This window comes from Pleurodeles waltl, chromosome 4_2 (assembly GCF_031143425.1).
Source record: "Pleurodeles waltl isolate 20211129_DDA chromosome 4_2, aPleWal1.hap1.20221129, whole genome shotgun sequence".
Lineage (NCBI taxonomy): Eukaryota > Metazoa > Chordata > Amphibia > Caudata > Salamandridae > Pleurodeles > Pleurodeles waltl.
The window spans coordinates 619,865,442-620,009,620 of NC_090443.1; positions in this window are offsets into that span (position 1 = coordinate 619,865,442).

A 144,179-nucleotide genomic window follows, 5' to 3' on the forward strand; every position below is an offset into this window, starting at 1 on the left:
TGGGAGGACATCCGCCGCCGGACCAAGAAGACCGCCGAGTCTCTGCTGGGGATGGCCTCCCAACGTAGGCGGGGTGCCTGCCGTGAACTGACCCCCTGATGTTCCGGATCCTGGCGGTGGCCTACCCTGATTTGGATGGGCGCGTGAGGGCAGCACAGCAGACACAAGGGGGTGAGTACAAGCATAATCTACTCTGTTGTCGCGCAGTGGAGGTGTCTGGGTAGGGGAGGAGGGCTGTGGGTCCCCCTAGGCCAGGGTGATATCTGTAGGCTGGGCACCCCCGTAAGCCCCTGTGTCCCCAGCCACCACCCTCAGTAGTGTGCCAGTACAGCCATCCCTGGGCAGTGTCATCCATGGGTGCAGTTGTCAACTCTAGGCGTGTAGGGCATGTTCCACGGAATGCGTAGCGGACCCCAAGTGCGCAACTTAGTGCAGGGGGCATCTGTGTCTGTCATGTCCGCTAACTGTACCGGTGATCCATGTACTCAAAATCTCTTTATTTCTCTCTCCCCCCCCCCTTTTTGTTTGTCTTTCTGTGCTTGTGTGCATCAGCATCATCAGGCGGAGGAGAAGTGGCATCGGGGCAGGAGGGAGCTGCATCTCACATGGCCCAGGAGGGCCATGCCACAGAGTCTGACTGGACCAGTGAGACGGAGGGCGAGGGGAGCTCCACAACGGGGACGACTGGACCCTGCAGCGACACGGACACGTCCTCGGAAGGGAGCTCCCTTGCGGGGGTGGCACCATCCGTGCCCCCCACCATTACAGGTACAGCCGCCACCCAGCGCACCATCTCCGCCCTCCCAGCAGCCCCTCAGCGTTCGCCCCGTGCCCGCTCTGCCAGGAAGCCGGGCATCTCCTTCGCCCCAGGCACCTCAGGCCCTGCCCCTGTTACCCCCGCTGCCCTCAGTGAGGAGGTCACTGACCTCCTCCGAACGCTCATTGTTGGGCAGACTACCCTTTTGAATGCCATCCAGGGGGTGGAGAGGGAGGTTCATCGCAGCAATGCGTACCTGGAGGGCATTCATTCGGGTCAGGCTGCCCATCAGCGATCGTTCCAGGCTCTGGCCTCAGCACTGACGGCAGCCATTGTCCCTGTCTCCTGCCTCCCTCTACTAACTCCCTCCTCCCAGTCTCCTGTTCCTCTGCCTGTCCCACCCACACCATCAGACCAGCCTGCACACACCTCAACACCCAAGAGCAGCTCATCCAAACATAAGCACCACAGATCACGCAGACATTCACACAAGCAACATTCCGATGCAGACATGCCAACAGTCACTACCACCTCTGTGACCCCCACCTCCTCGTCTCCCTCCTCCCTCCCTGTGACGTCTACACTCACACCTTCATTCACCTCACCATCAGCCAGTGTTTCCATCACCAGCACACCCTCCAGTACAGTCCGCACACGTGCAGTCACCACCCCCACTGCCATTTACACGTCCCCTGTGTCCTCTCCCACTGTGTCTGTCACCCCCTCTTCCACACCACACAAACGCAGCCACCCACCCACCCAACAGCCATCCACCTCACGACAGCCTCCCGCTCCTGCACCTGCACCCAAAGACAGCAAACTTGTCTCGCCTACAACCACATCCTCTCCCTCCACTCCCATACCCACTGTACCTACCACTATCCATTGTCCCAAGAAAATCTATCTCTCTACTGCTACCTTCTTTCCTGACCCTGAGCCCCCCCCTCCTTCTCGTCGGGGTAAGAAGAGCACCTCAGCCACCACCAGCCCTGCAGCCCCCTTGACAAGGGTGCAGGGGTATTGGAGCCCACCAGCCCGCAGGTCTGGATCTTCGCCCAGCAGCAAGGGGACAGCCAGCCCACCCCCTGGGAAGAGGAGCAGAAGGCGGAAGGGCCGCCGCAGGAGCCCGGGTTCTATATCCCCCCAGGACACTAGCCAGCCACCGTCAACAGCCACAGCTCCAAAGGGAGGAAAGGGCCACAGACTCCCGACTAAGGAGGGCAAGGGCAGCAAGGCGGAGAAGTCAGGCAGCAGGCCTGCTGCCCATGGAGGACCCGTCACAGCTGCCCAGGAGGAGCCCGCAACCCCCATAGCCGCTGCCCATGGAGGACCCGTCCCAGCTGGCCAGGAGGAGCCCACCACCCCCATAGCCGCTGCCCAGGGAGGACCCAGCCCAGCTGGCCAGGAGGGCCCCACCACCCACAGCCCAGGTGGGCATTGAAGGAGCAGCATCCCCGCTGCCCAGGAGGGCACCACCAGGCAATGAGCAGTTGGCCATAGAATGGCCGCCGTCTCCAGCACCGCTCCGCTGGGGACCGCCGTCTCAAGATCCGCTGAACTGGGCCCTTCAAGGCAAGAACCGCTGAACTGGGCCCCGCCGTCTCCAGCACCGCTCCGCTGGGGACCGCCGTCTCAAGAACCGCTGAACTGGGCCCTTCAAGGCAAGAACAGCTGAACTGGGCCCTTCAAGGCAGGAACCGCTGAACTGGGCCCTTCAAGGCAGGAACCGCTGAACTGGGCCCTTCAAGGCAAGAACCGCTGAACTGGGCCCCGCCGTCTCCAGCACCGCTCCGCTGGGGACCGCCGTCTCAAGAACCGCTGAACTGGGCCCTTCAAGGCAAGAACCGCTGAACTGGGCCCTTCAAGGCAGGAACCGCTGAACTGGGCCCTTCAAGGCAGGAACCGCTGAACTGGGCCCTTCAAGGCAAGAACCGCTGAACTGGGCCCTTCAAGGCAGGAACCGCTGAACTGGGCCCTTCAAGGCAAGAACCGCTGAACTGGGCCCCGCCGTCTCCAGCACCGCTCCGCTGGGGACCGCCGTCTCAAGAACTGCTGAACTGGGCCCTTCAAGGCAAGAACCGCTGAACTGGGCCCTTCAAGGCAAGAACCGCTGAACTGGGCCCTTCAAGGCAAGAACCGCTGAACTGGGCCCTTCAAGGCAAGAACCGCTGAACTGGGCCCCGCCGTCTCCAGCACCGCTCCGCTGGGGACCGCCGTCTCAAGAACCGCTGAACTGGGCCCTTCCAGGCAAGAACCGCTGGCCCTTTGGCAGACGTGGCAGGGCAGGATCTGTCTCGGGCAGGGCTGCAGGATGTCCTCTGGCCAACATGCCTCCTCCAGTGGCAGTGGAGTCTGTTATGGACTGTATGGACTGTGGCTTTGCACTCCCCAGGATGGCCCAGTGGGCAGGCCACCCACTGTATGGACTGTATGGACTGTGGCTTTGCTCTCCCCAGGATGGCCCAGTGGGCAGGCCACCCACTGTATGGACTGTATGGACTGTGGCTTTGCTCTCCCCAGGATGGCCCAGTGGGCAGGCCACCCACTGTATGGACTGTATGGACTGTGGCTTTGCTCTCCCCAGGATGGCCCAGTGGGCAGGCCACCCACTGTATGGACTGTATGGACTGTGGCTTTGCACTCCCCAGGATGGCCCAGTGGGCAGGCCACCCACTGTATGGACTGTATGGACTGTGGCTTTGCTCTCCCCAGGATGGGCCAGTGGGCAGGCCACCCACTGTATGGACTGTATGGACTGTGGCTTTGCACTCCCCAGGATGGCCCAGTGGTCATGGAGTCCCCTCGTGGATCTGGCGTCGTGTACTCAAGTGGCTGAGGTGCCCCCCCTTCCCTTCCCCCTGAGGTGCCTGTCCTTTTTTCTTTCTGATGCCCCTGCAGTGTTCTCTCCGTGGAGTTCTTGTCGTGGGACTGGGCCTTGCCCCTTTGCTCAGGACCCCTGTGGTCCACGGACAGTGGTTGGACTACATATAGTAGATGTATATATTTTGTACATAGTTTATTTATTTATTTGGATTACTGCTGTCCATTTTTCAATATATCTGCCCGTTTAAGATCTCTTCTTTTGGTCTTTGCATTATTTCGGAGGGGGGGGTTTGTGGGTTGTGACAGTGATCTGTGGGAATGCATTGATGTGTGTGTTGTAGTGGGTGTGGGTGGGTGGGTGTGTGCCGGTAATCTTTTCCCTCCCCTGTGTCGTAGGTGCAGTACTCACCGATGTCTTCCGCGCCGCCGGGCGTGCTCCTGGTACAGGAGCAGGTATAGGAGTGCGGGGATGACCTGTAACTCGGGTTCCATACTGCCGGAATCTTGCGTGGAGTATGTGGAGGTGAGCGTTTTCCCGTTCGTAGTCTGTTTCCGCCGTGTTTTTATCTGCGGTGCTCCCGCCCCGGAAAAGGTGGCGGATTGGTGGGTCGTGATAGGGTGGGCGGTACATTGTCTGCCGCCTGGCTGTTGGCGGTGACCGCCGCGCTGTTTGTTTGTTCCGCCGTGGCGGTCGGAGTGTTAATGCGGCGGGCTGTGTTGGCGGTTCCCGCCAGGGTCAGAATTGCATATTTTGGACCGCCGGCCTGTTGGCGGGTTGGCCGCCGCTTTATCACCGACCGCCAGGGTCAGAATGAGGGCCTTTGTCTTAAATAATTTCCCCAGTGGTTCCCAGAGAAAAAGCTCTAAACAGAAACACTAAGATTAGGTAGCTATGCAAATTCATTCAATAGGTGACTCAAGAACAGATTTATCCATGTTTGTCTAAAAAGAATTTGCCCCAAGTCAAGGAATTTTTTTACCACTTTCTATTCTGCTAGCATATCTCATTTCCTGATTTCTGACTTGCACCATTTTGCTCTGCCGTTCTTGAGGGGGGGGAGATAACTCAGAACGCCAGTTTCTTAACAAGAGAGATCTGGCAACCACAGATTACCTATATGTAACCACAGTGGCTATAAAAATGAGTTTCTCCCACCTGGAAGGGAGCCTTGCCTCGGGGTCGAAGCCTAGGCACAACAACCTGATACTGGGAGTTATAATAACCTGAGCCATAATTATTAGCATCTTGAATATTCCCTCCCAGTACTCCTGTATACCTCGGCATGTCCCAATCACATGTATCCAACCTGGCACCCCTACTGTCTTACAGCGAAAACAGAGATCAGGACACCTGGGTACCACACAGGATAAGGCTTGCGGGGATCGATATAATAGCCATTTACTGAAAAATATAATCCGCTGCGAATTCGCGCCTCTGAAACTGAGAAATTTTGATGATTAATTCTCTCCCAGCACTCACTTGAAAGATCAAAGTCCTCTTGAAGAGCCCATTTTCTTTGTGCCTTTGCCTCAAGATCAACCTTACCCTGTCCAACAATACCCTTCTCCATGACCCGCCGCTCCTTATTCCAGGAGGATCCACCAATTCTGAGACTAACGCCTGGGCATAAATGATTAAATTGATATCCAGATCCCTTAAACTGTATAGCATAGTATTATAGGATCCCACCAAAAGAAAGTCATTTTTGACAACCATCTGGATGTTTAAGGGAGTTTCCCAGTTGTCATTGATGTAAAAATCCCCGATTTTACTAAATCCTGCAGGCCCCCACCTCCTTACTAAGTCTGCATTGAGCTGAGCACCAGAGCGTAGCATGAACTGTCTAAGGGGGTGTTGAAATGCAGATATGGGATTGAATATTTTCTTTAAAAAAATCAGACTTTCTCTTAAAGAGCCAAAAGTGCTGGATTCCGAATATCGTACTCCCTACATATTAACTCACAAAAGTCATTAAAGAATGTAGAACCTACAGATTGTTCTGCTTTAAAACTAGTGAGATAATGCACAAAAAAGGCAAAGTAATAATCTTTAAAATTGGGCAAAGCTGACCCCCCTTTTCTTTATCCACATATAATAAGCTTAATGCGGCTCGAGCCTTCTGATTTTGCCAAATAAATGGACGAAACATAGACTCCAGTTTAAAAAAAAAGTTTTGTGTTAAAACTAACGGGATGGCCAAGAACAGAAAATTAAATAATGGTAAAACTGACATTTTGATGAATGCAATTCGACCTAGTATAGAAAGGGGGAGAGTCCCCCATAGGGCAAGCAAAGCCTGAGTTTTCGAGAGCAGCAGGGCGTAATTAAGGTCATACAGGTCTCCTATATCGGCTGAAAAATAAATCCCAAGGTGTCTCTTTGGCCTAGTATTCACACAATGTCTTAATTGGGGAGCAGTTTAATACAGGAGGTGCGACACAGAATAATATCGGTCTTACTCATATTAATCTTGTAGCCACCAATTTGCTCAAATTCGGCAAAAACACTAAAAGCCGCTTCCTGCGGGGTACGTTCTTCATCCAAAAACATAATAATATCATCAGCGTAGAGTTTAATCTTTCCCACTGATTTTAAAGGGGGTTGAATCTGACTATTTTGTCTAATTTTAATGGCTAAAGTCTCAATGAAAAGAGCAAAAAGTATAGGAGATAAAGGGCAACCCTACTGAGTCCCTCGCTGTACTTGAAGTTGACCAACACACACAGAATTAATAATAATATTGGCTTCAGAGTTTGAATACAACCTTTGAATTAGTGCAGAGACCTGAGAGGGTACCTTATAGCTAGCTAATACTGTGAAGAGTGTATCCCATACAACCAAATCAAATGCTTTTTCCGCGTCTAATAAAAGAACTATGGCAGAAATCTCATTAGAGGTGAAATAGTCAAGAGCCTCAGCCAAACAATGCGTATTATTTGCAAGTTGCCGACCAGCTATGAACCCGTTTTGATCGGGATGCACCAGTTTATTGACAACCCCATTGAGCCTATTATCCAAAGGTTTTGTAATAATTTTATAATCTGTATTTAGCAAAGAGATTGGATGATAAGCATTAGGATCTTCCCTGTTCTTATTCTGTTTGGGAAAACTAACCACATTCCCTGAGTGCCAAGAATTGGGAATCTCTTCGCCCCTAAGTAGGCCATTAATTAAAGAGAGAAAATCATCAATGAATGTCTTACTGAAAGCTTTATAAAATTCAGCCGGAAAGCCATCAGGTCCACAAGCCTTTCACGTAGGGAGGTTCTTGACAACCTCAAGGAGTTCTAACTTCGTAAATGGCTGGATTAGAGCATCACCGTCCTCTTCTGTAGGACTAGGAAAATCCAGTTTCCCCAAGAATTCCTTAATAGACCTAGAGTCAATATTCGGAGCATGGCTGTAAATTCGCCTATAATGCTCTAGCATAATTTCATCCACAGCTCTGGGGTCAGTATGTCTAACCCCAGTGATAAGGCATCTCAGGGCATGTATGATATTACCAGCAATTCGATCCCTAGCCTGCCAGGCCAAAAATTTGCCTGGGAAATTACTCTCCTCATATACCTTTTGTTTATAAGTCTGATATCCTAGATCAACCTTCTTAAGAAAATTGTCAGCCAGTGCCTTTTTAGCTAATTCAAAAGACTGTCTATTGTTTTCCAAAGGAGCATGTAGATAAGCAATTAAACACTTTTGCACTGCCTCTTCCAGGGCCCTGGTTTATTGTCTCTGAGAAGATTTGTCTGCTGCCTCCTTGGCGATTACCAAGCCCCTGAAGAAGGCCTTAAACGAATCCCAAATTATAGCCAGAGTTGAAGATCCCTTATTACGTTTGAAAAACTCACTAATTTCATTCTTAGAGATCTGCACCCATCCCACATCTTGAAGAAGCTGCTGGTTTAAGACCCACCTTCTAGTCTGAAACTTGAGGACTTCTTAATAAAGAGACACTTCTAGCACCAGGGAGGCATAGTCAGGTAAGCCAAAGTGCCACACCAACTGAGCCTTAAAGCGCAATGTTTTAGATAACAGAAAAAAATCAATGCGAGAGGCGCTTTTGAACCGGGTTGAGATACACGTATACTCTCTCTCATAGGGGGCATTCATTCTCCAAGGATCACAAAGCATTAACACTTTGAGATAGTCTTTAAAGATTTTGGCAACTCTAGGCTTATATTGTTTCTTGCCCCTAACAGTAGTATCCAAAATTGGATCCTGAAGAAAGTTAAAATCCCCTCCAATAATAATTTTACCTAATAATTGCAAAAGGGACTGGAACTATCCTACATAGGGAGCTGGATCATCTAACAAGGGTGCGTAAAAACTAACAAAAACAAATCTTTCTTTGGCAATTAAACAGTGCACCCAACACCCTCATCCTTCGGGATCGCAAAGAAAGTCAAGCGGCCGTGCATGGAGATCTCTAGCTAGAAAGACTGCAACGCCTCTATGGACTGCTGAGGCTGCGGCAACCACCTTGAAATCGGCCATTTCTTTAAACATATGGAAGCCCACAATTTTTTTAACTGGGATATCAGTTTCCTGTAAAAGAATAACCGAGGGATTTAGGGCAGCTACCCTTTCTTCGATTACAGACCTTTTCCTCCGTTTATTTAACCCGTTGACATTCCAGGAAACTGTTCTTAATGAAAGATTCAACCTTGCCCTTGAGTTCTCAAAGAAAATCACCAAGGAAATAAATGATCTAAACCTGGTCAAATTAACATCACCCCCTCTATAACCTTATCCATTCTGAAATACACATAGCAACTATTTAGTGTGGAAAACCAGGATCCTGCGCCCCCTACCAACCTTCCTGACACCCAACCCCAACCCACACCCCCACCCTTGGGTGGCCAGAGCCTGAGCGATCTGGGGCCACCCCCATCCCCAAACCCCACCCTTCTTTAATCTGGTGCCTTGACATGGCGCCCTACACCATAGATTCGGAAAGGGCTGGAGTGTAAGTACCATAAAGACGCATTTGATTTACACTCTATGAAATCCATCTTTCTGAAGGAACAATTCCCCTCCCAGTGCCAGGCCCATCCTCCTCCCCTCCCTCTCTTAATCATATTTCCCCCCCATCCCCCTACCCTCTGCCCCGACTGCTTCTGAATTGAATGCAGCAAAGTCTTAGCATCATCAACTGTATGAATTAAATTAGAATGTCCCTGAAAAAACACTTTAAGTTTAGATTGCTGTACAAGTCCTGTTGGAGCACCGGCTTTTTGGAAAGCCGGAATCATCCCTTTCAATTCTCTCCTTTGATGTGAAGCTGCCACAGACATATCTGAAATTTTTTTAAAGGCCAAATCGCCAGGAACCTGATGTATTTTACTATTAATTGCTTGTTGAAGAATGCGTTCCTTGACCCGAAAATCACCAAAATTAACGAGGATGGTTCGAGGATACTTTGCTTGGGGTGACTGTAGTGCAGGAACCCGATGGGCCCGCATGATCGTAAGATCCAAATGTTTATCGCCTGGTTCAGAGAGAACATGCTGCAAAATAAGGTCCGTGATTAAGTTTGTGACAGTCTGTCCATTTTCACGCCCTTCAGGGATTCCTCTAAATCTCAAGTTTGATCTTCATGAGCGATTCTCAGCATCAGATAGCCGGATCTGTAAGTATAACAAATCAGCTTGACATTTTGCCACTGATGGTTCTGTTAACGCGTCCCTTTATGTCAATTTATACATCATAGGACTCGTTTTAGGCCGATGAATCTTTTGACACAGTGGTGAGACACCTTAGAACGAGATAACTGATCAATATGTCAAGCAATATGTCAATGATGTTATCAACATATATTACCACAATATACTTTACTTTAGACATTGATTAAACTGTTGACGCAACCATGACCTTTCAGTCATGAATAACCACACCTTTATTTGAAGTTTTGTGAATTTTATTCCCTATTGATTACAATCTAATAATAAGAATATCAATCTCAAAACCAAGAAGCAAACGAGCATAGTCACGATATAGCAACTGTGACGAGATTTTAATAATGCAAAGATCATAAACATAAAAACACCAATTTGAGATATACACAGATCAGAGTGCATAGAACATCATATACGTCTTAGTTCAGCATGGCACAATGTCAGTCACATCTATTTGCGTCAGTCAAAGTGATTACCTAACCTAACCACTAATTAGCATCAGCATGTTGGACTACATGCAAAATAATTTTGAACACCAATTTGGAAAACATCTAGCTAAGGTCTCTATCCAAAAATACAGCAGTTGGTACCTAGAAAGCAAACAAGCAGATAGACAAATTACAATAGCAATTGTCATAATTACCCTCCTCGGAATGAGTCAGCATACAGGATCAGTCTTCGTCTTCAGGACATCCGTTAGAGCGCCGACAGTCTATTTCATCTAAGGACAGGGGACACTTCCCTCATAAGGAGGGAAAGTGTAATGGGGCAGTCTATGGATGAGGATGGTTTTGTCTAAGTCTCAAATCACCAAACAGAGTGACAGAGTTTCTGGATGCAATCAATATCATTCCCTACCTAGGTTTTTGAGTCTTCTGTGTCATGGGTTTTTATCCCTTTTTCGCAATACCTTCCCCCAAAATTCTATTGGATAATCGCTATACCCCACTATCTTTAGCCTATCAAATTATACATTAGGTAATACAGTTGTCACCCCACGATAATTTATAACACTTTGATTGGCCTTCAGAATTGATGTTTTTCGTAGGTGGCACATCTGGGGTTACTTCATTCTCTGGCACGTTCTTCAGGTCAAAAGTTCTCTTTTCCATGGTTGATTGTCCTTGAAAGTTTCCATATTTGTTGCAAAGCGTAGAAAACTTATACTAAAACAGCTAGCATGCGGATGAGAACGGAGCATGACTTGCAACATAAAACAAAGAAAAGAACACATACTGGGTCATGGCCTTTTGCGAGTCAGCACACTGAAGAAACAGAAAAATATGCTTTAATATAAGAGCTAAACGATTACGTTTTTCGACTCACGCTAACTTAAGACTTATGGCTTCTAATAAACGTAATCTTTGTAGGTGTTAACATATTTAATTAATCATAATGCAAGCAATTATTTCTTATAGTCGATATTAGTATATGTGTACAATAGCAGCTTCACACTTATAATTGCGTTAAGAATACATCCAAGCAAATAATATTTTGTGATCGTTTTTGTATGCAGCATTGTTAGGTATAAGCATTTCACATCTAATATGTAATATTTAAACTACGCTCTCTCAGTTCCTCTGAGACGTGAGCATCCTCCAGGTCGGATACTCGCTGTTCAATCTCCTTTATGCGTGAGTTAAATGCTGTATATTGCTCAAAATTAAATTCAGTTGTGGTTCTGTCCTCTGATTTGCCTTGTTTTGTGAGATTTTCAAGGCTTTTAACTCAGACAAGATCTGAAGGAGCAGATTTTCCGAAAGAATATCGGAGCTTGCCTTGTCTCTAGGTGCGTGAGAGAACAAGCCTATTTGAGAGTTCAGCTGATCCTGGACCGATTCAGGAGGTCCATTAACAGGGGGTTTGGGGGTGGGGGGGGCAACTGTAGTGCTTATCCCTTATCAAGTAGAGAGCTGTTTGCTTGAGGAGCAGAGGCAGAGTTAGTAGTCAATGCGGGAGCATCGCCCTTTTGGCCCTTCGCAAGTCCAGAGAACAGAGGATAGAGCTTTTTGGAACCTGCGCCCATATCCAGAGCCCGACTGTAAGTAGCTTCGGCGCTACAGCTCAAGGCTGATTGATTCAGAGGTGGGCTAGCCTTATTAATTGATTGTGAATTTGGATCCAAGTCCGAGCTCCTAGCGTCTGCCAGTGGAGAGTCAGAACCAGCATTTTGCGAGCTAGTCATAGAGGGCAGTAAGCTGTGAGGAGAAGTGTTGCTAGAAGCTAAAATGACAGTTGGTGGAGGGACGGTATTTGAAGACAAGTCTATATTCAGATGATTGTCGGATGTGACTGGGCGCTTTGTTTTAACAGTGCGGGCAGCTTTAGGAGCCCTAGAAGCAGGGCGTCCTTTTCCCTGAAGATATTGCGGAGATCGGGGCATTATACAGTGCTGCTCCTTGCCCTTACAAGTGCCCTGCAGCCTCCTTCCTCTCCCCACCAGCGCAGCAGGCTTTGAAAAAAAAAAGAAGAAAACTAGCCCCGCACCAATTAGTGCTAAAAAAAATAAAACTGCAGGGGGGCAGTGTCCTTTTAACCAGCCACTTTCCCGCACTCAGAATGTATAAATGTGCAAAAGATGTAGAAAAATGTACTGCACCAACACCAGACAATGCTCACAGCAATGTAACTTATTTGATATCTAGTTAAAGAAAGAGAGGGAAAACTTCCCTCAGTGGAAAAAAGTAATGCCCTCCATAGCCCCCACCTTACCTCCGTTTCCAGTCCTCCTCCCCTGAAAAACGAAACTCTGACCATGTAGTCTCAGGCCTCTTCAGGACTGCAAACGGACTCCCCTGACAGGCAGAAGAACCCGAGGGAAATTTGTCCAAAAAACGCCTCAAAAACGGCACGCAGCAAACAGCAGGAGGGAGAGGAAAGCAAACTGTCTTTTCCGTGTTTCAATAACACGGCGCTGGCATAAACGCGTCTGCCTGCAAGTGGGCATCATTCCGACCTGGTGTTCAGCTGCGGAGCATGACGGGAGCTCCTACACGGCTACGTTCCATCACCAGGATGTGTGTTTTTTAACAGGTGTTTGTTATTCAGGTGAGTGTGTGCATTTAGTTTTGGTTGGTATAATTTGTGTTGATTGTGTCTGTTGGAGTGGGTGCCTACGAAGAATTGAGTGTGCTTAGGATTCAGGTGGAAGTTGGGATTAGTGTTGAGGAAAGGACCTTAGTTGGGGCAGAAGGCTGGGCTTGTTGGGAGGCTGTGGTCAGTGAGGATGCTATTTTGTTGGCAATCTCTTCATGCCAGACATTTGTTGCATTTGGGAGCTAAAGCCCTGGATGCAATTCTCTATCGCAGTCTGGCCTACAGAGATGCTGTGTTTGAGGCCAATTGCCTTCTCACTCAGCGCAGTCAGGGTGACAGGGGCAGGGCTGCAGGGTGGCTGTGGCAAAGTAGACCCCAGCCCTTTTAGGGGTCTGGCTCAGCCAACAGGGGGAGCAAGAGGCAGGGTGGAGATGGATCTGTGAATGATGGACAGCAATGAGATTGGTAGTGTTGCTGTAGGGTCCTCCATAACTAGGGACTGGCTGCTTGTGGAGGCCTCTGAAGATGACGATAGGCAGGAGGCCTCCGCTCCGGTCCCCTTACCCTCCATGACACTATGTCCATTGGTATCGGATGTTTCACCACCTGAAACACAGTGGCCAGCTGGTTCCAAGCTTTCTTGGCCTATGTCAACTTCGCCTGCTCTTGAAGATGCTGTAAAAACATATTCAATAGTTTTAGTGTATCTGTGTAAATATAACTGATCATGAACTTTTCTCAAAGCATTTTCAAAATTTTCATATTTTACCTACTTCAGGGCTGGTATAGTTTGGTAGGGCATAATACATTAATAACCTACTTAAGTAATAAATTCATAAAATTCATTTTAACATTTTAAAAATACTTAAGTTACTTGATGTAAGTGTTGCGATTATGAAATGCCCAAACAAAAGAAACGGGCTTTCAGTTTAATCAAATATTAGTACAACATTGCAGTAAATATTAACACACATTGATTCTCACGAAATTAAAAAAGCAAAGGACTTTCAAAATTAACTTTAGGAGATTTAAAATGTTTACTTTGATGCATTTGTGAAATTTCTCAATTAAACTTTTTTTTGTGCCTGATTTGGAATTTTGCAGATGGGATACCCAGAAATATACATGATGGAATTTCTCTTCATCAAAGTCCAAGTGCATTGTAAAATATTGACCTTGGAATATTTAGGACAACTTTTCTTTTTCCTATGTGGTGGAACATTCCATCTCTAAAAGTCCCTTTAAGGAAACTATTTTTCATCATTACTTATATTTCAATTGGATATAACAAAGAATATTAAATTGATATGTTTTGGCTATGTGATACCCTGTCACAAATGTGTTCACATTCCTGTCATTTTTTTTTTTAAATATGCGTACAAAATACATTTTTCTACCAACAGACTGGCCTACTTGCACATTGGTGAAAAAATAAGACATCATGAAAAATGTTCACATTTTACAAAAACATATGTTTTCATCACTAAAAATGTTTTAATACATTAACACTCAAATTAAAGCCATTTATTTTGATGTCTTTGATCATTTTGGCTCACATGTGTAATACTGATTGTTTAAAATACTGACTCACAATTGTGAATCCTAAAACATCCACTGTACCATACGTGGATTGAATGCTATGTCACTTGTAAAAACTTTAACAATTGTGAAGGAGTATCCACCTGAGACAAAATAAATGTTTGCCCTGTCTGGTACAACTGTTCTGTTGAAAATGGCCCTCTCTACGTGCTCACCCCTAAACATTTTGCCTTCCTCCTCCCACTTGTCGCTATTTTTTTGCTTATTGGCCTTAGGGCTCTGTGCACTTTACGACTGCTAACCATTGCTAATGTACTTGTGCTCACTCCCTTAAACATGGTTTTATTAGTATATACCTGATTGGCATATTTAATTTTAAATGTGAGTCCCTTGTAGTGTGGTATACCATAAACCCAGGACCTGTAAATTAAATGCTACCAGCAGGCCTGCAGCACCTATTGTGCCACCCAACTTATTAGCACTTTGAAACATGTCCCATTTCAGCCATTGCAGGCTGAAGGCAGTATCCCATTGCCATGTAGACTTGGCATTTAAAACGCCTTACCAAGCCTTAAACTCCCCTTTTTATTACATATGTCGCCCTTCAGATAGGCCCTTTGTAGCCCACAGGGCAGGATGTTATGTAATTAAAAGGTAGAACATGTAACTATAGGTTTTACATGTCCTAGCACTGAAAAACTCCCAAATTAATTTTCACTACTGTGAGGACTACCCCTCCTAGAGAATTACATTGATGATTCCTTATTATATGTGATAAGCTGCAATTCCTAAACCAGGGGTAGTACATATTTTATGTTTGGTATCTATGAACTTGTAATGAAAAGCCCTCTTTAATTGTGAAGTCAAATTTATCACTACAAGTTTAAGAATGGCACCTCGACAAAGTTGACATTTTCTTGCCCTGAGCTCTCTGTGCCTGCAGCCTGATTTAGGTCACATGACTGGGTGTAACTGACAGTTGAGAATTTGTGAATTTTCCACAGACAGTCACACAATAGTGCGATCATCAGAGCCTAAATGAGCCATTAGCTGACTTGAGGGTGGGGGGCAGAGCTAAGCACAGGCTCACTTTCACCTCAATAGGTTGTGCTCTGGTACCACATGATAGGCTTAACAACCGTGTATTATCTATGCAGCCAGCTAGGAGCCAGGATAGGGGAGGCAGGAAATTCCTGGAACTTCAAAGAACCTTTCTGAGAACGTCTCCTAACTTCTAGGAGCAGGGCACCCAGGCATAAAAAAAGGCCTCTCAGACCATTCTTCAGTTCACTACTGGATCTCAGGCGGGGATCTCCAAGGACTGCCTGCTGCTGTGAACTGCTTTGCACCCTGACAGACTGCTGCTGTACCTGGAATTACTTTTTTGCTACCTGGGCCCTTTTTTGAACCTTCGGAGGGCAGCCCTGCTGTGGAGCCCTGCATCTTCACCTGCACCCAGGACTCTGACTTCCAGAAGTGACTCCAAGTACTAGTTTTGCTTGCCTCTTGTTCAGAGCCACAAGGTCATTACAGGCTCCCAACAAATTCAACCTGCACCAAGACCCAGCATGACTGAACCTTGAACCCCCATGAGATATCCATCCACTCCTGGACCCATGGTTGTGGTGCTAAAGGTGCCTAGGTGGCCATTTTCAAAACTGAGGACTTGCTATTGTTGTACCTTAAATTTTAAAAAATCATAAGTCCGGTGGTAAAAATTGGATGTTTATGGTTTTGGTGGCAAACAAATGATTTACATTTTCTATATTTTTCTAAACTGGTTTAGGATTTTTATTGAGTTGTATTTTCACTGTATCACTGTTTGTGTGCTGCGCAAATACTTTATACACTACCTGTAGGAGGCTGGCCTGGCTTGTAGTGGGTACCAGAGGTACTTATACCTTGTGCCAGGTCCAGTTATCCCTTATTGGTGTAGAAGAGGTGTTTCTAGCAGCTAAGGCTGATAGAAGGTAGCTATGGCAAAGCAGCTTAGGCTGAACTAGGAGACATGTAAAGCTCCTACTATATCAGTGGTGTTATATGTACAATATCATAAGAAAACACAATACACAGAAGTACTAAAAATAAAGGTACTTTATTTTTATGACAATATGCCAAAAGTATCTCAGTGAGTACCCTCAGTATGAGGATAAGTTATATACACAAGATATATGTACACAAACCAAACTTTGGTAGGTAATAGCAAGAAAAGTAATGCAAACAGTGTAGAATTACAGTAGATTGCAATAGGAGCACATAGGTATAGGGGCAACACAAACTATATACTCCAAAAGTGGAATGCAAACCACAAATGGACCCCAAACCTATGTGAGCTTGTAGAGGGTTGCTGGGACTGTAAGAAAACAGTGAGGGTTAGAAAAATAGCCCACCCCAAGACCCTGAAAGGTAGTTGTAAAGTGCACCTACTACCCCCAGAGAGCACAGAAGTAGTGATAGAGGGATTCTGCAGGAAGAACAAACACCAGCAATGCAACAACAGTGGATTTCAGGACCTGAGTACCTGTAAGGCAAGGGGACCAAGTCCAATAGTCGCGACAGTGTCGAGAGTGGGCAGGAGCCCAGGAAATGCCAGCTGAGGATGCAAGGAAGCTGCCACCAGATGGAAGAAGCTTGGAGTTCTGCAAGAAAGAAGAGAGCTAGGGACTTCTCCTTTGGAAGACAGATGTCCCACATCGTGATGAAGCTTGCAAAGGTGTTCCCACACAGAAAGACCACAAATAAGCCTTGCTAGCTGCAAGGGTCGTGATAGAGGGTTTTTGGGTGCTGCTGTGGCCCAGGAGGGACCAGGATGTCGCCACTTGGAGGAGGAGACAGAAGGGACGCCCAGCAACTCAGGGAGCCCTCACAAAAGCAGGCAGCACCCGCAAAAGTACCTGAACAGGCACTTGGAAAGAAAGTGAACCGGAGTCCACCCGAAGTCACAAAAGGGAGTCCCATGACGCCGGAGGACAACTCAGAAGGTTGTGCACTGCAGGAAGGAATGTCGGGGACCCAGGCTTGGCTGTGCACGAAGGAAGAGTGCACAGGAGCCGGAGCAGCTGCAAATCACACGGTACCCAGCAATACAGTCTAGCGTGGGGAGGCAAGGACTTACCTCCACCAAGCTTGGACTGAAGAGTCACTGGACTGTGGGAGTCACTTGGACAGAGTTGCTGAGTTCCAGGGACCGCGCTCGTCATGCTGAGAGGGGACCCAGAGGACCAGTGATGCAGTCTTTTGGTGCCTGCGGTTGCAGGGGGAAGATTCCGTCGACCCACAGGAGATTTCCTCAGAGCTCCTGGTGCAGAGAGGAGGCAGGCTACCACCAGAGCATGCACCACCTGGAAACAGTTGAGAAAGCTGGCAGGATGAGGCGATACAAGGTTGCTAGTAGTCATCTTGCTACTTTGTTGCGGTTTTGCAGGCGTCCTGAGCAGTCATCGGTCGATCCTTTGGCAGAAGGTGAAGAGGGAGATGCAGAGGAACTCTGATGAGCTCTTGCATTCGTTATCTGAAGAAATTCCCCAAAGCAGAGACCCTAAATAGCCAGAAAAGGAGGTTTGGCTACCAAGGAAGGAGGATTGGCTACCAAGAGAGGTAAGAGCCTATCAGAAGGAGCCTCTGACGTCACCTGCTGGCACTGGCCACTCAGAGTAGTCCAGTGTGCCACAAACACCTCTGTTTCCAAGATGGCAGAGGTCTGGGACACACTGGAGGAGCTCTGGGCACCTCCCCTGGGAGGTGCAGGTCAGGGGAGTGGTCACTCCCCTTTCCTTTGTCCAGTTTCGCACCAGAGCAGGTCTGGGGGATCCCTGAACCGGTGTAGACTGGCTTATGCAGAGATGGGCACCATCTGTGCCCATCAAAGCATTTCCAGAGGCTGGGGGAGGCTACTCCTCCCCAGCCCTCACACCTATTTCCAAAGGGAGAGGGTGTTACGCCCTCTCTCAGAGGAAGTCCTTTGTTCTGCCTTCCTGGGCCAGGGCTGCCTGGACCCCAGGAGGGCAGAAACCTGTCTGAGGGGTTGGCAGCAGTAGCAGCTGCAGTGGAGACCCCGGAAAGGCAGTTTGGCAGTACCCGGGTACTATGCTGGAGACCCGGGGGATCATGTAATTGTCCCCCCAATGCCAGAATGGCATTGGGGGGACAATTCCATGATCTTAGATATGTTACATGGCCATGTACGGAGTTACCATTGTGACCATTGTGAGGTAGTGGCCTATGTACAGTGCACACGTGTAATGGTGTCCCGCACTCACAAAGTCCGGGGAATTTGCCCTGAACGATGTGGGGGCACCTTGGCTAGTGCCAGAGTGCCCACACACTAATTAACCCTGCACCTAACCTTCACCAGGTGAAGGTTAGACATATAGGTGACTTATAAGTTACTTAAGTGCAGTGGTAAATGGCTGTGAATTAACGTGGACGTTATTTCACGCAGGCTGCAATGGTAGGCCTGTGTAAGAATTGTCGGAACTCCCTATGGGTGGCAAAAGAAATGCTGCAGCCCATAGGGATCTCCTGGAACCCCAATACCCTGGGTACCTCAGTACCATATATTAGGGAATTATATGGGTGTACCAGTATGCCAATGTGAATTGGTCAATTTAGTCACTAGCCTGTTAGTGACAAATGTGGAAGTAAAGAGAGAGCATAACCACTGAGGTTCTGATTAGCAGAGCCTCAGTGAGACAGTTAGGCATCACACAGGGAACACATGTAGGCCACAAACTTATGAGCCCTGGGGTCCTGGCTTGCAGGGTCCCAGTGACACATAACAAACATACTGACAACATAGGGTTTTCAATATGAGCACTGGGCCCTGGCTAGCAGGATCCCAGTGAGACAGTGAAAACACCCTGACATATACTCTCAAACAGGCCAAAAGTTGAGGTAACAAGGCTTGAAAGAGGCTATTTTCTCACACAACCCACCCCCAAACGAAGGACAATAAGGCTAACCTTGGCCAGTTGAGTCTTTATTGTCTAAGTGGTGATAAGTAGAGAGTAGCTCTGCAATAGACTGGTTACTCCCTTTATCATCCACTATATGGTTACTTCCCTGTGGGGATGTAAATCACCCTGTTTGAAGTTTTTTAGCTAACCAGCATTGTGAAGATATATTCTCAGAGTTCCTATCAGTAAGTTTTAGTTTAGAACAGTGGGAATGGTCCACTGGAACTATTTCTAGTGATGAGAATGCCAGAGAGGGATGCTGTCTCAGTAAAACCATAGCTGGGCAAAAACTTTGTCCATATGGCTGTAAGAGAGAACAGGGATGCTGTTTCTCTTGTTTTGGAGCAGGATAGGGATGCTGTCCTATGAGATCCACATTAGGGCAGGGCTGCTGTCCAAAGTGTTTTGAGGCAGTGCAGGGTTTCTGCACTAAAGTTTCTCTGGGAGGGTTGGAGGGATGCTCCATGTTAACTAAAATGGTGGACTTTTTCTCACCAATATTAGTTATCCCACAGAGAGGTACTTCCACCTCAGGGAGTACAGCTGTGCAAGCTGATGGTTCCCTTGGTGCAGGTGCCACCCTAGGAGAGGTTTCTCCTAAAACAGGAATGGTATCCTGTATGGCAGGGTGGGTGAGGGGATACTGTGATACCCTTTTTACCTTTAGTTGGAGAAGGATCCTGAGTTTTCAGGCCTGTTCCTCTCCTTTGCTTTTTCATTTCAGTAGAAATGAGAGGAAGCAATTCCTCAGGGATACCCAACATGGCTGCATGGGTATAAGACTCTACCTCAGCCCAACCTGAGGTCTCTAGGTCATTGCCTAAGAGACAATCTACAGGTAAGCTAGGTGACACTACCACCTGCTTAGGGCCAGTTACTGCACCCCAACTAAGCTGAACTATAGCTAAGGGAAGAAACTTAGTGGAGTTATGGACATCAATAATCTTGTACTGTTGTCCAATGATGTGTTGTTCAGGAGGCACTAGGTTTTCAGTCACCAAAGTGATACTGGCACCTGTGTCCCTGTAGGCCTGGGCCTCAACACCATTTATTGAAACTTTCTGCCTGTACTTATCCATTGTAAGGGGACAAGCAGCCAGTGTGGCAAGGCCAATGCCACTAGGTGTAACAGAAACTGTCTTGGGACTGACTACCCCAGTTTCTATGATGGACCCATAAATGAACCCAACTACACCCTTGCTTTGACTGTTGCCAGCAGTCCCACCACTATTACCACTACTGCTAGGGGCACTAGAGTTTGAGGTATTAGTGGTGGTTGGCTCAGGGGGTTTACCTGGACAGGACTTATCTCCTTGCCAATGGCCTTTATTTTTACACACATAGCACCAAGGCTTTTTGATGTGTGTATGTTGTAAAGAAGAGGAAGAATTTGATTTATCCCCACCCCGAGAAGAGTGTTTAGGATGTAAAGAAGGATCTTTGGTTTTACCCTTATCCCCATGCTTATCCTGAGATTTCTCACCATCTTTCTTCTTGCCATCCTTGTCACCCCCTGTGTGAACTTTTATGTTCACTCTTGTTCTGACCCAATTGTCTGCCTTCTTTCCCAATTCTTGGGGAGAGGTCAGATCTGAGTCCACTAGATATTGATGTAACAAGTCAGACACACAGTTATTCAGAATATGCTCTCTCAGAATAAGATTATACAGGCATTTATAGTCAGAAAATCTACTGCCATGTAACCACCCCTCCAAGTCCTTCATTGAACAGTCTACAAAGTCTTTCCAGTCTTTTGAGGACTCTTTTCTGGTGTCTCTGAACTTAATCCTGTTTTGTTCAGTGGTTAAGCCAAATCCATCCAAGAGTGCATCCTTCAAAACTGCAAAACTGTCAGCATCACTTTCTCTAACAGTAAGGAGCCTATCCCTACCCTTCCCAGTGAAAGATAGCCACAATATTGCAGCCCACTGCCTTGGAGGGACCCCCTGTACCATACAGACCCTCTCAAGTGCAGCGAACCACTTGTTGATGTCATCCCCCTCCTTGTAAGGGGGGACTATCTTGTGCAGATTCCTGAAATCATGCTCTCAAACAGGATTACTATCAGGAATACTGCTGCTGCCACCATGGGGTCCTAACCCCAACCTCTGTCTCTCCTTCTCAATGTCTAGGGATTCCCTATCTAAGGCCAGCTGTTGCTGTTTAAGCTTCAGTCTGGTCTCTTCAACCCTCAACTTTTTGAGTTCCCTTTCTAACAAGTTATCCTCAGGGTGGGTGGGTTAGGAATGCTTGGACACAGAAGACAAATTGGAAACCACAGAGGGGGATCTGTCCCTAACTGACTGAACCATAGCAACTTGGCCTCTAGGAACAAAGACCTCCCTACTGTGATGGGAACCTCCATTACTACCAACATTACTGGGTGTCTTATTAGAGGGCAAATCCTGATCAAAACCCTCCATACCTCCCTCAAGGAGATCCCCGGGAGTCAGATTGGGAACCTGCTATTAACCTCTTATTTGATGTGTCTGCTTGGGACTTATCATTTACAATAATCATGTTAAATAGAAATTCTTTGGTAAGGTTTTTTCCTATCACTAAACCTCTTTCTAAGCAGAGACTCATTAGGCTCTTGTAATTCAAATTGTCATAAGTTGTATTGACCATTTTAAGAGCTGACTCCACTTCAGACATGATAGTAAAAGGTTTAGAAATAGTGAGAAGGAAGAAAAAGTTTCAGAACTTTTTAGAGAACAGAGAAAAAACTTTTTCTAACTTTTTAGAAACTTTTAGAAGTTTTAGAATATTTTTCAGAACTTTGTTAAAAAGTTTAAGAGGAGAAAAGCAAAACTTTTTGGTTAGGTGTACATACACTGAACTGTTTTGTATATTATTCTCTTATGAAAAGTACACAATGACAAAGTAGTAAGTAGTTACAAGTACTTATCCCACCGCTGCACAACCAATGTAGGAGGTTGGCCTGGCTTCTATTGGGTACCAGAGGTACTTACACCTTGTGCCAGGTCCAGTTATCCCTTATTAGTGTAGAAGAGGTGTTTCTAGCAGCTAAGGCTGATAGAAGGTATCTATGACAAAGCAGCTTAGGCTGAACTAGGAGACATGTAAAGCTCCTACTATACCACTGGTGTCATATGTACAATATCATAAGAAAACACAATACACAGAAGTACTAAAAATAAAGGTATTTTATTTTTATGACATATGCCAAAAGTATCTCAGTGAGTATCCTCAGTATGAGGATAAGTTATATACACAAGATATATGTACACAAACCAAACATTGGTAGGTAATAGCAAGAAATGTCATGCAAACAGTGTAGAATTACAGTAGATTGCAATAGGAGCACATAGGTATAGGGGCAACACAAACCATACACTCCAAAAGTGGAATGCGAACCACAAATGGACCCCAAACCTATGTGAGCTTGTAGGGGGTCGCTGGGACTGTAAGAAAACAGTGAGGGTTGGAAAAATAGCCCACCCCAAGACCCTGAAAGGTAGGTGTAAAGTGCACCTACTACCCCGAGAGAACACAGAAGTCGTGATAGGGGGATTCTGCAGGAAGAACAAACACCAGCAATGCAACAACAGTGGATTTCTGTACCTGAGTACCTGTAAGGCAAGCGGACCAAGTCCAATAGTTGCGACAGTGTCGAGAGTGGGCAGGAGCCCAGGAAATGCCAGCTAAGGGTGCAAGGAAGCTGCCACCGGATGGAAGAAGCTTGGAGTTCTGCAAGAAAGAAGAGAGCTAGGGACTTCTCCTTTGGAAGACAGATGTCCCACGTCACGATGAAGCTTTCAGAGGTATTCCCATGCAGAAAGACCACAAACAAGCCTTGCTAGCTGCAAGGGTCACTGTAGAGGTTTTTGGGTGCTGCTGCGGCCCAGGAGGGACCAGGATGTCGCCACTTGGAGGAGGAGACAGAGGGGGCATATTATTTGAAGATAATATGTTTAAAGTAAACTTCCTGCCTTCATGCTTCTGTTTGACCTTCAACTGCCCATAAAGGTGGGGATAGGCCATCACAAGTATGCGGCCGATAAGGGGGGGTCAGTGTGTAGCACCATGTTGGGAGGACTGGGTGAGCTGGACTTCAGCTGACTTTTTTCTCCAACACCATACGTTCACTGAGGTGTTTCTGATGTAAATGCTGATCCGCTAGTAGAGCCCCCAGAGTCGTCACCTTCTTTGCAATGGCCTTGCAGATCTATTTTTTTCTGTTGGGCGTTGACCTGTATGAATACAAAAAATGGAAGAGCTAAAAACTTTAGTGATTTCAATTCCTTTACCTTTTTACGTAACACTAATTTGAGAAATCAGTCACAAACATTTTTTACATTACACCAGAATATTTTTATATTTTGATTTGTGTTTCTCTTTGTGTTTCACTTCATTTGAATCACTACACTTCATCTGGAACTAAAAGGGATGTTCTAGCCAGTATTTAAAGAAATTGAAGTTGCTCACAAATACATTGCCATTTTAAACATGTACCTGTTTCTCTGGTGAGCAATACAGCTTGCTCTACAGGGACAGGACCTAATAAGCCAGCATCTCCAGCTCCTCTGGTGAAAGGTTTGTGGCCCTCTCTACTGATTTACCAGGCCTTGTAGCTCCTAGAATCACTAAACAGAAGCAGAAGTTGAGGAGGTGTTGGTTCTGGCAGTGTTGGGAGGCAAGTGAGCTTTCTTTTGTTGGACACCCCCTCCATGTACACAATGTGCAAGACCATTAACAGAAACTGACACTTCAATTGGCTTTTGTACATAGATTTCACGCATGTTAGCCTATGGCTGTTGTAGAGTTTCACACTCACTATCTAGTCAATTTCTTCCGACTTCTGTCTACTTGCAAATGTCCAGACAGCGAGATCAAGCATCCATCATTTTAGATAGTTAAATAGTGTGTTTGTCAATGCTAAGTGCATCACTAGCACTCAAAATGGTGCCTAGTTTTTATAAATATTAAAAATGCTAAATGTATTTCCTTGGTTTTGTAAAAAATAGATTATGTCGTGCGTTACTGTCATAAAATACAATATCATGGATTTATTTCCGCTTCCATTGAAGAAGTTGTAAATAAAATTAATGAAAGATTGAATTTCTAATTAATTAATTTAAAAAGTCTAATTTACATAGTTTTTATATTAATTGTAATAAAAAATTGAATGTAAAAATATATTCACAAATAAATGGTGTGTTAGAATATGCTGGAAAAAAGTACATCTTTCTAACACAAATTAATATTTGTTTTTTATAAATACATTTGTTTACAAAAATGAAAACAATTTTACTCCTTCATATGCAGACATATCAACCCTGGGAGAGTGAGAAGATGACAGCTTAAATTCATGAGACCATTTCCAGGCCTTGCCACTATGGAAGAAAAAGATATAAGAAAAATATACAGATTAACTAGGCATGTAAATCTCCCTTCACATTGGCTAATTTCTCATTTTGTAGGAAGCTGTATGAAGCTGTTGATGTGTATCATTATCGAAAACAAACTACTTCTTGTAGCATACCACTGAACGTTGGTTGTGCCATTCCACCACATACTGTGACAGGGTACCTGAATGACCCTGTGTCCACAAAAGGAAGTACTGCCATTATTTTCACTGTTGGTGTTTTTGAAGTGGGATTCTTATTGTGGGGCAGAAGTCTTGGTTTCTGCTGATGACATAACTCAATAATGGTTTGCCTATTTCATATGAATTTTTAGGTCATATCTCCTGCTTCCATGGTGTCAAGGTATGGAACTATGAATCTAAATATATATACTGAAATGGTGTGATCATGCATGGGTACTAATGAATGAGAAACATATGAAAAACAAATTTTTATTCCAATTTAATAAAATAATTCATTTTGATGTGCAGTTTTTGTTCTTTCTTTGAATTTATTAATAATGAGTAAAGCATTGCCTACATGTTATTTATTGATGCATTAACAATCTTTTTGATAGTACCTATCTAAAATGTTTGCTGAAACATGCAAATGGTAAAAATTGAGAAATAAAATACAACACCAGTATTTGAAAGTGTGATGTTTTGCTTTTATTGAACAAAACAATATGAAATAATACAAACTTAGGAAAAAACAAAGGAAACCACTTATAAAATAAATCATGGTAGATGAAAGTATTACTGTAGAGCCAAAATTGTTTGAATTCCAATGTAAAAATACAACTGGTGTCAAAAAGGTAAATGTGTTCACAAAGTAGTCCACAGAGTGAATGGTAATCACACACTGGAGGAAATTAGGTTTTGTACCTTTTGCGGGTGGTGTTGGAGGTCTTACCATCCTCCTCTGCTGGCCCTGATGAACATCCCCTCCTGAGGAGGACAGGTGGATTCACAGTTGCAGGGACCGAGGTGGCTGCAGGTGTTAACTCTTGTGGCACTGACTCCCTGTCTGTGGGTGAGGCAGATGTAGTTTGGGCAGATGTTGATGGACAACAGGCAGGGTAAAATGGTACTGGAAAAGCCCTGCACATAAGGTTAACATAACCCTGCAGCATCCCAGACAGGGAGCACAAATTGGAATTGAGATTTACTATCTGGAAATTATGCTTCCTCTGCACCTACTTTACCTCTCGGAGTTCTGTGGGGACCTGGCCCATTATGTCTTGGGACTGATTAATAGCTCCCAAGGCTTGGTCGGTGATGGCCTAGATGACAGTGAACCCAGTGGCCTCCCTGTGCTCGACCACAGATTTCTATCCATGGATCTAACCCTCTAACTTGTGCCCTTGATTCAGTGTGCCCCATCCCACTGGGTCCTGACTGAACTTGAGGTGGTGGTGGTGATGGTGTTGGCTCAACAGCAGTCAGGACTCAGAGAGCCAAGATTTGTGTGTGGGTCCTTTAAACACAGGAATTGGAGGTATCCAGGTGTAGGTGTGGTCTGAGTGAGTCTCACTGGAGCTGTCGGCCTAGGCAGACCAAATGAATCATGCTGCTTCTAATAATCTGGATTTGCAGGAGTAGAAACCCCCACTGACATTCTGTTCCTGGTCTAGAGAGGAGGTGACTATCTCATGCCAGGGATTTAGGGCCAGATGCAGGAAACGGATAGCGACTCGCAAACGGCAAAAATTGCCGTTTGCGACTCGCTAATCGCGTTTCCCAATGCAGAAATGCATATTGCGAGTCGTTACCGACTCGCAATATGCATTTCAGAATCGCAAATAGGAAGGGGTGTTCCCTTCCTATTTGCGATTCTGAGTGGTATGCAATACCATTTGCGATCGCATATGCGGTCGCAAATGGTGTCGCAGTTACCATCCACTTCAAGTGGATGGTAACCCACTCGCAAATTGGAAGGGGTCCCCATGGGACCACTTCCACTTTGTGAATTGACCCACAAATATTTTTTCAGGGCAGGTAGTGGTCCAAGGGACCACTACCTGCCCTGAAAAAAACCCGAAACTAAAGGTTTCGGATTTTTTTTTAAGTGCAGCTCGTTTTCCTTTAAGGAAAACGGGCTACACTTAAAAAAAAAAATCTGCTTTATTTAAAAGCAGTCACGAACATGGAGGTCTGCTGACGACAGCAGGCCTCCATGTTTGCGAGTGCCTAGACTCGCTATGGGGCCGCAATTTGCGACCCACCTCATGAATATTAATGAGGTTGGTCATTGCGACCCCATAGCGAGTCGCAGACGGTGTCTGAGACACCATACTGCATACCAATTTGCGAGTTGCAAATTGCGAGTCGCATGGACTCGCAATTTGCAACTCGCAAATATTTTTTTTGCTACATCTGGCCCTTAGTTGTGAGGGTGGGCTGGGAGAACTACCACCAGTCTACTGTGCCTCCTGGTGATACTGGGAGGTCAGGAAATGCACTCTCCCCCACAGGTCGTTCCACCTCATCCTAATTTCTTTCTATGTGTGCAGGTTGTCTGATAAAACATTAATTCTGTCAGCTATTCTAGACCACATTTGCCTTTTCTGTATTATAGTTGTATTTTCTACAACTATGACTGGCAATGCTCCCTCTCTGAAATGGGGGTTTCTTCTCCCTCCCATTACAAGGAAATTCTATTAAATGGCATTGGGAACCTATAAGTTAAAGCAAAAGATCAAGAAATAGAGGGAGCAAAAACCTGAATTCTGTGACCAAAATTTGGCAGGAAAATGTTTGTGTTGTGGTAGAATGGCAAAAGATCATGGTCTGCAATGTACTATGTTTTATAGAGTGGTAGGAAGGTAAAAACAATTAGTTAAACCACATCAGGTGTGTGATCCTAGCATCCATCCAATAGCCACAGGCATAGTACAATGTTGAATGAGTCCTACGATGGAATCACGCCATCAGGAACCCACTGCTAAGACAACACCAGCACAACTGTGAAATCTAAATATGCTCAGCGCAGTCCCACCACCCTGACGGTGATGGAGTAATGTTAGCCAGTAGAGGAGTCCTCCACTTCGTTGGAGGTGTGCCACTTACGTGACGCAAAACACTCTGTCAACACAGACAGAGGTTCAGCTGCTAGACATCTAAATAGGTTGGGCAGAATCTGTCAGCTTGACGGAGTACTTGTAAAAAACCACAATGGAGGGATGACAGGAGTCCCACCAAGACCTAAATCAGACCCTTAGTTTCTTTGGAAAAACCCTGAAGGATCTAGACAAATGACCTCTTGCTATATTCAGAATTTTGTCTAGCTTTCAGCAATATATTGATTTCCAGGATCCACTATGGTTTTTCCACCCATCTCTACCACAAAGTGGAAAGAGGTTGTGAGCACAAAAAATAGGAACAATGGGCTATCTCTCAGTAAAATGCAAAACAATTTGCTTTTCCTTATCATAGTTTCCTGTTCCTAGAAGCTGGGAACCTGGTGAGTTTAGCACCGGAAACCTTTCATAGATGCCATCTGCAGAAAAAAAATGACCCTTTTCTCTACAGCACTTTTTTTTCCAAACAATTAACATTTTGCTATCTTTTGGCTAATTTCTCAGTCCCCTTCAAGGCAATCCACAAACTCTGGGTACTTTCTGAATCCTCAGAACGTTGGAAATAACAAACGCAAATTTGCTGTGGATAGCCTACTGTATGTGGCAAAAAAGTTATGGAGGCCTAAGTACAAACTATCCAAAATATCCTAAAAAAGGCACTTAGGGAAAAAGGACAAGCAGCAAAATAGTTAAAGAGGTGTCTTTACATCTTTTCTGAACTAGAGCAGTGTTGTGGTCACCCTGATGGTTACAGGGATGTTTTCTACATCCTAGGTGTATTATTGGAAAAAAACACTGCATTGTATTTTCTTTTTTACCCTTCTTAGTCTGCAGTCTGCTGTTATCCTGTGATTGAGAGCACTATAAATGGTGTGCTGTCTGCAAGATCAGCAGCTATGCTGGTCAAGGTGGATTTATAAGCAATGCAGCTGGTTTTGAAGATGGTGTGGGCTGGCAAAGGGAACCAATGGAGTTCCAGCAGGAAGGGAGTGATGTGATCAGATGTGCTGTGGTGAGTAGGATGCCTGTAAGGGTATGAGTGTGGAGTTTTGGAGGCCATGGAATGCGGCATTACCACCATCCAAAAGCAAGAGTGCAAGGGCTTAATCCACCATTGTTCTGAGATTGTTTTCTGAAAAAAACAGTTTTACTCGCTTTAGAAAAGAGACCTGGTACCAGGGCTGTGTTGGTTCTTTGGTATTGTGCTTCTTGATCCTGAGTTAGGTTAAGTTTAAGGTATTTGCTGGACATCTAGGTCTCAAATATGTGCAGGCTGTAGATAAAGACACTCATTACAAACTCGGCGGTCTTTTAAAAAGACCGCCGAGGCTGCGGGAGACAGAATACCGCCAGTGGCGGTGGTATTTCTGGCTCCCTATTATGACTTTTCCGCTGGGCCAGCGGACGGTAACAGTCTGCTGCTGTTCAGCCGGGAACTCAGCAGTCAGGGACTCATAATACCCAGGGCAGCGGTGCTTGCACCGCTGCCCTGGCACCGCTGCCCTGGGGGTGCCCTTGCACCGCTGCCCTGGGGATTATGACCGGCAGGCGAAAGCCTGCCGGTATAGTGGAGAGGCCAGCAGTATGGCCGTGGCTATTGCGCCTCAGTCATAATAGCTGGAGTAACACCGCCAGCCTGTTGGGGGTGTTACCGCCAGCTTACCACCAGCCGCCAGGGTCGTAATGTGGCCCAAAGTGTTGAATGTCAGAATTAGAGTGGACTTTCAAGTAGGGTTGTGTATCATTAGCAGATTGGCAAATCTTGATGCTGCTATCTGTAAGTAGAGCTCCCAGCAGCTCTATGTAGAGAGTGAGTATGACAGGGGGCAGTATGGAACCCTGGAACCCTAGAGGACTCTACAGGTGACATTGATCTTTTGTGACCTGGAGCAAACTATGCAAACAAGCTGGTGTTCGTTGGAAAGGTAGGAAGAGAACCAGTGAAGGACATTGACACTAAATACTGTTCAAGGCCCCAGGGTGCATGTGAGGTTGTCGTCTTTGACTGTGTCAAAGGAAGCTGAGAGGTCCAATAATATCTGGAGGCAGAGGTATTCTTTGAAAGCGGCCAGTAGGGCATATGTATGATATGTACAGTAGTAATCTCCATTTTACAGTGTGATCTGAAACCAAACTGGTATTCATGAAGTAGAAGGTTAGTGTTATTGTGATGTGTGTGTTGAGCATTGACTACATTTTCAATGAGCTTGCCAATGAATGGTAAATGAATGTAATGCACTGATAGTTGGTGATGTCATCATTGACTAGTGCAGGTTTCCTTGTCTTGAGTGCTTCAAGGAAGGTGCTTTCAGTGAGGAAGGCCTTCACAATGGTGAGTAGGTGTGAGAAAGAGTGTCCCCAGAGAGAATGTTTCTCATAAGTAGTGTCTTTGAAACATTTGAGTATGTCAACAAGAGCTGCAAAGTATAAAGCTTTGAACGAAGGCCATTGCAGGAGGCATGGTAAGATATGATGAATCCTTTCTTGTGATTAGGAACATCAATAAGAGTAGGATATCAATATTTCAACTGCACTCTTTTTATAGTTCACTTTATAGCATTACATATTTGTGACATATATTATTGTGACCAAACTATGGCCCTCCAGGGTCGTGGTGGCAGTCATGCCTCCACCAATGTGGCGGTAGCACCACGGTCGGATCACGAGCACCACCAGTGTTCCTCCACAGGAGAGTCTGGGAATGCTGGTGGTCCTAATCTGCCAGGGCATCGTTGCATGCAGCACTGCCCTGCGGATTATAACCTCCCGCTCCACCAGCGGTTACATGGCGGTAACCCCGCCATGTAAAGGCTGGTGGAGAGAGTATGCAGGGTGCTGAAGGAGGGGGGCCCTCACTGTCCATGAACTTGGCGTGGGCAGTGCAGCACCCTATGAACTACAACATTGCCGCCGGCTACATTACGAGCCAATGACAATACTGTAGGCTGTTTCCTGCTGGGTCAGTGGGCGGAAACTCTGTTTCTTTTTTTGTTTATCCCCACATTTTTAAGAAGACTCAGGTGCTTTCTTGGTATTGTCCTTGTCAGAACTACCCTTTCACTGTGTCTTATTTGGTTTGGCCCCCAATAATTTTTTGTAACTCATGCTCTAGGTCCGCTACCACAACCTGCGCAAGTCTCTGGCATACTATCAATGCTGGTCATTCCCCTTTAAAATTTTCCTAAAATAATTGAAACAGTGGAAAAGTTGCCAATTAAATTCATCCCCATGTCCATTGCAGGGGCAGCCTTGTATTCATTTTGAACTTGTTTTAGCACACCTGGCAAAACAGCAAGTGATGGTGTACCATGAGTTATGGGATAAAATTGCAGCAAAGATGATCCCCCATGTGACACAGTCATCAATGGAGGGCACCATACAAAGAGGCAAGCACATGAGGAGGATTGTATGTTTATCATTAGTGTACCATATGAGGTAATACTGTTTCAAGCTGATTTATTTTGTGCTGTCCAGAACATAATTTCCTCTTGTCTGGTGGGTATCATAAGCCACAATGGCATTGATGTTTACTGGGCCAATCCTAAGTGTAGCTAATGGTGATCGGACAGTTTGAAAAGCCAGTGCTGGGGCAGTTGTTATGATGTGCACAACAAATTGAGTTAAACATCTGTATAGTCTAACTAAGTCATTATATATGGGGTATAAACCACCCACAGCTAGTTGTTGTATATTCGGATATGTTGTGTAGTCAGATAGAAATGGCCATGTGGCCCCATCATTGATAAGAGGACCCAGTCTAACATTTTTGAAAACATGTGGTAGGGTGCCTTGGACCCAATTCTGATGTTCCTGAAATGGTAATGATATTTCTAAGTCTTGATATGTTCTGTATTGGCCTATTGTGTTAGACTCAGTGTATGGGTGGAATGTGTTTGTATTAACATCATCTGCAGGAAAAGTGACCCATCAGTAACAAACTTCATATTTGAATACATTGTGTTCCTCAACCACGAAGGTAACATCTTCACCCCCATTAGGTAGCTCATGTAAATTGAAATGTCCTAAAACAGCAGGCCTGTCGTTAGCAGGAATATTAATTGCATTCACCATTTGAATATAGGAAATTCAGAGAGGGGATTACTAAGGTGGGGTACCCTTTGAAATGTTCAAGCTCAAACAATCGACAGACAAAGGTAGGTTCTTCTTATTATGCTGAGGAGGATTTAGACCTAACACCACAGATGTCTCCATTTAAGGTGAAATAGGAGACCTTGGGTACATACAAGAGAACTACTCAGGAGACCTGTTCAATAAGTACCTGACCTACGAATGTTGGTGGCGTCATATTATACAATTCTTACTAAAATAATAGGACTGCCTATTAAGATGAAAGAACTTCAAAATGTGGGGACCTATACCGTCCACACCATCAGAAGCTGTTGGCACAATTCCTGGCTAGCTCAACGTGCTTCACCCAGACCCTAACCTTATTGGGGTGTAAGGTGATTATAGCAACCTGAACATGACACTCTAATCTCAAGAGAATCTTGGAAAAAGATCTTACCTTTTTGTTGTCTTACTCATACATGCCCTAGCAAAACACAAGAGATATACAAGATATGTTTTTGATACATTTATAGAAACAATCGTAATCTTGCTTAGAGAGAATGAACTGCAATAATTAGGTAGATGAAACAAAGCAACATTACCAGCATCATGAACATGGTGAAAATAATAAACAGTCCAACCTTGGCAAATGATTTCTAGTTATTCCTACCTAACACTAACCCTATATTGAGAGCATAGTGAGTGTACCCTCTGCCTTCTCCTGATCCAAGACTAAAGGCTTAGCCCCATACCTGGAGAGCTTTACCAGGGAATCAGCCTGCAGTGTAGATGGCAATCCATCTTGGCAACCTTGAAGATCAGTGCCAGCAGAGTTGCATGTCAAACACAGCATTTGTCCCGAGACAGTCATGGATGGAGTACTCCTCTGACCCCTATAGGTCAGTGCATTGTTTATATAATCAATGACACACTGTGTTAGAGGCACAGCTCTGATGCAATGCTATGTCAAGATGTTAGATGCTGTCTCTATAAATAGGCAACACAAGCACGAGGATATCTTGTACTGTGTTCCCGACCTTGAAATGAGTGTACAGATTATGGGGGTCATTCCAACCCTGGCGAAGCACCGCCAACAGGCTGGCGGTGCTTCAGGGGCAATTCTGACCGCGGCGGTAAAGCCGCGGTCAGAAAAGGGGAACCGGCGGTTTACCGCCGGTTTTCCCCTGCCCCAGAGAATCCTCCACGGCGTCGCTGCAAGCAGCGCCGCCATGGGGATTCCGACCCCCTTCCCGCCATCCTGGTCCTGGCGGTAAAAACCGCCAGGAACAGGATGGTGGGAACGGGTGTCGTGGGGCCCCTGGGGGCCCCTGCACTGCCCATGCCACAGGTATGGGCAGTGCAGGGGCCCCCTAACAGGGCCCCATAATGATTTTCAGTGTCTGCTTAGCAGACACTGAAAACCGCGACGGGTGCCACTGCACCCGTCGCACCCCTTCAACTCCGCCGGCTCCATTCGGAGCCGGCTTCATTGTTGAAGGGGCTTTCCCGCTGGGCCGGCGGGCGGCCTTCTGGCGGTCGCCCGCCGGCCCAGTGGGAAAGTCAGAATGACCGCCACGGTCATTTGACCGCGGTACGGTCTTCTGGCGGTTCCCGCCAGGCGGGCGGCTTCCGCCGCCCGCCGGGGTCCGAATGAGGCCCTATATGTCAAGAAGGGCTAACTAAAAACAAGCAGTATATACATTGTATTCTTGGAATATTATCCTTCAAGCCTGTGTGTAAAATGTCACGGCTAAAAGCGATATCTGCTAAAACATGTAAAATATAAAGTATAAAGTGAAGCTAAAATGAGAACCAATGTGAGCCCAGGAAGGCCTCATGATAAGCAGAAACCAAATGTGAATTCCAGCTGAAAAAAACAATGAATGAAGAGGGCTGAATCAAAGCCCTTCTTTGCATACATATGTATTTTTCTATTTATGATTTTTTGACTGGTTCCTTAACATCTCAATCATCCAACATTTGCTTAATTTGGAAATAATGGACTCTAAAACAATTCATCATAAAAAAATGTATGCACACAAACATCTACGGACAACGATCAATGGTCTCAATAAAATTACAACATAAAATGGCATTGGAAAAAAACATAAAAACATCAAAACAATGTAAACAGCAAACTTTGTCATACACAAAACTGCCACAAAGTCTCTAGTGCATCATACCAGAACAATAATAAAAAGATACACCACTTAAGTGGAATTCATGAATCAAGCATTTCATTTATTGTTTTCTTGTGTCCGTCCATCATTTTAGTAACTTTGCCTTGAACTAGGGATAGAGATGGCCCGAATGTTTCATTACACCCTGTGAATTGGCAGAATTAGGTACCTCTGTGTTACTGTAGTAATGTGAAGTTCTGGTCAAACTCCACCAATCGCTGTGCGTTGGAATTATTTCCTATGGGTTCCATAAATGCAAGGGCAAGTGAGATGAGGCATCCTCTAGCAGCTTTGTCTAACACCGGTAACATGGGTAGTCACAAGCAGTCAGACGTCTGCTTCTTGAGTGGATTTGCTGCTGCTCAAGTATAATTTATACTCAAGCAGCAGCAAAAAATCAACATGAATGGCTGTGCAGTCTTGCACACAGCATGGTGCAGTCCGTACTGAGTTTTCAGTGATGCTACTGCTACTGATGCTAAATTGCAGCCCGAGCAGTGTGAAGACATATTTCTGCCCATTTGTAGAATTTCATGGATTCTCGTGTTTTTTAAGTAGAGTTAAGCTCCATGAGTTGTGTCCACTCCTACAGTGAACACATTTCATTATATCTTGAGTGCCAGACTTTAAATCGCTTTACATTAATAAGAAATGTGTTCTGTACATACATTCAAAATTTTGAGATGACCTCACTATCATGACATTTCCACAAATACAAAAACATTTAACAAATATAAAACATGATGTGACACAGCTCATGAGGTGTACCTCTACGTCACAAATATTCTAGTTCACCACTATGCATATTCCTGAAGTTCAAGCTCTAGAATGACAAAAAATGTAATATTGTCTACAAGCGAAAATAGTGAAACAGGTGTAACTAACACACACTATTAATCAATCCAATGCTATTCAAGTCGTGTGAAGCCTGAATAGGATAAAAAAAAAGTATATCACAATAATAAAATATGATTGTGTTCCTGATAATGTAGTAAGTCCAATGTTTCAGGTAAGAAGTGTATTATTACCAGTGTGCCACAGCTCCTTTATCTCAAATCATTGCCAATTTTATTGTTTTAAAAAAGGACATCACCTCCCACTTACTTGGCAATGCTGCCATGACTGCCAGTTCCTCAGCTGCAGAGACACAAAGGAAGAGAAGCTAACTTTAACAAAATGCACATAATTAAAATGCTCATTCAGAAGCCGCACCTATTTTCTATCCCAGATCATTCCACATTGTAAAGACTTTACGAGCCTGATTTAGAACTTGGCAGGTAGGTTACTCTATCACAATGGTGACGGATATCCCATCCATTCTGTTTGTTGGTATAGCTTCCCATCATTATTTTCAACAATCTCCCCAATATGATCTGCTAGCTCTATAACCAAATGAACAGTCAACTGTACCCATCTCTGATCCCGGACAGGAAGAGTGACAATGGACAAAACCTAACTTTTATCATAATTAAGCTTATGGCCGGAAACATTCCCAAATGAGTGAGCAACCTCCTTGACTGTCCTTAAGGCTCTAATTGGAGAAGGATTTAATACTGCCCCATCGTCTGCATAAGCCACTGCCTTAACCTCAAACCAATGTATTCTCAAGGGCTGGATATCCTCAACTGATTTGAGAGATTTAATAAAAGGCTCAATGTATAACTCAGACAACTGAGGAGAAAGAGGACACCCTTTCCTGGTGTCATGGGAAATAACAATAGAGTCGGAAAGAGATCTCAAACAGCAAATCCTTGCCTTGAGACGGGTGTAAAGTCGACGTACACTGGAGACTAAGCCAGAACCAAGTCCAGTCGCCTCCATGACTGCCCATGGGATGGGCCATCTTTGTGTCTAAAAGAATAGTACCTACTGGGATGTGAGCAGCTGAGGCAGCCTTTAGGGTTGTTATTGCCGTATTGACATGTGAGGTTGTATCACGTCCCAGAATAAAGATATGCTGGATAGAATCAACCAAGTCTGTGATGGCAGCTGACAATCGATTAGCTAGAATATGCATATAAATCTTCAAGTCGGCATCCATTAATGAAATTGGGTGATATGAACCACAGAAAGCAGAGTTCATCCTTTTTTGGGGGACAATAACAATATTGGTCTCACCCCAGGACCCGGGAACCTGACCAGACTCATTGAAAGAATTAAGCAAATCCCAGAGAACTGGGACCAAGATATGCAAGAAGGTAGCTTAAAACTGTAATGGAATCTGGTCAGGACCAGGAGACTTACCCTTGGCTAGGGATCCAACGGCAGCCTCCACCTCTGCAAGATTCATTGGTGCTTCACGATTAGCCCTAGAAAAGTGACTAAACTTTCAATGAAGATACTTCCCAACAAATTGAGACATAGCTTGAGCAAAATTAAAGCAGTCCTCCCGATAGAAATCCTTCTAGAAATACCAGAAAATATCACTAATAGTGGCTGGATCGACAACAAGCTTCCCTTTATCAGTCCTGATAAGCTTAATGGTGTTGAGATTAGAACTGTCCATCAGTATAAAGGACACCAACAGCCCCATCTCTTCTCTTTTCCCAAAACTTGACATTTCCCTAGCACAGGAGTTTTTGTCTGCCCAGTCCTGAATTTGCCTCCTACGAGAAGCTCAAAGAACAGTCAACTGTCCGACAACATCCTTGAACAGGGGTCTATCCCTAGCCATTATACTATGTCTCAAATTGGTCTTTACAGTATTGAGAGTCCTGCGGGCCTCAGTCGCCTCCAACATTGCCTCCCTCAGTTGGCAGGCATCAAACTGGACCGTTTGTCCCCGACAAGAAGCCTTAAGTCCATCCCAAACAACATTAGAAACTTCTAAGCCAACATTAACCTCTAGGAACTCACATAAATAAAAGCTCATAGAGGAGATATAACCCTCCTCTAAAATCAGTCATCACTCAAAAGTCCATCTCTGAAGCCCCAAGAGCTGCAATGAACTACTGGATTGAATGAAAAGAGATACCGAATTATGGTCAGATATAACTTTTGGATTCAGCACCATCTTTAAGGATGAGACCAGCATGTTGGTTACTAGAAACATAACTAAATGTGATAGAGCTGTATGGGGGGCAGAATAGAATGTAAAGCCGGGCTTGGGTGGATACTCAAGGTGCCAGAGATCAATTAGCACATACGAAGAGATGAGTTGTTCCAAAGCTGATGTTTCCTCTAGAAAGCCGAATGCCTTGAGCCTGAAATGTAGAATCGTTTCTGGGACATAGTGTTACATTGAAGTCCCCACAAACAATGAAGGGTAGTGACCAGAGATGGAGCTTGGTCAACAAGAAGTCTAACATTGTCGGGTCTTTATTATTTTGTATCAGTACAGAAACTTTATTTGACGTTCAGCAAGTCATAAAAGTACTACAAGTCATAAAAAATCTCCAATTATAATACATTTCAATATATAAAAAAGAAATAAATAATAAAAGAATAAAGGGCACACAACAGTAAACTGTCTGGTGAATCGATAGAAAGCCCTGTTATAGTAAATTGCAATTACATTTCCGTCCCCATAGATTTCCTTATCTTTAATACAGTACATAAAAAGTTAGCCAAAGTTCCACAGATCTCTAAGGAAGATAGTGACTGAAGGCAGGCATATGCTGTATGACATTGGGGGAGATTGATTGACCTTAAAAGTGGAACTACTAGGCGCTTCCTCTGGTGGGCATAGAAATTGCAGAATAAAATCACATGAATTGTGGATTGAGGTGTCTTTGCATCACAGGGGCATGGTTTTAACGAGGTAGACCAATCGTTCATAATTGGAAATGAAACTAAACGATGAAACGAATCTAGCCTGAATCTAGTAAGGACGTAACGATGGCGAAGGTGACCACATTTGCCAAATACGGCTGCATGTCCTCAACCGTCAAAATTATTTGGTTAGGAATTACGGTGTTTTTTTTTTATTCAGCCCTCCAACGTATGTCTTCTAGATACTTTAATGCCAGGATACTCAGGTCCTTCCTAGATATCATCCCCAGCGAAAGTGGGTTTGTGTAGTAGTCTTTATTGCCCATTTTTTCGAAAAAGGTCATAATGTATTTTAACCACGGTACCCTTGATGTCTATAATGACTTTGTACAATCAGTCAGGATAACCTTATTAAAACCGGTATGTTCCAAGGTCCAAACTTTATGCCATAATAACAGTGGCTGGATCTTTATCAAGTCTACAATAAAGGGAACCCCGAGTTCCGAATGAATGACATACGATGAAGTGCCATTTGGTACCCTCAGCAGGTGTCTTAAAAAATTGTTTTCCACTGTCTGCATTAAATCACAGTTTGTATGTCCCCAAATTCCTGCCCCATACGTGGCTGCCAGAATACACTTGGCTTTATAAATCTTTATCATGTTTGACGGCGTAATCCCCCCAAGCCTTTTGGAGAAGAGTCGTAATGCCATCGTTGTTTTGATCAGGTGCACTCTCTTCGTCTTCCTGCAGTTGGCCCAGGAACCCAGCTTATCGAAAATTATGCCCAAGTACGAAAAGGTTTGCGCGGTTTCGACCTTGCTTTCTGCAATAATGATGTAATAAGTCTTACCGCGCTTCCCTCCACAGTTCATGATAAAAGTTTTGGAGCGATTGACAGTAAGACCCAGCTGTGACATATATGTGATGCAGGTAGTTAGGAGTTTCTGGAGAGCTATTGGGGTCTTGGCCATTAATACTGCGTCGTCTGCGTAGAGTAATACCGGAACGGGTCGGTTGTCTATTTGGGGTAGATCTTTACACTTAGTGGCCAATTCTTTATCTGGATTATTTATATACATTGAAAATAGGAGCGGAGCGAGAACGCAGCCTTGGCGCACTCCTCTGTATAGACCAAAAGGGCGAGTACATTCCCCTTTTAAGCCATACCTCACTCTTGCTCTGCACCCTGTGTACATTTCACGAATAAATTGAATTAAGGCCGGTTCTACCCCCATACTATTTAAAAATGTCCCATAATTTGTCATGAATTACACAGTCGAAAGCTGATGATAAATCAGTAAAGGCCAGGGGGAGATTGCCTGCTCTGATCTTAGTATACTTTCCAATAATGAGACTTAAATTTAAACTTTGCTCCACTGTTCCGATTCCTTTCCTGAATCCATACTGGACCGGGGATAAAACGTTCTTTTCTTCCTCCCCTGTTTGCAGCCTATTCAGTATTATTCTCCCTGCTAATTTAGCTGTTGTGTCCAGCAGGGAGATTGGCCTGTAACAGGCTGGATTAAGGCAGTCACCCTTTTTGTATATTGGGATAATGTTGGAATCTCTCCAAGATGGTAGGGGTCCGCATATGCAGACAGCCCTCAGTGTCTGCATCAATACAGGCCCCCACAGCTCTATGTTGGCCTTGAATATGTCAATGGGGACACCATCAGGGCCCGGCGCTTTCCCTGATTTGCTTATTATTATAGCTTCCTCTACCTCCTGGAGGCTAAATTGGGGGGTTATAACCAGGCGCGGCCCTTCCTGTGAATCATGATCATGTGTACGGTCTCTTATATCACTCGCCAATGAGTATATTTTGGAAAAATATGCAACCCAGTCTTCTTCAGAGATGGCGATTTCCATTCTGGGGATGTCTTTCTCCCCTAACACGGGGGAATTTATTGTCTGCCAAAAGAGTATGTTATCTTTCTTACGACTTGCTATATGGAGAGTTTCCCACAAGGTTGTTTTCATAGTCAGTTTCCTTTCCTTTATTGCTGTCTTTTATTCCTGTCTGCGTTTACGGATGTCACTTAAGCACCTTTTCTGTGCATTTAAGGCCTGTTTCAGTCTCTTATGTGCTTGGGTGCAACTATGGTCAAACCATCCACACTCAAGGTACTAGAGATCAATTAGCGCATACGAAGAGATGAGTTGTTCGAAAGCTGATGTTTCCTCTAGAAAGCCGAATGCCTTGAGCCTGAAATGTAGAATAGTTTCTGGGACATAGTGTTACATTGAAGTCCCCACAAACAATGAAGGGTAGTGACCAGAGATGGAGCTTGGTCAACAATAAGTCTAACATTGTCGGGTCTTTATTATTTTGTACATAGATGACACAGAGAGTAAAGTGCGGATTATCCATCTGGATAGTTGGCAGAAGCTATCACCCCGCCCCTCCGTGTCTGCCTTTTGCCTCAAGATCCCCCATTTGCTGTCCCGAGCCAATAATGGAACACCCATCTGAGCAGAAGTAAAATAGGAAAAACATAAAACTCTGTAGCCAAGGTCCTTTTTCTTTTAACAAGGAAATTTCAATGTGGATAGGTGTGTCTCCTGAAGGCAGATAATTTGTGGTTTAAGGGTGTTTATTTCCTCCTGAACCATCTTATGTTTATGTGTTGACTTGACCCATTTAATATTCAGGACAAAATATGAAGTTGCTAGCCATGATACCTATCACCAGCCATAATCACCATGACTCCCACTCCACGAGCTGTCCTTCAGACAACCAAATTTCTGCAATAGCACCACTTGAGTAACTTTCCATAAATTGAACATCACCATAGTTCTCCAGAAAACCAATTTTCTCACCATCACACTTTCTACTTATTCTACCTCTACAACCTGAAAACAAAACAGCCAACCCAAATTACCAACCCATAGGGCCTCCTGTGCCCCCTTCCTGCACACCCGCTTCCGGTTCTTGTGAACCAATCCATCCCCCAAGCTGCTATGTTTTTTTCAGTACCTCTCCCTCACTTGGCATCTATCATAGATGTTAAGCTGCTTGAATCCACAACCTTGCCCATTTGCTGTCATGTTCTCATCCTTGTAGGTTTCCATAGTCATTTCATTTCTGTGCAACCATTTTTTTTACTAACTTTTCGCTTCCGGGCTTCTCTTATTGCTTGTGCAGTGCTGAGATGCACCCTCTTAGCCAGTGCCTGTTGTGCTTTCATTTTTCCTTTGTATTTCTACATTGACACCCTATATTTTTGCCACATTTGATTTTATCAGCTTTCAAGCACTGTGCTTATTGTTAAGAGTTCCCTTTCTTTCCAGAGATCCGCCCAGAGGGTGGACCTAAAGATAATACTCGTATATTCTTTCGACATTTGGTTTAAGTTTAGACAAATGTTTGTGGTAGCTAGACACCACGGGGACAGAATATATTGGATTAGTTATTTCTGAATTTCAGTAGTATTGGACTTTTGACACTTTTTGCACAAGCACTTTAGTTGAATGTGAACTTTATCATTGCATTATACTAAAAATTTTGAATAACAATGTGTCAAGATGAGATATGGCCTGGCAATGAAAAACCATCAGGAAGAAATATGCCCACATGGCTGAAAACATACATTAATTTCCCCACGTGGGTACAATATGATATGAAAATGAAACTGTATTAGCATCATATGCTATTTGCAGGAATCATAGAAAATATTACTTTTAAAAAATGTAATGTGTTTTTTAAAGGGTTTTAAAAATAAGGTTAACACTTGCACTTTCTATTGAACTGAAAAGACTCACACGGTTTGCAAAGGGTAGTATTATGTTTTCTATGTCTTTCACTGAGTAAGCACATGTTCACTTTATAACACACATCAAAGATGGTGCTCTGCCATGTGAACATGGCTGCAGGAGCAGCTGAAATGAATCATGGTAGCATTTCTTAAATAAACAGAGTGATTCAACACAACTCCTGTGTGTTGGCCGCCTTTCTGAAAACACAGTAAAAACTATTGTATATATTGTATACATATTCATACAGACTTAGTAAGTGAAGTTTATTAGTGTACCTTCGGGAGGGTTTTGGTAATGGCTGGCAGGTTCTGAAGGCATGTACTGAGATTCTGTTCCACTGTCAGCAAGGTATGCTTCCACTTAGGTTGATAGGCAGAAAGTGAGGAAGAGGAGCAAAGTTAGATTGCCTGTGTGGTGGGGCTCCTTTTGACTTACTTCTGCCACTGTACAGTCTCCATCTCTGTGAGATGCAGTGCAAGATTGTTGAATAAAATTGTGTACGGCTTTAGTGTGACAATAGAGTAAGTATGTCACTAGTACAGGAGCAATAGCACTTGTAGTTAATACTTTTTAGGACAGGGAACTAATTTTAGAGCTTATGTTGAATGGGGGAATATGATTGGTACCTTGTGCAGCACATTTTGTTGCCTGTAAATTATTAAATGTGTTTTTCTTTTCAGGCACAAATTGAAGACAAATAATTAATAAATTGTTGGTGTCTGTCCAGGGTCCAAGGGGCTTCTGTAGGAGGCAGAATGAGGCAGGCAAAGGTTGAAAACATATTGTAACAATACAGGGAGTGCAGAATTATTAGGCAAATGAGTATTTTGACCACATCATCCTCTTTATGCATGTTGTCTTACTCCAAGCTGTATAGGCTCGAAAGCCTACTACCAATTAAGCATATTAGGTGATGTGCATCTCTGTAATGAGAAGGGGTGTGGTCTAATGACATCAACACCCTATATCAGGTGTGCATAATTATTAGGCAACTTCCTTTCCTTTGGCAAAATGGGTCAAAAGAAGGACTTGACAGGCTCAGAAAAGTCAAAAATAGTGAGATATCTTGCAGAGGGATGCAACACTCTTAAAATTGCAAAGCTTCTGAAGCGTGATCATCGAACAATCAAGCGTTTCATTCAAAATAGTCAACAGGGTCGCAAGAAGCGTGTGGAAAAACCAAGGCGCAAAATAACTGCCCATGAACTGAGAAAAGTCAAGCGTGCAGCTGCCACGATGCCACTTGCCACCAGTTTGGCCATATTTCAGAGCTGCAACATCACTGGAGTGCCCAAAAGCACAAGGTGTGCAATACTCAGAGACATGGCCAAGGTAAGAAAGGCTGAAAGACGACCACCACTGAACAAGACACACAAGCTGAAACGTCAAGACTGGGCCAAGAAATATCTCAAGACTGATTTTTCTAAGGTTTTATGGACTGATGAAATGAGAGGGAGTCTTGATGGGCCAGATGGATGGGCCCGTGGCTGGATTGGTAAAGGGCAGAGAGCTCCAGTCCGACTCAGACGCCAGCAAGGTGGAGGTGGAGTACTGGTTTGGGCTGGTATCATCAAAGATGAGCTTGTGGGGCCTTTTCGGGTTGAGGATGGAGTCAAGCTCAACTCCCAGTCCTACTGCCAGTTCCTGGAAGACACCTTCTTCAAGCAGTGGTACAGGAAGAAGTCTGCATCCTTCAAGAAAAACATGATTTTCATGCAGGACAATGCTCCATCACACGCGTCCAAGTACTCCACAGCGTGGCTGGCAAGAAAGGGTATAAAAGAAGGAAATCTAATGACATGGCCTCCTTGTTCACCTGATCTGAACCCCATTGAGAACCTGTGGTCCATCATCAAATGTGAGATTTACAAGGAGGGAAAACAGTACACCTCTCTGAACAGTGTCTGGGAGGCTGTGGTTGCTGCTGCACGCAATGTTGATGGTGAACAGATCAAAACACTGACAGAATCCATGGATGGCAGGCTTTTGAGTGTCCTTACAAAGAAAGGTGGCTATATTGGTCACTGATTTGTTTTTGTTTTGTTTTTGAATGTCAGAAATGTATATTTGTGAATGTTGAGATGTTATATTGGTTTCACTGGTAATAATAAATAATTGAAATGGGTATATATTTTTTTTTGTTAAGTTGCCTAATAATTATGCACAGTGATAGTCACCTGCACACACAGATATCCCCCTAACATAGCTAAAACTAAAAACAAACTAAAAACTACTTCCAAAAATATTCAGCTTTGATATTAATGAGTTTTTTGGGTTCATTGAGAACATGGTTGTTGTTCAATAATAAAATTAATCCTCAAAAATACAACTTGCCTAATAATTCTGCACTCCCTGTACATGCTGTCCCTTAACAGCTCATAGGGCCCTATTGGAGGCAGGAGTGGCATGCAAAATCAAATAATTATTAAATAGTTTGTGTCCCTCTGAGGCCCTTGGGGCCCATATGGGAGGCAGAAGGAGACAGGCGAACATAAAATAAATTAATATATCTGGCATCCCTACAGGGCACTTCGCAGGCCAACAACACTGAATAAAGTTATCAATAACAACTGTACTACAGACTACTTCAATCAGCCAGAACTGCAAATGTATCTATTAGGAAAATTATTAAAGGAAAAATTGTTGTTGCCCCTAGAAAATATAGAATAAAATTATGAAAAATCAGAAACAACCAGTAGCTCAACAAAATAGTGGTCACTCACAACATGGCATGGGCCAGCAAGGAAGTAAGCATGGAGAACAAAGAAAAAATAGCTCCTTGCAACACAAATTTTTGGATTCCATGAAATGCCATTGCCCCCTAGCCCACAAAGAAGTAGCTACATCTGTCTGGCTGGTGTTGATAACGTGAAACTCTAAAAGGTTCTCTATGTTTAATTGGTATTCACATAATGATTTGAGGGCAGATTCTCTTGAGACTTGGAGGGGTAAAGATCTCTCTATTGTTATTCATTTGTGTGGCTTTTGTGCTATGCAACAAAAGCTCTTCTACAGCAGTCTCTGGTATGCAGACACTTTATTACCTTCAGAGAAACAACTATAATTTCTCCTTAGTTCAATTCAGAGTATTTAGACCAATGTAGGTTTATCCGATGACTAGACAAGAGAACCAAAACTTATAGACAGATTATCAGATTCTGTTTCTCCTCTTTTGTATTGCCGCAACTGAAATTCTTGTACACCTTATGCATGTGTGATTTAATCTCATTAGGCGCTTTACTTCACCGTTAGTGATTTTCTACTTATATAGTATGTTTTTTGGGATCCATTTATCTTCATTTGGCCCTTACCCTGTAATGACCTTTTGAGCTTTACCCACGGTTTTCTGATATTTAATGTGTGACCAAATGGACTGCACTGCAAATTAAATTGTGAGATTGATTTCTAATTCTCTTTTACTTATCAAGCATCCTAAAAAGGTCTTTTGATGAACAAGGGCCCAGAGCTCTATCAGATGTTAGCAGAGTGGTGATGGTTAGGTCTTGAAAGAAGGAGAATTGGAACCTTTCATCCTAGGTTAGCTAGTCCCTCAACCCCAGTCCCTACCGCCCATGTCTTGAATTTGGAAGATTGTTGGAGGTCTGCTGATTCGGGAGAGCATCGTAACAGCAGAGGAGTGAGCATTCATGAACAAGTTACTTACCTTTGGTAGTACATTATCTGGTAGAGACTCTATCTAGCTAGGAGAACCTTCCCCTGCTGCTGCCATAAAAAAACTTTCAGAAGGGATAGCCTGATAGGAGGATCCATGCTCATTTTCAGAAGTTTGGGATACCAGATTCTCTGTGCCCAGTCCAGAGCCATCAGGATTACTTGGGCTCGGTTGTTCCTGACCTTCTTGACCTTCTTGAGAACTCTAGGCAGAAGTGGTATGGGTGGAAAAGCGTACAGGAGGCCTGAGCTCCACTTGTGACGAAAAGCATTACCAAGCTAGTGCTACCTTGGAAACTCCAACACGCTATACTGCTGACATTGCACGCTCTCTTTGGAGGAGAACAGTTCTAAGCAAGGCTCTCCCCACTGCTGACAGAGTCCTTGTGCCACCTCTGGGTGGAGAAGCCACTCGTGATCCACTAGGCTTTGACAGCTGAGTTTGTCCGCCCTGGTGTTCAGAGGACCTTCCAGGTGTTGAAGCACCAGAGCTTTGCCGTGCTGTTCCAGCCATGTCAAGAATCACAAAGCCTCTTGACAAAGTGTCCAAGACCCCACACCGATCTGCTTGCTGCAGCACCACATTGCGGTGGTGTTGTCTGCACTATCTTCCCTTTGACAACTGAAGACCAAAGATCTCTGATCCCCATCTCTCCCAGACAGCCGCCCTATCCCAGAAGTGATGCACCTGTCACTACTGTGCAATTTGGTAGGGGAACGGAGAGTAGTCTGCCTCTGACCCAATCGCGGTTATTTAATCACCAATGCTGTTTTTTTGCAGTTCCCTCTGAGATCTGAACTACCCTGATGCCCACTGGAACTGCAGAACCCCTATATGCCATCTGACATGCTTTACTAACAGGAGGATGCAGGAGGCCATGAGTCCAGCAGCCTCAGAGTCTGTCTCACCAAAATCCAGGATAGAGGATGAAACATCAGACTCAAAACCGGAATATCCTAGATTCGCTGCTCGGGAGGATAGGCCTTTAACTGCACCGTGTCCAGAACAGCTCAGATGAAAAGGAACATCTGAGAGGAAGTCAGGTGTGACTTCAACACATTTATATTGAACCCCAGTGAATGCAGGAAGTCTGCCGTAGAAGGAGGGAGACAACAGCCTGGGGAAATCCCACCTCCAACAGCCAACCATCAAGGTAGGAGAAGAATGAAACCCCTAGACTGTGCAGATGAGCTGCAACCACCACCATCACTTTGGAGAACACCCAAGGGGTGCTGGCAAGGCTGAAGGGGAGCATGGTAAATGAAAGTGCTTGTGGCCCAACCTGAACCACAGGTAAAACCTGTGGGCAGGCAGGATAGGGATATGGAAATACGCATCCTGCAAGTCCAATGCTACCATTCAGTCTCCTTGGTCTAGGGCAGATAAGACCTCAGCTAGAGTAGACAGACGGTGGCTAACTTGTAAGTGTTGGGGCACCATATCCCTCCCGTAGCCACGGAAGGGATGAAAGGCAGTCTGTGCCTGAGGGGCGGCTGAGAGACCTAAGGACTTGGCTGTAGCCTGGGAGTCCAGCACCAAGTCTGCCTTTTTGCCAAATAGGTGAGTCCCATCGAGTGGCATGTCAATAAGGTTTGCCTGGACATCCCCCAGAAAGCCAGATGTGCGTAGCTAGGTGTGGTGTCGAAGGGCCACTGTCAATGAAATCACCCTACCCATTGAGTTAGTTCTATCCAAACAAAACTTTATGGTACACTTTGCTGCATCCCTCCTGTCCTTAACTGCTTGAGAGAGAATGGTCTGCACATACTGCAGGACCTGAGGCAGCACCTGCACCACCGTATCCCACAAAGTGTAGGAATAACGGTGCAGTAAGCATGAGGTGTTCACCGACTTCAATGCCAGGCTGTTGGAAGAAAACGTTTTCTTCCCAAGCTTGTCCAACCTCTTGGATTCCCTAGGTGCAGAAGCGAAGGTGCTGTGGGAAATGGATGATTGGACTACCAAAATCTCTTGGATGGGCTGTTGGTGAGGAAACTAGGGCCACCCAGTGTTAGGCGACTGTGGCAGCCAATTGTCCTGTTTACAGGAACCTCTGTGCTGGGTTTGGACAATGTCCCCAGGAGGACATCAGTGAGGGCTTTGTTAAAGGGCACCATCAGTTCCGATGAGAAAGCCCTCAGCTGAAGCACCTCTGTCAGGGGGCTAGTCTTGACCTGGACGAGGGCAGTTCAAGGTCAAGGACCTCTGCTGCCCTATCCACCACCATTTAATTTGATGGACCATCCTCCATGGCCACAGTGGAAGGGAAGAGCAAGCTAGTATCTGGAGAGGTGTCCAGTTCAAAGGATCAATATGGCCTTCTAAAGGGTCTAAAGACCCCTCCCATTCCTCACCAGCGCTTGGCTGATCAAATAAATGTTCAGACAATGATCTGGCACCTGTGGGCACTGGAGGTGCCAAAATCGGCGTTGTGCAATGCTGTTGTGGCTCCGAATCATTGGTGGTAAGAATGGGGCTCGCGCCACCAGTTCGCACCGGTGGTGCCGGGAGTGTCGACATTGAAGTGGCGCCAGAGAGTGTCAACTGTGTGAAGCCGGCTCCATTCCAGATTTGGTATCAGATCCATGAGACCCCATCGGAGCTTGAGCGAAGCCACCTGCACAGAACCTGAAAGGGTCTTTTCCCACCAAGCGTAGACTAAAGGCGCTCCAGCAGGGCTGGCCCACTCAAATAAATTATGCATGGCCTCGTAAAAATCATTTAATTGAGTGGGAGTTGCTCCAGCTTCCAGAAAGGGAGAAAGGCGTTAAGTCTGCCCTGGCAATGATTCCACGGAACCGTGCCTGGAATGTTGTTGTTCCCGAGTTGCCTCGTTGGCTGACGGGCAAGGCAAAGTCTGCTTGGACTTCTTCTTCTTCTTATGCCTCTTGGCCATGTGCCCAGAAGTGGGATGAAGTAGCCTTGGGGCTACTGGAGCGGTCCTGTGACTTTCTCTTCAACTAAGATCATGACCTCCGAGGAGTCACATCCCCGATATCGATTGCCAGGCCACCATTAGCTTTCAGGACTGCTCCTTCAAAGCTTTTGCAGTCATGGCCTGGCAGTCCGAGCACGACTTCAAGTCGTGGTCACGCTCGAGACACCAATGGCATATCGATGGGCATCCCTCACTGACATGGTGCGATGGCTTGAATCCCATCTTCCTCAAACTCATCCTTCACACAGACTAAAAACGCTTAGAAAAAAAAAAGGTTGAAAAAGGCCTGTCAAAAAGACAGAGGAGTAGCACTAATCTGCATCTGCGCTTAACCAGCGCAGAATGAAAAGAACTGCTGCATGCGCACCTGGGTGGTGCCTTTATAGGTGACTGTGATGTCACAGATGGCTCTAACGACATTGATGACGCCACGCGGATCCAAACGACGCAACCCAACAGAGCTTGCATGGGTATTGCTCAACAAAAGTTCAGAATTCCAAGCTGATGCCTGGAAATTCTTAAGGTAAGGAATCTGCAGCTAGAAGTCTCTATAAGATAAGTTAATGCATTGCAGTGGTTTATGCTTAGCTTGCAGTGTTTTGTGGAGACTATGTAGCACTTTGTAGGGATGTTCTGGATGTTGTGTGAGTCTGGTGTTTAATGCGAAGTTGAATTTGCTATTGGGTCCAACATGACCTAAGATCCCAGGATAGTATTACAAATTGTGAAAGAAACTATATTGTAATTGTTTGCTAAGTTTGGTGGTGCTTGTTGTGAGATGTTGTAAATGGCTCAATGGTGCTAATGTGAGGAGTGATCGGAATAGTGAATCCTAATGCATAGAGAGAATCTGTACCAATTAGAATGATATCGAGCAGGTTGAGGTTTCATTTGAGTGTTTGGTTATTTTAACTCTTGTCTGATTGAATGCTGTCAATTCTTTAGTGAAGCAGACAAAAGTTATTTAATCATATTTTGTTGTGTGTGTTTGATGCTGAAAAAGAGTGTGTGTGTGTGTAGATTGTAAAGGAGGGTGAACCGCTGAAAGGAGCGGAATTGACAATACAGTGTGCTGCACTGGTATTGGTTGGTTTGTATGGTACTTCATTGGTATTGGGTGTCTATGACACAAAGGGTTATGCTGTTGTTAAACAAAAATTGTGGACAAAGAGTTATTTCCTGATCTGGAACATAATCCTATCTGCGATTATTGAGATTTGATTGATGAGTTAAGGTCATATGAGATTTTTTTAGGGGGGATGTAGCTGTACTGTTAGAAAAGAGGCACCCCTTGAAGATGCCTCAGGTCATTACACAGCGATAATAGTCAGGCTTCATATGTGTATTTGGCTTGGTCAATGGCACAAGATCACCGAAAAAGAAGGTGTATTGAGGTTTCATTGCCATGACACATTTAATCTGAGAATCATTGAAAATTTGAGGAGGATATTATATGAGATGAACCACCCACCTCCCCTAGACTTGCACAGTATGAGGGGCTGAATGCTTGGGAACATGCCTTCTATCCTAGAGAAAAAGAAAAGTAGCAGCGAAGACCCCTAAAAGCAGTGCCTACCTATGCTGATGCTAAATGGAATGCTGAAGAAAAGAAGTTAAGAATTGACATGATAGAGGGAGTCAGATTGTACCCAGCCTTAACAAGAGACCCGAGTGGAAGGAGGATATCGTGCTAATGTTGTTGGGAATCTTGGATTAGCTATGGCCCCAATAAACATGACCTCTGGTCCACTAGGGGTGACTCTGGTAGATGTGCATCATGAGCCGATGGAAGGGAGTTTGAGGATTCATGCTCCTGCTTACCCAGCAGCCCCCAATACTGCTGATGCTCTTACTGTCCTGGTTAATATTGGTCCTGTGGTCCCTAGCTCTGGTGTCACAAAGTCTTAGTGCTAAGGAAAAAGACAAATGGGTGAAGACTTTTAATACTCCTTCGAGTGATAGGGAGAGCTCTGAGTTGAGTGAGGGAATGATCCAGTGAGATGTGAGAGCAAATTTGGTCGATATTGCTAAATTTAAATTGGAATTAGATTAAATATTCAGTGGATTTGGAGTGAGCTGGGTTATAAATATGAGATAGATTTGAACAAGACCAAAGCTTTGCAGAAGCATTACAGTTTAAGTTTCAATGAGGAAGACATAGCTTGCATGAGAATCTCAGGAATGAAAATACAGATTAAAGAGTTAATTCAAAACATTCAGAAATTTAATGATTTAGATAAATGGGAAATCAGATGGGCGAGAAAGAAAGAACTGAAGAGGCAGACAGGGGAACCACCCCCTCCAGTAGAAGGCAAGGAGAGTACCTCAAATTTCCAGTTGGAGGAAGTGCCAAATAAAGGCTATGTCCATATGCCTTGGAGCAGGAGTGATCTTACATCATTCACTAGTGATTTCCCGAAGTTGAGGGGAAAGGCTGGTTGAGTGGTACAAACAGGTTGAGCAATTTGTGATGATTTTGCAAGAATTATGAGTTGATTTGAATACTGTTTGACATTGTGGTTCCAAGTAACTTGTGGGCAGAATATAAGATAGCCATATGTTGGCCTGAAAGGAGATGATCAGGAACCTAGTGACAAAAGGCTCTGGTGACAAAAAGTATCAGCAGATGATGACATTTTTTAAATCAAAGGTATCACCCACGGACATTGATTGGGTCAAGATTAACAGAACTCAGGAACCTAAAGAGTCAATTCATGCTTATTATGAGGAATTGTTGCAGGCATTCAAGCAGTATAGGGGAATGGAAACACTTAAGCCAAAGGATATATGACATTTTGTATCAAGGATTAAGACCTGAAAATAGCATAAGGATCCAGCAGCATTTGATTTTTTGGCAGAATAAGTCAGTTGATGAAATCCTGAGATATGAAAAATAGTGTAGAGATGAAATAAAGTTGAAACAGAAGAAACTGAAGGAGAAGACAATGGTTCCTCAAATAAAGGCTACTCGGAGGAGTAGTCAGACTCAGCCATTTGTAGGGAATATCAGTCCCATGCAAGGGAGCTCCTGCGATGCAATGTAGAGGTCAAGTTGTTGCAAGAGATCCTAGTATAGGGATGGATGTGGTTTGTCTGAAGAAAGGATATCCTTGCAACTATTGTAACACGTTAAAGCGTAGTAAGTAGTCGGCCAGTGGTAGATGGCTATACCAGGTCACCTAGGTGACAATAGCTGTTAAATGTGGAGGCCTTCATAGCTGGATACATGATTCCCATACTTGCAGAATTGAGTTTTCTCTTGATGTGACAGCACTTGTCCCAGAAGTACCAGTGCTGAAAGAGAGACAACGGGAGCAGGTTAGTCAAGATCTTGGGGATCAAAGAGTGTCTGAGACACCACATGCTCAATCTGAGTGAGGTCTGGAGCGATCCACAGTTGGAGCTGAGATGGAAGAGTCTCGTCCTGTAGTGGCAAATGAGTCAAAATTAGATTCAGACCCTACCAAAGGACCTAGAGCTGTGAGAGAGTGAGAAGAAGCTGGATACCCTTGACCCAGGAAACAAGAAAGGGGGAAGTTGAATTTACCCAAGGAGCATGTACCTCAAACAAAACCAGAGGACAGTGAGAGCTCTGACTTGAGTGAAAGTGAGGATGAAGCATTTACACTGAGGAGATCTAAAAGGACTAAAGTGCCCTGTCTGAGGTACTTTTCACCTGACATACTTTGCTGCTAATGGAAGAGAATGTTTTGGGAATTTTGGGATAACCTTGCAGATCCAACTGAACATTGTGCTTGAATTTCACTTGGAGTTTTCTTTGTCATAGGATAGACTGAGACATTTCATCTTGGATGTCATTATTGGTGAATTTGAACTGCGTCTTATTTAGAGACTTGGAATTGAATTTGATAGGAAATTAAGGGCCGTATGTATGAAAACATTTTCTCATAGACACTGAGTGGGAAAAAACCTTTGATACATCTGGCCCTAAGAGAAGTACTGAGGCCCAGGTCCGCAGAAGAAGAGTCGGGTAGTCCCTTAGAACAACATGGAGTAGGGCTAAGGAAGACTCACCAAAACCTTGTAAATAAATCTGTTGCAACTTATTGCATGGACTTTGTTTTGCAGTTTGCACCAGTGGAAACCAACAGAGAAGACTCTGCTGTGGCCATATTCCACTCAACAATCTTATTTTAGTAGAGTGATGAGGATAATTCTAATAAACGCATAAGTAGCAATAGAAGTATGTAAATCATTTTAGCCATTATTGTTGCTACAATTGTTGTACTGATTGTCTTTCTTGTATGATTATCCTCATCTACATTTCCTACAATAGAGGAATTTCTGTCTAGTGAAACCTCTCTAGATTCAAACCTTATAGGCAATAAGTTATATACATTAGATGCGAAAGTATTACATGTAAGCGAGGGATTGTTATTTATGCATGCAGTTGCCAGCATCTGCTGCAGGGGGTAATACATATCATCATATTCCTTTCACATATGGTGTCTTGTGTAGCCTTTTGCTGAGTGAGTTTTATGGAACAGGACATTTTCAATATTATTTTTCCTATTATGATTTGGTATTCACTGAAGTTCCTTTGTGGAAACATTTGAATCTCCACTTCCATGCTTCAAATGTGGGAACAGTTAATAGCTTCCTCCAACCGCTTCAGACATTAGATACAGTTTATGGCCGTAGACACAATTTGACATATCTCTTAACTGAAGTTGAGAAGAAATTTCTAAATACAGTAGAAGACAGAAAGAGAGCAATAGAACAAAAGGGAAAATCTGGACAGTATCAGCAACATAGAGGACAGTGAGATGACAAAGAAGCAAACCACAGCGATTCAGAAGTCATGCCAGCAATGCTTTTAGATTGGCAACACAAAGGGAAATTAAGCATAAGTAGGAATGACTCTTCCCTTAACAAGATCTTTATGGGAAGAGTGAATGTGATCACGATTTCAGATATGGAAATGTTTAGCTTGCATTTTTGGGAGGACGTGATTCTGGTTTTCCTAGAGTTTTTATTTTTTTATTTGTGGAGAAAATAGCATGTTTCAAGATGTCCAAGAAATAGTACGGTAAATGTTATTTAGGTGTGCAATTCCCACAAATATATCATGTGGAGCATTTAAATGATCCTGTATGGCAAACAAAGCCCAGAACTAGACGAGGTGCAGATGGTGCTGAAATTGTGGCAGGTATTTCTGGTGTAATAATCCCAAATGTACGTGTAACCCTGAATGATTGTATGATAAGGAAGTTGTCTGCTATAGTGGACAGATTGTCCACAAGCACAGCATATTCTTTCTTAGCTGTAGACACCAATACGATAGCCATGAGAGCTATGGTTTTTCAGAATCATCTTGCGTTAGACCTTCTGCTCGCCAAAGAGGGTGGAGATTGTAAAGGTCCAGCAGTGCTGCTACTACATTTCTCATGAGAGCAAGGATTTCAGTGTGTATATTGAGAACATTTCTGAGTTAATGGAAGATTTGAAGGAATTGAAAGCGACAGGTGCTTGTGAAGCCATTGGAAATGGATTCACTGTAGTTGGCCAATGGTTTGAAGACTTAGGAAGTGGAATAGTGGGCGTTGGTGTGAAGCCATTGTTTATTATTGCTCTTTGTGCAATATCTTTAGTTGTGCCTTTTATCATTTATCAGAGGATAAGAGCTAGACAAGGAAAGAGAGTGGATGTTGAGCTAGAAGAGAATCATAGTAAATATTGTGATGACAGGAAGCATCTGGTGGAGTCTAGATGGAAAATAATGTAAACTACAATGTTTTTACTGGTCTGTCTAATCAGATTTTAACATTATTGTGATGACTTGATTCGTCATCACAAGGGGGATTGGTAAATCGTAATTTTGGCTGTACTCTTATACGTTACAGAAGTAGCCTAACAATGCATTCAATGTATTCAATAGCATATATATATATATATATATATATATATATATACATATATATATATATATATATATATTGTGCCTTTATGCTAGTAATATAAAGCGGAGCACCCAAACCATATTTTGAATGTGCATTCACAGTAGAAGAAAACAGATTCATATACGCTTAAGTTCCAATGTCTGACGTAAACATGACAAATTGTAGTACTCGTTCACATTTATATCTATGTATTTTGATTTATATGGTTGTAATGAAACTTCATATATTCATGTTTCATTTATGAGTTGTTACTCTCATTTCTATTTACAAGATGCACCTGTAATTATGTATCATGAATGTTAATTATTAAGTTAGCATAACCAAAGACTTTAATAATGTCAATGTGAAGTTGTGCTTGTGTTGCAATGTTCTTTTTTGCAGGTGCGCTTGTGTGATTCTAGTTAGAGAAAGGCATATTGGGGTTTATTTACAAGAAAATGATGCATCATAGATAAAGGGCCACTTTTCTTGCACCCCCTATCGGTACCTAACGACACCATGGTTGCACCGTATTTACAATGCGGTGCACCCTGGCAGTCGTTAGCTCGATAGTATAAACATTTTTGACACTATTGTGGCGCTTTGCTACACTAGTGTCAAAAATGTTTGCGCTAGTTCAGCAAAGCACTGGGAGGCCCATTGAATATAATGGGTGGGTGATCTTAACGCCTGCTCTGAGTAGGTGTTAAAAATTACAAAAATATGGTGCAGTGAAATGTTGTAAATTTCACTGTACCATTTTTTTGGGGCTCCCTGTGCCGGAATGCCCCCTTGGGTACAGTATGCCTGAGGTAGGCATAATGTGGTGCAAAGGGTCACAAAGTGACGCAATGCAAGCATTGCAACACTTTGTAAATGTGGCGCTGTAGAAAACCTGCCTTAGCATCACAAAACATGGCGCTAAGGTGGTGCAAGGGGCTTGTACATGTGCCCTATTGTGCATTAGAGATACTGAAGTTTGGGAGGATACTTTGGCAAGGACGACGAAGTGCTAACAAACTAAGAATAAAAGACTGCTGTTTGAGTACCAGGCAGCGGGAGACATCTAAGGTCACCCTGATGTTCAGTTGACGAGATGAGAGCCCTGAGAGGAGTTGCCAATTTCAACTGTAAGGAAGATGGAAAACTACTGGGGTTGATGACGTGAATTTCTCAATGACTCTGTAGGCTTAATTGTGAGATGACGGAAGATTCTCTTGAGACTTGGAGAGGTACAGAACGCGCTATCCTTATTCCTTTGTGTGGCTTTATGCAATGTACACTTCTCTATCAGAACTTCTACAGAAGTCTCTACTATGCTGACACTTTCCTACTTCTCGAAAATCAACTAGGATTTCTCCTTAGTTTAGTTCAGGGTACTTACCGCAACTTAGGTTTATCCAATGAGCTCAAAAATTATATAAAGATCATCAGGTTCGGTTTTTTATCTTTTATATTGCCTCAATTAAATTCTTGTATACCTTATGCGTGTGCGATTCAATCTCATTTGGCACTTTACTTCGCCTTTGGTCATTTTGTACTTATATAGTATGTTTGTATGATTAATTTGTATCAGTTTGGCTCTTAACTTGTAATACATTTTTGACCTTTACCTACTGCTTTCTTTTGTGTAATGTGTGACCAAATGAACTACATTGCAAATTAAATTGTGAGACTGAGTTTAATTCTTTTTCACCTCTCAAGCATCCTAAAATGGTCGTCAGAAGAAATAAGAACAAGGGCCCAGGCTCTATCAGCGTGAATTACTGGATGCTCACCCACGTACTGCGTCGCTGCTATTTACGCAGGCTTGCACTCAAAACTAAAAAAATGCTTAAATGCTTTTAAACTTGAACTTGCATCATCGTTCTACGTGTGTCCGCAAGTACTGCACATCTAGCCTATATGTTTGAATTTTATAAATTACCTCTGGTGTGAATCATAAAAACATATTTTGATTTTGCGTGCACATTGAAGAGCTAGTTTTGTCTAAAAGACGTATCTCGTACCCCTGAATGCCGTTCCTCCTTTGTGCCATGGAGCGCCTGCGGTACGTACTTCAATGGAGTGCTTTATGAGTTCAGAACGGAGACAGAGACCTATAGTGCAAGCTAAAAATAACACTTTGTTGCGTACAAATTGGGCGTGCCAGTATAAATGCACCCCATTCATTTGGGAGGTTTTTCAACGTATGTCAATTGTAACTATTCAAAAGAATCTTTACCATATGTGATTCTGACCAAATGTCAAACTAAATTTTTATTTAAAGATACAATCTACGCGTTTGCTTTTACTTCAACGGTATTCTATGGCATTAAGTATTAACAGTATGCAAAAAATGTGGAGTGAGAAGCTCCTTAAAGATTGTTTCCGATAAAGGGAAAGAAAAGAGGTCTTAAATGTAATATAATTTCTCCGATCAATACCCTATTTTAGTATTTAGGATGCAAGCGAGCATTAAGCTGGACAAGAGCCCACATTAGAAGAGTGTAAAGTCTATGAATGTGTGTGTGAGATTCTTAGGTGAACTAAACCGTCCCATCTTTCAGTGCTCCCTCTACAGGCCTTACAATAAGGCAGTGAAAGCACACAAAGGTCGTACTGTGTAACCAGTTCCATCAGTAGGCTCATTGTACCTTGCAAAATGAATGGCGTTATTAATAGCAAGACCTGAGGGCTGTGCACGACGCTCGTACAGGTCTGTTTAACACCTTCAGGACGACTGGCCATAGTCTATCTGCAGCTTGGCGTCCAAAGTAACTTGTGTCAGCTCCATGTGATATTATATCAACTCTTCAAAGTTGTGTTTTTGTTTCCTGCCCCATTAGTTCATGGTTGTATGGCAGGATGTCAGTGGTGTTTATACAGCACAGAGTTAGGGCTGGTGGAATTCCCCTCTGCCATGGCAAAGAAAGTCCCAAGGAATATGTTTTTGCAGCAAAGAAGGAAGCGCAGTCCATGGCTGACCAAAACAGATGACATATCTAATTGGTTTTAGTTTGGCATAATCGCCCCAAGGTACACTGCAAATATGTTTATTGCTACTTATTTTACTTTTGTGCCAGCTTGTTGATTCTAAAATGGAATTTCGATGTGAAATTGTGCTGTCAGGGGTGTTAGAAACAGGACGCCAAAAGTAAATTGATAAGAGTTTGATTAGAGATTGCAAGAGAGTCTAGAAGACAAAAAGGAAACCATGATGCTCCTGTAACGACTGTTCGTTTCTCCTGGAACATTCCAACCTTAGACACACACAGTAGGCTTGATTCGCAAAGCTATGTGTAGATGCCTGTTTGAAGTGCACAAGTAAATGGCCTTTTTCGAGTGAAAAAACAAATGGAATTTATAAAGCCGGTTTTACTGTTACACAAAGATTTCCTTGCTTCTTCTTCTAATTCCAGAGATGGCGAGTGGGCCTTCCATAATTCCCTCTCAGTTTGTACACACTCACAAACCCCTCGATGACCTTTTCCTCCCTTGACATCAAAAAAGAAGCTAGAGAGGGTAAATGTTTTACTTATGGAGAAAAAAAATCAACACATGGATTTGTAGCCCCAAATTTTCGAATAAAAAGAATACATGTGTATTTATATTTACTAAATTGATTTCTCAAAATAATGCCTTGAAACTTGCTACTATTGTAATTGTTAAGTACACACAAACATAGCTCATGTAGATACATAATTCTCCCAGTACAGTGCATTGCAAATTAGAAATGGTGGGATAAAATCACAAGGCTATGAAAGAGCTCCTAATAGAGTGCTTCCACTTTATGTCAGTGATTTCTGACACTCAGCGGGGTGACGGGCTGGGGGGGGAAGGGAAACAGGGTGACATTTTTTTTTTTTAAAGCATAAATTGTGGGGAAAACGCATTTGTCTCCCCTCTGTCCTCATCCCCTTCCTGCTCCTAGGCTCCCAATCAATGAATCAATCAAGAAGTTGTAAAGCGCACTACTTACCCGTGAGGGTCTCAAGGCACCGAGGGTGGGGGAGAAGGGGGGAGGAGGTGCTGCTACTGCTCGAATAGCCAGGTCATGGGAAGTTTCCTGAAGGTAAGGAGGTCTTTGGTCTGGCACAGGTGGGTAGGAAGACGTTTTGGCAGCGAGGTGCGAAAATGATCTACCACCGGCTGTAGTTCTGCAGACGCGTGGGACGGTTGCGAGGGTGAGGCCGGCAGAGCGTAGATGCCAGGTCGGGTGTAGAAGGAGAGCTGTCTGTTGAGGTATACTGGTCCGGTGTTGTGCAGTGCTTTGTGAGCATGGGTGAGGAGTTTGAAGGTGATTCTCTTGTTGACTGGGAGCCAGTGCAGGTTTCTCAGGTGGCCTGTGATGTGGCAGTGAATGTCCAGGATGAGACGTGCTGAGGCGTTCTGGACGCGTTGCAGCCTCTTCTGGAGTTTGGGTGTGTCACTAGCAACAGCAGCGACCTGAGTTGCCGCTCAGACTAGGAATAGGTGCCTGAGCATGTTCTCCACTTGGCTGTGCAATACAGCCGTGTAGAGAACATGCAAAGTGCGCATGTCTTTTTGGCTGGCTCAACACGGCCGGCCAAACAGACATGCACACATTGTGTGTGCATAACCCTCCTCTGGCCCTCTCTCTCCAGCTCAGCCCCACCCCACCCCTTCTCCCAGGAAAAATAAAATGATAATAACGTAATGTAATGTTTATTTTTCCTTTCCCCAAAATCCAGTGGGGATATGCTCCTCCGCCTTAGCGGAGGAGCCGCTCCTGCTTCCTGTACACTTATATGACTGTAAAGTGGATGTAAAATATCTAAAATGGATATGAACTGTTGGATTTAAAATATCTAAAATGCATATAATGTGGGTATATTAATATAATAATAATACGCAATTAGTTCAAATATAAAAGACATTGCCCTATTTGCACTTTTACTAATATGAAGTTTGGGGGTTTTAGCAGCAGATTCACAAAGAAATTTAGGAGTGCCTAAGAGTACTTCTGTAGCTCTACGTCTCATACTTGTAAATACTTTTGTGAACATGATACAGTGTTTTCAAATAAGTTATAGGAGCAACAATATAAAGCATAGAAATTACCCATTAAAATAGATTTCTTAAATGTAAATACAGGTAAATAAAACCTCACTGTAGAAGTGAATGAAAATCATAGCAATATGTAGCTAAAACAATAAAACATTTAAAACATGTTTCACACTTATTTCACCCCCATAGCACAGCTTATACATTCTTGTGAGAAAATGGGTTGTTGTTTGAGGGGGTGAATCCTTGTTCGTGAGAAATTGGTCTGTTGCTTGAGTGGGATACGTTACGCCTACATTCTTGCACTCTCATCCCTGTGTACCTTGAGCTGTACTGTAATCTGAAATTTTGCCTTGTGATTCCTTAACCGTCAAGCAGCAAGGGACATGATAGAGAGAACGTGTTATGCGGTGGGTGGCTGTCCACTGGAAACCAACTGTATGCAGCAGCAAGGTGAGTATTGCGCTCGGCCTTCTGAGTTCATGTAGGCAACCATGATCAGCGATTTGGCGATTCCAAAGGGCTTGAAAATTAATCGCTGCATGCGAGCATCAGCACGCATGTCCAGCCACCATTTTTGATTGTTGTCCAAGTGCCATACATTACAATACGAGGTCAGGCACATTTACACACCACAATATGCGGCAGACATTTTATAAATAAAATCATTTAACCAGGCATGTCCAGGACAAGTGTCTTGATCATTTTAACTCCTTGGTGTGTGCAAAATCCCATTTAACTAGGCAAGTCCAAGAAAAGTACCACAATTATTTTAATGCCTCCTGTGTCAAATGTTAAACATTTATAGAATCTCAGTGGCCATTTTATGTGCCTGAACAGACTTGTGTGTCCCATTACCAAAGCCAGTTGAGTCTACAACTTTGGCAGCCATTTTACTTGACTGCTATGCTTCATTGCTTGAGTCAGGCAAATTTTAACACTGATTGTACGATTTACTTCTTTCTTTTTGGTGACCATCACCAAAATACAATATTTTTAAGAGAAAACCCCTATTTTTATCAGATAACATTCATACTTAAAGTGTTTTTTTTCTGCATGAAAAGATTTTAACATGCAAGCTATCAATCCTTTATCACGTTTGTTGCAATCTTGAGGAGAACCACCTTAGGATGGAAAGAATGATTTAGAGCATTCAGTGCAAATTGGAAGCGATTGAAGGGTTGAAATTCAAACCAGAAAGAAAGCTTTGGCTTCTGGAACATTCACTAGGTATGAAAAGTCTAGAAATACTTGCACATTTACCTGATTCATCAACTGATGGTGTGGATGACGAGATGGATGGATATGAGATGGCAATTTTGAAACTTGCTACACATTTTTCTTAACCTCCCAACTTAATTGTCAGGAGACATTTTTCTCAAACGAACGAACCATAGAATCGATTGATGCTTTCCTAGCTTTCTTACAAGTTTTGGTGGCCAAATGTGAATATGATACATTCACTGACTAGCTAATAAGGGTTCAGATGATAACTAGGTGTTGCAATAAAAAGATCCAGGCAAGAACCCAACACTTGATGAAGTATTTGACATTGACAACAGTATCCAGGATTTGAAAAAAATCTGTCAAGGAAATGAATACGAATTCAGAAGAAACTGTGTTCTTAGATAAGCCTAACAAATCTTGGCTCAAAATCAACAAGAGGAAGAACAAAAGTGGGGAGAATTAATGTTTTGTTGTGGATTACATTTCATGTAGCCTCATTTAAGCAAAGTCCCACATTCAGAGAAGAATGTCTCAAGTGTGGCACATCTGTCCATTTTGATAGAGTTTGTGTCTCAACCATGGGCGAACAGTGTGAATGTAGTGGATGAGGAACATGAATTACCTCATAGCAATTACAAAATGCTTCTGTGTGTGCCAGTGAATAAGAATGGTGTTGCAAAGATTAAAGACCCTATGGATTATTTTATCATTGATGACAGAATTCTACCATTATGAACTGATTCTGGTTCAAAAATAATTATTTACACAGATATGTAATTGAGTAGAGATTTTAAGAATAAGTTAGAATTACCAGACATTAATCCTTTTGGGTACAATGGTAAGAGAATTGATTTGGAAGGGTTTTTCAATTCAGTGGTACAATTCAAAGGAGGAGAAGTTCAAGGCAGAATATATGCATCTAACCAAGGTCATGCAATTTGGAGTTGGCTTCACCAGGGTATTTACAAAATATTTTGAGTCCGTGCAATACAAACCAGATACTATAGATGGAAAGGGGTGATGAACCTTTTACCAGTAGTGAATTGGATTCGGTGCTCCCAGAGAACATGGAAATGTTTGAGGAAAAATGTGAGCATGTTAACAAAAAAAATGGAAGTTTATGAGTCAAGCATAAGCTCAGATGTGTTCCATAGACTATTAAACCAGTTAAGTCATCCTTATGATTATCTTTCATTGTGGTGGTCCGCAAAAAGAACAATGAATTAAGGAAGTGCATTGACCTAAGAAGTCTCAATAAGGCCATATGGATAGATGGACATCTGTAACCCCATATTGACGATATGATCTCTACCTCGGCGGGAGCTAAATGTTTTTTAAAGCTAGACATGAAATAGGCCTATCACCAGGTAGCACTTGCAGAGGAGTCTAGACATGTGACTGCATTTGTGGCACCATCAGGAATGTTTCACTTTTGCAGAACTAAATGGCTTAGGGATCAGATCCTATAGACAAGCACTAACTGAAGCATTCAATCCATGAAACACCATATTGAATATTAGGCTGGTTCAATTTTGGAAATGTTTTCCTCCAAAATTACATCTGCTGAAACAAGCCAGTGATAGGGAGGGTGCCAATGGAAACAAAATCCATCTACCACAAATGAATACATAAAAAAATGGAAGGTTCTTAGGTAACATCGCTGGGCAGACAGCCAGCCCGGTAATAAAGTCTTGAACCAGCAACCGGAATTAAGTAGAGGCAAATCAAATCTGTAGAATGTATTAAACTATTTTTATTTTATAATTTTTATTGTAATATAAATGTCTTAGGGTACTAATATAGTTCTGTTAAATTTTACGTTGAAAGAATATTTTTATGGTTTTAATTAACTAATAAAATAAACATTCATCATCCAATAAGGGATAACCAGACCTTGTATACGTGTAAGGACCTTATGTACCCACTACAAACCAGGCCTGCCTCCCACATATTTATAATGCCCTAGTGCCACCTTGAGGCACACTAACGTCATTATTTTTTATGTTAATGTGGACCAACAAGGCCGAAACCCCCACACCGTATTTACAGAGTGGCGCAATGCATGCATTGCACCACTCTGTAATCCTTTGTGCTACATTATGCCTGCGCCAGGCATAATGTATACAAAGGGGGCGTTTTCCCGTTAGGGGAGCTGGGAAAATCAAATAGATTTTGTTACGCCATTGTTTACTGCACTTTAAACGGCTGCTCAAGAGCAGGCATTAAAAGGGGGCTTCCATTCTTTAGGATGGGGCCCTATGTACTCTGCAGGAGTAGTGCCAATATTTTGGCACTACTCTGCAGATTCCATCAATGGCATAGTGAGAAATTACGCTATTGCCCCTTACCCTGTACCATGGTGTGCCATATTTTAAATACGGCGCACACATGGTGGCGTTAGAGGGCGCTAAGGGGTGCAGGGAAAGTGGCACTGCACTCGGTGCAGTGCCACTTTCCATAAATCTGCCCCTAAGATGGGCTAAATTTGTGTTTGCTATATGCAGAGTTTAATACCTTGGCCATGAGGTGTCTGGGGATGGAATTTCACCACACCCTGGGCTGTTAATGGCAATTGAGGAAGTCCCAGCACCGAATGATCCAGAACAGCTTCAAACATTTTTTGGCATGTGCGAGTTTAATGCCAAATTTATTCCAAATGTTACTACCAAAGCAGAGCCATTGATTAGTTTGTTGAAAAAGAACCAACAATCACTTGGGGGGATTATCAAGAAGATTCCTTTCTCAACATAAAAAGACAATTGATTAATGCTCCTTTATTGTCTCCATACATTCCAGGAAAATGCATCTTATGTATCACTGCAGATACTAGTTTTGCAGGCCTTGGTGTGGCTCTAACTCAAAGGGGAAGATAACTCTGAATGCATACTTTCCTTTGCTTCATGAACGCTGTATCCATAGGAGTGTCTCTATTTGGTAATTGAGAGGGAACTACTGGCAAGTGTGTGGGCAGTACAAAAATGTAAAGCTCATATGTGGGGAACCAAATTTATTTTGCAAATTGATCACAAGCCATTGGTGCCAATCATCAGTGGTTTCAATGTTCATTCCACCAGGGCCACAGTTAAGCTGAAGAGGTTGAGAGTGAAACTGTTGGAGTATCACTTTGATGTACAATATATTCCTGGTGGCAGGAATATATAAAGCTGACTACTTTTTTCAGTTACCATGCTCAGGAGATGGCCTAGATAAGGAAATGAATGATCAACGGGAGGAAGACTGGTAGCAAGCATTATATGGGGTAAATCCAAGTGTGTCACTGAAGATGTGTGGAGGAAGAAGTTGAATCAGGACAATATTTTGAAAAACAATTGTGGAACACATGAAAAATGTATGGCCTCGAGAAAAATCAGTCATGTTGCAACCATATAGTAAGTTACAGTCAGAGTTATCCCTTGAAGCACATCTTTTATTCAGAGAGGACAAATTGATTCCACCCTGTAATATCTGAAGTAAAGTGAATCATGTTGGCCATCTGGAAATCACTCTCAATAAGAAAAGTTAGAAGGAAAACTATTGGTGGCTGGGTATGGAAAGAGATGACAAGAAATTATTGGAAAATGCTGTTTGTTTGCAAAATGATAAAAACCTTGAGATTGTGACACCTCCTATGGTAGATGTTGGTAGTCCAGTGAATGTTTGGAGTAGAGTGAGCCTTGATTTCCTTGGTCCTTTCAGAACTCTCTCTTATAGATAACATTTTGCCATATTCCTGATTGACCATTTATCCAAAAAGATGGAAGTCAAATTTGTGAGTGATGCCAACACTAAAACGGCCATTACTTTCTTAGCAGATATATTTTCAAGAGAGGGCATTCCATCTAAAGTGATATTAGATAATGAAGTACAGTTTTTATTGGACAACATGGTGGGGTTTTTGAGAGATGATGGTATCATGCATAAAAGACATCATCTAGTTTAACCCCAAAATGTTGGCTGTTAGGTGCAGAGAGGAGCAAATAGACTGCTCAGTGAATGTGTGAGAGGTGCAATCATTCAAGAGGTGGATGTAGTAGATCTGGTATGTACCATATTATAGTACTATAGTGAGACTCCCAGTTGTGTAACAGGGGTTTTACATTTTTAAGCACCAAGGGGAAGATCTTTCCAGGATTTTCTTTAACCTGCATGGTTGAATAATTTGTTTGAAATCAAATCTAGCCTTAACATTTAGCAACACACTGGTGACATGTGTGCTAACAATGAACAGAGTAAATTTAGAAGTAAAGTCAGATATGAGGCATGCAAAAATACTGAGCTACTTTTCTTTGAATAAGGGGATTGAATTTGCATTAGGTTATCTAGTGCCAAGATGATAAAGGGCGAAGTGAAGTATACTGCACCATGGCAAGTGGATGAAGTGAATAAGCATGGAAGTATGGTGAGAGTAGAAAATTGACAATATTGGAATATTGCTCAAGTTGTGGAACTTCCTGTTCCTGTCCATACTCCAGTGAGAGAGATTGCTCATGCTCCTTGGAGAGTGAATATGGTCTCCAAGTCTAAGAGTGGGGCGTGTTGGTCTCTTGTTTGTGGGAAATATGAACCTAGGGTTTCTGTGAAGTTCAAGGATTTTGTCATGGGTTGAATAAATATTTTTAGTAAGCGTATTTAATATTGTTCTGCATTTGCATGTATAACCATAATTTCATTAACTATTATATCTTGCCTATTATTATTAATATTGTTATTATTATTAGTAGTAGTATTATTATTACTATTATTATTATTGTTTATATTATCATTGTTTCATTTTTGTTTGGTTGAACTCATTAGGTTCTTTTGACGTGTTATTAAGGGAGAGATATGTTATGTCTGTGTCTTTGCACATTAGTCTCCATGTCTCTCAAGCAGTATTGGAATCTGGAATTTTGTCTTGGGATTCCTTAGTGGAAGGGACGCTAGAGAGAGGATGTATTATGCCGTGGGAGGTTGCCTGCTATACTGGAGTCTTCAGTTAAAGACGCTTACTTGTTATCACTTTGCAGTATTATCCTTCATAACAGATGTTCACCATGTTAACCTTGCTGAAGCCACAATCTCAGTCAGGGTAAACCACTAACACCACTAAATTAACCTGTGCTTAACCTCTGGTACCTTGGCACAAAAGCAGTCATGCTTAACCTATAGGCAAAGTTTAAAGTGCTTACGCAGCACACACACAGTAGTAAAGTAAAAACTCATCACAAAACAGATCCCACACCAATTTGTATAATACAGCACATTTCAGTTAATGAGTTTACACCAGACAAACATCCAATCAGTAGAATGGGAGGTATGATTTTTTAAAAACCTAACGTAAAAACTAGCATCTAAAAGATCAATGTGCCAAGTGTGGACATTTATTCGGGCAAGACCAGGCCAAATTCTAAAAATATGTCTGATCTCAAAGGAGCGTGAGTCAAATAGAAAAAGTGGGTTGGGGCTAGTCTGTGCTTACCTTTGAACTCAGTAAATACTTCAGCAGGTAAAGAAGGTAAAGTTCAGGATAGCAAGGCCACAGGTACTGTCCGAGTAAGAGGCGTCATCGTCAGAGACCTGAGCCGTAGACCATCATGACAGAGTCCACTCCGTCACAAAAGCTGCATCCCGCAGTCGATGCATCCGACTCCAGTGCTGACAAGCAGGTCCTCCATCGCCATCTTGACAGCAGGATACCCAAAGAGCAAGTTTAGATCACACAGTCGTACTGGCAGTGTCTCAGTGACAGTTCCATGATGCGGGGAGTCTATTGCAGGACCGAGTCAGTATAAAACTATGGCTGTGGCCATTTTGTTGGATGCTAGTAGCCACACCTGTTGTATATTGGATAATTGTGAACACCTGCAAACCATACTATAAAACATTACATTTTAGACCATGATCATTTGCATTCACACTGCAGAAGACTAGTCAGTCAGCAGATTTTCAAAACAGGAGACAGGTATTGTTTTCTGTGTTCCTCTCCCCCTGTGTTTTATGTTAATTTTACTTTCTATCATTATCCTATCCTTCGTTTTTGGGCACTATAGTTTTTTAGCAACAATTCTCAATGGCAGGAAGGAGAAATCCCTGTTTAAGAGAGGGAGAGTTGTCTGGCATGGTAGATAAAATCACAAGAGCAGAGCCACAATTGTTAGGAGCCCAAGTAAAAAATATAACCATATCCCAGGAGAGGCAAATGTGGTACAGAAAAGTTGACAGAGTGAATGATCTGATTAGGAAGAGGTGGAAAGACTTGTGGGAGAGGGTCCGTTCAGGCATCACTTGGAGACCCAGAGGACTGGTGGTGGTTCTCCCTTCCCCCATTACAACGCTTTCCCTGGGAGGAGAAAGTCTTGCAGATCCTACATCCTGAAGGATTGACTTGAATCCCTGGTGGTGTGGAGTCTGATGTATTACACTTAGCAATATCTCAAAAATCACAAATGTAGTCCTCTTGTTAAGTTTGACATTAACAGATGTATCTAAACTTGACTCTACAAAATATCTTGTTTCTTACCAATTGCTAGCATCATGGTTGTATTTCTTCTTTTAACAATGTGTAATATGTTTAGTCAGAATGTGTGTTGTTCCCCATGGATCATCCCTTGCATTTGCTCAGCCCCTTGCTGTCTAGAAATCTATGTTGTTGTTAACCGAAAACCAATTCCAAAACTCCATCCATTTGCAGAGAAAGGTATAGTGTTGGTAAGTGGTATATTCACATATTCACATCATACCCATATGAGTGTACATGTGGCAAATGTGTGTTCACCTCCACTATAGTCATTTAAATAGATAGATGTAACTCACTTTTCAAACAAGTATTTTCTATTATGTCAACATATGACTGCAACTACAGTGAAACCATTTTAGAATCTGCAAAATAATAGTGCAATGTAATGTTGCTCCACCTTTCTTAACTTCCATATGTTGTCCACACATTTAAAAAAACTAGTGCATTTGACAGTCATCATGTCATGTTATGGATCAAAATGTCACTTCTTGTGTATCTCCAGCATGTTGACACCTTCTCATAGCTACATTGAAGTGATGAAAATGCTTACATTATTCATTGTCTTTTGAATACAAGATTTCCAACAATGTGTTGTAGCATGCTGAATAGAGGTAGTAGCCTCACACAAGTTAATTTGCACTGTCCATATGATGTCCAATTACAGTTATATTTGTAAGGTGAACCACTTTGAATCAAATGTTGTGTTGCCTTCTCATTCTTGGAATGGTCCAGAACTCCAGTCTCCTCACCACTGTGTTGGGATGAATGTCTGCTACATCTAACGTGCAATTTTAAAATAACACTTGTGCATTTCAGGACATCTCTTTGTCAGCACTGAAATTGTCATCTGTGCATATCGGGCTGCACATGTAAGATAATGAAAATTACACAAAGGCCTAATCAGTCTATCACTCTGATTCTACTTTTTAAGATTGCCTAGTTGCAGTCAAAGACACATAGGCGGTCATTCTGACCCTGGCGGTCAAAGACCGCCAGGGCGGAGGACCGCGGGAGCACCGCCGACAGGCCGGCGGTGCTCCAATGGGGATTCCGACCGCGGCGGTAAAGCCGCGGTCGGACCGGCACCACTGGCGGGCTCCCGCCAGTGTACCGCCGCCCCATTGAATCCTCCAAGGCGGCGCAGCTTGCTGCGCCGCCGAGGGGATTCCGACCCCCCCTACCGCCATCCAGATCCCGGCGGTCCGACCGCCGGGATCCGGATGGCGGTAGGGGGGGTCGCGGGGCCCCTGGGGGCCCCTGCAGTGCCCATGCCACTGGCATGGGCATTGCAGGGGCCCCCGTAAGAGGGCCCCTAAATGTATTTCACTGTCTGCTGCGCAGACAGTGAAATACGCGACGGGTGCAACTGCACCCGTCGCACAGCTTCCACTCCGCCGGCTCGATTCCGAGCCGGCTTCATCGTGGAAGCCTCTTTCCCGCTGGGCTGGCGGGCGGCCTGAAGGCGACCGCCCGCCAGCCCAGCGGGAAAGTCAGAATTACCGCCGCGGTCTTTCGACCGCGGAACGGTAACCTGACGGCGGGACTTTGGCGGGCGGCCTCCGCCGCCCGCCAAGGTCAGAATGAGGGCCATAATATGCAAATTATGTATTAATGACATATTTTCTGCCACCTTAACAGGTTCCACCACCCAGTCTAGTGGACCACTATCTGCCAGCCAAGCCACCTCTACTTCAGACCAGGAGCAAGCGTTCAGTGAATACTTCACTACTGCAAGTCCAGATGATCAGGAGCCAGCTGGTCCATCTGGTCTGTCTGGACAGGCAGCTCCAGTGACTCACACTTGGTGCACACCTACACCTCCCATCATAGTTGCAACATCTCCGCATGAGGGCACCTCCACTTCCTATGTACCAAGGAGGTACACATCAATCCTGTGTACCCCTGTTGTGTCTGCTGTTGAGCCAACACCAACACAGCATCCAGTTTCGCTAGGACCCAGTGGGATGGAGCACATTTCCTCAGAGGCACAGGGTAGGGGTCATGGGAGGTGTTAGAAATGGGGTCTTTGGTTAGCAGTCAAGTTACCCCCTGTCAAAGCGAGGACCCTCACTCTAGTCAGGGCAAAGGAGAACACACACATGGTTAACCCCCACTCACCCCCCTGGTAGCTTGGTATTCCCTTGGTAGCTTGGCACAAGCAGAAAGGCTTAACCCAGAAGCAATGTCTAAGGTATTTGTACCAACACACAAAGTAATACAGTGCAAACACGCCAGTTTAGAAAAATAGGTAATATTTATCTAAATTAGACAAGATGAAAATTACACAAATCCAACAATCACAAGTCAAAATATGATTTTTCAAAACAAGAAGAGTCTTACTCCATAGAAAACAATGGAAACGGTGATTTTAAACAAAGTACCTCATTTGCATAAAAAATAAAGCTGTGCATTAGAAAAGTCAGCGATGCCTCGATTCCTTACTCGCAAGTGAGGCCGTGCATCATTTCTTCTCCGGTCAGGTGTGCAAAGTGCCATTTTTTCTCCCTCTCAAGAGAGCGATGCACTCCTCCTCCAGCTTTTCTCCATGGCAGAGGTTCCTCTTGTTCCATAAGTAATCAAAAAAACTGGGGTTTTAGGTCCACTACATATACCCCTTTCTGCCTTTGAAGTAGGCAAACTTCAAAGGAAAGTCTCTGCTGTTTACAGGGTCCTGCCTTGCCTAGGCCTGGCCACAGACACACACCAGGGGGTTGGAGACTGCATTGTGTGAGGGCAGACAGTCCATTCATGTGTAAGTGACCACTCCTCCCTGCACTCTAGCTCAGATGGCCCTCCACGATATGCAAGCTACACCCCAGCTCCTTTTGTGTCACTGTCTAGAGGGGATTCACAAACAGCCCAACTGTCAGTCTGACCCAGACAGGAAATCCACAAACAGGCAGAATCACAAGAAAATGGCCACTTTCTAAAGTGGCATTTTCAAACCGACAATTTAAAAACCAACTTTACCAAAAGATGTATTTTTAAATTGTGAGTTCCAAATGCCATATTTCCATCTGCTCCCAAAGGGAAACTGACCTTAAAGGATACTTAAAGGCAGCCCCCATATTAAAGACTTGCAACAGTGAAAAACAGATTTTGCAGTATTTCACTGTTAGGACATGTAAAACACATCAGTACATGTCCCACCTTTAACATATGGTGCACCCTGCCCATGGTGTTACCTGAAGCCTAACTTAGGGGTGCCTTACATGTATAAAAAGGGAAGGTTTGGTCCTGGCAAGTGGGTTCAATTGCCAGGTCGATTGGTAGTTTAAAACTGCACACACAGACACAGCAGTATCAGGTCTGTGTCATGTTTACAAGGCTACTTATGTGGGTGACACAACCAGTCATGCAGGCCCCCTCGTGGCATTTGATGTACAGGCACTGAGCACCTCTAGTGCACTTTAGTAGGGAGTACAAAATCAAATGTGCCAATCATGGTAAAGACAATTACATATGCTATTTACATAGGAGCACTTGTACTTTAGCACTGGTCAGTATTAGTAAAGTGCCCAGAGTACCACATACAGCAAAAACAGAGTCCAGCACACAGTCAAAACATGGGAAGCAGAAGCACAAAAAGAAAGGGGAGACCACGCCAAGGTTGCAAGGTCTAACAGGAGGGAATCTGTGGGCCAGCAAAGTGAGGCCACTAGGGTCTTAATCAGCCAGATCATCATTTACAAAGTCTTAGGATCAGTACAACAGTCTGAAGATGTGATGGGCGCAGTTGTAACTGAGCTCCAGGAGATCAAGGAGGAGCAGAGGGAGCTCATATTAGAAATACATTATCACACTGGCAAAAATTTTCCCTGGCCAGGGTGCTTTTTGACATCTATCATTACGTGGCGAGAGTCGCCACAAAGTCAAGCACTTTGGGCAAAGCCTGCCTGAGGCCCACAAACCCTGCCTGGGGAACCCTGCAGGACTCATGGGTGATGGTCAGGATATTGAGTAGCATGGGGACCCGCTGTGACACTGGTGTCTATATTGAGGCATGGAGAGCACATTGCAGCAGAGCCCAAGGAGTGGTGATGGGGCCAATTTAAGACTGCACGACGGTCGGGGGACCCACATGGTGAAGATAGGGCCTTGTGGTGGTTATAGCTTGACTCCCTCCATCAGTTGGGGCCCCCCAAATGACTGTGGCTGCATCGTAGATCAGCGTCCACCACCAGAGTGCCTCCATGCCCCATGGGGTCTTGAGAAGATGAAGAGGTGGAGAAGTGCAGTTAAACCTTTAGTTAGAGCGAATGCAGGCATGGGCCTGAGGGCAGCTACCTACTGACTCTCAACATTGGCCATACAACAGCAGGGCCCCACCCGGCTTGATTCTGCATTGGATGTTCCCCGAGGCTCATTGAAGAGATTTTTCAGCAACATGTACAACTCAGTGCTCGACCCGCGGCATGGGGCGATATCTGTCTGGTAGGTGACCTCACCAAGTACACCCCCCAATCTGGGTCATCATTTCAAGGAGCAGATGGACAGACCACACTCCGCCTACCTCATGACTGCTCTTTGACACACCCTGCAGTTAGTGTATGAAGACTCTAAACCTAAACGAGTGGCGCTTCTTCGCAGCATACACACCGGAAACCTTGAACTCTTTGTACACTTGGCAAAACCCACCTCCATTCCTGCACCACTACTCCTTGACTGGGGAAAATCATGCACTCCTCCATGGACTCCATCACCGCTGCCCCACACCTCAATCAGACATCTCTGTGCAGTTTTGGAATACAACCCAAGACACCCACCTGAAATACCAGGAAGCCTGGTTCAGGTCCTCTGTGCCCATTTCGGACCATACATCTTTCTTCTCCTTGGAGTGGGCACATTGTATTCAGAACCGCCCTCTCCCACCAGAGGCCCTGCCTCATCCTATGCTGGCCAAACTCCTCCACTTCTAGGACCGAGATGCCACTTTCTGAGCAGCTCAGTGTCAGGACCTTTGCACCTTAAACTACGCAGCTGGAATGAACAGTCTTTAACTACAGCCAGAGACCTCTCTGCAGAAGGCCACTTTCTGTCATTTGAGCAACTTCAAACAGACTACGGTCTCCCACCAAAGCAATTCCTTCTTTGCAATCAGCTATATAACATTTGCCTGAATCTGTGGTCCACACGAGATGAAGAGCCCCCGACACATGCGGTTTTCCAGGTACTCCTCACCATGGGTGATGGTAGACGTTTAATCACATGGCTCTACAAGGGACTTCGTGACCTCACAGGGATTTTCCTGGGATCCTTGCTCATAAAATGAGAGGTAGACATGGGGAGAATATTAAACAACATTGAATGGAACCGAACCCTTGCATTCCCTCAAATGGTTTAGAGGAATGTCAGATTCAAAAACATACAATTCCATATCCTTCATCAGGCGCAGTTAACCCCCACACAAGTCAAGGGCTAATTCCCCACGTCAGGCCTGCTTTGTTCCCACTGCCATCAGGGGACACAGACCTTCATCACATGTTATAGTCCTGTCCCACCCTCATCCCTTATTAGATAGATGTACACACTGCGCTCCATGAATTCACTGAACTCCTGGATATATCTATGTGGGAGACATGTACTGTTTTCATCTTTAAGCACAAAAAGTAGCACTCTCTCAACACTCGATCTGCAGGACTGGCCCTTTTACTCATCAAAAAAACAGTTAGACTTCACTGGTATGCCCCAACTACTCCACCATTGGCGGCATGGCAGGGAGCAGTATACACATGGAGAACAACGGAGGGCACTTCCCTCTCCTATGAAGAGGTGCAACATCTTCACAAACACCCAATTTCCCAAGAGTGGGATGTCCTGCTGACACATTTCCTGACGATTCTTTGCCATGAGCTTATCATGTTGCAGACCTACCCTGGAGACCTCCATGGGCCAGCGACCCTAAATCCCATGTCTCCCTATATCTACTACTAGACCCCCCACCTCCTCCCATCCTGGCTGGTACTCACAACCTGCCCCCATGTGAACCCACCTTTCCGCTGATCCCAACCAGCCTCTGCCAAGTGGATTTCTAACCACTCTTCCCTCCACTTTACCAGTGGCCTGCTACTGCCTTCCTTCACCCCCCATTCCCTAGTTTCAGAGTCTACCATTTGTAACTCCATCAGAATGTGCTGTTTCTTATATTGGCTTGTACCACATTGTAGTGTAATGTGTGCTATGTTCATACTCAATGCTTTCACCTCTTTACTGTATTTGAGTACACATCCAAACTTTAGTAAAAATATTTTTTCAAAAACAAGCACTGTATAGGGCATGAAAATGGCAACTTTCTAAAAGTGGCATTTCTAAAAGTGTAACTTAAAATCTGACTTGTTCATTAAAGAGGATTTTAAATTAACATTTCTCGGACACCAAACAAGAAATCTTTACCTGTTCCCAACCAAATGTTAGCATTTATTAAATGCAATCATGCAACCCAATTTTATAAAATGGGAGAGGTAGGCATCACAATAGTGAAAAACAAATTTGGGACTTTTCATTATCAGGACATATAACATTTAAAAGTAATGTCCTACCTTCTAATTACAATGCAATCTGTCCTTTGGGCTAACTAAGGCTTACTTTAGGGGTAAGTTATATGTTAAAAAGGGGAGTTTAAGGCTTGACAAAGGGCTTATTTTCCTAAGTCAAATTGGCAGTTTACAACTGCATTAAGGCTTCAATGGCAGACCTGGGACATGTTTTAAGGGGCTACTTAAGTGGGTGGCACAATATGTGATTCAGGACTGCAAGTAGAATTTAATTTACAGACCCTGGGTACACGGTATACAACTCTACTAAGGACTTAGAAGTAAACTAAATATGCATATTGGATGTAAGCCAATTTTATCATGCTTTAGGAAGTGAGCAGATTTGCACTGGTTAGCAGTGGTAAGAGGCACAAAGTCCTAAAGCCAACAGAAATCATTTCAGCAAACATAGAAGGGTGAAGGAAAAACCTTTGGGGGTAGACCACTCTAAGGCTGACCTGTCTAACACTACTCAAGCAACAGCCACAATCCTTGTCAGAGTGAACCATATAAAAGTCCAAAAATTAACCTGTAGTTGACTCATCAGTAGCTTGGAAGAAAGGCAATCAGGCTTAACTTAGAGACAAGGTGCAAAGTATTTATGCAACATTAAAAAGGTAATGAGGTGAAAACACAACCCAAGAAAATTTCACACCATTTGATACAGAGTAAAATATGATAAATTATTTGATATCAAAACAACAAAAATCCAATCACTAGAAGCAGTTATCTGGTTGTGCAAGACTGGGTGAAAGTCACAAGTTCAGGCCAACCACAACGGAACACTGGCTGGATACAGGGACCAGGTTAGGCCCACTGAGAAAGTTACTTTCTAAAGTCCAACGCAAAGAGTTGTTTGCACACAGCGGCAGCCTCCCTGTTTCTCCTCATTCTTGTACCTGCAGCTGTACAACTGCGCTATCGTGCCAGGGAGTAGCAGGCACAGGAAGCAGCAGGACAGCGGGATGTAGGTGGTAGCAGCAAATTGACCTGAAGCTATGGCAACGGTTGGTCTTCTCATCCTCCACGCTCAATGCTCCCTTGCAGCCCCTCAAGTATAGATCAAGGGACAGGACCTGGATCAGGAAGATTCAGCAAGTAAGCACACAGCAACGAAGTGGTGACTCAGTGTGCTAAGCGTGCTCAAGCCCCCTGTGATACCGCACACAAGGGACAGGTGGCATCTAGCACGGGTGAGGCAGTGCTGACAGGGAAATTGGTTGAAAAGGATAGTTGGAGTACCTGATGGCTTGTGAAGCAGGAGGTCTAAAACCCTTCATTTTGAGAGTATTAAGTCACATGTCAAATGTGCACACACTGAACTGGCCTGTACTGGCTTGGACTGGCGGGCCATTAGATGCCAAAAAATATCACATCCTCAAGTGTAAACTCTGGCCCAGGTCATTATTTCTGCAAGGGGGGTGAGGAGAAGCCTGCAACCCTTAAAATGCCGTGAATTGGAAAATCCAGGCTGAAACTCAGACAGAAGAAACCTCCCTGAGGTGAGCACCACATCTTTCAGTAAGAGCAGAAGTAGATGGGAGGACGCTTACCGGATGCTTACTATGCACTAGGTTCCAATACTGCCCCCACCCTACAGATGCATCCATCATCAGGCTGGTACAGCTTACATGTGGCACAGCAGTTGGCTACAACCATTACCCAACCCCCGCCCCATCTATCCATCAGAAATTCTAACAGTACTGAGGCACCAGCATTGGCACCAGCATTAGTGGAAATTTCTACCCTCTCTTCACAATACGGTACCACGTAATAAGCCCATAGAGCTTTTAGAACCTTGGTTCCCTTGAGGCATAAGGCGGCAGCACCACATCATAAGGAGACAAAGCCTTGACTCTCCTGGCTCCCAACATCTGCTAAAGAAAGAAGACAAATAAAGTGGAATGTATCGAACAAGGGGGGAATCAAAGAGGGCATAGGAGGCCCAAATGTGCGCAAACAACCATTCAGATAATATGGAGGGGCAGGATATATCCATTGCATCGCCTGCTTTGGAACCAGAAGGCACACTGCACAAGGGATCGGGGTCCATTCCCCCATTTACACTGATATCTACTATTGCCAATGGCATCTTCAAATTAGAGGATCAAGAGTTGGTTCAGTGCATCACAGGGCATGCAATGTATGTCTTAGGGAGTGCAGGATTGGAACTACTTTGCATTGAACACTTTCGCTGGACTCAGACCACTCTAGGAAAGGAGGGACGAAAAGTTTCCATCAAACACTACCAAAAGTACAAGCAATGACCCAATCTTTTCCTATTTCTAAGAGCCCTGGGCAAGTAAATACCGTAACAAATTATTATCATTATCACCATAGTAACACCAACATTGACCCACCTCCTTCACCTTATACTCTGCATAATGCTCTTGCTCCAGATCAACTACTGAGGTAACTGGGGGTACTCAGTATTGGGGAATCCCACCACGCTGAAGTAACGAAGAGGGTTGGTGGTGGACAGATGTCTACAATATCTTTACCACCACGGGAGCATTGGATCCATTAGACTCAAATGAATGCCCAAACGAATAACACTATTGACAACAATTTGGAGTATTCAGAAAAAGCTTTCCAACCGCAACCATTATCACCCCCTATTTGTTCAGCAGAAAATGACTGTTACATACCATTCACCCAGTGCTTGGATCTGCCTAATCTGTAGCTCTCTACATTAGATAATGCTGACAGCAATAGGACTGATTCTAAAATGAATAGTATAACATCAGATGATTAAAATTTCCTGTGTGAGAATCACCAAATTTATGTAAGGGGCGAGTTGGAGAACCAGTAGATTGACCAGGTCCTAAATGAGAAGGCACACTTACTGGATCATTTAATACTAAGTATTATGAAGTTTAGGTACACAACATTGGATTCAGTTGGAAATGTGCTCACAATGCAATCCTTGAAACTTGACACACAAATAGAGCTCACCAGGCAATTTACATTCTCAATAGTGATGACTGACAGCAGGATGGCCCTAGTGGAAGATGTTGTAAAGGAAATTCTAAGTCTGCTATCCACTCAAGAGCCCAAAGAAAGCCAAAAATGCACCGCTCTGTTGGAAAAATTGCTGGAAGTTCCAAGGGTTGTAAATGATATCATCGAGGAATGCCCCCCCATTGCTAGGACCCTTGAGGATAAGCTTAACCAAATCTCCTTGGAGGAGAAATAGCTTGGATTTGAGGAAACAAGACTAGCTCTTTAAGAGAGAAAGGTTAGGGTGGGCCTGAGGCCCACATGATGCTGACAGTAAGGAGAAACAAAGGGAGAAGGATGAGTCCTTTGACCCAAAGATTCCCAAAGGGATTGTTCCCATGTTTAGTGATAGTGATGACATTGACAAATGGTTTGCAGCCTTTGAAAGGGCCTGCAGAATGAGGAGATTAACCCAACACTGGGGCTTTCTGCTTTGGGGGTTATTCCCAGCTAAGGACAGAGAAAGACTTCTGACCCTTCCTGAGGAAGTGGCTGAGTCCTATAATCAAATGAAGGTGACCTAATAGAAGGGTTCTGACCGTTGAAGAATACAGACTGGGATTTGAGGACACCTGGAAAGGTCAAAACTAGACCTGGGTGGACTTCATGGATTGCTCAGTCAAAGCACTGGAGGCTAGATAAATGACAACTTGGTTGACACATATGATGAGCATTATATTTTAATTATGAAAGAATACATTTTGACAAACTGTACATCAGATAAGTTATACCACCATCTAGCGGAATTAATCATTTTCGAGTTCCAGGGAGGTGGCCAAGAAAGCTGATAAGTGGGTTAGGTCAAGACTACCTAAGAAGAATCAGGGGGTGATGCCAAGAAGGAGGATTAGGCCCACACAAAGCAAAGAAGGGAGGTGGTAAGTCCACCAAAGATACTCCCTCAGGATCCCATAACCCTAAAAATGACGAGAGCAAGGCCAAACTCAACTCTGACAAGCACAGGCAGGGTGAACCAGGGCTTGAAAAACTCATCGACAGCAGGTTGTTTCTTGAATGTCAGAAGACAAATAATTTCAGAGGAGATGCAGCCTGTCTCAAAATGGTGGTTAGCACTGGGCTGTCCAGTGTAGTCATAGGAGAGGAATCCTCAGATGAGGAAGTCCCCTTAGCTTTATACTGAGAGAAGGGTCCAGAAGGTGAACTGGTGATCGCTGGGGGTAATAGTAGGCACCTCTCCCCATGCAGATGAATGGGAACCCCGCCATTGGCCTGAGAGACACGTATGCCAGTCACACCATATTAGTTGATAGGTTAGTGTCCCCAGATGAGTATGTGCTAGGAGAGACAAGGAGGGTAAGGATGCTCTCTAGGGAGGTCGAAGAGGGACCTGTTGCCATATCACTCCTGGAGAGGGTGGGTACACTTAGCTGGTCAAAGTGGTGGTCAGTTCTGATCTCATTTTAGATTGTACCCTATACAATGACCCCCTAGAGGATGGTCTGGCCTCAATAAGAAAGAAGTCCAAGATGGGCAATGGTGAAGCTTCACCTGCCCCCAAGGAAGTCCTGAACAGCCAGACATCTGCCAAGGAGCAGGGTGTCTCCCCTGCAGTGACAGAAAGGAGAGTGGAAGAAGGGTGTCTGCCACTGGATGTGGTGGCCCCCAAATCTAAACAGCAAGAGAGGTTCCATGAACCCACAGATGCCGCCAAAGCAGCTCACCCACCCAGCAATGGAGAGCTTAGGGTGTGGTTTTGGATCTGACAGCTATCAGTAGCGTCTTCTGGGTGCTGGCCTTCATGGCAGCACTCTACTTGCCATAGAAGGCAGACCCATGGCAAAATGCAAGTTGGGCCCGCTGACCATGCTTGTCATGATGGGGTTGCTCAAGTGGTAAATGACCTCAGAATGTAAGCTAGGAGTCGCCCTACAAAAGACAAGGTTAGGAGAGGTGGGCACCTCCCTACCCAAACTAAAAGAGGTGGAAGAAAAAGACTCAGCTGTAGGGAAGGTTCAGCTTAAAATGGGTCCTGTTACTGTTGAGATGGGCCCACTGCCCAGAGGCAATGACCCAGACAGACAGATGCAAGGCAGAGAAGGCCCTGCAATACTAAAGACAGATTTCTGCACATTCTTCCTTGCCTGACAGGCCAGGAAACCTCTCCCAGGGATGTGATGTCTCCAGGGTGTGTTGGCCAGGGAGGAGAGGGATGTGAGAGAAAACTGGGCTCCTTTCAGATGCCTTCCACTTTTTCTCCCCATTTGGTTCCCTAGATTCTGTTTTTTCAACTCTGATGGTGCACTGAGTCCTCCTGACCAGGCCCAGTGTATGTATTATTTCACTACATTAATAGTCAACATTGTGAATTCCTGATTGGTAAACTTTCACCCCAATGTAAGCCCTAAGTAAATGGTACCTAAGGTACCCAGAGCATTGGTGGTAAAGTGGTCCCCAGGGCTGCAGCACAGGTTTGTGCCACCATAGGTGACCTAGACAAACTACTGAAGGTAGGCCTGCCATTGTAGACATCCAGAGCTGTGCAAACTGCTTGAGTTCGACTGTGCCCTCACCATGAGCGACACATTCCCATAAAGTGCCTATATATATGTCAGACACCTCTAAAGAAGGCCTTTGCAGCCCAGGAGACAGGGTGCAGTATATTGAAGGTACAGGCATGTAAGCACAAGCTGATATGCCTCTAGTGTCCTTTCTAGTAAGGTACACTATAGGTGCAGGTCGGTTCATAGGATAACCTGGGACTTAAGCCAGGACAGACCCGGGTTGCTAGCTCCATTATGGTACTGCCTAGACATGTTGAGCTCGGTGTCAAACAAAGTGCTTTCGCTTCCCCAAAAGTAATCTGGTGTCAAGAGCTGGCTGGCATGCACCTAGGTGGCACACTAGAGGATGCCCTCCTATTTGTCACCCTTCTTTGTGCTCTGGACCGTCAGCCTGTGCATTTTTGTCACGTTTGCTACCACCAAAACAGGTTTCTAGCTAGGCAGCCTTGGTGCTCTCAGAGGTAAGGAACAAAGGATAAGCAGGAAGGAGGTCACACCTCCCACCCCCCAACTAGGGTAGTGAATAGAGCTACCAGGGGGTGAGCGTTGAAGGCTTCACTGCCCCTGATAGCCATCTGTGCTGTCCCCTCAGCATGAAAACAGTCCTCCCCTTGCCCCCAGGCACAATTGCTTGTGGACAGATGAGAAACTACCTATGCGGGTTGGAGGAAAGTGTCCTCTTTTTGGCATGATTACCCCTACCTTTTGCCTGCTGTCAGTGTTTTTTGACTGTGTTCACTGGGATCCTGCCAACCAGGACCCCAGTGACTGTGCTCTCTCCCTATAACTGTGGGTGTCCCTGACTTTGTACACCCCACAAATGGCATACTGGTGCCCCCATGTAAGCCACGAGTAAATGGTACCCAGGTATCTAGGGCATTGGGGCACCAGGTGTTCCCCATGGGCTGCATCATGCATTATGACACCAATGGGAGCCCATGCAAAATGCGTCTCAAGGCCCGCCATTGCAGCCTAAGTGAAAAGGTGCATGCACCCTTTCACTACAGGTCACTGCACCAGGTCAATGTAAGTCACCTCTATGGCAGGCCCTCCTAGCGCAGAGAGCAGAGTACAAGTACCTGTGTGTGAGGACACCCCTGCATGAGCAGAGGCGCCCCCATGAACTTCAACTCCATTTTACTGGACTTCATGAGTTCAGGGAAGCCATTTTACCTGTGTACTGGACATAGGTCACTATCGATATCCAGCTACATAATGGTAACTCCAAACCTAGGCATGTTTGGAATCAAACATGATGGAATCGTACCCCAATACTGTTGCCAGTATTGGTTGTATGATTCCATGCACTTTGGGGGCCCCTTAGAGGACCACCAGCTGTGCTCCCACCAGTTTGCAGGGTTTTCCCGGGCAGCCCACCCTGCTGCCATCCTACAGACAGGTTTCTGCCCTCCTGCTGCTTGAGCAGCTCCAGCCCAGGAAGGCAAAACAAAGGATTTCCTCTGGGAGAGGGAGGCAACATCCTCTCCCTTTGGGAATAGGTGTTACATGGCTTGGGAGGGGTAGTCTCCCCAAGCCACTGGTATGCTTTGAAGGACAAATTTGGTGCCCTTTCAGCATAAACTGGTTTTCACCAGTCCAAGAAACCCAGGTCCCTGCTCTGGCGTGAAACTGGACAATGGAAAAGGGAGTTACCACTCCCCTCTCCACCACCACCCCAGGGGTGGTGCCCAGAGCTCCTCCAGGTGGCCACTTGATTCTGCCATCTTGAATCCAAGATTAGAAGAGGCCTCTGGGAGCATCTGAGTGCCCAGGTCAGACAGGTGATGTCACAGCCCCCTCCTGATATGTGGTCACCATGCTAGGTGATCAATCCCCCTTTTAGGGCTATATAGGGTCTCCCACTTGGGTGGGTCCTTAGATTCGATGTGCAAGATTCCAGCAGGACTTCTATGTAATGTTTACTTTGTCTTCTTGCCACTGGAACTGCAACTGTACTTCACAGGAACCTACAATCTGCATCTCCAGCAATGACTTTGCTCTGCAACATTGTTTCTCCGGCTTCTACCAGAAACTGCAACATTCCCCTGGCTCTGCATCTTCTGAGGGCAGCAAGTCTTCAGTCTGCACCAAGAAGCAAGAAGGAATCTCCATTGGAGTGAAGGAGTCACTCTCTTGCATCCTCAGGCACTAACTGCAATGACAACCTGCTGCATGGGTTGTCCCTCCTGCAACTCTGAATGGATCCTGCAACACAGGTGGTGGTCATGAGTTGTCTTCTTGGTTTCCTCTACCAGCTTTCCAGCTTTGGAGGTGATGAGTCTTTACCTTTCCTTGCAGGACACTACCCCAATGCACCACGACTCTTACAGCTACCAAGGCTTGTTGACTCTTCTTCCAAAGGATTTTCAGGCTCCGTGTAGCCCCAACCTCCATCACTCTTCTCTGCAATATGTAGTCTCCTGCGTGCTGCTCCAGTGACGTGGGACTCCTTTCCAGGTGGGCTGAGTGGGTCTCACTGTGACTCCTGTCCCAGCTGTATGTGAGTTGCTTATGGGGGCTGCATCCTTGACTTCTGATTCTCCTCACTGCTGAAAGTTGCATGGGACTCCCCTTCTTGGGTTGAGGCCCCTTGGACATTCCTGGTCCCCAGCAGCTCTGTAACTTTTCTTCTGCACACCACTGACACACTGCAACTCCTCTTTTGATGGGAGTCATTGACTGCATCACTTCTGGAGCTCTTCCCCAGCTCCCATGCTGTATAACCAACTCCTGGTCTTTACTGTTGACCTGGTCCTGCACCTCCAGAAGGGTGGGTAGTGGTTCCTGCCCCAACCAGACACTCCAACTGCAACTGCACTTGGTTACCTTCATTTGCAGGTCCTCTTCAGTCAGGATCCGTCTTCAGTTTCTCCCAGTCTTGCTTGGGTCCTGCATAATACTTTTTACAAATTTTCTCTGTGGGTTTGGGAAAAACCAGGTACTTACCTCTTCTCTCCTGGTCACCGGGGGGCACTCTGGTACTTACCTATTAGGGTTCCTAGTTCCTCCAGCTCCCCTCTTCAGAATCCACTTACCTGGGTGAGGGTCTGACTTTCGCATTCCATTTTGTTCAGTATATTGTTTGGTCTCCCCCTAGGGTCACTATTGTTAACTGTTATTTCACTGTTTTCTATTGCTTTACATGCTATTTTAATATTTGTGTCACTAAAATTAAGTATCCTTATTTTGTAACACTGTGTGGTTCTTTCATGTGTTTAAGTGCTGCGTGACTACAGAGGTTTGGCATAAGCTTTGTATGTCTCCTAAATAAGCCTTGGCTGCTCATCCACAGCTACCACTAGACAGCCTGTCTTCCTAGGCACTGACTACACCTCACTAATAGGGGATACCCAGAATAGGGTAAGAACACCATCCGTGCTCACCACACACCAGGCCAGCTTCCTACATTTGTGGTGCAGAGGTGGGATAAGCACTTGCCACTCTGTCACTAGGTACTTTCCACAGGAAAGATAATTTACTGACCAGTAGGTTCATTATTCACTTAGGCCTTCATTACAACCCTGGCGGTAGATGATAAAGTGGCGGTAATACTGCCAACAGGCTGGTGGTAATTATTGCCAAATTATGACCATGGCGGTGATAGGTTCCATAGACTTCAAATGTACCACACCAACCACCAGGGCGGAAACAACAGCCACCACGGCAGTAGCCGTCCTCAGCCATGTGGGAGACAAAGTACTGCCCACCATCTTAAGACACACGAAACCTCCACCTTTTCGGGGGCGGTACCAAGGCCAACAAACATCTGGCGTAAACAGAGCTCAGAAGTGTAAGGACTCACCACTGGAGAGACAGAGAAGAACCACGCCACCATGGAACCTGAATTCTATGTTTTCCCGATGATCTTCTACGTTATGCTCCACCTGGAACACCAACGCAATGAAGATGACGACGGTGAGTACAGCCGCCTAGCACACAAGGGAGGGTGGGAGGAAAACTAGAGTGACACACACACACGCACAACACACACCCGACATACACACCATACACACAACCAGCTGCAGACAAAAAACAATTGTTCCAGACAAAACGGCAGACTAATGCAAGGACAACAGGAATGGACGAAAGCTATTGTAATCAGATCAAAATCAAAATCAATAATTCGATTTGTCAATGAAACAGATATGTACACACGTACACAAAGGGACACTGCCCAGTTCAATGTTCAAAGGGCCCACATGGCCACAGGGCACAGTCTAAGGCCCAACTCGAGTCCTGACCACATCTGAATAGTACACTGCAGGGGCATCAGTTTACAAATAGGCAGGCACCTCGGGGGCACCTCGGCCAGAAGTGGGAACAAGGCCACTGGTTCTGGAGGGCGCAACATGCCCATTGCTTTGTCCTGGGTAGTGCAAGGACAGAGTCTCTGGACTGGGTGACTTGACCACTGGTTCTGGAGGGGGAACATGCCCATTGCTTTTTCCTGGGGAGTGCAAGGCCACAGTGCCTGGAGTGTGTGTCTTTCCCACTGGTTCTGGAGGGGGCAACATGGCCATTGCTTTGTCCTGGGGAGTGCAAGGCCACAGTGTCAGGAGTGGGTGTCTTTCCCACAGGTTCTGGAGGGGGCAACATGCCCATTGCTTTGCCTGGGGGAGTGCAAGGCCACAGTCTCTAGAGTGGGTGACTTGCCCACTGGTTCTGGAGGGGGCAGCCTGCACAGCAGCCTCTGGAGGGTCCGCCAGCGGTGATGGCTGCACTGAGGTGGTGGTTGGAGGAGGCTCCTGGGCAGTCCCTGCACCCACTAATGGATGCATGGTGGTAGTTGTTGGATGAGGCCCCTCGGCAGCCCCTGCACTCACTGATGGTTGCACATCCACAGCTGACAGTGGGGGCCCCATGACAGCTGGTGGTGGTGGCGGTGTTTGCCTAACAGCTTCCGCTGGCAGTGAGTGCCCGGTCTCCTCCTGTTCATGGGGCGGGGATCCCTTACCTTTCCTGGCATGGGTAAATCAAATCTTCCCCTCTCTGCCTGGTGGTGCAGGCTCATTCCCCTTCCTCACAGCTGGTGCTGGCTCCTTCCCCTTCCTCAAAGCTGGTGCAGGGCCCCTTCCCCTTCCTCACAGCTGGTGCAGGATTCTTCCCTTTCATCCCTGGAGGTGCTGGCTCCTTCCCCTTCAGTGTTGTAGGTCTGGTATCCTTACCAGCACGAGTATGGGGTGCCACCACTGTCCCCGTGGACTGTTTGGCTGAGGTACTGGGGTGTGTCCTTGGAACCCTGCCCATATGTGCAGGACGGGGGAGGGGTAGGGAAGAGGTCAATGTGGGAAAGGGAAAGCTTTTTAGGGACGTTGGGGCGGGAGGAAGGAGGAGTGATGATAGTGTAGGGAGGATGAGGGAGTAGTTGTTGGAGGTGTATGTCTGCTGGATTTGGGTGCAGGTGCATGGGCTGTATGCTGATGTGAGGTGGATGGATGTTGGGTGTCTGAGTGCTTATGTTTCTGTCCTTTAGGGGGGAACAGACACAGTGGGAGAGGATACAGGGGAGCGTGCACGGATGTTGTGAAGGTGTCTGCCAGTGTGGTGTGTGTTCTGTTTGGTGTGGTGATGCTGATAGCGGATGTAGATGTAGTGCATGAAGATGTGAGTGTGGACATGACTAGGAAGGAGGTGGAGGAGAATGAGGGGGAGACAGTGAAGGATGTGGATGTTGTGTATGGAACACTATGTTGTTTGTGTGAGTGCCTGTGGGATGAAATGTGGTGCTTGTGATTGCCTGTGCCACTTCTGTGTGTTGCCTTGTGTGCATGCTCATCTGTCTGTGTGCTTGGGATGGGTTGTGGTTGAGGTGAAAAGGGACTGGGAAGTGAAAGTTGGAGGGGGGTGGTAGAAACAGGGACAATGGCTACCATCAGAGAGGAGGCCAGAGGCTGAATTGATCTCTGTTGGGCTGCCAAACCACCATGAATGCCCTCCAGTAATGCATTGCATTGCTGCATCTGGGATGCCAGCCCCTGGATGGCATTCACAATGGTTGACTGTCCTACAGAGATGGTTCTCAGGAGGTCAGTAGCCTCCTCACTCAGGGCAGCAGGGCTCCCTTGGGCAGGGGCTGAGGTGCCTGGGGCGAAGGAGATGCCCACCCTCCTGGGTGAGCGGGCACAGGCAACTCGCTGTGGGGCTACTGGGAGGGAGGTGTTGGTACGGAGGGTGGCGGCTGAACCTACAGCTGGGGTGGTCACAGAGGTGTCCGCCTCCATGAGGGAGCTGCCATCGGAGGAGGTATCAGAGTCTGTCTCGTCCCCTCCAGTCTCCGCCCCAGTGCCCCAGTGCCCCCTTGCCCTCAGTCCCACTTGTTTCTTCTGTATCAGTGGACTCTGCCTCCAGGGTCCTGTGGGATGCAGCTCCCTCTGTCACTGGTGCCTCTGCTCCTCCTCCAGATGATGGTAATGCACACAAGGACAGGATGACAAAACAATTAAGGGAGGAAAGAGACAAAGGATACACTGGGCCAATGGCTTCTCCAACACCACCGTTGACGAACACAGCACTCTCACACACAGGGCACAGGCCTACGCACTATGCATTGCACTACCAGTGAAATGGCTAGTCACCAAGGCATGAGGAGGCGCACACACCACCAACTGCAGCACTCCTGGGACCCACGCAGCCCTGCCTAGAAGTGAATACTAACAAGCTAGATTACCTGTATTTGCTATGCAACCATTACCCTGCTGAGGTTCTACGCTGATATGTCTTGCCTGGCCTTAGGGGCACGGACTAACCCACAACAACCACCCGGATACCACCCCACCAGCCATAAGTTGTGATGATACCCACTGTACTCACCCCCTTGTGGCTGCTGTGATTCCTTCAAGCACTCAACCAGCTCAGGGTAGGCCACCTTCAGTATGTGGCCATCATTGGGGTCAGGGTCTGACAGGCACCCCTTCCTCACGGGTTGACCATCCCCAACTGGGCCTCTTCAGTCTTCCATGCCCAGCATCTCAGGTCCTCCCACCGTTTCTGACAGTGGGTGCTCCGCCTGCCATAGATCCACAGGGTCTGCACGTCCTTGGCAATGGCACACCATAATCCCTTCTTTTGATGGGAGCTGACCTGCAGAGGTAATACCTAAAGGAGAACTCCATTAAACAAACAGTCCAGCCTGTCACACACATGGCCCACCATACCCGATCCCATCACCATTGCAACACACATAGGCCAGCTCACAACATGTAAACCACCAACAGACATTTCCCCACCCCCCACCCACCTTTACACAATATCTTCATACACATCTCCATGCATTCATGCCACATGCATCGTGCCCACAGTGTACTCACCTGTTGGTCTGGAGGCCCATATAGCATTCCATACCAGGGAAGGACCTCACCCACCAGTCGCTCCAGCTCCTCCGACGTGAAGACTAGGGCCCTTTCCACGGTCACACAGGCCATGGTAGGATCCAGACACAGGTCACAGCAGCACATGCTGTTTAGGTCTTCTCCTGTGGAAAGTTAGGAAATAAGTGAGGATTGAGATATAAAATGGAGGTAACATCCGTGGCGGTGTACACCGTCACCGCTGGCGTAGACCCCCATTGGCCACTGTACCCCATAGGGCCCAATATAATCCAATAAGGAATTGCACGGCGGTTCATGACCACCTACTGCCACAGCACACAACGTCAGGGGAATTACATCACTTCCACCTGTCCCTCCACACAGGATAGGCGGTCTCCATTTCAGGGGGGGTGAACAGGCCTATTGATAATGTCTGCATCACAGGAGAAGTAGGCACATACTTTTAAATTACACTGTCCCAAAACATGATTGCACGATGTGGACTGCTGTTGTGGTATAGTTGTTCAAATTGTGACAGCCTACTCACTCTTGTGTCCCTTAGATTCCTACCACTGCTGATGAATAGGAGATAGAGACATACCCCTGTGTACAGACCCCTGGTGGACTTAGCTACATTGGAGGAGATGCACATAATACTCACCTATAGACTGGACAGGCCCACAATCACAGAGCTGTGTGCCCAGTTGGAGCCTGACCTGATCTCAGCTAACCGTCATCTCACTGGCATCCTCCTTCTTGGACAGGTTCTATCGGTGCTCCATTTCCTGGCAACAGGTACTTTCCAAGTGACAGTGGGCTTGGCAGCAGGAATGTCAAAGCCAATGTCCTCAATCGTGCTGGCAAGAGTCTTGTCCGCCCTGGTAAAAGACATGTGCAGCTACATTGCTTTCCCCCAGGTGTAAGGTTTGGCGACTGTGAAGGCCGGATTTTATGCAATGGGACATATTCCCAATATTATTGGGGTGATTGATGGTACACATATTGCGTTTGCCCACCCCCCGGGCAGAATGAACAGGTGTACAGGGATCGTAAGAGTTTCCACTCTATTAATGTGCAGATGGTGAGCCTGGCAGACCAGTACATCTCCCACGTCAAACATCCAGGGTCAGTGCATGATGCCTTTGTTCTGAGGAATAGCAGCATCCCAAATGTGACGTCCCAACTACAGAGGCACAGGGTGTGGCTTATAGGTGAGCCTTGGTCCCCACCCAGTGTATGTTGGTGTATGCCTCTGCTGTTAGCCAAATAGGATAGTGTGTGGCTAAATGTTATCCCTCAATACTTGCAGGTGACTCTGGCTACCCAGACCTATTGTGGCTGATGACTCCTGTGAGGAATGCCAGGACAAGGGCTGAAGAACGTTACAATGAAGCACATGGGTGAACCAGAAGGATTATTGAGAGGACCTTTGGCCTCCTAAAGGCCAGGTTCAGGGGCCTCCATCTGACAAGTGGATCCCTGTGCTACTCACCCGAGAAGGTCTGCCAGATAGTAGTGGCATGCTGCATGTTGCACAACCTGGCCCTCAGACGCCATGTACCTTTTCTGCAGGAGGAGGAGACTGGTGATGCCCCTGTGGCAGCAGTGGACCCTGATGACAGTGAGAATGAGGAGGCAGAGGATGAGGATGTGGACAACAGAATATTAGTGATCCTTCAGTACTTCCAATGACACACAGGTGAAACAATGCAACTTCACATTTCTATGACTATTGTTGTATTCTTTATGGCATTGGAATGATGGCAATATCCACTTGTTTCCTCTACTCACTGTCACCTATGGATTATCATTTTACAGATGTTGGAGATATGACAACAATGTTGTGATGTGATCACAACAGCCAGCAACAGGTCATTCATTCATTGCTCTCACTATGTACAGTTAATTTGCAATGGATGTAGCTTTTTAAATCAATGCAAATTTTCGAAACATGAAATACTAGTTGTCGGGCTTTATCAAAGGATGTTTATTGTAGTGCTAATAAATTGAGGGGAAAGTGCAATGGAATGGGGTGATCATGAAGGAAAGTCCAGGGTATTGTTTCAGTCTATTTGTAGCACAACTGTAGTGTCCAAGGTGATATAGGAAGGGGAGCAATGGCAGTTCAAGGTGGACAAGGTGACAGGGTGGGACACAAAGGGGACAATCAGGAGAGTCTCATTTCCTGGCGGTGGTCTTGGCAAGTGTATCTGGCTTCTGTCTGGGTCGCAGGAAACATTTGCAGGGTGGTTCACCTTCTGCAGGGGGAGGGATTCTGGTGGCCTGTGGGTCCTGTGGCGGGGCCTCCTGCTCACTAGCGGCAGCATAAGTGAAGGGCTCTTCAGTTGACTGGCTAGTGGTAGGGGCCCGCTGGTGTGACACTGCCTCCCTCATGATGTTGGCCATGTCTGCCAACACCCCTGCAGTGGAGATCAGGGTGTTGTTAATGGACTGCAAGTCCTCACTGATCCCCTGATACTGTCCCTCCTGCAGCCACCTGTTCTCCTGCACGTTGTCAAGGATCTGGCCCATCGTGTCCTGGGAATGTTGATAGGCTCCGAGGTTCTTGGAGAGTGCCTCCTGGAGAGTCAGTTTCCTGCTCTTGTCCTCCCCCTGGTGCACAGCTGTCCTCCCAGTGTCCCTGTTGGCCTGCACCCCTGTCCCCTGAATGGTGTGCCCATTGCCACTGACCCCAGGTCCCTGATTGTCTTGTGTGCGAGGTGTGGCCTGGGGTCCCTGTACAGGTGGGTACACTGCTGATTGACGTGTCCTGGGGACAGAGGTGTGGGTACGATGGGTGGGTGCTGTGGTGTGGGATACCGAATGGGAGGCTCTGTGGTGGTCTGTGAGTGGGCTTGGGTGACCGGCTGTCCAGTGGTCCCTGGTGGTCCAGGTTGGTCATCCAGATCCAGAAGTCCAGAGTTACTGTCATCACTGGGGGCCTCTTCTGTTGGGGGACTGGATAGTGGTGTCTCCTCCTCTCCAGTGACATTGGCTGGGGTACCTGTGGGGATGTAAATGATGTATTATGCTTCATGTGTGTGACATTTGTACTTCTGTAGCTTCCCCTCTATGGTTGGTTTTGCCCTGCCAGGCTTTACTTGTGTATGGTGATGTATTGTGTGATTATTAGTTTCTTTATGCTGTACATGCTTTGGTGATGGGTGTCCATGCAGGGCTGGGAGGGCTTTCCATGCATTGGTATGGGATGTAGGGCTGGGCATTGTGGTTAGTCATATGTGCAGGTGCAGTGCGTGGGATGTTGTGGAGTGATGGGAGTGAGGGTGACGAGTGTGATGGCATGCAGGTATGGGGGGTGATAAGTGTTAAATGTTGACTTACCAGTGTCCGGTCCTCCAGCTGCTCCAGCGAGTCCCTCAGGATGCAGTATTGCCAGTACCTGCTCCTCACATGCTGTGAGCTGTGGGGGAGGAGGTGGGGGTTCACCACCAGTCCACTGCATGGCGAGCTGGTGTCTTGCTGCAATGGAGCGTACCTTCACCTGTAGGTCATTCCACCTCTTCCTGATGTCGTCCCTTGTTCTTGGATGCTGTCCCACGGCATTGACCCGGTCCACGATTCTCCACCATAGCTCCATCTTCCTTGCTTTAGATATCTTCTGTACCTGTTCTCCAAACAGCTGTGGCTCTACCCTGACAATTTCCTTCACCATGACCTTAACTCCTCCTCAGTAATACAGGGGTGCCTTTGTGGTGCCATGGGTGATATGTGATATGTGTTGGTGAGGGTGTGTTGAGTAATGTGGTGGGGTGTGTGATGTGGAGTGCGTGAGGGGTGTATGGGTGTAAGTGGTGTGTGTGTGTCTTGTTGTCTCTGTGCTCTTCTTCTCAGTCTCCTGGCAGTAATTGTTGTTGGTAAAGGGTTGTGGGTAATGTGGGTGTGTGTTTTGTAGTGGTGTGGGTGGGTGTAGTGTGTGTATGGTTGTCAGGTGTGTATTTTTCGTATTGACCAATGGAGTGCTGTTTTGTCTGTGGGTGTCCATTCTGAGTACGGCGGTATGTACCGCCTATGGTTTACCGCTGTTGAATGTCCGCCGTGGTGATTCGTGGGTCATAATGTGATGGGCGTTGTTTTGTTGGCATAACAGTATGGATTTTGGGACAGACAGTTTATCACTGACCTTTGGTCTGGCGGATTTGTGTATGTGGCTGTATTCTGTCAAAATGGTGTTTGTGTGTCATAATATGGTGAAAGGATATCCACCACCGCTATGGTAAGTTGGCGGCCGTCAGTGTGGTGGTAAGTGAGATTTACCACCAGTGTCATAATGAGGGCCTTAGTGTTAGGGATCTAGGGCTACATGTATCAAGGTTGACTCGCAAAACCGTATGTAGGATAGTGTCCTTGACACGATTTGCGACTCGCAAGGGGGTCGCAAACACCCACTTCATGATTATTCATGAGGTAGGTCGCAATTTGCGACCCCTTTGGGAAAGGCAGCCCTCACAGGGATGGTGGCCTGCTGGAGACAGCAGACCACCATGTATGTGACTGCTTTCAAATAAAGCAGTTTTTTTTTTGTAATGTAGCCCGTTTTCCTGAGAGGAAAACGAGATGCATTACAAAAATAAAAAATGAAACATTTTTGTTTAATTTTTTCAGGCAGGCAGTGGTCCATGTTTTGGGCCTTGCCCTGCATTTTCAGCCATGATGTGGCCCGGGAGTCCAGCCTCAGACTCCGGGGTGCACCATGGCCCATGGAAGCCTCCATGACTTCCCTCTCCCCTTTTACCTGCACTTGGGTTCTTTCTTCTCTTCTTTTTTCTTCATTCTTCATATTGTCTTTCTTCTTGGGTGGCCATGTTGTCCTCTTCTGTCTATAGTTTCTTTCCCAGCATGCACTGCTTCTTTCCTTTTCTACTATGGCTTTTTTGCAATTCATTTCTATGTGGATTTTGCCAATCCAAGATGGTGTTGTGCATTCTTCCTGTTTGTCACGTCCTGTCTGATGGTATATAAGATCTGCAGTTCTTTCTTTCCTTGTGTTGCACACACTTCCGTATTTGTGGTGATCCTCACCCCTGTCTACAGTTTTCCATGCCTGCTTCTTCCTAGTTTTTTCCTGTGGAATTGACTTCTATATTGCCTTTTTCTCCATTTTTTTCATCTTTTTCAGGAATTCCTGTGGTAGAGGGTTTTTTTCCCATATTTTGGGTTTTCCCTCTTGGACTCCTTCTGGAGGGTATGGTCTACCCTCGCGTTTTATAGTCAGCAGCATCGTGGCTACTGGAAGGGGTCGCCCCTATCTTGGCCAATCCAAACCAGTAAGAAAGCAGGTGCTCTTCTGAGTACTACAGCCTACAGCGGTAAGAGACGTGCTGACTGTGTCAGATTGCAACGCCAAAGGATTCAGTGTTGCTCCAGAACCATGGAGGAATCACCTGAAGATGTTGTAGAGTGCACAATCCATGCTTCATACTGTGCAACAGCAAGCCCAGAAATTGCAACAACTTTGTGCCTAAAACACAGCACTATGGCAAGCCTGGGTTTCTCGGCCCATTGATATACCCCCTATGTCTACCTCGACACCAAGATATTCTGGAGATCCTCATATAGTAAATGAATTTATTGATTCATTGGTGGTCTTTTTTGCATTTCGACCCTTCCAATTTTCATCTGACAAGACCTAGGTGGGCTATTTGATCAGTGCCTTGTCTGGTCCAGCTCTAGCTTGGGCGACCCCCCCTTGTAGCCACTGAAGATACTATATTGTCTAATTATCCTGCCTTTATTAAGATCTTTAAACAGATGTTTGAACAACCTGGGCTGGAGGCTGCTGCTGAAGAAGCATTATGCGATATACACCAAGGCAATTAGGAGGTACTGCAATACATAACCCAATTCAAATAGCAGCTGAAACCACTTGGGAGGAATGCACTTTTGTACTACTCTTCCGTTGAGGACTACGAGAAGAAAAAAAAAAGATGAATTGGTGCATTCTACTCAACTAAAATCACTGAAAGAACTGATGGATCAAGCATTAAACATAGATTATCGTTTATGAGAACGTAGGATCGAAAGGCAGAAGACTCGATTGCAGTTTCAGTCTGGAATACCTCGTTCCACAGCATGTCGTCCTGACCAAATCTGTCCAGAGACTAATAAATCTACAGAAGAAGAACCTATACAGATAGATCTAGTTCGTGGACCTTTATCTAAAACAGAGAGAAAAAACAGACAACGAAAGGGCCTTTGTCTCTATTGTGGCAATGCTGGTCACTTGATTCGGATGTGTCCTATCCGTCCTTCCAGACCTACGGGAAACACTAACTCCCATCCCCTGTGAGGAAGAAGGGAACAGGAGGAGTTGAAATACCTTCTATATGTTCCTCTAAAGAGAATACCACATCTCTGTTTATACTGTAAGTCATCCTACAGTGTCCACATAATGCAGAACAGTTATTTGCGTTATTGGATTGTGGAGCACGCGGTATATATTTGGTTGAGACTTGGGCCAAAGAAAGAGGAATACCTAGTGTTCCAAAAGAGATGCCAGAACATGTCCACTTGGTTTATGGCTCACTACTAACCTCGGGACCAGTGGTTGATACCACACCTACCATTTGTCTACAATTCGGAAAACATCAGGAACACATTACCTTTAATTTGATATCTTCTCCTAACCATACCATGATATTGTGCTGACACAGCACAATACATACATTAATTGGGAAGCAAGAACAATATCTCTATCATCCCAGTTTTGTCAACAAACCTGTTATTCTACAAACTCTTATTGGTCCCCTAAGAGTCTAATCCTCTCTCCCAAAGAAGCGAGTTGCACAATTAACATGATCCAGGGAGTACCAAGTTGTTATCAAGAATACTGTGCTGTATTTCAGAAGCCTGGAAAGCCCGTTTTACCCTCACATTGGACTTATGACTGCATCATTCCCTTGATTCCGGGGGAAGTGATCCCATTTGGACGGATGTATTCATTGTGTGAGCAAAAAAAGAATGTACTTAGAGAATACCTAGATGATAACTTACAAAATGGTTTGGTCGCTCCCTCTTCATCACCTGCTGGGGCTCCTCTTTTTTTCAGTTCGAAAAAGTCAAAGGATCTGTGTCCCTATGTTGACTTTCGTGGACTGAACAAGATAACCATCAGAGATCCATATCACTTACCCCTTAATAGGGATCTACTTGAAGTGGTCCAAGGTGCTAAGAGATTTACGAAATTGGATCTGAGAGGTGCCTATCATTTTTTACGTATCAAGGAAGAAGACAAATGGAAAACAGCTCTCCGTATTCCTTTGGGCCATTATGAATACAGAGACATGCCTTTTGGCTTAACAAACTCTCCCTCCGTATTCCAATGATTCATTGACTCTGTATTCTCAGATCTTTTGAATCAAAGGCCCTCATTGCAACCCCGGCGGCAAATGCCCCCTACCGTCATGCTGACGGCCGCCAACATACAGTGATGGCAGCGGTATTCCGCTACGGGTATTATGACCCACACTGAGAAATCCACCACTATACAGACACCCACACAAAGGGTACAGTAAGTGGCTATAGATATAGGGAAATCAGGCTGCCATGTACAATGTCCAACAGAAAACTGAAATGTAAAGGGAAGTTACAGGCCCTCATTATGACCCTGGTGGTCAGTCGAGAAGTGGCGGTATTACCGCCAACAGGCTGGCGGAAAAAAAAATGGAATTATGACCATGACAGTTACTGCCATGGTCATCCACCACTTCTGCATTCCGAATGCCAGGGCGGAGACGACCGCTGGGCTGGAGATTTGGGTCTCCAGCCCGGCGGCCGTCACAAGACCGGTGGGGGTATCACAACCCTGCTGACTGCCATGGATTTCAGGTGGTTTGGAGCCGCCATGAAATCCATGGCAGTAGGCACTATCAGTGCCAGGGAATCCCTTCCCTGGCACTGATAGGGGTCTCCGCCACCCCCCACCCCCACCGCCGAGTCCTCCCCCCTGCCCTCCAAAGGTGGCAGGACCATCCTCCGCACCCCTACCCCGAACATTGCAACACACCCCCACCCTACACGCATACAGTCACCAGCAATACACAGACCCGCACGCATACCAACATACATACCAGCATACACACACACCCCCATGCACGCACACAACACACAACACCCCCTTCCCCTAACGGACGATCAACTTACCTTGTCCATTGATCTTCCGGGAGGGGACGGGATCCATGGGGGCAGCTCCACCGCCAGCACCCCGTCACCAGAACACCGCCATGCCGAATCACGGAACGTGATTCGGTTGGCAGTGTTCTGATGACGGGCGGTGGAGGTGGAGCAACCTCCACTTCCCTGCCGACCGCCAGTATGGATGCTGGCGGCTCTCCGTCCGAAAAAGGACAGACGGCTGCCAGCAGTCATAATTCGCCGAGCGGAAAACCGCCTGCACTGGCGGTCTTCAGCACGGTGGTTCCTCGGCGGTCTGTCAAAAAGACCGCTGAGGTTGTAATGACCACCACAGTGTCTTACCTGTGTGTGACTGGAAGTACTGCTGTATTATATTACTTCTGTTGTCCACATCTTCTTCCTCTGCCTCCTCTTCCTCACTGTCCACAGGCTCCACCACTGCCACAAGACCATCTCCAGACTCATCCTCCTGCAGAAAAGGTACCTGGCGTCTCAAAGCCAGGTTGTGCAACATGCAACATGCAACAATGATCTGGCACACCTTCTTGGGTGAGTAGTACAGGGATCCACCTGTCAGGTGGAGGCACCGGAACCTGGCCTTCAGGAGGCCAAATGTTCTTCTAATTATCCACCTTGTTTGCCCATGTGCCTCATTGTAACGTTCCTCTGCCCTTGTCCTGGGATTCCTCGTTGGGGTCAGTAGTATGAGAGGTTGGGGTAACCAGAGTCACCTGCAAATATCGAGGGATACCTGTTATACACACACTAACTCTGAGGGACAACCCCATACCCAGACACCAACCTATACTGAGTGGGGACGTCTGGCTCACCTAATAGCCACACACGGTGCCTCTGGAGTAGGCCCATCACATATGTGATGCTGCTGTTCCTCAAGATAAATGCGTCATGCACAGAGCCAGGATACTTGGCATTAACATGGGAGATGTACTGGTCATCCAAATAAACCATCTGCACATTCATAGAGTGATAGCTTTTTCTATTCCTGAATACTTGTTCATTTCTCTGGGTGGGGGGGGACAAATGCCATATGTGTACCATCAATGGCACCAATGATGTTGGGGATAGGTCCCAGGGCATGAAAGTCAGCTTTCACTGTGGCCAAATCCTCCACCTGGGGGAATACGATGTAGCTGCGCATGTGTTTCAGCAGGGCTGAAAACACTCTGGTCAACACGTTGAAGAACATTGGCTGAGATATCCCTGATGCCATGGCCACTGTTGTTTGGAAGGAACCACTTGCCAGGAAATGGAGCACTGACAGGACCCGCACTGTGGGCTGGCGGATAGCTGACATCAGGTCTGGCTCCAAATGGGGGACACAGTTCTTGGTTTGTGGTCCGATCAAGTCTGTATGTTAGGATAATGTGTCTGTCCTCCATTGTCGCAAGGTCCACCAGGGGTCTGTACACCGGAGGATGTTGCCATCTCATACTCATCCTCAGTGGTTCAAGCCGATGGAGGAAAACGGTGAGCAGAGGGTCATATTCACACATCAACTGTAATAATGATGCATCATTTCCTTTACAGAACCTGTATGTGAATCCGAGAGTCAGTTGTTGTGCCAATGTCTGCTGTGACGGTAAGGTGCCATGTCCTGTGCCCCTCTGAAATGGCGGCTGCCTGACCTGTGAGGAGGGACAAGTAGAAATGAGGTAATTCCATGCGTTAGGCGGTCGACGACCCCGCGCACCTTCGCATTGATTATCATTGGGCCCTATGGGTTCCAGGAGCCAATGGCGATGTATGCCGGCGGTGACGGTATGCACCGCCGCGGACATGACCGCCATTTTCTATCTATTCATTCACTTGCTACCTGACCTTCAACAGGAGAGGACCTACATTGCAAGTGCTGCTGTGACATGTGTCTGGAAGCGATGATGGCTCATGTGTCTGGGGAAAGGGCCCCTGCTTTCACTGCGGAGGAGTTGGAGAAAGTGGTGGATGGGGTCCTACCTCAGCACACTTTACTCTATGGTCCTTCAGACAAACAGGTGAGTACACTGTGAGCATGATGCGTGGGCCATGAACGTATGGAGTACTGTGTGTGTCAGCCTCATGTAGGGAGGGGGGGCTGAGGGGTCCTGGGCAGAGTGCTGCATGTATGGTGGTCAATGTCTGTGCGTAATGGGATGGGAGGGGGATGGTGGGCCATGAGTATGATGGTCCGGACGGTTAACTAATTCCCTTTTCTGCTGTCTTTTCCATGCAGGTGAGTGCCCATCAGAAAAAGGGTATTTGGCATGCCATCGCCAAGGAGGTGTCTTTGACAGGTTGAGCACCCACTGCTGCAAACGGTGGGAGGACCTGCACCTCTGGGCAAGGAAGATGGCAGCTGCCCAGCTATAGCTGGCCTCCCAATGAGGAAGTGGTGCCCATTGTGCCCTGACCCCCCTGATGTTCCGCATCTTTGCGGTGGCCTATCCAGAGTTGGATTGGCGCTTGAAGGCACCACAGCAGCCACAAAGGGGTGAGTACAGATTCGGATTCATGACATTAAGGTTTACCTGGGTGGGGGATGTGGGCTGTGGGTGCCCCTAGGCCAGGGCGAACATGGCAGGGTAGGTCCCTTATTGGGCAGGCTCTGCAGCACCTCAACCCCAATAGTGTTAGTGGGCATCTACTACTGGGCAGGGTGCTGTGGGTTTCATGTGTGCAGCTAATGGAGTTAGGCATTGTACCCCATGGGCTGGTGACTATCTGAGTAACTGGTAGTGCATGGCCTAGTGCATAGGGCTGCTCCCTGTGTGTTGTGCACGCCAACGGTAGTGGTGTTGTTGGCATTGACCCAGTGTATTCTCTGTCTCTCCCCCGCTTTTTGTTTTGTCACCCTGTCCTTGTGTTCATTAGCATCATCTGTTGGAGGAGCAGAGGCACCAGCGACGGAGGGAGCTGCATCCCACATGGGCCTGGGGGCCGAATCCTCTGACGGTGAGGGCACCAGTGGGACGGAGGGCGAGGGGAGCACCACGGCGGGGACAGGATGGGACACCACAGACAGTGACTCCTCCTCCGATGGAAGCTTTCAGGTGGTGGAGGACACCTCTGTGCCCACCCCAACAACAGGTACAGCTACCACCCCCCCTACCAGCACCACCCTCCCAGCAGCCCCTCAGCACGTTTCCCGTACCCACTCACCCAGGAGGGTGGGCATCTACTTCGCCCCAGGCACCTCAGGCCCTGCTCCAGTTAGCCCTGCTGCCCTCAGTGAGGAGGCTATTGGCCTTCTGAGATCCCTCACTGTTGGGCAGTCAACCATTCTGAATGCCATCCAGGGTGTCGACAGGCATTTGCAACAAACAAATGCATACCTGGAGGGCATTCACTCTGGCGTGGCGGCCCAACAGAGAGCATTTCAGGCTCTGGTCTCCGCACTGATGGTAGCCATTGTCCCTGTATCCAGCCTCCCCCTCCAACTTCCGCTACACAGTCGCAATCCCCTCAACCTGAGCCTATCCCAAGCACACCTTCAGACCAGCATTCACTCAAATCAACACACAAAAGTGGCTTGGGCAAACACAAGCACCACACTTCATCTCACAGGCACTCACACAAGCACCATCCCCATGCAGACATACCCACATCCACTGCCTCCACTGTGTCCCCCCTCCTCGTTATCCACCCCCCTCCCAGTAGCATCTCCACTCACACCTGCATGCACTATATCCTCATCCACTACCTCCATCACCAGCACGCCCATCACAACACACCCCTCACTGATACAACCCCCACATCCATGCACACGTCCCCTGTGCCCTCTCCCACTGTGTCTGTGACTCCTCCTCCCAAAGTACACAAACGCAAGCACCCACCCAACAGCCATCCACCTCACAACAACATCCAGCACCTGAACCCAAACTCAGCAGACAGACACCTCCTACAACCACTCCCTCTTCCTCCACTCCCAAACCCTCTCCCTCTTCCTGCCCCAGTGTCCCTAAGAAGATTTTCCTGGCAAACATTGACCTCTTTCCTACCTCTCGCCCCATCCCTCCCCTCGGGCCAGGGTGGCCAGAACTCAGCCCAACACCTCAGCCACCAAGTCGACGTCCGCTGTGGTTCCTGCAGCTATGAGAGGCTCAAAGGGGGCACCTGTCAGCCCAGCCACTGTGCCATCAACCCCTGCCAAGGCCAAAACCATTCTGTCACTTGGTAAGGTGAAGATGGGGACAGCATCCAGCAAGGAGAAGGAGCCACAACCACCCAGCAAGGCCAGCTCCAGCTGCCAGACCCAAGGCCACGCCACCATCTGCCAAGGTGAGGAAGGGCCACAAAACACCAGCCAAGGCACTTCAGCAGCCCGAGGCTGCAGGTGAAGGGCTGGTGGCTACAGCACAACCGCCAGCACCGCCACCTGCACCGTGGCCAGCACTGCCAGCAGCCCTGCCGTTAGCACCACTGCAAGCACTGCCACCTGGACCGCCACCTGCACCACCGCAAGCACCACTACTGTCAGCAGCAGCAGCCCCCGTGGGCAGCCATCTGAGGCTGCAGAAGAAGGGTTGGAGCCTCCCTTCACCACTGGCAGCACCGCCACCTGCACCACGGCCAGCACCACCACCTGCACCACCGCTAGCACCGCCGCAGTCACCACTGCAAGCACCGCCACCTGCACTGCTAACAGTAGCACCACTACCAGCAGCAGCTACCCCAGTGGGCAGCCGTCCCCTCCTCCCCTGTGTACTAGGTGCAGTACTCACCGTGGTCGTCGCCGCCGTTCATACTCCTGGTAAATGAGGAGGTACACCAACATGGGCAGAACGTGTAGATCGGGCTCCATGGTGTCCTGGTTCTTCGTTGAGTGTCAAGAGGTGAGTGATTCCCCTTCTGGGTACTGTTTCCGCTGTGCTTTTGATGGCGTTGGTACCGCCCCCGAAAAGTTGGCGGATGGGCGAGTTGTGATGGGGTGGGCGTTAAATTGACTTCTGCCTGCCTGTTGGCAGTTACCGCCTCGGTGTTTGTTGCTACCGCCGTTGCGGTCGGAGTGTTAAAGTGGCTGTATATGCTGGCGGTTTCCGCTGTGGTCGTTATCCCATTTTTTTTACCGCTGGGCTGTTGGTGGTATCACTGCTGCTTTAACACCGACCGCCAGGGTTGTCATGAGGGCCAAAGTGTTGTAATGTATCTGGATGACATTCTAGTATACTCTTGCTCTCCTGAACAACATACTAAGCATGTCCTTCAGGTTTTAGAAAGACTGAGACAGAACGCAGCTATACTGTAAACCTGAGAAAAGTGAATTTAACAAGACAGACGTACAGTATCTTCATTTTCACATCAGTCAAACAGGAATAGCCATGGATCCAGACAAGGTATAAGCCATTTTGGACTGGCCCTCTCCCTCTTCTATTAAGGAAACCTATGCTTCATAGGTATCTCCAACTTCTATCGGCAATTCATACAAGACTTTCCCCATCAACAACGTTTTATCACCCAGACCATCAAAGGAGAAAACCTTAAGACGGGATTTGTTTGTACAGAAAATACGCAAACGGCCTTTCAAAATCTATAACATGCCTTTACCCAAGCTCCTATTTTACGGCATCCAGATACAACCAAGAAATTCATAGTGGTTACAGACGCATCTGAAAGAGCTATAGGAGCTGTAATACTTCAATAAGAAGATCATGATAGCTTGGAACATCCTGTCTTTTATTTATCCCACATACTGACAGAGGCTGAGCGCAATTATTCTGTAATGGAATGGGAATTACTTGCTCTCAAGGCCACCTGTAAGGAATGAAGGCATTTCCTAATGGGTACCAAGGAACCTTTTGAAGTAAGAACGGATCATGGAAATTTTCAATGCCTCCAAAATTTTCAATGTTGAAATAGCTGACAGGCAAGATGGGCTTTCTTCTTAAGTCAATATGACTTTGTGGTAACCTATATTCCTGGATCCCAGAACCTTGTGGCTGATACCTTATCTCGTCAATATCCAGAAAGTGCTATCACTTCCTCTCCAAACATAATAGAACCAAGTGGAATCATCGGAGTTGCCCAATCTTTTCTTGATCGTGTAAAATCAGAATACCAATATCTTCCACTTGAAGAATGGAATGCTCTGAGTCCTCAAATTCAAAAGAACCAGGAATACTATTATAATCAAAACTTTTTATTCCTGCTGACCAAGAAAGTCCAAACCGAGGCCTTACAGATGTGTTATGATTCTCCTGTTGCTGGACATCACGGAATCAAGAAGATGCAGGGATTGCTCCTGCATTCCTTCTGGTAACCTACACTTAAAACCGATGCCGAATGCTACGTAACTTCATGCCCTATAGGTGCTCAGACCAAGACACTCTGGACTAAGCTGGCAGGTTTATTGATTCCCTTATCTGTTCTATCTGTTCCATGGCACATGCTGTCTACAGATTTCTTATGTTCTGTACCATCTTTTTCAGGGAACCATGTAATTATGGTAACCGTTGACTCATTTACCAAGATGGTGCATTTCACAGCTTTAAAAAAAATTGCCTACTGCTAAAGAAATGAGCCATATTATCCTGCAAGATATATTTTGTCTACATGGACTTCCACAAGTAATCTTTTCAGATCGGGGACCCCAATATGTGTCATATTTTTGGAAGGCTTTTTGTACATCATTACACATAGATGCTGCCCTTGCATCGGGATTCAATCCCCAGACTAACTGTCAGACGTAACGCCTCAATCAGGAACTCCAACAGTATTTACGCTGTTTCTGTAATGGCACACAAAGTAACTTGTTAGACTTTCTTCCATTAGCTGAGTTTTCCTATAACAACACGGTTCATAGTGCAATGGGATCAACACCTTTTTTTTGCACCTACGGTTTACATCCCAAGACCTTTCCTACAATACCTTGTGAACTATCTACAGTTCCTGTGGTTACCTCATTTGCTTGACGAATCCGCCATATTCAGGACATGTTTCATACCAATCTTTTAGCCTCAAAATGATATATGAAAAGAGTTGCTGATGCCTGGTGTCGGGCTGCACCATCTTACCGTCCTGGGGACAAAGTATGGCTTTCTTCTAAACTTCTGCCTTTTTATCTATCAGAGAATGAATACGAACCCCACTATTGTGGACCTTTTCAGATACTTCACTTATTGAATCCAGTTGCTGTTTGACTTTTTTACCACAGACTTGGAAAGTACATCGAGATTTTCATGTCTCGCAGCTCAAGCCTTTCATCCCTAATCCTTATCATAGGCCCTTCCAATGTCCTCCGCCTCTTTCTGTGGATGGCCTTCCTGAATATGAGGTTCAGGAGATCTGTGATCCCTGCTGAACTGTCTACAATTCTTGATCCTCTGAAAAGGTTATCCCATCAGTGACTGTTCTTGGGAGGATGCATCTTCAGTCCACGGACTACACTTCATTCGCAGTTCTTTCCTTTGTTTACCAGACAAGCCTGGGGCCTCAGGGAGGAGGCCTACTGTGACACCACAGATCACTGCGGCATCCCCTTTTGTGGTCTGCGGTCGGGTCAGCGGTCCGCGTTTTGGGATGCCAGACCCACAGTGGCCCTTTTTTTAACCTTGCCCTGCATTTTCTGCCATGGTGTGGCCTGGGAGTCCCACCTCGGGCTCCAGGTCGCACCGCTGCCCCTTCAGCCTCCTGGACTTCCCTTTCCCCTTTTACCTGCATTTGGGTTCTTTCTTCTTTTCTTCTGTTCTTCTTTCTTCTTGGGTGGCCACGTTGTCCTCTTCTGTCTCTGTTTTTTACCCCAGCATGGATTGCTTCTTTCCTTTTCTACCTTGCCTTTTTTCCTATTCATTTCTATGTGGGTTTTCTTAATCCAAGATGATGTCATGTGTTCTTCCTGTTTGCCACTTCCTGTCTGATAGTATATAAGCACTGCAGTTCTTTCTTTCTTTGCTTTGCAAACACTTCTGCCTTGGTGGTGATCCTCGCCCCTGTCTCAAGCTTTCCATGCCTGCTTCTTCCTATTTTTTCCTGCGGAATTGACTTCTATATTGCCTTTTTCTCCATTTTCCCCACTTTTTCAGGAGTTCCTGTGGTAGAGGTTTTTTCCCATATTTTGGGTTTTTCCTCTGGGGCCCCTTTCAGAGGTTACAGTCTTCCTTGGCGTTTTCTAGTCAGCAGCACCATGGCTACTGGAAGGGGTCATCCTTATCTTGGCCAATCCAGAACCATTATGAAACCAGGTGTTCTACTATAGCCTACAGACGTGCAGACCGTGACTGAGGGTTTACTTTCCAAGAGCTAAGGGAGATGTGTGCTGAGAGAAAACTGAAGACAGGGCAAAATCCCAATAAGAGGCTATGTCTAGGCCTGCTCCTCTAGGATTACCAGGACCATGCTGGTAGCCAGAAGGAAGAGGTGGAGCAAGAAGTAGAATCTGCCCCCCCAGTGCTAGAGAAAGTAGATTTAGACACTGTGGTGGTCCAGGAAGTACCCAGGGAGGGTCAGAGAGAACCTAAACACTCTCACAGCCCTGTTAGGAGCATTACTGGTATTGGAAAGGGGGGTCTCACAAGTAGGTCCACCTTTGCCCCTTCACGGCTGGTTGAGAGGGTTTATCAAAATAGGAACAAAATAGGAACAGGTCCTCCTCTGCCATTTTCTCATATCTCCCCAGTCTCTGAGGGGACCCGCTGCTCAACTTCAGGTGAAGACTCCCTAGACATGGAGCTCAGGCAAATAAGACTGGAGGAGGCCAAGCTGAGGCAGTAGAGAAAGAAAGGCAGGATTTGAGGTTAGTGCCCCATGGTTGCAGCAGTCTTAGTTTGAGGGACACCAGGGTCAGGGAGGACTCTTTTGACTCTAGGAACCTGAACAAGGTAGTCCCACCTAACAAAGGTGGGCAATGGTATCTATAAGTAGTTCACTACTCTGGAGAGGGCCTGTAAGATTCAAAGAGCAGCTAATTTGTGGCTCCCCTTCTCTGACAAGGGTAGGGACAGAATCCTTGCTGTCAGAGAAGAGGATGCATACAATCACAGTTTTGAAATCAGCACTGTTAGATGTGTTTGGTCTGACTACTAAACAGTATTGGATCAAGTTCAGAGGAACCAGGAAAGAGTCCTCCCAAGATTGGGTTGGGTTGATTTTGTGGACTGCTCTGTGAAAGCTCTGGAAGGCTGGTTGCCTGGGAGCGAAGTTAGTGCCTACCAGAGCTTGTATAACCTAATTCTAAGAGAGCTCATTTTGAATAATTGTATATCTGATCAGCTGCATCAGTATCTGGTGGACCCTGATCTGACCTCTCCCAACAATTGGGAAAGAAGGCAGACAAATGGTCAGCACCATGGTCCATAGGAAGGCTCACACGGGGGGCCCACAAAAAGAAGGAAGCAGGTAAGTCAGGACAAGGGTGGGGACAAAGATAAACACAAAAAGTCTTCATTAGGCCCACAAAACTCCTCTGGGGTGGGAACAAAACCTTTCCCTCCTCTTCCGATTTCAAAAAGCCTTGGTGCTATGTTTGCAGGAACAAAGGCCATAGGGCAGGAGACAGCTCCTGCCCTAAGAAAAACACCAAGCCTTCTACCACTAGCAGCCTCACTTCTGCTTCTAGTGACCCTAGCAATAGCAGTAGTGGTAGGACTACTAACAGTAGTCAGTCCAACAGTGTAGCTGGGCTCACCCTAGGGACTGTAGTGGGGTCTGGGCTAGTTAGAGAAACCACTGAGGGTGACTTAGGGGGTCATTCTGACCCCCGCTGGCGGCGGATGCCGCCGGCCTGGCGGAAACCGCCAGAAGACCGTACACAAAAGACCGCGGCGGTCATTCTGAGTTTCCTGCTGGGCTGGCGGGCGACCGCTAGAAGGCCGCCCGCCCAGCGGGAAACCCCCTTCCACGAGGATGCCGGCTCCGAATGGAGGCGGCGGAGTGGAAGGGGTGCGACGGGTGCAGTTGCACCCGTCGCGATTTTCAGTGTCTGCCACGCAGACACTGAAAATCTATGTGGGGCCCTGTTAGGGGGCCCCTGCACTGCCCATGCCAGTGGCATGGGCACTGCAGGGGCCCCCAGGGGCCCCACGACACCCGTTCCTGCCAGCCAGCCAGGTTCTGGCGGTGAAAACCGCCAGAACCAGGCTGGCGGGAAGGTGGTCGGAATCCCCATGGCGGCGCTGCTTGCAGCGCCGCCGTGGAGGATTCCCTGGGGCAGCGGGAAGCCGGCGGGAAACCGCCGGCTTCCCTTTTCTGACCGCGGCTTTACCGCCGCAGTCAGAATGCCCCCGGAAGCACCGCCAGCCTGTTGGCGGTGCTTCCGCGGTCGTTGGCCCTGGCGGTCCATGACCGCCAGGGTCAGAATGACCCCCTTAGTCTCTGATAGGGGCATTGAATTTGCCACCCTTGCTGCTTGTCCCCTTAAAATGGGTAAGTACAGGCAGCATGCCCTAATTAATGGTGTTGAGGCTGAGGCCTACAGGGACACAGGTGCCAGTGTCACTATGGTGACTGAGAAACTGATGTCACCTGAGTAACACCTACTTGGTCACATGTACCAAGTGACTGATCTTCATAATAAAACCATGTGCCTCCCCTAGGCAGTTATTTATTTCAGCGGGGGTGTTTACTGGTCGTGAGAAAGTTGTAGTTTCCTCAGACCCTATCTACTAGGGAATAACTTGAAGACCTTGAGCTGAGGCAGAGTTGGAGGCCAATGCAGCGATACTGGGCATCCCAGGGCATGTCTTTTCCTCACAAGAGCACAGGGCAAAATAAAAAAGAGCAAGGAACCTTGGAGCTTGGTACAATGGCCCTTAAGCTTCCTAAACACAAGAGGAGGAAGGGTAAAAAGGTATCCACGTTCCAGCCTCCAGTGAAGGTTCCACTCCTGAGAGGTTGGGAAATCCACACCGTGGGTGTAACCTACACCAGAAGAGCTACAACCTGACACAGCTGAGCTCTTAGGTGCAGGGGGCCATCATGGAGGAACTCAGTAGGGAACAACAATTTTGTCTTACACTGGAAAACGTAAGGGAGCAAGCTGCAGCACAAGAGGCAGGGGATGTCCGTGACACCCATAAGGTGTACTGGGAAAACAGTTTCATTTATTCAGAGTAAATGGATCCCAAACCTGGTGCCACCAGAAGATTGGTGATCCCACTGAAGTTTAGGGAGTTCCTATTGTCCTTGGAATATGACATTCCCCTGGCAGGTCACGTGGGGCAAAGCAAGACTTGGGACAGGTTTGTCCCTCACTTTCACTGGCCCCAATTGTCTGAAGACACAAAGGAGTTTTGTTGCTCCTGTGTCACCTATCAAGCCAGTGACAAGCCAGGTGGCACCCCAAAGGCCCCATTAATTCCACTTCCTGCGGTTGGGGTTCCCTTGGAGAGGGTTGGAGTGGATATTGTTGGCTCCTGGACGCTCCAACAGCCGCTGCAAACAGGCTTATACTTGTGGTAGTGGACCATGAGACCAGGTACCCAGAGACCATTTCTCGTAGGACCACTACAGCTCCTGCAGTGGCCAAAGCCCTGCTTGTTATCTTTTCAAGAGTGGGCTTTCCCAAAGAGGTGGTATGAGACAGAGGTGCAAACCTCATGCTTGCTTATCTAAAAGCCAGGTGGAAGGAATGTGGTGTAACTTACAGGTTTGCCACTCCTTATCACCTCCAAACAAATGGCTTAGTAAAGACGTTTAACAAAACTCTCAAGGGTATGATAAAGGGACTCTCTGAAAAGCTCAAGAAGGAGATGGGATGTCCAGCTACCAAGCTTCCTCTTTGCCTATAATGAGGTCCCTCTCAAGCGTGTGGGCTACAGCCTATTTGAACTTCTGTTTGGGCACACTGTTAGGGGTCCCCTTGCTCTTGTTAGAGAAGTCTGGGAGCAACCTCTCAAACCTCCTAAACCCGACATTGTGGATTATGTATTTGGCCTTAGATCAAGGATGGCTGAATACATGAAGAGGGCTAGTAAAAACCTTCAGGTTAGCCAAGAGCTACAGAAACAAGGGCATGACCAGAAGGCTGCCCTAACTGTCTACAAGCCAGGACAGAAAGCATGGGCCCTGCAGCCTGTGGCTCCCAGGGTACTCCAGGACAAGTGGAGTGGTCCCCACACCATTGTGGAGAAAGAGGGTGAGGTTACCTACTTGGTATGCCTTGGCACTCTCAGAATCCCCCACAGGGTGCTTCATGTGAACCACCTCAAACCCTATTATGACAGGTCAGATGTGGCTCTGCTCAGGGAGAGGGTCGCTCTCTATGGTTAAAACAGATGAAGGGTGAAAATCCTAAACTTTTGAGGTGGTCAATATCTCTTCAGGGAATGGACATTACAGTGGAGCATTGTCCTGGGAGTAACCACTCCAATGAAGATGGACTCACCAGATATTTCCACTTAGAAAACGAAGACTCATCTTGACAAGGATAGCCTCATTGTCCTTCATTTGGGAGGGTGGTATGTACTCTCTTTTTGGCATGGTTACCCCTACTTTTTGACTGCTGTCAGTGTGTTTTGACTGTGTTCACTGGGACCCTGCTAACCAGGACTCCAGTGACTGTGCTCTCTCCCTCTAAGTTTGGTTGTCCCTGACTTTGTACACCCCACAATTGGCATACTAATGCCTCCATGTAAGTTCCTAGTATGTGGTACCCGGGTATTCGGGGCATTTGTGCACCAGGGGTTCCCCATGGGCTGCAGGATGTATTATGACACCCATGTGAGCCCATACAAAATGTGTCTGCAGACCTGCCATTGCAGCCTGCATGAAAAGGCGCATGCACCCTTTCACTACAGGCCACTGCACAAGGTCACTGTAAGTCACCCCTGTAGCAGGCCCTCCTAGCCCAGAGGACAGGGTTCAAGTACCTGTGTATGAGGACACATTTCCATGAGCAGAGGTGCCCCCACAAACTCCAGCTCCGTTTTCCTGGACTTCGTGAGTGCAGGGAAGCCATTTTACCTGTGTACTAGACATAGGTCACTACCTATTGTCAGCTACATAATGGTAACTCGGAACCTAGGCATGTTTGGTATCAAACATGTAAGAATCATACCCCAATACTATTACCAGTATTGGTTGTATGAATCCATGCACTCTGGGGACTCCTTAGAGGACCCCCAGCTTTGCTCCTAACAGTCTGCAGGGTTTTTCCCAGGCAGCCCGTGCTGCTGCCATCGTACAGACAGGTTTATGCCCTTCTGCTGCTTGAGCAGCTCCAGCCCAGGAAGGCAGAACAAAGGATTTCCGTAGGGAGAAGGAGGCAACACCCTCTCCCTTTGGGAATAGGTGTTACATTGCTTGGGATGGGTAGCCTCCCCAAGCCACTGGTATGCTTTGAAGGTCACATTTGCTACATAAACCATTTTGCACCAGTCCATGGACCCCCGGTCCGTGCTCTGGCATGAAACTGGACAATGGAAAGGAGAGTTACTTCTCCCCTGTCCATCACCACCCCATAGGTGGTGCCCAGACCTCCTCCAGGTGGATACTTGATTCTGTCATCTTCAATCCTAGATGGGCAGAGGCCTCTGGGAGCATCTGAGTGCCCAGGTTAGGCAGGTGACGTCACAGCCCCCTCCTGATATGAGGTCACCCTGCTAGGTGACCAATCCCCCTTTTAGGGCTATATAGGGTCTCCGTCTTGGGTGGGTCCTTAGATTTGACATGCAAGATTCCAGCAGGACTCCTCTGCAAACTTTACTTCCACTTCTGGCCACTGAAACCGCAACTGGACTTCATAAGGAACCTACAATCTGCAGCTCCAGCGATGGATTCGCTCTGCAACACTTTTTCTCTGGCTTCTTTCAGCAACTGCAACATTTCCCTGGCTGTGCATCCTCTGAGGGCGGCAAAACTTGATCTCAAACAAAAGTTATCACCTATCAAATGTATTAAGGTAACCTAGCATTATCCTGTTGGAGAGGTAGGTCTTGCAATAGTGAAAATTTAATATGAGAGGTTTTCCGTAGCAGGACATGTAAAACTTGAAAATACAAGATCAACTTTTTTAAATACATCACACACTGCCCTATGGGCTGCTTAGGGTCTACCGTAGGGGTGACATATGTATTAAAAAGGAAGGTTTATGCCTTGTGAAAAGTTTATATTGACAGGTTTAAATAACAAGTTAAAACTGCACATACCGGCTGCAGTGGCTGGCCTGAGACAGATTTACAAGGGCTACTTATGTGGGCAGCACAATAATTGCTGAAGGCTCACTAGTACAATTTGATTTATCAGCCCTGCGCATATAGTATACCACTTTCACTAGGGACTAACAAGTAAGTTAAATGTGCCAGTTTTACCATGTTTAAAAGAGAGAGCACAAACACTTTTGCAATGGTTAGCAGTGGTAAAGTTTGCAGAGTCCTAAAGACAAAAAAACAATTTAGAAAACAGGAGGGGTGAAGGCCAAAAGTTTAGAGGTGCCCTGCACAGATGGCCAGGATCAACAATTTTTTTCAACCTTAACAAATTTACATAAGGCTTGAGGAATATCACTATTTAAGTTGAAATGTACCACCACTTTTGACTATGGGGACTGTAGTTGTGAAATTCCTGAAATAGCTAATACCTTCTCTCTAGCATACAAGTACATAAAATGTAAGCCAACAATTTAGTCCTACAATGACGTAACTTAGTTTCAAGTTCAATTTTAATTTTATTGACACGGTTAATTAAAACCATCGCAATTCCAAAGTGCATAATAATATAAATACTTTGCCTACTCATTATGTTAATAAAGACCCACAATAAAAACATAAAAGCTTATTTAAAAACTAAAACATATCATGGTAAAGAGTTGTGCATAGCTAAAATGTTCTCCACTAATTCCAACCTTGGTCTTGGACTTAACTTTATGACTTTCTTGCTCCCTTACGAACACTAGTAGATGAGTAAAGCTGAGTGAGAATCCTAAGTAGTACCTAGGGCTGTTACCTGGCTGGAACTAAACTTTCGGAGCTTTACTAATCATAAAATGATGGCCCTTGTACACTCGGCTTCAACTTTATTCACTAATTCTTTCTGAGCCTGTACCATGAATTTGGTCCCTCGACAAGAAAACGGGATTGAAAGTCCGCTAAGCCAACTTATAATGGCCGGTCTGCATGAGCGTATGTTCAGTGTCTTAAAAATGTTTTTCAGATATAGGGCCTGATTCTAACTTTGGAGGACGGTGTTAAACCGTCCCAAAAGTGGCGGATATACCACCTACCGTATTACGAGTCCATTATATCCTATGGAACTCGTAATATGGTAGGTGGTATATCCGCCACTTTTGGGACGGTTTAACACCGTCCTCCAAAGTTAGAATCAGGCCCATAATGTCCTGAGGCCTAGCAAAGCCGGGCACACACAAAAAATGTGTTCTAATGACTCTTGTCTGTACCCACACAGTCAACAGAAATGTGTCAGATCCTGCTGTCTCCATGAAGGGACCTTATCCTTCGTTTCCATCAACCCAAAGCAGAAAAGAGTAAACCGATGTTTCAGTGACTGGGTAAAGTTTGCTGCTAGGTATTCCTGTGCCTGTAACATTTTGCATGATGTTATTATAGTCCAGGCGTGCTGTCTGCTTGCCAGTTTTTGTTTATCAGAGTTTAAAGATTTCTTCTAGTGACAGCGTTTGCCTTGCGAAAAAACTCCTTTTTGTCTGGGTTCTGGTCCCAGGCTTCTTGTAAACCTAGTTCTTTCATGCATTTATTTAAGTGATGACCGCAGGTACTTTTATCATTGTGTCGCTGTTGCTCCTCAATTTCCATCCAACATAGGTTGTTTAGAGTACCAGTCTCAGCTGCACGCATCCTCCAGCATAGTTTAATGAAGGCACATCTACTCTGAAATTCATAGTTTTTCAGACCCAATTCTAAACGAACCTGAGCTGGAGATGCTTGTCGTGGTATCCGAAAAACTGTTTTGTAGGCCTTTGTCTGGACTTGATTGAAACCTAAAGTCAGCCACTGAACTGACAGTGGGGGTACATACACTTCCTTATGCTGAACTCACCAATATTCGATTAGAGGAAGCTTAAATAAGTTATGTTGTGCCTTTCCCACATTTGCAGTAGACTTTGTTGGTGGCCCTATCGAGCTCTAGCTAGATGGGATATAATCCATTGATAGTTAATTACACCACAGCAAATCATCTCCTCCAATTGATTGTTGATATCCAGTTCCAACAGGGTGGTTCTCAGTAAAATGGCACAGTTATTTAAAGATGTCTTACTATCCCCTCTAATGACTTGCATATGATGTTTGCAATAAGTCCGGCTCTGCATTTCCTGTTTAATAGCAGAACCTCAAGATGATTAACCAAGTCAAAATCAAGTCTCATCTGTGCTTAATTCCAGTGCTTAATTTGTGCTTATTGTTTCAGGTGCTGAGCAGTGGCACTTAGGCCCATATTTATACTTTTTGACGCTAAACTGCGCTAACGCAGTTTAGCGTCAAAAAATTTAGCGCCGTCTAACGCCATTCTGAAGCGCCATGCGGGCGCCGTATTTATGGAATGGCGTTAGCCGGCGCAAGCAGACCGGCGCTGCCTGGTTTGCGTGGAAAAAAGCCACGTACACCAGACAGCGCCGGCGTAGGGGGAAAATGGCGTATGGGCGTCTCAAAATGGGGCAAGTCAGGTTACGTCGAAAAAATCGTCGTAACCCGACTTGCGCCATTTTTTTTCGACGCCCATCCCCCATCAACATGACTCCTATCATTGTAAAGATAGGAGTCATGCCCCCTTGCCCAATGGCCATGCCCAGGGGACTTCTGTTCCCTGGGCATGGTCATTGGGCATAGTGGCATGTAGGGGGGCACAAATCAGGCCCCCCTATGCCACAAAAAATAAAAAAATAAAAACTTACCTGAACTTACCTTAATGTCCATGGGATGGGTCCCTCCGTCCTTGGGTGTCCTCCTGGGGTGGCCAAGGGTGGCAGGGGGGGTCCCTGGGGGCAGGGGAGGGCACTCTGGGCTCATTTTGAGCCCACTTGTCCCTTAACGCCATGCCTGACCCAGGCGTTAAAAAGCGGCGCAAATGCGCCGTTTTTGGCCACGCCCACTCCCGGGCGTCATTTTTGCCCGGGAGTATAAATACCACGTAAAGGCCTGGGAGTCATTTTTTAAGACGGGAACGCCTCCCTTGCATATCATTAACTCAAGGAAGGGGTTCACACTAAAAAATGACGCACACTCCGGGCACTTTGGCGCCCGAAGCGTCTAACGCCATAGTATAAATATGGCGTTAGTTGGCGTTAGTTTAGCGTCGAATTTGCGTCGAAAAAAACGACGCAAATTCGGCGCAACCAGAGTATAAATACGGCCCTTATTTTTTAGGGCCGGCGCTTTTTCTTCTGCCTCAAGCATTTGCTGCGAGCAAAAGACACATATGTGAAAAACGGAGGAGAAAAAAATGAGAAAGTGTTGCAAAGGTCGAAAGCTGCAAGAGTGAGCTGAAGGGTCAGGGCTTTAAACGGATTGAAGAGGACCGAGATAGCTTCAGGATTATGCTGCCTCAGTATTCCATGCTCGCACATTTAAATGCAACAGCCGCATGTTTAAGTTGAGGGCTTTGGCGCCTGGCATACTTTTATTTACAAATTAAGCACTGCTTAATACATTGCTTCCAGCAGTCAAAAAGTTAATGGAGGTGTTTTACATCGAATTACATCCAAGAGAGGACCAACTCAATCAGAGAATACCTCCTATTCATAATATACAGTTGTAAGCATATTCTAAACTTAAAAGCTTTAGAACTGGTGGAGCAGTAGAACTTTACAGTGTTGTATGGGGTACGTGTCTTTCACCAATGAAGTTGATATATAAATTGAGAGACCACCAGCAGGGAGACTATGATTGTTTTTTTCTGACAGCTACTTTCATGAACTCCTGATATCATTCCAATGGTATGGAGTCTATGCTTCAGGTCTCCTGCAGACAACATATGTCCCACTGCTTCAAAACCTCCATAAAATATCTGTACTCTTCTAAAGTACCATAAGAAGGCTCTTTTTGGCATCTGCATTCTCAGAATCCTGCAGTGAAAAGCAAGGTATACTTCATCCACTGATCAGCAAGGGTAGAAGCAAACCAGGTCCAATCATTCCTATTGTATTTAATTAGGGTTTGTTTAACATTAACATTCTACCATTCTTTATGTCCCAGGATATTTTTATATTGTTAACAACTCTGTGAGCATTTGCAAAGCTTTCTATAGCCCTTGGCAGTGAGCATTTCTTTTTTCATCCCTAGCTGGAAGTATTAGTGTATGATCACCTCGCTCAGTTATGATTTAAAAGAAGCATTGAAAGACACATTACTATGGAAAAGTTGTTCACCTTAATGCTCAATCCTGCATAACCCTCTGTTTTCAATACTATGCCCTCCATACTGTCAAAGGAGTATTGTAGCACTGCTCGTTACTTTTGTAAACGTTTCTCGTTTTTTTACTAATTCTATGGAACCTATATCATTAAATATCATTGAATTTTATGTGGGGTAAATTTATACCGTCCTGCAATAACTGCAATATTGTCTCTATTGAGGATATTTTGGCACCCCAGTGACGTATATTCTGGGTTGTAAATCATTTTCCTATCATCACATTAATGCGTCTTCTATATTTGCACTTCAATTTCCAGAAATTCCAGCTTCCTCGTGAATGTCAGAACTGTGTCAGGCAGTGCGCAACTGAGGGCTCCCTTCCTAAAATGTAACTGGGGGCTTTGTCGAGGGTTTGGTTTATTAGATTACCTGTCTTATTAATTAGTAAATTAAACTCCTTGCCGTTTCTAAGGGCTCGTTTCTAACTGATTTAGCCATGCAATGTTTGCTTTTCTTTCGCGGCTTACACAAATACCCGTCAACTGTGACTGACCCGGGCAGCTTTCTATTGCAATGATACGCTTTTTGCTTTTATATCAAAACGATTCACATGACTAGCTGTTTCCATTAATATATCATCATCCAATCAAGTTGTAATTGACCTTGAAGTGGAAATAGGACCACAGAGGGCTTATGGATTGTAATTGAGGTGCAGTGAGTGACATTTAAAGGTTTGACTTCACCAAACGTATGTATGTATGTATGTGCTATTCCTATAGCGTGAACCTAGACAGGCGGCTGCTCTGAGCAGGTGGTAACTGTATGACGTAAAAATCCGTTCGAAACAGTAATGCTCATTCTAAAGGGCTCAACTTGTAATTGCTCAGTACTGGAGACAGTTTTACCATGCGATAACGGTGAAATCACATTCGATTTTACATGGCTCCAGTACTGTGCAACTCGTCATGAGGGCTTCAGTAGGGTAAAAACATCTATGTAAACTAACTGCAAGTGCTTTGCAAAAGGATTCATTGGTAGAAACAGTCATAATTATGATAACAAATAGCTGTTGACTATGAAACGTAGGAGAGAGATTATGGACAAGAGGTAGGGTCCTAACAAATGCCTTAAATGGACAGCTCCTCTTAAACCCTTCCCCCATCACTCATCAACCCCCTACGCCGTCTTTACATTTTTTTCTCTCCTTTTTAAGGTCTCCTAGAGACAGAACTTGCGGTGCCTCTTTGAGACGTTGTTTACTCTTAGTGGGCTTGGAGGCCACCCTTAACTTACCAATGATTGGCTTGAAAGCCACTCTCAATTGCTTGCTTCCTGCTGGTCAGCTCTGCCGTTGGCACATCCTTCTGCTTGCATGTGACCCTCCCCTAGAGCATGGACAAAGTACTGTGTACTTACACTACTTGCAATTTTCGGATCTATTTTTTTCTTCTTTTTGTTGAGCCATTCTACAGAGATCATGTATTGTTGCTGGCTCTGTCCCGTATTCCCTCCGACCATGTTTGCGTTTGTGTTGCCCCTCCCTCCCATTGCCATGTTGGCCTTCCACCCAGTACAATAATAATCCTGCCTTTCTCCCATTCTGCTTCATAAAAGGCTCTGACTTCAGCTGAGTAGTGTCTAGCTTCTTATCTCAGACTTACCGAGTATTTCAAAAGGCTTTAAAAAACATTTTCATGCCTTGGCAAACTGGTTAAGGATGCCCTGTTTGTTTTCGTCACTGGTTTAAAGTTATCACTCCATCCTCAGCTCTGATCGTAGACCGCAGGGCTCCAGATTGTTTTTCATTATTAACTCTGCCACTCAGATGCCAAACACAAAGCAAAGCACTGCAGGAAATCAGTTGTGTGTGCTTTACAGATCCTTTCCCCTTGTTCTTTTTAGAAGGAGCACGTTTCCTTTGCTGCCCGTGTTTCAAGCCACAGTGTGCTGCGGAACAAATGAACATAAATGCAAGCTGTGTCAGGTAGGGTGTTTTAAACTTCAGGGAGGAGCAGCCGTTCCACTGCTGTTTCAAATGGAGTCAAGTCAGCAAAGGTGCAGCTTCCGTGTGTAAAAAGCTAATAGCCAAAGTTACAAATACGTCTGTGGTTGTTTCCATGGTTTCTGGTATTCATTCAGCCAGTGCTTTCTTGAAGAAAGACGGAAACCTTTAAGTACAACTGTACATAGTAAAATAAGGCCAAGAGAGGATGTTCAAGCATGTGCAAGATATCTCAATGCCGATTTTTATATGTGAAATTTCATAGCGAGTTCAAAAGTTGCATTTTTAACAAAACTTCTTAAACTTAAAAAACAGAACTGCACTGTATACATTAGGGTGGGGAAAAATGGTCCCTTCCTCTCTTTTTAGGTCGAGCATAGCAGCGCGCAAGCACCGCTTTTCTGAAATGTTGGTATGTATCGGTGCTTTTAACCACGCCCACCGCATGCCCATCACTATCACTCGTTTGTGGGCTTGCCTTTCAAAAACGTTTTGTTTGCGTTGGTAATTGCTTTACGTTTGTCTCTCCTTAGGGTGGTTTTGTTACCCTCTTGGCCATCTACCCTCTTCCATGGATAATTGCACTTTTGCCGATAACTTTGTCTGCGAGCGAAATTCTTTTTCCGTTTGTCTCTCTTTCCACGATCAGGGCGGCAGTTTAAATCGGCTTGCTTTTTTATTTTTAGTTTGTGGGGCAAGGAAAGTCCTGTTAGGAATTGACAACGCTAATAGCTCTCCCTCAAAGAAACGCGAGAGCCATTGCATTGCAAATGCTTGTTATATTTGCGAACTGTGAATAGTTCACATTAGAAGCGTAAAGATTGTCGGCAACATGCCAGATGTCAGCATTTCGTTTTTGATGCCGATTTTTTTTCAGCAGGGAAACCAAACGCCTCCTATTCTCCAATGGTGGTCTCATTCCCAAACTTTAACCCGGATCTTTCCACCCTAGTGTTGTCGGTCCGGAAGCTCACCCTTTTATAAACCAGATGTTGCATAAAAAAAAGGATTTATAGTGAGTGGTCTCTCTCTCTTTTGCCTGGTAAAACTTCAATTCCAGCTGTAAGTTACTTCCGCTGTGTTTAAGGCATGGGACGTTGGTGTTTTCAAAATAAAATAGTTATATTTGAACAGCTATTTTCCCTGAGTATTTTGCCGCTCTCGGAGCTACACCAGCATCATCCTTAGAACAACCTTTCATATACTTCTATCAGGGCCACTGGAATTATGCGTAGGGGAGGGTCAAATTATGAGGCAGGTTTAAGTATATTATGCAACAAGAAAAGGTATGCAGCATTATGCTTCACATTTATTTTGTGATTTTATTATTTCATTATTTTGTAATTTTTAAACTTGTTAACACTGTCTGGGCCTTAGTTGCACCTCATTAGTACAAACATACAACCTAAATATTGTAATCAGCTACAGAAAGGTGACACGGCAACCTTTGCAAAGGACCTTCCACTGCATGGCAACAGAGCTGCATTTTTAGTAACTTTTGAACTCTTTGAACTAGAAGCAATATTTTTTGGTAAAATCTGCAGATAATGCAGCAGATGATGGATCATGTGGTAAATGTGGTAAATTCATAATTATGTGAAAATTCACTGCAGTCGCACAATTGCATAATTCTAGTGACCTTGACTTCTGCGTGTTTGCAGTCATTCCCCTACTTCAAAATCACTATCATATGCATGCTCCTTTCCAAATGTTAGCCATACTTTGCATCCTACTTTGAAATCACTATGCAATGCGTGTTCGCTTTCCAAATGTCAGCAATACTTTGCAAAGAGTAGAAATCACACCAGTCTTTTAGGATATCAGTGACATCTGCACTATAATAACCCTAATCTTAGAGTCAATCTATATGGTTGTCACGTTACCTGAAGAAGCATAACAGTTTTGGTCTCATTTAGAAGAGCTGTTGTCATAAATTGTCCCAAAATGCACTCTATGCCACTGCACTCTTGTCTGCACCACTATAGTCTAGGATTCTGCACTGTACGCTGCTCCACTATGTAACGCTGCACCCTACGCCACTCTACACCATTACACTCTGCAACACTCTACTATGCAACACTGCACTGTCTGCCACTCCTTTCTACACCACTATAATCTACTCTGCACCACTCTGCATCACTGCACTCTAGGCCACTCTGCTCTGCACCATTCTACACCAATAGACTCTATGCCACCCTAATGTACACCACTGCACTCTGTGCCACTGTATTCTACACCACTGCACTCTATGCCACTCTACTCTGCATCTCTCTAGTCTGCACCACTGCACTCTATGCCACTGTACTCTAATGTGCACCATTCCAATCTTCGCCACTGTATTCCACAATGCTGCATTGCACGCTGTGAATTGTATGCTGCTGCACTCGATGCCGCTAAACTCTGTAACACTGTACACTAATACACTCCACACCAGTCCAGTCTACTCTATGCCACTCCTCTCCACTATTTGCCTCTGTGCTCTACTCTATAATACTCTACTCTATGCCACTGTACTCTATGCCACTTTACTCTACTCATCACTGGACTCTACTCTGCAACACTGTACTCAACGCCACTGCACTCTATGCCACTCCACTAAACTCTACTCTAGTAAACACTACCACCACTTCAGCATCAGCGCAGCAACACAGCATCAGGGAAGCATCACCTCAGCACAGCATCAACTCAGCATTGCTCAGCACCACCTAAGCACCAGCTCAGCACCACCTGTCTACCAGCGCAGCACCACCTCCTGAGCACCACTACAGTATCACTCAGGACCAGCTCAGCATCACTCAGCACAACCACAGCATCTCTCAGTACCACCTCAGCACCAGCGCAGCACCGCCTCAGCAAGACCTCAGCATCACTTATCACCACCTGAGTATCATTCAGCATCACCTGAGCATCACCTCCGCACCAGCACACCACAACATGGGCACCTCCTCAGAATCACTCAACACCACCTCGTTCTGCCATTGGAATCTGGCATCTGTCTGCTGCTTGTGTTGTAATTCAGGTGCTATTTCCCACCTCCGCCCTGCTGTTGTTTATGTCCCCCATCAAAACAACAAAAGCTATAACAAGCAAGCATTAGAACAGAAAGGACGAAGTTACAAGCATTGCAAGGACAAAAAACTAGAAGACATTTTTTATGTTAATTCTTTTTTTAGTAGGGTTGTTCAATTGTACATACTGTAATGTCTTCTTACTTTTATACAAGGTAACAACAATGCTTATAACATGTTTTTATTATAACTTTCCAACATGCTGCACAGCATCCACAATGCTTTACAACATAGCTTAAAGACATTGACAAAGCCAATAGCTCTGGCTAAACACACATTTTCTGCTCTACTGTATCAAGTTCATTCACCACTTCCTAAACAAACTACCTAGCTATCTCTATCTTCCTTTCTGTCTTTTCTGTACACCTCTCACCCCTATCTATTCACCATGCCACATAATTCCACTACACAAGTACACATCACGCCACACAATTCCACCCCACAAAATTAGACAACTAAAAATTCCAATACAACCCACATAATTCCACACCACATACATCCACTACACATTGTCATTTACAAATCCAATAGCTCTGACTCTTGCAAATGCGAGGCCTATTGCATTGCAAATGCTTGTTTAAAAGCTGTTAGCAGTGCCTGGTTATCAATATAAGGCTTTATGCCCCCCAGACCTCTTGGATCTCAAGATGTCAGTATTATGCCACCATAACATTGATTTGTCTGTTTCTTAACAGGTGCTAATGCTGAAGTATTAGTTAGATTTCAGGATTCAAAACATACATACAGTTTTAATTCAGCCATTCCTTGTTTTGAGTAGCTTCAATGTTGTTTTTGTCCCTTCTTGTAGATTGTCATGTCTTCTTTGCTTAATTGTATTTTTTATAATTATATGTTTCCTGATTTATTGGATGTTTTGGGCATTAATTCAATGCTTTATGCTAAAAACATGGCTTATTTCAAATTGGTTTATGTTTGCAAATGTACAAATTGGAGAGAAAACTAGCGCAAAAATAACTTTATCTTGTTAAGCCATTATAGGCCCGGTTATGCCAAGTTTCCTTGCTTAATCAGTACATATAATTTAAATATAAAGCTTTGTAGCTGGGTAGTATGAGACAAATGTTCATTTATCAGGCATGTTGCCTTAAGTGATTCGGAAGGAACAAACACATTTCTTTTGTTTACAGCTGAGCCCAGGCAGAGTGTTTTTTAATTACTAATTAAACTTTGGTGATTTTCTATATTCACTTGATTTTTGATCCGTGTTTTCTGATGTACAGGATGTCTTACTGACCATGTAAATGTTTTATTCAAAACCGGGTTGCTTTAACTTGGTTTATGTGTGTGTATAGGTTGGACAGAATATTGTATGTGCAAATAACTTAATATCTCATACACATGTGCTTGTTTGTCTGCTTTTACTGTTTACTCGGGTTGCTTAATGTTTACATTGTAACAAAAGTCTGAACCTTTGTAGCACTGAGTTTTAGACATGAATAAAATGTTCTATGCCAAAAACACGGTCTTCACAATGTCTGCAGTAAGTGGAATGTCCAAAGTAGATCCACGGATTCATGCTTGAATTACATGGTATTTACTTTTCTTATAAGTTCTATTTCGGTCCACAGTATGCACGTTTATTTTATGTAGCTTCTGAAAGTCTTGTATGGGTCTGCCCCTCCTAAATCTGCACTGGACACGCCAGCTGTAGCACTTATAACGATCTTATAGAAGATTGAGAGGCCAGGCAGGCTTTAGTGAATGTTGGTATCTGTGATGGACTTTGCCACTAACTTGATTTTCTCAATTGTTTTGTTGGGCTGCCATTACATATTCCCTGTTTCTTAACGTTATGTGCACATATTGCCTGTCTGCATCATCAAGCCTCACCAACACACATGTAGTAGGCATTTATTACATACAACAAATTATTATAGTTTTAGTGCACCGTATGTTCCATTTGCAGTAGTACTGTTTTGGGAATGTGGGGTGCCTATGAGTAGTGAGGACAAAAGTGTTTTTGTTACAGTGTGCAGTGTGTCTGATGCATGAAATGTGACTTGTGTGCCACTTATAGGAGCACGTACCCGATGGTGAATTTAGGATTGTGTGAGTTGGTGTTCTAGCAGAGCATAATGAACTAACCATTGGTAATCCACCGTGACCAGCGTTTAGGGTAGACCCCGTGTGCTTCTGGTGCTGAGACATACATATGCCTTGTTATGCTAAGTGTTACTGGAATCATTTAACAAGCTGGTTACTACCTCTGTGGTAACTACCTTTAGAAAAATGCACACTCTTTAGTACATTGCTGTTACAATCTCAACACTTGTGTAAGGTCTGTTGCTTGATGCACTTGTGCTTCTACGAAAGTCAACTGTCTAGGGTACTATTAGGCTTTACTACCAATTGATACATCTGGATAAAAGGTATGTGAAGCATTAACCTGTCACGTGAACTTGTCCTTTGCCCACACCACTTCAACAGAATTACCAGGGCAAAAGAAGTTGTTGTGAGTGCATTGAAAATGCAAACCTTTGATTAGTTTGTAGAGTACTTGTGTAACTAGAGAGGAGTGTGGCCACAAAGGAAAGCGCTTCCAACTCTTTTGAACAATTTACACTGTGTCTGATCTCAGCAGCACTACATGTTTCCTAATTTATAGGATGTTTTGTCCGTAAATAAAATATGTTTTGCTGAAAATACCTCTTGTTTCAAACTGGTTTTTATTTTCACATAAACAGGTCAGAGAGCAAACTGTGGCTTTGCCTCTAGAGAATGTCTTTATTAGCAGACAGCTCTGCATCGTCTCCTGGACTGCAATATGTTTTTGGATGAGAGTGTGGTGCGATTAGTAATTCACACAGACACTAAACTAATCTTATGGTGGCTTCTATGAGTGCTGAGCATGTGCACCATTAAGTATTAGGGAGCGGGACGTAAGCTTAAAAGGGACTTGTGTGCTTCTCTTTCTTAACACTGGAAAAGCATCTGTCATATAGTAGAGATTGTAAATGAAACAATCATTGGAAAAGCCAATAGGTTTCTGCTATGCAAGATCTATTGGCTTTGTCATTTTTTTTACCCATATTGTACAGCTGTGCGTCTATTGTGCAGCACGGTCAAAACTAAAAAAAAAAAAAGTGCTATGAGTCAGCCATCGTTGTTGACCACTAGATAGTGTTTTTGTTTCCTTAAAGCTGCTGTGCATCATGGATTAAAAATAATTGGCAAAGCCAATCGGTCTTGCATTGGCGAGACCTATTGGCTTCGCCAAAGCTTGTTCTTTCTTGTTTTGTTTTAGGTGTTTTCTTTCTCCCTTTCCCACCACCTCATGCTTAAAAATTATTTCATTTTCCTTCCTTCTTGCCCTTCTTCTTACTCCTTTTATAGCTATCCATGTTACTTGTCACTCCATCTCCTGGAGACTCAAGTCAAAATTCATTCAGCCGAAGACAATGAATGTTAATGTACCTATAATTATTGAAAAGTGTAAAGGAATAATACAGCTTGAATTGATAAATTGGTTTTGTATACGTTATGAAATTACAACTGATTACATCGTCCACTGAAGTAGATAAACAATTGTTGACAATGCCACCAAGCTTTCCATGGTGAATTAGGAAAACCTCTGACTTTAATCAGAGAAGAAATACAATTAAGATGCCTTGAGAGAACATTAATGTAAGGGCACAATATTCTGGATAGAAATATATAAAATTGTTTTTGAAAATATATATTTCAAGATAATTTCAATCATTCACAGGGATTAACTCATACCTTGATACTTTGAGATTTGTAGAGGGATGTCCTGAAACTTCTAATTTTGAACTAAAGGGGAGTTGCTAGTAGAGGAGCAACAAGGGTTTTAGGAAGGTGTTCAGGTAGGAACAAACACCTGCCAACAAAAGAGTGTGTTTTTCTTTTAGTCTTTTTTCCCAACTTTATTTAAGTTTGTAAACAACCATACAGAGCGTATTGATAACTGATACACTGGTGTGGTACAATGCAAGTGGACACAACAAGCCTATATATTGAATGATAGTATGCATGGCCAGAGTTACAAGTAGGCATATAATGTCAACATGAGCATCAACAATATATGAGTTCCCCATTGTATCCACCGAGCTGGTTTCACTCCCCCGAGGGAAAGCAGGGTCTCCAGCAATGTGTATGACCAAGTGCAGAAGCAAGCGTGCTCATACATAGCTCACACAATAGAGAATAACATAAGGCCTCGCATCTTCTGCGAGTTGAGCAGCACCAACAGACATCCTCTGCTGTTTCAGACCCATTTCACTGACCAACCACTATGCTTTCATTGGCTCCTGTCTCCCCTGGCTCACCTGACCTGGTTCAGAAAGCCCGATGGGGCACCCATATTTCTTTCGGGTGCTAACTGCTGGTAGCTGTTCACAATAACTATCCAACTGCTATGTTGCAATATGCTATATTGTATTGTATTGTATTGTAATAGTATTTATATAGCGCTTACTACCCCTGACGAGGCGTTGAAGCGCTTTTCGGTGAGTAGCACGCTACTCTGGAACCCAACAAGAATTAGTGATGGATTAGTATCAGGAAATATAAGTACAGTTTTAGTATTATTATTATGAGTTAATTTGAGCCGCGGATATGAGAGTTTGTTAGTTAGATTGACTGGAGTAATGGAGGGGTGGAGGAGGAAAGAAATCCAGAAGTGATAACTGGGAGTATATCCTTCATTTACTCAACCCAAAGGCTTGGGATGAGTAAAGGGGGATGGAGGAGGGAAGAGTCTGTGGAAGGGTTAGGGAGAGCATAGTAGCAGGGTGAGATAAATGAGGGAGAACTTAGTAGGGTTGTGTGGGAGGTCATGGTAGCAGAGTGAGGTTTGGTGACTTAGATGTGGAAGCGGAGGGAAGAGCTTAGGCAGAGTTATTTAGGAGATGAAAGTAGTAGAAAGGATTTGGGATGAGTCAGAGTGGGAATGGAGGATAGTTTGATAGAGACATGACATATGATGATGGGTAGATAAATGTGATAAGATGAGAGCAGGAATCCATAGATATCTAGTATAACAACCCACCCAGGAGCCATGCAATGACCCACGAACATGCCAAGCACAGAGACAACATATACACATACATATATATATATATATATATATATATATATATATATACACATATACATGCACACATACATTTGCAGTGCCATTCTTTCAATGTCGGCGAAAGCCTGTGGGACAAATGCAGCACTATCCTACACTTCCTAAGCAATAGGCCGATAGCTACCAACTGCATGTTCGCCCCCGGGATGTACCTGTCATATCACTGCAGTACCAGTAAAGAGGTCAGCTCTATATGTGCACCGGCAGTCTCCACTAGTTCCCTCTGTACATCTTGCCAGAACTTCTTTATCCCCAAGAAGTGTCATATCACATGTGCAAATCCAGCCTCCTCTGCGCTGCTACAATGACAACAAGTATTGTCAAGCAGTCCATATTGAATTAGACTGGTAGGTGCATAATACACTTTACTGATGCATTTGAAGTGAAGTAACCTGTATCTACTGTTCAGAGAAATAGAATGCACAACTGAGAAGCAATACGTCCATTACTTGTCAGTAATAGTGGTACTCAGATCAGTCTGCCACTGAATTTGTGATTCCCGGATGCCGTGCCTCCTGCACAAGCACTTAGAATTTCGAGATCACGCAGTATGGTGTAGTCATCTGTATTAGGTGCGTAAATGCGGGCATCTCCAGAGGCTCGAGTTAATCCTCTCACAAGAGATCTTGTATAGTGTGGCACGCCATATAATTGTGGAATTGGGCTAAAACAGTAGACTCATCATACTGCGCTGAACCTCTTCCCAACAGCTCATCACACTGTCCTGAAAGAAATCTTCATAAGTATACAAGCCCAACCCCTGCAATGCCTCTGCTGCACCCCATTCCTGTCCAAAGGGGAACCATAGACACCACCCTAATGGTACACATGGTTAATAAAGCAGAGACAGGGTCTGCTGTTCATGCATTGACTGCCAGGAATAGATTGTCGTATTCAGCCAGTCAAAGACATTGAGGTGTTGAGTCGGTTTCATGAATAAAGACTGTGACAGGTGAGAGCGGGGAAGCCTCATTGCGTTCAAGCCACAGGTGCAGTAGATCCCTAGAGCCATGCCACCAATTGTGGGCAAAAGAGTCCTGAGCAGCCCTATAATAGATCTCTGGGAAAGGAGCATTTAACTAGCCTATATCAAAGGGTAGAGTCAGTTTAATCCAAAGCACCTGAGGCTGTTTTCCATCCCAAGCTAGGTGAACCATAAGAGCATATAAGTTGTCAAACAACGATCGGAGGAACAGGATTGGAATATTCAACAATAAAAACAACAAACAGGGCAACACCACCATCTTCATAATTGCGATGCATCTGGCGAGCGCCAGAGGTAGCCTGATCCAATGGTCAACTGCATCCAATAGTTTCTGCACTGCTCTACCATATTATCTGATATCACCATGGTCGGGTCCGTATGAACCCGGACTCCCAGATATTGCACTGCTTCAGTTGTTTATTGTAGAGAGTAGCCTAACTGGACTGGCGTTGTGGCAGTAAGCAGAATATCTAGGATTTCCCCAATTAATGCACATTCTGGAATGCCCACCAAACAATACAACCTCCCTTAGGACTGGGGTTAGGTTATGTTCCATGTTGCACACATACAAGAGAGTGTAATCAACATATGCTGAGACAATCAAGTTGAGACACCAGAGTCCTTTGTGCGATTGATACTTGTGAAGTGCACAAACCAATGGCTCAGTCACCAAGGTGTACAGCAGCAGTGAGAGGGGGCACCCTTGCCTGTTGTCCTTTGTGATATCTATGGCATCTGTGACAATGCCATTATCTCAGATGCAGGCAGTTGGATTTGTGTAGAGTACTTGAACCAGCCTAAGGAAGGCATCACTGACACCTATGTGCAGCAACACCGGCAGCATAAAGCCTCACTCAACTGAATCAAACACTTTCTTAGCAACTAGACACAATGCAGTGGTGTGAACTTCAGGGTCTGTAAAATGGATTGCTTCAAAGAGTGTTCTAAGACTATAAGACAGGGAACGTCCAAGGGTAAAACCGGACTGATCCAGACTGACCACCAAGTGGAGCATGGGCACCAAGGGGTTAGTGAGTATCTTTGTAAAAAGGTTGGCGTCAACATTCAACAGCGATAGTGAACAATAGGACGAACAACTATCTGCTGGTTTGCCCGGCTTAAACAGGCTGACTAAAAAGGCCTGACGATTCATGGGCGGCATGCAAACCCTCTTTTACCATTTCTTCGTACACTGTGACCGAGCGTGTTATTAGCTGATCTCGATAAGCCTTGTAAAAGACCACTGTCAACCCATCAGTGCCAGGCACTTTCCCACTCAGCATAACCTTAAGCACTGTCTATATCCCCCAGAATGCAACAGAGCCATAAGCTGTTCTCTATGTTCTGCTGTGAGCCATTTCATGGCAATGTCAGCAAGATAGCATGATGTGGCTGTATCATCATATGAGATTTGAATCTTATGTAACTTTCAATAGTATCAGCGAAACCACATCGAGACCTGTTCTGCCAAGGATAGCATCGACGCCTACTCGCCTCGCACTTCCAGGATCGCCAATGTGGCCTCTGGGTGCTCTTCCTCACCATGCGCCCTTGTGGTCACATATTTCCTTATGTGATTTTCCTCACTTTGCACTACCTCGTGGGACTCCTCCAACTTGATCTGTATATCTCCAAGCAGGCTCCGATCCACTGTTTCCCTGTGTTCCCCCTCTAGGTCTGCAATCTTGGCTTCCAGGCATGTCAGCTGACCGAATAAGGATTGAAGTACCCTGGCATGCTTAGAGAGAATATCCCCTTTATAAGGATCTTCAAGGCCTCCCAGACCATTACAAACTTTGTGATAGAGCCAATATCATTGTGAAAGTACTCATCAATGGTCTGCGCCCACTCTTCATGGAATGCAGCATCCATTAGGAAGTACAATGGGAATCACCAATGGAACACAGGTGGCCACAGACTATGCACTTGCAACTCCAAGACCACTGGTGAGTGATCTGAGTATGTGCGAGGCAGTTGTTCACAACACGGCCCCAAGTTTCGAGATAGCAACCAGAAATCTATGGTGGTGGGAAAGTTGTGTACTGTGGAGTAGTGGGTGTATCGTGCCCCAGTGGGAAACCTATGCCTCCAGATGTCTACCAGGCTGCTTTGTGCTACAACCTCATTGAGGGTACAGGGTGCTGTTGAGGGCCACCGAGGCAGACCCCCAGAATGATCCAACTCAGGACATAGCACGCAATTAAAGTCTCTGCCCTAAATCTGGGGCATGTCACCCCAGCCGGCTAGCTGGGCATGCAAGGCATAATTAAACTGTATATTATCATAATTAGGTCTGTACACCTACACCACAGGCACCACCAAATCGCCTTTCGAGCAGTGCACCACCACACAGCTGCCATCCTTCTCTACACATACCTCACACATTTTTACACCCGAGTCATGCAAGGCCCAGACCAGAACACCCCTAGGATGTGTGCTGAAGCCAGCCATGCAATAAAGGCGCTGTATATGCCTGTTTCCAGATGGGTTTCCTGCAATATGGCTATGTCAATCTTCCGTTGCTGTAAATATGCCACTATTTGCGTATCTTCCGGCAATCATTCAGACCTCTGACATTTCAAGTGAGAAACTTGAGCAGTGAAGAGCCTAGCACTTCTGTCACTGCTTCACGCACATCAACCACCATCACCCCATGCCTCTGCCTGTTCATTTATATCAATAACCATAGTCCACTCACTCCACAGCCAATGCCAGTCCATAGTAGTCAGTTGAATTAAACAGTACACACTGTCCCACCCACGCTGTGAACCCCAGCAACAGACAAAGCTGTACATCTCCTGCCCACGTACCCACCCTGGACAAACCAAAAAATAAACAATCTTAGGTGGGCCACACATGGGGACAAATGCTGTTGAACCAGTCTTTTCTTGGTTGCAAAGAGGTGCAGGGAGAAGTGTGAGAAACATAGCACATGCTTCAAACTGTAGATAATAGCTTCTCATGTCCAGTGGCCACAACCACCTTACATGCCCCTCTTTACTCAATCAACATGAAATGCTTAGCTCCTCATGTCGCTGACAAGAATCCCAGACTCTGTCCATCAGATGTAAAGGGTGCCATGTCAGTTAGCAATTCAATCGCCCACCATTCCTGCTGGCACAGAACCAGAAGGGCTTTTCCCTCAAATGTGGATGTGACTTTTGTGCCTTGGTTTAACTGTTCCAGCACTTACAAGATAAGGCCAGTGCAAAAACAGGGACAATCTGACTTACTGATAGGACAGTCTTGCCCCCAGCATGCGGATAATAAACCAGAGTATAGCGAGTGCTAGTCCTGTCCTCCAGTTTCCGCAAGGCTCCAAAGTCATCACCCTATGATCCTGGAGAGCACCTACATACACCCACCATTGTTTACTGCTTGAGGAATTGGTGTAATTGCTTGGGGTCTGCAAAAATCATCACTTTCCCATCCACTATTACCTGCAGACCTGCAGGGTAAAGCATGCTGTACTTCATTTGTAATTTCTGCAACTTGCACTTTGCTGGGATGAACTACCACTGGGTCTCCTGAACTTGCTGTCCCAAATCCGATACAGAGACAGTTTTGTGCCCTCATGGCGGAGTACCTTAAGTTCCTATGCCCTCCGAAGTACTGCATCACAGTCCCTGTAATTCAGCAGTCTTACTATAATTGGATGAGGTTTTGCCCACGGAACCTGGCACAGTGCAAGGGAGCCATGGGCTCGCTTGACTATGAAGATGTCTGAAAACGATTGGTGTCCTAACATATGAGACAGTAGCTGTTCTACAGAACATTCCATGTTGCCCACGTTGGTGGATTCTGCCAGCCCCACAATTCTTACATTGTTACAGTGCAAACACACCTCAAGGTCCTCAGCCTTTACCTGTAGCATGAGTATGGCCTTATCCAACTTTTCTTGAGTCACCGATGCAGTGATCTGTTCATTTTCCACCTCAGAGACATGCCACTCAATCAAATCAAGTCTCTCAATATACTTATCTAGCCTTCCAACATTTAGTACATGCGTAATGACAGTGTATCTATTTTACAGTCGATTTATGTGAGGTTGTGCTGTATTGCCACTTGGATCTGCAGCAAGTCAATGCCCACTTCTGAGTCAGTGCCTTCGCACCTAGGAGCAGTCATGACTCCCCCTTCTTTGCAAGCTTTTGGGGTCTTCCATGATTCAAAGTGTTGCTTAGACTGCAACTTATCTGTTTTGCTCATGTTGCAACACAGCAAGCATTCACTGCCACATAGAACACTTGGGGATGCAATGGCAACTGTCCAATAGGCACTCAGTGGGCAGTCTTCGCAGCCCCTATAGAGAGCAGCAACAGAGCCCTGCTACTTACAGTGCAGTTATGGTGAGGGGTAAATGATGTCAAACTATGACTCAGTCCACCAGGTCCCTCACTCATAGCCCTTCAAGGTATTGCTTCTGGTCCACAGTGTCTCTTGCATCCAGCCAAACAGCATTGCCTGTGATGTTCCACACCTCCAGAACAGTGCTGTGAGTGCCAGCAGGGGTTCGCAGGGGAGGGGGTGATGCATTCCAGCTGGTCAATCCCAGCCCAGCACTGGCCGTTCATGACTGGCAGTGTCTATGCGGCAGTATGTCAAGGCATGGGCAACAACTCATCACTGTAGCAGACACCCCATTCAATTTGCATTCCCTTACCACTCCCCAATAGTTATATCTACTCAATACAGTGGTGGTGTGAGATATGGGTGCCCAGTAGTCTTCTGCTGCAGCTCGCTGATGGTGCAGTTTTGCCAGCAGGGCCCCTGGTATACTCCTCCCAGGTTCTGGTCATCAGGCCAGTGGAATTTTATGGTCCTGCACTCCAGCGCCATACTTCAGGGCTGCAAAAAGGCCATGCTGCATGCCAAAGGCTGTAACAATTACCTCCAGATTGCTGCCACCAATAGTACTTAATCAGTGCCCCAGCCCTGCACCAGGGCCTCGAGGTGGTTGTGCTGGGGACAAGGGGGGCTGCTAGCACGAGGGGCAACCTATCATGGGGCCCAGACACACCTTCTGCGGGGCTGATGCAGTCACCACTCAGGCCTCTCCTCAGTGTGCAATCCTCACGATTTGGGACTACCAGCTCACTGTCGGCAGATCTGCGTCCCAGGTCCTTGGGTCGCATGATGCATGTTGGTTGTCCTCGACTCAGGGAGCAGATGGCGAGTGGACAAGAGGGCACCCTCACCCTCCAAAGGCCACAGCCTCATAACAAGTGCCCCCAGGCATGATGCTGCAGGCAGCCACCTGTTCCTCATGTTCTAGGCCCAGTCTAACCATAAGAGTAGCACTGGGGTAGTGGGTCAGCAATGGTATCAGGTGCCCATTTTTCGAGCACTGGGGCAGGAGCATACAGTTACATTTCATTTAATCAATTCTATACATCAGTTTTAATAATTTATAATAAATAAAAACAAATTGGTTTACTTTAGGTGTGGTTTTTGTAATTTATATTTCAGAAAGTAATGTTGTTCCAAATTAATGTACTTAAAAACATTTAGGGCCAGATGTATGAAAATATTTTGCACTCGCAAACGGTAAAATCGTCCGTTTGCGAGTGCAAAATAGTGGTCTGCAATGCATAAAAGGCATTCGCAGACCACAAAGTAGAAATCGCAAAAATTGCGATTTTTTGCGTTGCGACCTGGATTTTGTGATTCGCAATTTGCGATTCGCAAAATCCAGGTCGCAAGGCAATGCTGCAAAAAATCGCAAATTGCGATTTTTCGCAGAATGGTATTTTGCACATGCAAAATACCATGATCTGCAACCAGGTGGTAACCTGGTGCAAAATGTAAAAATGCAGTAAAACTGCATTTTTAAATTTAACATGTAAAGCACACATGCCCTTTTGGCATGTGTGTACCTTACATGTTAAAAAAAAAACTAAAATTGGGGTGCAGGAGATGGGGCCTTAGGCCCCCAGCACCCTGGCCTTTAGCATTTCCAAAATTGCGATTTCTGGTTCAGAAATAGCAATTTTGGAAATGCAAAAAATTCGCAGCTATGGGCCAACAGGCCCATAGCTGCGAAGGGGGCCGGTATCGCAATTTGCGATTCGGTAATAGCATTTGCGATTTTTAAGAAATCGCTATTACCGATTCGCAAATGTGATACATGGCCCTTTGCGAGTCGGTAATAGCGATTTCTTAAAAATCGCTATTACCGAATCGCAATGGGCTGTGATCATACATCTGGCCCTTACTTTTTAAATTCAAATTTATGGTATTGATGTAGTGACATTTCCAATATTTCTCTATATTTAATAAAGATATAAACTTGAAAAAAATTCATATTTAACATAAACATAGTTTTTTTCTAATTTATTTAAATAGTTTAACAAACTTTTAAACTTTTGACTATCCTTTACGAAAGGAACACATCTGCCTCAATTGTGGAAGTCACCGCCAAGTGTTTGGAACATGAAATATAGCTGCAAATTCACTACTAGCAATAACCTTACAGTCATATTTAAAGTTCTTACTAACTCCACTCCCTAATTCAGGAAATGAGGACATATAGGTCTACACTTCTGAGTATATTTATACTTGTAAATACAGAATAACCAAAAGTAGTAAAGTTACCCAAAATTGTAAGAATACATTTACTAGTATTAAATCTACACATGTAGAATTACGTTTGTGAAAAGGTCCCTAAGACACATATATTGAGAATCTTGCTTTCAAAGAAGGAAATCATGTTCTAGCAGTGATGATCTCAGATAGCATGAGTCTCCTAAATTGATACTGGCTCCTTTCCAATTTTGAATTGACTATTATTTTCAAATTGAACCCTTAGGTTAAATGTATAGCTATGGCATAAAGCTATTTACTTAATTGATGGCTAAAATGTGTGCCTGCATCCCTTTAGAGCCACCCTCCTCCCCTACTTTTTCAACTCCATTTAGAACACTAGTTCATCCATTTTAACAAAGGATATTGGACTTACAAATTCTGGTCAGTTTATAACCTATAATTACATTTAATATAGGCCAATGCTACTTTAAGCAAAATGCAGAGTGGATCTACAAAAATATTCTTGTCTTGCATGAGGTAACAAAACAGCCCATTTACTTGAAATTTCCTTTAATCCTTTCCCAAACCAACTTCCTCCTGAAATGGTTTAGAGGCTCTCATGGTGTTAAAAGTGAGAGGTAAAACAGAAAATGAGCAAATAATATTGCAATCTCACCTTCCTTAATTGTGCTATTAACTTTATAGAAAGAGCAATAATTAGTTATCTGCCATATCCCGTAGCTGTAGCCTGAACAATGTAATTACCATGGAGAATGAAGTGGAATAACAGTTTTGACTAGAGTTCATTTCAAGCTAGATTTCGAGGAACTGACTGGTATAGTTTAAATATGTGTCTTTTTTATATATTTTATTACATTTTATTGCATAGACGGTTAAAGTGCCTTATAATGTTTCATAACATTGTGTTTCTTATTTTTATTGTTTTTATTCACAGGCTTTTCATTTTCTGCATCAAAGGATGCCAAAAGTCTCCCAATAGCAAACTAAAGTGGTTTAATATTTACACTATGTACTAGAAATGGAGAGTCTGTAATGAACAACAATGGTAATGATTGGCAGAGCTAAATCACATCTGTTCCATTCTATGCAGATTCATATTATCCCAAAAATGTAATTTCTACATTTAATTCACTCTTTAGGATTGCCACCAACTCATTGTTGCTTATGTGCTGCTATTACTGCAGCATAACACACTTTTGTGGGTCACTGTCAAGTCCTGTGAATTTTAAAAAATTGACCAGTCAATTTGTGAGTAGAAACCTCAAATATTCTCAGTATTCAGAGGCCAGTGTTGTCCCATGTTGGACTTTTTTTTATTTTACAGGGTCATCTCCAATCTTTTTGCCTCCTATTTTTGTCTGACCTGTTTTTGTTGGCTTTTGAACTCTGAGTACTTTACCACTGCTAACCAGTGCTAAAGTGCATATGCTTTCTGTGTAAATTGTATTGTTGATTGAATTTCCATGATTTTCACATTTGATTTACTGGTAAGTCCCTAGTACAGTGCACTAGAGGTGCCCAGGGCCTGTAAGTCAAATGCTACTAGGGGGCATTCAGCACTGGTTGTGCCCCCACCTTAGTAGCTCTGCAAACATGTCTCAGACCTGCCACTGCAGTGTCTATGGGTGTGGTTTTAAACTGCCAATTCGACTTGGCAATTGTACCCACTTACCAGGTATAAACCTTCCCTTTTCTTACATGTAGGACATCCCTCAGGTAGGCCCTAGGTAGCCCCAAGGGCAGGGTGCAGTGTATGGTCAAGGTAGGACATATGCTAAGGTGTTTTATATGTCCTCACCATGAACCAGTGAAATACTGCTAAATTCGGTTTTCACTGTTGCAAAGCCTATCTCTCTCATAGGTTAACATGGGGGCTGCTTTTAAATATGATTAAAGCATAGATTCCCTTTGGGAGCAGATAGACATATGGAGTTTGGGGTCTCTGAGCTCACAATTTAAAAATACATCTTTTAGTAAAGTTAATTTTAAGATTGTGTGTTTGAAAATGCCACTTTTAGAAAGTGAGCATTTTCTTGCTTAAACCATTCTGTGACTCGGGGGGCGTGGCCAACATGGTGACTGGAGCGGTCGCATAATTCGCAGCTCCTCTCTCGCCCTTTCGAAATTATCCTTCACCAGACGCCTCTGTCCTCCAAAACGGACAGTGCCGCTTGCGCAGACATCGGGGCCCCTTCGGCACCCCACAACTCGACCCAGGTGCCCCTGGAGCCACTGCACTGCGGATGCGCGAACGCACGCCTGCCCCAAGTGCCGGAGAGAGAGACCCGCTTGTGAACAACGCCGGCCTTGAAGGCCATCAAATAACATCCGGAAGGTGCCCACAGGTGAGGGCCCGTCATAACGCGGCGGCCTGGCGATCCCTCCCGCAAGCAAGGCCGCGTTGAATAAATATAGCAGCCCCAGCCGCGCGGAGCACGGTAAAGCAGCGGCAAACTCCCCAGCACCAGGCCCCTCAATCTACGGGACATCGCCCTCCTCCCACCGGTACATGCAGCTTTAAATAGTAAACATGCCACTCGGAAACGCTTCATAGCCGGCATTGTCCACATCAGTGCACCCCGCCTGCAGCAAACAACAGAAATACCGTACTCCATAAATGGCAGGCGGGTGCGCTCACACAGCTTCTGAGGAGAGGGTGTGAACATGGGCAGCCACAACAACAGCCCAGCACTCGAAAGCAGGCCAAACCCCACAGAACCCTGTGCCCTTCCGGCGACACAAACCGAGTAACGGGCCCCCCAGAGAGCACTAGGCCCCACATAAGAACATTGCAGCCACAACAACAAGAACTTAACAATGCTCTGCCTGTAGCAAAATTGCACCGCTCGCTGTGACAGCCCGCAACCTGCAGTATATCGCAACTGCCGCCTGCACCAAAATAACACAAAAATCACTCAATTAAAGCGAGCGTCGACTAAATGCATCAGCACAGATCCACTGATGTTCGATCTGGCTTCTGGGCATGCCTGGCACTGGCACAAAGAGAACAAGATGTATAATCAGCATCTAACTGAAATTGCACCTCACCTGCTGGAAATGTCATCACCTGCTCGTGCTCACGCTCCTGAGAACTGGGACACCACCTCTACTTGCATAAAATAAACGGACTGCAGATCCGAATCAAACCCATACTACACCTTCTGGCTGGCACCACTCAGGGTACAACGGAGCCAAACGCCACCTGTGAATAGAACCAACAAAGTCTTTAGATTGACCCGAACAAACTGCATCAGCACTACCAAATCAAGCCACTCTAAGACAACAAATGGGCAAGCCGAAGACACCACGAGCGCCACCATGAAACATGGACTCAGAGGAACCAGCCCCACCCTCGGAGCCCTCAGTAATGCACCAGACACTTCAGAAGGTGGAGGCAACTCTACAAAACCACACAACGCAATTCGAGAAGATACTACAAGCTATCCTAGACACCAAAACCACACTGGAAGCAAAAATAGGCTCAGTTGCTGAAGATGTCAATCTCCTCCGCACAGACCAACAAGCCCTAGCGGAAAGGGTAACGGCGCTCGAGGACGATGCAGCCCAGTTAGCGCCATTGATAAAGGACCTCCAACTACAAATAAAGACAATATCATGCGAGGTCGAAGCCCTGAAACATAGAGCAGAAGACGCTGAAAGCAGATCACGTCGAAACAACATTCGCTTTGTGGGATTCCCAGAACGGTCAGAAGGTCCTAGCACAGAACTATTCATCGAACAATGGTTAACGGGAACTATATTACAAAACAATATCCCAAATTTTTTCTCTGTAGAGCGCGCACACAGGGTCCCCGGGCGACCACCCCCCGCTGGCGCTCAGCCCCGCCTGCTCATAGCAAGACTCCTTAATTACCGGGACAGAGACCTCATCCTACAACTGTTCCATAGATCAGGCCCTGTAAGGTATGAAAACGCAGAAATCATGGCCCAGACTTCACTGCGGAGGTACAAAGGAAATGCAACACATTCCTTAGGGTCAAAGAAAGGTTACGCGAGCACAACATTAAGTATGCTCTTTTGTTCCCTGCCAAACTGAGTATACAGGACGACTCTCGCACTCTCTTCTTCACCGCCCCTGAGGATGCATGGCCCTGGCTACATGCTAAATGCCTGGCCAACCCGATAAACCCAAGAACTCCAACGGATCAATGGTCATCCCCAAAGAATAGAGGCAAGTCCCGCAGAAAGCAAGATACTAAACCTTCACCTGAACAATCCTGTGTGGAGCGCTCCTCACTATTGCAGGCCACAACTCGCTTTGTCAATACATCTCTAACCTCCCTTTCCACCCAAACCGAAGCAGAGCATGAACCAGATGCACACTATGACTCCACAGACTCCAACCGTGGCTCTACCCTTACGATGCGTACAGCAGATGACATCTGCTAATCAAGCAAGCCAGAAACATCCCCACACTTTGGGTCATACCCCTCCTCCACATGAGTTTCCTACTTTGCCCATTTGATCGGATCTGAGCGGCCCGCAACCAGGCCTTGCCGTTAACTCAAACTACAGCGCCCCAGGTGCGGGGGCCCCCATACAGACGCATCAGTAACAAAAATGTCATGAGCCGGTAAACAAGCCGTTTCGAAAGCACGAGTCTGAAGCACCCCCACTCCATATGGACTGGTTCTCCAAGATGGCAGACACTGGCATCCCACCAGCCGTGTTGCATGCACAGTTAATGTTTTACATAGTTATTGTTTTTTATGTTACTAAATGGAACCCACTTTGGGCATGCAATGTAGATCACGATTATAGTAACTGGCGTTACAATTGCGCACTCAACATAGACACTGCAGGTAGCTCCAAAGCTGGTAACCGCCTGTCTATAAAGCTCACTAAGGACACTATAGACTCGCAAAGTACAGGGGCAGCATATCCTCCAAGGTCAATATAGCAACAAACACGCCATGACCACTCAATCTCAGCACAACACCCCACAGTATAAAATAATCACATGGAACATTAGGGGCATAGCATCACCACGCAAACACCAACGGGTGTATGTGTACCTCAGGCGACTCCAGATACATATTGCTATGTTACAGGAGACTCACCTAATCGGGTCCTCACTTGAGAGCTCACACCCAAAATGGCGGGGACAACTATACGGCACTACCTTCTCGTCTTTTGCAAGCAGAGCGGCGATCTGGATAGCACCTTGGGTCCCATATGTAATGTCCCGAATAAAAAATTACCCAAACGGGCGCTACGGGATAGTGGAGGGCGCCCTAGATGGCTCTCCCTTGCCATTAATTGCTCTGTATACCCCTAACTCGGGTGAATGCGAATTCCTGTGGGCACTCAACAACAGCAAACTCAAAGATCCTGCTGTGGCCAGCATATGGGGCGGCGATTTCAATTCAGTACTAGACACATACATGGATCGCTCATTTCCCCCACTAGCTACTGCCCCAGCCAGACGAGCATCCTCTGACCTGGTAGAGTGGGCATCCAATAACGGCCTGAAAGAAATCTGGAGAACGGGTCATCCCATGCAACGCGAATACTCTTACTATTCATCAGTGCATAAATTACACACCAGAATAGACATGTTATTTACAACACCCGACATAATCCATAAAATAAACATGTCAGGATACTTAGCCCACAACATCTCAGACCACAATCCGTTACATACCATACTATTATGGGGCCGCACGCACACCCGTATTCCAACCTCACGCCTACAACCAGAAGCCCTCACAGACCCCCCCTTTCAAACAGAGCTATCCAAATGCTTATCAAACTACTTCATAATAAATAAGGACACCGCCTCAATGCGCGCTGTCGAATGGGATGCCCACAAAGTTGTGATCCGTGGCCACTGCCTCACGGCTACTGTGGGAGTCAAAAGAGTACTCACTAAAGAGCTGCAAGAACTAGAAATTAAACTACGCAAGACAGAAGTAGAGGTCTCCACAAATATATCCTCAGCGGAAACACTGAGCACGCTTAAAACCAGCTACAGGGACACTAGGCTGTGCAAACACGATTACAGACATTTTCAGGCACGACATCATGCAGAAGGGGACAATCTGGGAAAATGTTAGCCTGGCTAGTACGCCAACTGACACAGTCCACACCGATAGGCGCGATCAAACTGCACACAAGCCTTGTTATCAACACCCAGGTCGAAATTAACATAGCTTTCCACACGTATTATAGAACCCTATATCAACCCTCCACCTCCCCTATGGAACAACAACTGGTAGAATTGCTGTCAGTGATTCCCCAAAACCAGCAAATAATAAGCAACACAGACACGCTGGATGGCCCTATTACAATAGAAGAATTACGGTCAGCGCGTAATAAAGCCCCAGGCCCAGACGGATTGCCAGTAGAATACTTTAACGCACAACCCAAACATCTCCTACAACCCCTCCTAGAGGTGTTCAACGAAGCCCACAACAGAAAGCAACTCCCAGACTCTATGCGTGAAGCACTAATAGTCGTGCTTCCAAAACCAGGCCGAGACCCCTTAGACGTCAGATCATATAGACCTCTCTCCCTCCTCAACTCTGATTGCAAACTCCTAGGGAAGATTCTAGCAAACAGATTACTCCCTTACCTACCAAATTAAATACACCCAGACCAATCCGGATTCATACCAGGTAGAAACACCTTCTTAAACATCAGGAGATTAATTCACTTAATGCACAGCACTACTGAGGAGGAAGCTGTGGCTATGTCTCTTGACATACAAAAAGCTTTCGATACGCTCAGCTGGGACTATCTCTACCGCACCCTAGAGGCATTTGGCTTTCAATATTGCTTCATAAACTGGATTAAGACATTATACTACAAACCCATAGCCCGAGTTAAAACTGGACAAGTCATTTCTAAAGAATTCCCCATTGGTAGGGGCACCAGGCAGGGCTGCCCGCTCTCTCCCTTATTATTTGCTATCGCAATGGAACCTCTAGCAATTAAACTCAGAAGCAACGCACACGTTTGGGGCATTCCAGAACTCAACTTATATCACGTTGTGTCTTTATACTCTGATGATGCACTAATTTATCTACACAAACACTCTACATCTGTCACAGAGATAATGCAAATACTAGACAACTTTGCGCTGGCCTTGGGATTAGTATACATTGGTCCAAATCATGCATTTTCCCCCTCAACCCTATAACGAATGAGCAACATAGGATACTACCCCAGTACCAACTCCCCTGGTCCCTATCAACCTTTAAATACCTAGGTATACAGGTCTACCACTCTATGACAGACCTAAAGGAAGGCAACTTAGACCGCCTGGTCAGATCCACCCGAGGCTCGCTGTTATTCTGGAGCATGCTCCCATTATCCCCTATGGGCAGGACCGTCATAGCTAAAATGCTGGTCCTACCACGCTTCCTATACTATTTCACTGCCCTCCCGATATCTCTGCCACACTCATTTTTCCATAAACTACACTCCCTCCTGACTGATCTACTATGGGGCAGAGATAGATGCAGGGTGGCATTCTCTATTACACAATACCCACAAGAAGAGGGCGGACTAGGCATGCCCAACCTAGAATTATACTATGCTGCTGCTCAACTGCAATGGATCGCCCTATGGCTCAATAATTCAACTTCCCCAGAATACAAAGCGTTAAACGCACACACAGCTCCACAAACAATCCTAACGACACTACTGGCTGGGCCCCCTTACCCCCTGAATAGATCTCCATTATTAGACGCAGCTAGGTTCTGCTGGAGGAGATATGTCCAGGGCAGAACCACTTCCCCCCTTACTCTCCTTCATTACCTCTCTCTCAAATACCGAAAATGCAGGACCTATCATCTCATCACGACATACGAGTAACCAAAATATTAAACATGGGTGACTTATACTCAAACTCCTGCATAACCACTTCGCAGAACAGGTGTCTGCAGGGACAATGCAAACCGGAGCATTCTTGCTATATCGCGCCATCACTAAAATTTTACGCAACTTCTGGGGCAGTAACTATACCGAACCCAATGAATCCCCTTTACTCACCACACTCCTCACTATAGGCAGCGCTAAAGGTATTGTAAGGAAATGCCTCCTTGGCATGGTTGCCCCCTGACTTTTTGCCTTTGCTGATGCTATGTTTACAATTGAAAGTGTGCTGAGGCCTGCTAACCAGGCCCCAGCACCAGTGTTCTTTCCCTAACCTGTACTTTTGTATCCACAATTGGCAGACCCTGGCATCCAGATAAGTCCCTTGTAACTGGTACTTCTAGTACCAAGGGCCCTGATGCCAAGGAAGGTCTCTAAGGGCTGCAGCATGTCTTATGCCACCCTGGAGACCTCTCACTCAGCACAGACACACTGCTTGCCAGCTTGTGTGTGCTAGTGAGGACAAAACGAGTAAGTCGACATGGCACTCCCCTCAGGGTGCCATGCCAGCCTCTCACTGCCTATGCAGTATAGGTAAGACACCCCTCTAGCAGGCCTTACAGCCCTAAGGCAGGGTGCACTATACCATAGGTGAGGGTACCAGTGCATGAGCACTGTACCCCTACAGTGTCTAAGCAAAACCTTAGACATTGTAAGTGCAGGGTAGCCATAAGAGTATATGGTCTGGGAGTCTGTTTTACACGAACTCCACAGCACCATAATGGCTACACTGAAAACTGGGAAGTTTGGTATCAAACTTCTCAGCACAATAAATGCACACTGATGCCAGTGTACATTTTATTGCAAAATACACCCCAGAGGGCACCTTAGAGGTGCCCCCTGAAACTTAACCGACTGTCTGTGTAGGCTGACTAGTTCCAGCAGCCTGCCACACTAGAGACATGTTGCTGGCCCCATGGGGAGAGTGCCTTTGTCACTCTGAGGCCAGTAACAAAGCCTGCACTGGGTGGAGATGCTAACACCTCCCCCAGGCAGGAGCTGTAACACCTGGCGGTGAGCCTCAAAGGCTCACCCCTTTGTCACAGCACCGCAGGACACTCCAGCTAGTGGAGTTGCCCGCCCCCTCCGGCCCCGGCCCCCACTTTTGGCGGCAAGGCCGGAGAAAATAATGAGAATAACAAGGAGGAGTCACTGGCCAGTCAGGACAGCCCCTAAGGTGTCCTGAGCTGAGGTGACTCTAACTTTTAGAAATCCTCCATCTTGCAGATGGAGGATTCCCCCAATAGGGTCAGGATTGTGACCCCCTCCCCTTGGGAGGAGGCACAAAGAGGGTGTACCCACCCTCAGGGCTAGTAGCCATTGGCTACTAACCCCCCAGACCTAAACACGCCCTTAAATTTAGTATTTAAGGGCTACCCTGAACCCTAGAAAATTAGATTCCTGCAACAACAAGAAGAAGGACTGCCTAGCTGAAAACCCCTGCAGAGGAAGACCATAAGACAACAACTGCCTTGGCTCCAGAAACTCACCGGCCTGTCTCCTGCCTTCCAAAGAACTCTGCTCCAGCGACGCCTTCCAAAGGGACCAGCGACCTCTGCATCCTCTGAGGACTGCCCTGCTTCGACGACGACAAGAAACTCCCGAGGACAGCGGACCTGCTCCAAAAAGACTGCAACTTTGTTTCAAGAAGCAGCTTTAAAGAACCCTGCAACTCCCCGCAAGAAGCGTGAGACTTGCAACACTGCACCCGGCGACCCCGACTCGGCTGGTGGAGAACCAACACCTCAGGGAGGACCCCCGGACTACTCTACGACTGTGAGTACCAAAACCTGTCCCCCCTGAGCCCCCACAGCGCCGCCTGCAGAGGGAATCCCGAGGCTTCCCCTGACCGCGACTCTCTGAAACCTAAGTCCCGACGCCTGGAAAAGACCCTGCACCCGCAGCCCCCAGGACCTGAAGGACCGGACTTTCACTGCAGAAGTGACCCCCAGGAGTCCCTCTCCCTTGCTCAAGTGGAGGTTTCCCCGAGGAAGCCCCCCCTTGCCTGCCTGCAGCGCTAAAGAGATCCCTTGATCTCTCATTGACTTACATTGCGAACCCGACGCTTGTTCTAACACTGCACCCGGCCGCCCCCGCGCCGCTGAGGGTGAAATTTCTGTGTGGACTTGTGTCCCCCCCGGTGCCCTACAAAACCCCCTTGGTCTGCCCTCCGAAGACGCGGGTACTTACCTGCAAGCAGACCGGGGCACCCCCTTCTCTCCATTGAAGCTTATGCGTTTTGGGCACCACTTTGAACTCTGCACCTGACCGGCCCTGAGCTGCTGGTGTGGTAACTTTGGGGTTGCTCTGAACCCCCAACGGTGGGCTACCTTAGACCAAGAACTGAACCCTGTAAGTGTCTTACTTACCTGGTAAAATTAACAAAAACTTACCTCCCCCAGGAACTGTGAAAATTGCACTGTGTCCACTTTTAAAGTAGCTATTTGTGAATAACTTGAAAAGTATACATGCAATTGAAATGATTCAAAGTTCCTAATGTACTTACCTGCAATACCTTTCAAACAAGATATTACATGTTAAATTTGAACCTGTGGTTCTTAAAATAAACTAAGAAAAGATATTTTTCTATAACAAAACCTATTGGCTGGATTTGTCTCTGAGTGTGTGTACCTCATTTATTGTCTATGTGTATGTACAACAAATGCTTAACACTACTCCTTGGATAAGCCTACTGCTCGACCACACTACCACAAAATAGAGCATTAGTATTATCTATTTTTACCACTATTTTACCTCTAAGGGGAACCCTTGGACTCTGTGCATGCTATTCCTTACTTTGAAATAGCACATACAGAGCCAACTTCCTACAGGTATCATAACAACATTATACAAAATACTCTTGGCAAGCACCCGCACAGATCTATCCCCAGCTAAATCTCACTGGGACATCGCTCTCGGTGCACCACTCTCCCAAAAAACCTGGGTAGCAGCCCTTGCCACGATAAAAACTGTGTCTCGCAATACCAGACTAAGATACACACAGTTTAATTATATCCACCAGTCCTATTTATCCCCAACTTGCATCAATAGAATTAACACGAGCTCTAAGCCAGATTGCCCTAGATGCGCCACAATCACAGACAATTTGTACCACATGGTCTGTGAATGTCATCCAATAAAGGCAAGCTGGCAACGTATCACAGAAACCACATCAGAAATCACTGATCACACGCTTATCCCTTCCCCGGAATCGTGTTTACTGGGAATACTTCCACGCACTAAAGGTGATAAACACCAGCACAGATTTATAGATCTTGCATTCGTGGCTTACAAGCGCTTTATCGCCACACATTGGACGGCCCCTCAAACCCCTTCTCACTCCGCCTGGCTCTGCGATTTATATACTCGCACACAAGCAGAAGCTCACACAATAAGACAACTACAACAAAAGGGCCAGCTACTCGAGGGAGTTGAAATCTGGGACAGCTTTGTGGTGAAAATAGAAACCAGAGACGACTTGTACCCCCCCATGACCCTTTACACTCCCCAAGTCAAATACGGCAACAACTCCACATCTAAGCACCACACAAACTAAGCAACCAATAATACCGCTCCCAGGGAGGTCCCCGTGCACCACGCTGAGCTAACACGTACAAACTAGACCTGCCCAAACTCATCTCCTGTTGTTATTATCTAGGTATATATCAGACGCACACACTCTGCCCCTTCTGACCAAAAACTACCCTCATTTCTGAAAAACACCATAATGTACGCACATACAAAAGCATTAATCAGAATGACTACAGTTATACATTGCACAGTTATATATATATTTTTTTTTCTTGTTTCTTTGTCTTTCCTTATCTTTTTGACGTATACTTACAAAGTAAATTTGGATTGTGCAGTACATAGCTTAATAACGCTAGTGAATATATATAAGAGAAGAAACTGCACATCTTTTATTTTCCTTTTATGTAACAAATGTAATGTATCGTCAGTTTTTGCATTTTGTTCAATAAACAGATTAAAAAAAAAAAAAAAACATTCTGTGACTCTGCCTGTTTGTGGATTCCCTGTCTGGGTGAGTTTGACAGTTGGGCTGCTTGCACCTCTCTCTAGACAGTGACACAAAGGGAGCTGGGGTGTAGCCTGCATATCCTGATGAGCCATCTGTGCTAGGAGGGAGGGGATTAGTGGCCACTCACACCTGAAATGGTTGTGCCTTCCCTCACACAATGCAGTCTCCAACCCCATAGTGTATCTCTGGGGCCTGACCTGGACAAGACAGGATTTCACAAACAAGAGAGACTTTTCTTGAAGTAAGCCTACTTCAAAGGGCAAAATGGGTATGAAAAGGGCACCCAAAACCACAGACTTTAGATCACTTCTGGACATCAAGAGGAACCTCTGCCTGGAGAAGAGCTGAAGAGCTGAGGAGAAGTACTGCCTTGCCTGAGACTGTGCTTTGTGGAGCTATCCTGCAGTTGCTGCTTTCTGCCTGTGCAAGAGGACAAAGACTGGACTTTGTGTGCCTTCCTGCTTGTGAAGAAATCTCCAAGGGCTTGTCCTGAGCTTGCCTCCTGTTGTTGAAGTCTCAGGGCCATCAAAGACTTCTCCTGCCAGCACCTGGACTCTCTGCTGAGAGTCCTGCCCTGCCAAGTGGTGCCCTATCCAGCTACTGGGGCCTTGGAAGGTGAAGCTGGCAGCCCAACACTGAAAATCCATGCACAGACTGCTGTGCCGGGAAAATTAAATGCACCTTCCAAGATGCGGCTTAGAAACGACACACTGCCTGCTTTGCTGCAGAAATCCATGCTCCACCGGCATCGCGACTGGAAAATTGATGCACAGACATGGAAGAACGACGCTTACACCCGCTGACGGTGGCTGTTAACGTCACAACCCACATTGCGCATTTTTGCTGAGACAGTGCAATAGGATTTTCAACACAAAGCTTGCTGGGTGCAGAAAAACAATGCAACGCCTGCCCGGACCCAAGTACTGCTCCAATCGAGAGTGCTGCAGGGAGGAAAAACGACGCACACCGACCCGACCAGAGAAGGAGAAATGGCGCATGGTCTCGCTTGCGGGTGAGAAATTTACGCACCGCTTATCTTTTTCGACGCACACTCGCCCGTGCGTGTTATTCTGACGCTACCCAGGTCCTTTTCAACGCTAACAATGTTTTACCTGTTTTCTCAAGGATTTAAGACTGTTTTTGCTTTTTAATTAATAACTTGACTTGTGTATGTTGGATTTTTGTCGTTTCGGTCTTGTTCTGTTTAGATAAATATTTTTTTATTTTTCTAAACCTCTGTTGTGTCATTTTGTAGCGTTTTCATTAAGTTTCTGTGTGTGTTGATACAAATACTTTACACCTAGAACTCTGAATTTAAGCCTGCCTGCTCATGCCAAGCTACTAAGGGGGTGAGCAGGGGTTAGCTGAGGTTGGTTCTCCTTTACCTTGACTAGAGTGAGGGTCCTTGCTTGGACAGGGGTAACCTGACTGCCAACCAAAGACCCCATTTCTAAAAGGGACCATATTTTGAAAACAATATTTGGAAAACATAGTTATGTCAGACACTATTTTTGCTAACAATATTTTGATATACAACCATGAATGAGCTTTGGCTCACAAATTACAATACTTTTGTAAGTATTCTTCCCTTGCCTATGTGGCCTTCACTTGTGGTTCAGTTGGAGAGCCACACCTTGTCTAGAACTCCTTGGTTGCTTGTGAAAACCCCCTCACTCCAATTCTTGAATGTTGCTCTTAGGTATGACTCTAACCAAAAGCCACACGTAATCTGGACCTCTCAAATTGCCATTTAGACTTCTGAACAGGAGACAGCAACTGCTTCTCAGGCTTAGGCTCTTTAGACTTATTCAAGAAAGAAATAGCCTTATTGTAATTCTTCAGTATATGAGTGAGAGAATGCATGAATGAAATAATGTGCGGCATGTGTTTATTGAGGGCATTTGAGAGAGGAACAACAGCACCATAGTATGAAATGATGAAGAAGAAGAAAATGTAATTGAGATAAACACAATAATCCACCATATTTTCAATTGTAAGGATGGGCTGTGCTTGGTGTCCTGGTAGTCAGAGGAATATGAACAGTACCACATCCCTCAGGGATTATTAATCACCACATGAACCCTATTAACATATCTTCAACTCCAAAGATAATTGGCCGACAATCACCTTTCATACTAGATCCTAGTTGTGGTGCACCTACATATATCAAAAGCTGACATCACTTTTTATGTATGTGTATTGTATGTAACTAGAAATGTATGCAGCTGAGAGAATGGTGATATCATGCTATAGGTAATATCCGTGCTGTATTTGATGTGTGCAGTGTTCTGTCTAGCTTGTTGTGCTGAAAGGTTCTATATATGTGTTGTGGAAATAAGGCTTGGTATATGGAGTTAATGTCATCAGAATGTTGAGATGTGAGTGACAGGGAATGCTTAGCAAAGTTAGCTAAATTAAGTACCCCTCATGTAATTAAGAGTAATTTGGTGTAAAAACAATCTTACCGCTAGACACATTTAAAGAGCCCTGTTCCCTCTGCTGTTTATGATTTGCTGCATCTAGCACTGTATTCATACCACAAGATGAATACTCACATCCACTTTGGGATG